At 39.9% G+C, this 139,332-nt stretch overlaps 1 long non-coding RNA gene across 3 annotated transcripts; it reads right to left on the bottom strand.

Moving 5' to 3' along the window:
- Positions 1-19,557: 19,557 nt before the first annotated feature.
- Positions 19,558-77,799, bottom strand: LOC148112965 (uncharacterized). Of its 3 annotated transcripts, XR_015729032.1 has the most exons (5): positions 77,641-77,799; positions 54,114-54,209; positions 39,576-39,687; positions 23,042-23,146; positions 19,558-20,737 (listed from the first exon to the last, which is right to left on the bottom strand). It is a non-coding gene; the product is annotated as an uncharacterized LOC148112965 (long non-coding RNA). The 3 variants fall into 3 exon arrangements; XR_015729031.1 differs by lacking the exon at positions 54,114-54,209 and having other exon boundaries at positions 77,615-77,799; XR_015729033.1 differs by lacking the exon at positions 54,114-54,209.
- Between the last annotated feature and the right edge of the window lie 61,533 nt (positions 77,800-139,332).

The following is a 139,332-nucleotide window of genomic DNA, read 5'->3' as shown; positions in this document are numbered from 1 at the left end:
ATAAGTAGCTTCACTTCAGCACCAAGAAATTCTAGAGCAAAGAAAAGCCTTTATGCTAAATATATCCATTACTTAAGACCCGGGACTTGAAGAGTTTTTTCCTAACCTTGCCTGGGCCCTTTTCTATCACAACCATCGTGCAAACCGTTCCTAACACATCATGACCCCAGCCAGCTTCGTCTCTGCTTTGCCCTTGCAACTCATTTCAGGAACCTGTTGCCTTTTTTCATTTTATTTTTATTTTTATTTTATTTATTTTATTTTATTTTATTTTATTTTATTTTATTTTATTTTATTTTATTTTATTTTATTTTATTTTATTTTTATTTTTATTTTTATTTATTTTATTTTATTTTATTTTATTTTATTTTATTATTTTATTTTATTTTATTATTTTATTTTATTTTATTTTTATTTTATTTTATTTTATTTTATTTTAATTTAATTTTATTTTATTTTATTTTATTTTATTTTATTTTATTTTATTTTATTTTATTTTATTTTATTTATTGAGAACATTTCTCTGTAGCTTCCCATTGAAGGAAGTCACTGAGAAGTTTACCATTAAAATGTAAAGTCCCAACCACAGGTTAACACTTGCATGACAAGATTTTACGACATGCAGTTCAAAAATGAGATCACCTAATAAGATAAAGAGTGAGGTAGGAAGTCTCCGCCGGCTGAGTGAAGCATAAAGCTGGGAAACGGGAGTCGGTGGGTCCCCTTCTCCAGTGGAAACAAAACAAAACAAAGGAGGGAAAAAAATATTGGAACGTGTGTTGCCTGCGAAAGGGTGTTTGCAGCAGGACGCCGGACAAAAATCTGGTTTCCTGAGGTTGCAGAGCAGCTGGGCTTTCGTGCTGCTTGTAGTGATGCCAATGCGGCTTCGCAGCCAGCAACCCAGGATGATGGGTAAGGATGCGTCCAGGAAGAGAGGAAAGAGAGAGAGAGAGTCCTTATGGATTAAGACTCAAAAGCTCTCCCAGGACAGCTTGAAGAGGAAATAATTGTCTTTAATTCCTGCTATACGTTGGGCCAGAGCACATCTTGATTTTGGGTTTCTGTTGCTACCCGCTTCCTTTGTATGTGGTTGTGTTTATTTGCACAAGGTGGGAGGCGCCTTTGATTAAGGCACCTGCGTTCTTGGATATTTTGACCATCCCACCTGCAGATGCTCTGACTGGATGGTGGGGAATGGAAGGATTTATATTCAGACAGAACTGAAGAAGCTGCTTTGAAACATCTTCAAAGAAAAAAACAAGAAAGTCCAGTTGGACTAGGGACTGGCTCCTTAGGTTAAGGACAGCAATTGCCTCAGAGAGCAAAAGGCCACCACACTGCCTAAGGCTAAGGGGGCAAATGGGGCTATAGGGTGACACTGCGAGGGTGATGTCCCAGGCAAAAGGCACCCATTGCTTTTTCCCCTCAGCTTTTTCCCCTCAGGTGGGATTTTAAACTTTCCCGCCCTTTTGGAAAAAGGAGAGAAACCACTCAGCCAATCCAAGTGCTTCCTCAATTTGCCAGCAGCCAATCAGAGCCCAGGCTTTCAGCAGTGGGCGGGGACGGTGAGGCGGGTCCGGCAATGCTGTGAGCGGGAAGAGTTCATGATCCATTCCCCGGGCGGTCGCCATGGAGACGGGGAAGGAAGCAGCTCAACTTTGCACTGTAAAGCATCCATTCTTTTAAATGAATTTGTAGTTACTGTCTTTTGTTTTTTTATTTTCCTGAAACAAATATTTATGAAGAAGTTAAGCATATAGCAATTTCAGGAAAAAAATATTTATGGTGAAGTTAAGAATGTAGCAATTTCAGGAAAAAAATATTTATGGTGAAGTTAAGAATGTAGCAATTTCAAGGAAAAATATGGAAAGTTAAGGATGTAGCAATTTCAGGGAAGAGGATTTGAACAATATTTAAACTGCTCCATTGCAGCCTCATGAATTTTGGCATACTGAATTATTTTTACCTGATTTCCTTTAGGATCAAGATACGGCTTGGTTGCAGTACAGTAACAGAGTGGGAAGGGACCGTGGAGGTCATCTAGTCCAACCCCCTTGTCACGCAGGGATTCGAACCGCTGAACTGCCGACCTTTCTGATCAACAAGCTCAGTGTCTTAGCCACTGAGCTACAGCTGATATGCTAGCAATAGGTGAGTAATCCACAAATAAGTAGCAATTACTAAGTCAAGAAGTATTATTTTAGCTGTGATTAAATATTCCTAGCAGTGTCGTATATTTAAACTGCAAAGACTCCAGTTATGCACCACCAAATGCAGACTGAAATATAAAGGAAGTCTGGGAAAGTTAGGGAACCCCCACATTAAATAAATGCAAAGCATGGAAAATATATCTCACTATTGTCATAAAATGTGAAACATGTTGGAAACCAATCTGTTTGTGGCTGTGTGTGCTGGAGAAAAAAAAAAACCACAACCCCATGGTGAGAAATTCTTCATGACAAAGTTACTGTTCACTATACAGCACATCTGCAAAGAAAAATGTGGGTTTTATAGGACTTGCGGATAGGATGGAAACATAGCAAGACACCAAAAGGCAGAACCTGTCCATCACTTTGACATCTTCACTGACAGTTCTAAGGCTGCCCGTTCAAACTATTTCCTTTAGATTTTCTTCATATGTAATGTTGGTCTCATTATTATTATTATTTTCAATTGTGCTCTTTGACTTTTAGTAAATGAACAAATTTTAGCCTTGCAGATCCTTGGCATTTTTGGCTATTGTACTTTTAAACAGACCTTGAGAAATCTAAGATTCTGACCAGAAAGCCATAGATATATCATGTGTCTATGTGTCAAAGATATAAAAGAAAATGCACATATTATTGAAGCGTTTTTGTAATTATTCATGGAAGGAAACCTTTGCTAAGTCTTTAAAAAGGAGAAGGGAGCATTTTCACACAAAGGAAAAAATCCAAATAGGCAATCGAGAGAGGGAGGGAGAGAGAGAGAGAGAGAGATGAAGTCAGATGGCTAATCTAAGATGGACGATGCATGGATATTTATTGATCACAGCAAGGTCTCTTGAGAGTTGCCAAAACTTTCCATTTTTCTTCTAAGGAATCTTTAGAAAGAACAAGAAGCTGATGTAAAAATTCGGTGGCTTATTTGGTGGCTTATTCGGTGGCTCCGAATAAGGAATGGAAGGAAGAACGTTATCCTAAGAGTTTCACTGCAGTAGTTTTTGTACTATGACAAGCATGAGCCTCTGGCAAAACCAGTAATGACTTATGCATGACTTATCCTGACAGTGAAGACAATCAACCAGTGGAACAGAAGTTGCCTCCAGAAGTTGTGGGTGCTCCAACATTGGAGGTTTTTAAAGAAGAGATTGGACAACTATTTGTCTGGAATGGTATAGGGTCTCCTGTCTGGACAGGGGGTTAGACTAGAAGACCTCCAAAGTCCCTTCCAGCTCTGTTATTCTGTTATGATGACATCATCATTATACACATGATGTCACTTTCATGCTTGTGCCAATCTTTAGGATTGCATCACTGGTACAAATAGTATCGTGATCAGAATTTTAACCTTAGTGACAGATGCCATCGATGGCAAGACAGGAATAGATGAATGAAAACAGGAGGATTAAAGACTAACAGTTTAAGATATGCGGATGTTCTTAGTTTACTTAGAAAGTCTTTAAAAAAATCTCATGAGGAGACAAAAAGAAAAAGAAAAGTGAAAAAGAAAACAAAGTTAATAGTAACCAGTGTGTGAACTTAAGAAAAGCTGACAGCCAAAGAGTGAAAATATTGGTTTTGTTTTTCTTGCAGATAAATAATTTACAAAATAATAATAAAGAAAATGGGATTTTTGACCCCCAAAGGGCATTCTTTTGAAGAATGCAAATAAACACATCAATATGTAAAAAGTAAACAGAAGAGGGGAACAGTACAGTTTTTGTTGACTTGAACTCATGCTGTTTTCTTGGCAGTGATATGAAAGCAGATTGTCACATGTACATTTTTAAAAAAGTATATACTTTTTTCCCCCTTCCAGTTGCCTCGCAGGAATTTAATTCATGCTACCAAATATGGATCACAGTGACGATGGTAACAGCCATCAGTGAGCTCAGAGCAGGCGTCAAAAAAGTTAATATGGCTGCCAGAACCATGTGACTGTAGCCCCGCCCCTTATTACATCCATCACATGGGGGTGGAGCTTCGACTGCATGGTTATGGTGGCCATCTTTAATTTTTTGACCCCTCCTCTCCCTGTGGATTCCTCTGGCAATGTCCAAAGGAGCAAATAGAGTTATCGGGAAGGAAGAACAATAATAAGAATTAGAGGAGCACATTGCCTGCAACTTAATCCCTCGAAGCTCTGACATTCCCCACTATCCTGTCAGAGCTGAAGAAGCTTCGTAGATGAGAAGTGAAACGTCTTGTTTTTTTAAAAAAATAAGAAGATCCAGTTGCCTCCTGAAAAAGCACCTTTGGGAGAGTTTTGCCTGAACTGGACCGCATAGATATTCCATTTGTTCAGCTGCAGTTCCATCAGAGTTTGTACCCTGATTTATAGCCTGACCTCTTTTTGAGCAGAGGCCTTCAATATCACTTCAACGGCACACAAAAGAGTTACTCGTGACTTGTATTTGCAGACAAATACAAAATTTGTATTCTGCCCTGCCTACTCACGGTTGCCAGAGAATTGAGGGAGGATTAAGCCATACCAGAACCTGGTTAGTTTGCATGTGGATTAGGACCAAGGCTACTGCAATTTTGAGATGTGTGAAGTGTATGCTGTTTGGAGAACTCTGGCAGTCGAAGTCTTTGCGTCTTGAAGATGGCTTGAAAAATACTCATTTAAGCAATTACAAAGATGACTTAAATTTTCTTCTAAACACAATCCTGGTTAGAAAAGAACCTTTGCTTGCTGTTTACGGGTTTCAGTTCAAGTCAGGCAAACTAAATTTTGCATTGTATGGCTCTCGCCCTGATCCAACAGAGGCTTGGAAGCCAAGTGTGGGTTTAGAAGTAAACACTCTGCATGAACGATGGGAGCTGTGCAAAAATCAACAATTGAGAAACTCTGTAGGGCGCAGATCTTAACAGGATCAGCAAAAGAGAATATTGTGGCTGTTTCAGCCCAACCACACTCCATCTACCAGAGGCGCAGGGTGCCTGGTGATCTCATTGTCCACACAAAGTGCCTGCAAGGCAGATTAGTTGCGGTGGTACAATACAATAACTTTGCAATATCCATGTTATCCCTGCTGTGTTTGGAAAAGGACAGATAATTTAATTTCATTTTGAAAGGTCAGTAAGTTTGCATTCTTCTCTGACCATAAGAATAGCAACTGCAGGCCAGCAATTCTTATCAGCTGGGTTTCTTCCTTCCGCTGGGTTTTTTTAAATATAGGCTCCCCAGAATTCTGGACCTGGACCGCTTACAGCTTATTGTCAACAAACTAAAAACAGTGGAGAGGAATGTGAGCCTTTAATTACAGCATTTTGGGCTCAGACAGGGAGGAACCGGCAGCACAGAGACAGTGAAGAGAGTCTCCCAGGAGGGGCCCAGTAAACAGGAATCTCGGGACACACGGCCAGAGAAAGAGATTCAAAACCCATTGCTGAGTTAAAAATGGAATTGGAGGCTTTTAACACATCTGCAGACTTGCGGGCTAATTTTTTTAATATTCATTTGTGAGTCTCCCCCAAAATGACATTGTTTTAGTTGCAGCTACACTTCCACAATCCTCCACACATAATTTTCTCAGACAGCATCTGAGCATCAATACAACAAGCACAGGATGCATTTTAATCACTCCGGTGGAAGAAAGAAAGAAAATGGAAAACGAGGCTTGTAAATTTTGTAAAATAGCAAGTAGAACAATTTAAAGCTGAAATTGTTCAGTTGCCAGTTATGGTGCAATTGTTGGTTCTGGGGGGGGGGGAGAAATTGTCCCCCTCAGAATGGGCTTGCAATTTGGGTGTCCTCCTAGACTCATAGCTAAGATTAGAGCAACATCTAACAGCTGTGGCTAGGGGGACCTTTGCACAGGTTCGCCTGGTGCACCAATTGCGACCCTACTTGGATCAGGAGGCTTTCCTCACAGTTACAAGAAAAGTACATTTAGAAGCAAAAGAAGCGTGGATTCATGAAGGCCCTATGCATGGTGACCACAATATCTACACAACATTTTGCATCAGAAAAGTGGCCCTGTGTTCCCAGCCCTTCAGTTCCATAGTAGACATTGTGTACAAACTAGGGAAGTGTGTAAGAAAGCAGAATCAGTATCAAATTGTTTAAGATTGCACTCCAGAGCAAATACTGACATTAACAATGAAGGTATGTTGTCACTCTGTTCACTAGCGAGCAGCTACAAGGGACATAATTGAAAGCGCAATGAACCATGCTGATCCTAATTTTATCTAATTTAAAATGGAGCTTGAGTGGTTAATTGGACTTAATTGGTCTCAATTGAAGAGAACCTTACGGGGTCATCCATAACTAAGCCCCGATTTTGTTTTAAATCCCATCTGGTTTGTTGTGGGGGTGTGTGTGTAAATCCTCACATTCACGACAGAGATGCAAAAAGCTACTTCCTAACCTGAATTTTACTGAAATCTGCATTTCTATCAAATCCAGTGCTTATAATTAAAAATATTATGGAAGAGAATGCAATAAGAAAGGAAAAGTTTGTTGCCGAATAGAAGGATGTTCCATTGTTAAGCATATACAAGAAAAAAGAAGCTAAATTTGGCATTAAAAAAAATAAAACTAAAACCGTTAAATTAGAGGATTGTTTCTGATTAAACAAAGACTAGAAAAAACAGGAAGGAAAAAGCTGGTAGAGACAAAGCAGTGAAGACATTCTGGCACTTGGAGTCAGCACAGAAGGAAGACAATAACCAGATAATAGCTCTCAACACATGGTTGTGGCCTTCATCTTAACTTTTTAACTCCATCCTTGAACACCCTACTATGCAGGAAAATAATTTATCTTTAGACAATCAGCTAATTATTATTAACAATTTATTATAAAGGTAAAGGTAAAGGTTCCCCTCGCGCTCATGTGCTAGTCATTACCAACTCTAGGGGGCAGTGCTCATCTCCACTTCAAAGCTGAAGAGTCAGCGCTGTCTGAAGACATCTCCGTGGTCATGTGGCCGGCATGACTCAACGCCAAAGGTGCATGGAACGCTGTTCCCTTCCCACCAAAGGTGGTCCCTGTTTTTCTACAATTTATTATATCAAACATCAAATGAACAATGGAATTTAAAACAGCCTGAAGAAATAGGTAAGCTAAAGATGAAAGGCCAGCTAAGAAACATTTAATTCTTTTCATGATCCAGGGGTTTCCATTACAATAAATAAATATTTAAAATTCTGCACAATTAAATGCCGGGTAAACCGGAAGCTAAGGATTTTCCCAATTTTATGCCAAGCAAAGTTCAAATAAATGCAAATACATATTTTTAAAGACATCTCCCAAGGGGAACCTATTAGCAATAGCACTTAGACTTATATACTGCTTCATAGTGCTTTTTACAGCCCTCTCTAAGCGGTTTACAGAGTGAACATTTTGCCCCCAACAATCTGGGTCCTCATTTGACCCATCTCAGAAGGATGGAAGGCTGAGTCAACCTTGAGTCGGTCAGGATCGAACTGCTGACAGTCATCAGAGTTACCTTGCAATACTGCATTCTAACCACTGCGCCACCAGGGCTCCTTTAGCCACCATTCAACTTTAAAATAAAGCATGCAAACTATTTTATCTGTAGGACTGAAATGTTCTCTGCCAGAAAGTTCATATTCCATTTTTTTTTCTTCTGATTAAGTGTCAGAGCTGGGAGCTGGTTGTATGGAAGCAGGACTCCCATCTGGATCCCAGTCTCCAGCGAACAGGCAAGTCCTGAGACAACTTGACAGGAATTGGTCTTCTGCTTTCAGTCATAATCAGCTTAGTGCAAATCTCAAAACGGAGAGTAAGTCCAGAGTAGCTAAGTGACACTTCCCGGCTGTTCGTTTGACACCCTTTGACACTTGAGTCCACAAAGTCTCTTCCAGATGCTGCAGAGGTTTCAGCCTAACAATATTAATTGAACGTTTCCCCTGCTCCAGTTCTCCCTCCACCCGTCCCAGCGTAAATAATTATGCACGCTGCCAATTGTGGCCAAAGGTTAATGAGCGTGCAAACGTCCCGTATTAAGGTCTAGTCACACTAGAAGAGCTGTTGTGTTGGAGGTTTTGCTTGTTTTGTAAGCACAGGCCTTCTTTTCTCAATGCTGGGAGATTATAAAGGACACCGGAAGAAGGTTGGGGGGGGGGGAGAAAAAGAATTCCAGAATTGAATTTATTAATCGTTTTAACTGAGGGGGAGGTGGGGGAATGTCTAAAAGTCAGAGTGGTCTTATGACATGTCTTTGACCATGGGACTTTGACCATACAATGATGTATGACCACAATTGAGCCCAAAATTTATGTTGCCAAGTTAGAAGTTTGCTCAGTGAGTTTTTCCCCATTTTATGACTATTTCTTGCCCCAGTTGTTAAGTGAATCACTGAAGTTGTGAAGTTAGTAACCTGGTTGTTAAGCGAATGTGGCTTTCCCCCTTGACTTGGCTTGTCAGAAGGTCATAAAAGGGGATCACGTGACCCAGGGACGCTGCAACCGTCATAAATATGAGTCAGTTGCTAAGCATCTGAATTTCGATCACGTGACCATGGGATGCTGCAATAAGTGTGAAAAATGGTCATCAGTCACTATTTTCAGTGCCGTCGTAACCTTGAACGGTCACTCAGCAAACTGTTGTAAGTCGAGGACTACCTGTACAGCTGCCATCTTAACTTTCTGGACTCCTCTGATGGATGCCGGTGATTTTGAGGGGCTCATTTTGCTGCCTGCCTCAGCCTGGCATATCTGAATTTCTGGTTTGAAGTCTTCTGCTCTGTGTCTTCTGGAAAAATGTCTACTAAATGCCTTAACTGGGGAGCTTCCAGTGAAGTTTTGGGGACTCAGATCACCCATCAAAAATTGCCCTGTTTTCTTGACTGCCAGGAAACCTGGCATGAAAATCTCTTTAAATAAGCAAAGTTATTCTCTGCCTGTCTCTTCTAAACATTACAGTTCCCCACCCTACCTCCCTACCTCCCTCCTCCTCCTCCTCCTCCTCCTCCTCCTCCTCCTCCTCCTGTTAGGGGAGCTTTTTCCCCTTCTGAAAGGAGTCAGGTGCCAAACAGGAGTTGAAAAGTTCTGTCTTCTCACCATTAACCATTATTAAATCACAATTTTCCCCCTAGAGGGGCCTATATCATCCTTGGCTTTCATTTTATTTCTAGCATGTTGCTCATGCTGCTGCTGTTATATTTTGCAAGCCTCAGCTCCTTCTGAGCTTCAGATTTTATGACACATTCCATTGGTATCAGTTAAAAAAAGGGCTTCCTTCCCAATTAAGGGCTTGGGAAATGATTACCTTAGGAACATTGGAAATAAACTGAATTTGAAGAGGAGAAAACAAATCAGGTGCCTGAAATTTACTACCTTTTCTTCCTAGAAATTGTAGTAAAGATAATGTGGAAGAATGTTTTTCATGCAGGTGGGATCCAAGAGAGGGGAAACTTTGGGGAAAAAAAGAAACACAGAGAGAGAGAGAATGAGAGAGAGAGAGAATTGGAGATGGACCAAGATTTCGAGACATGGCATTCCAGAGTCACAGATTATTTACAGTATACTTATCATGTCTTCAGCTGCAAGCAACAATTAGAATGAATTTGATTAATTCTGCCAGATGTTCTCAAGATGTTACTAACCTGAGTATTCTTGCGCTTACAAGCTCAATCTTGGCGTCTTGCTGCATCTCATCAAGTGTCTCCCTCCGTAATCTCTGCTATCTAGGACGATGGGGGGCAAGGAGAATGATGTGAACTTCTAGCAGATCTTCACCTCTGGCTACTTCTTCAGGAGAAGCCTTTGTCTCCAACTTTTCACTGGCAGGTGCCTGAAAAGGTTCCCTTTTCTCTCTAACGTTCCAGTTCTGAACGGACATCAATCATCATCATCATCATTATAATTGGATCCTTCCATTCCCCACTATCCGGTCAGATCTGAAGAAGCTTCTTGGATGGAAAGCAAAATGTCTTCAAAGAAAAAAACAAGAAAGTCCAGTTGCCTCCTGAAAAAGCCCCTTTGGGGTGACCAGCTACCCCATGTGCAATGAGAGAAGGCAGACTAGATTTTCAAGACAAAATGGCTATGATTGTCATTTCTCTTGTCCTGATGATAAGGCTGCAAGATCTTTTTTTTGTTTCTATCAAATGGGGAATTTAATTACTTTTCATTTAGTTTTTATAAGATATGGCATTATCTTGTTCCATATCCCATTCTCCTCTTTTCAAGAAAGTGGGGGGGAGGGAGAGGATTGCCCTAAATGATGAATAGTGAAGCTAACACAAATCCCTGGAATGCTTACCTGGAACAGGTAATAAAGCAGGACATTTATAAGCAACTTGGAGACAAATGTCCTGATGGCTAAAAGCCAGCATTTATTTATCAAAATTAAACTGTGTTAAACAATTACTTTTTCTCCTCTTTGGCAGAGTAGATCTTCTAGTGGGTAAAGATAATGCTGTTGATTGGGGGGTGGGTTGATCCATTCAATTGTGTCTGATTCTCAAATCTGCTTGGTCTACAGTTTTCTGGACAGTTTTTTTTTCAGAAGTGGCTTGCCATTGCGTCCTTCCTAGGGTGGAGAGAAAGTGACTGGCCCAAGGTCACCAAGCTGGTTTTGTGCCCAAGGCAAGACTAGAACTCTCAATCTCCCAGTTTCTAGCCTGATCCCTCAACCAGCACCCAAGTTAGCTCTCCGTGTATGTCATCTAATTTATTTTCAGCAAACACTCTTTTCTCTATATATAATCTACCTGAATTTCACCAAAGCCTTTCACAGTGCTTCACCTGACATTCTCATTAACAAGCTATTAAAGTGTGGTTTAAGTGGGTCCCCAACTGGTTAGTAGCCACCCAAAAAGCCAGAATTCATCAAGTGAGAGACAGAAGGCAGCGGAGTTCCCATAGGGATTGGCCTTAGGGACAATATCATTTAACCTTTTTTTTATTAATGACCCAGACAATAAAACTGACTGGGTGCTCATCAAATTTATGGATGCCACAAAATCAGAAGGTTTGACCAGGTCTCTGTCTCTTAAAGGTTTTAAAGAAAAGTCTGGACTTTCTCTCAAGGATGGTATAAATGCTTTTACTTCACTTTGAAGATGGTGGATTAGATGATCCCTGCAGTCGTTCCCTACTCTACACTTCTATGATTCTATCAATCTCTTTCTCTAATTAACTTAGCACTGGATAGTAGGGATGAATTGTACACAATTACATTACAGTAGTAGTAGATCAGCAACATCTGGATAGATAAATTCCAAAGCCATACACTGTAATTCAGGAACATTTTGAGAAGAGACATTAGGATAGTCTATTTTCTCATTTCTGGGCCATTTAAGACATAAATCTTAAACTTATTTTTTTTTCCCCTGTCTTAAGTTGACCAAAAATAGTGGTGGTTGAAAGCAATGGACATAGAGTAGTATAACAAACACTATATCAGCAAATTATCCTGTCAGACTAGCTCTGAAATGATGATAATTGTCTACAACAATGAATTTTTCAAATAGAAATAATAATCTCTTTTCTAACATAAGAATGCAGGATCAGAACTGCAAGGCTACTAGAGGGCAGCAAAGAGGTCTCTATATCCCTTTGCTGCCATCTAGTGGACATATGAATATTGCAACAGATTCTGGTTTCATTAATATTTTGGTGCAGAAAGTATAGAAGATTGGAGGTAAGAAGCCAGTTTTATGCAAACCCTGATTAGATGCAGTTTAGCCTGGTTTATATGCATGTCATTGCCTTAGTTTACAGCCAATCGTTATTTGGTAAAAGAAGAGAAGGCTACAACAGACCATGCCACATGTCAGTTTTAGAGGCTGATCCTAATAGCTTCTTTCCTGGTGCTGCATTGTCTACTGAATTGAGAAAAAAAATGTGTGATTTTTTTTCCTTCACAAAAGAGAATAATAAAATTTATCTGGTAGCAATGAAAAAAAAACAGCAATTTCTGCTGCTGGCTGACAATATTAATGTTTGAAGGAAAGCAAAGAAAACTTTAGACAATGAAAACTCACAGATCAGCAAAAGATAGAAACAAATCTGCATCAGGAATTTATGCCTCTCTTGATCCTCTTTGTTTCTCCAACTAATTCCAAGCAAAGGAAAGTCTTTGGGGGATAACGTACAATTTTGTCATGTTGGAATAAATATTTAGATCTGAGACTTTTTTTTTTTTTGTAAACTGCTCAGAGTTTGCTAGTTGGAGAAACGTTGGGTAGGAGAAAGATTATTGCAGCAGAATAACCTTTTATTCTGGTTTCCCTCCATATTTCTTTAGGGTTTCAAAGTTCTGGATTGAAGAATTGAAACAATTCACAGCTGGACATGTAACCTGAGGCCGTTCTTTGTTTACTCAGGGGTAAGTTCTCCTCCTTGATAGAGGCCCATTAATGAGGTTGACCCAAGGAGACAGGTTGCTGAAAGAATCAAACAAAAGGAAGTGACCCCTGCTGGCCATTGATAAGGACGCTGCCTTCCCTTCCTCTCGCCTGCCATTCACATGCCCCATACCCACATTGCAAGGGGCTCTCTTGCTTCCTTGCTATCACAACTTGAGAAAGCAGGGAGATACCTCTTTGACCTTCAACGATTGTATCACCATATTGCATAGTACAACACATGGAAGAGAAATCAGACGTGAAAACTTTCATTTCTATAGTAATCTCAGAAATATACAAAATTAACTAGAGAAGATTTTAGAACTAAAAATATCCATCCATCCATCCATCTGGTTGTCAGTCATAATTTTCTTCCAGTGAGAACAATTAATCAGTGGAACAGGTTGCCACCAGAAGTTGTGGGTGCTCCAACACTGGAGGTTTTTAAGAAGGGACTGGACAGCCATTTCTCTGAAATGATAGAGGATCTTCTGTAGAGGGTTGGACTAGAAGACCTCAGAGGTCCCTTCCAACTCTGCTATTTTGTTATACTGTATGATATGAGAAGATCTTTCTCCAATTCTGGGCCAATGTCATGGTACAAATCTCTATTCAGATCTTCCCTTCAAGCTGCAATACGTATGTGGAATAATACACATTTATTCTTGTACTTAATGCAATATCCATTTAATCTCTTCTCTTCCCTTAACGGAATGAAGCAGACGGGTGAAATCCGTGAAGCAAATATGATCTTCTAGCCCCATTTTTACAATTTTGCAAAATCCCCAAAGATCACATTACACCATCCTCGTGTGCCCCCTGAGCTGTTTGGAGCAACCTAACAATAATAACCCATCCAGCTGCAAATATGGCCCCATCCTTGCATAGAAAGGCAAGCCAACTTCATTTTGTCAATTGGGTTTAACGGTAAGAAGACCGAATCTTATTTTCTGGCAGCTCTGCAGGAGACTTTGAGCTGGTGGAACTAAATTGCCAGTCATTCAGAGAGTTTTTAAAAGCTACATGATTGTATATATTCTCAAGCTGTTCAACCCTTACTAAGAGTGTTTTCTTTTCATTAAAATGCCAGCATTACCACGGCCATCAAAAAAGGAAAGCAAAGGAATGATAAAAGCAATATTTGATTATTAAACAAAAGCATCAACTGTTAACATAGTCAATCTCCATAGTCAATAAATGCTCACTAAGAAATTTCATATAATCAGCCAGATGATGTCATTTCTCATATGTTCCTACCCAAGACTGGGGCAGCCTTCATTCTCTGCCTGAAGAATATAACGCATAATCAATAGCTGATTAATAGTCTGGATTAGCGAGACTGCCAGCTATTTCATTTATGTTTGTCATATATTTTATTATTGCATTGAAAATGACAACCATATTATTTCTTGTCTAAAAATAGACCTAAATACAATTTTGTTTAATTAATTAAAGAATCAGATTTTATCCCCAGGGGGATCCATTGGCCATTATTATATATTTTCTTCTTAAGGTGGCGATGGATTTAAAGTTGCATTTTCTTCATCATCTCAAAAAAAAGACTGTGTGGAGAATTTGTCAAATTATTCTTTAATCATTTAAAGACAATAACTATTCTCCAAACTTACTCATGTTTAACCACAGCTATTTTCTTATGTTACTTATTACTTATTACTTTAATATATTTGGGGCTCCGTTATGCAAATGCATATTAAATAAGGAGAGATATTAGCTTACCTAAAAGGAAGCAGAAGTTGGTATTTTATGCTAAAATAAATCTTAGGAGAAACCAGAGAATATTCTATTTCTACTATGGGCAAGAAAAATCATTTGTGCCACATATTTGGTAAAAACTTTCTTTGCAGAGAGCATCCACCACCACTGAAATGTTAGATGCAGTTATGATAAAAAAATTATAATGTATTTTTTTGTAAAATATTCCTTATGAATTTAAATTCGTAAGAAGGGATTGGACAGCCATTTGTCTGAAATGGTATAAGGTTTCCTGCTTGAGCAGAGGGTTGGACTAGAAGACCTCCAAGGTCCCTTCCAACTCTGTTATTCTGTTAAATGGTGCCCTATTTAGGAAACATGGTTGAAATGGTACTCTTGCCTAACTAGTGAGAGTAGCCTCCTCCGTTCTCCCCTCAAGGCTTGCTTTTTCTTTTCTTTTCTTTTCTTTTCTTTTCTTTTCTTTTCTTTTCTTTTCTTCTCTTTTCTTTTCTTTTCTTTTCTTCCTTCCTTCCTTCTTTTCTTCCTTCCTTCCTTCCTTCTTTCTTTTCTTCCTTCCTTCCTTCTTTCTTGTGGCATTGGCTGCTTTGAAACAGTATTACCACAGAATACTGCTAGCGTCCCAGGGAACATAAAAATTGCTTGTATTTCCCCCCACCCACCCCAAGTGGCAATCTCATGCAATCATCAGGTGGATGCCCCATGCCTTTGTCTACAAGACTCCATTGTCATTTATCACTCAGAGACATTTCTCATGTTCAATATTGAAGAGGATGTTTCAAGTTTTAATTTACAGTTCACCGGATAAATATTTGGTTTTCCATCTGCAGCCTGGACATATACAGGGCAATGCAAAAAAGGGAGGGAGAGAGAGAGTGGATGTAGCAAGATTCAAATGCCCTGCAGGAAGCATCAGATATTTGAAGACACCATAAAGCTGAGCCCCAGGCCAAAGAAAGAAATATTAGCCAAAAAGAAAAGTGTCAGATTCTTCTCTGGCAGGAGGTGGAACAGCAATAACAGCCCTGAACCGCAAGGATTCGCATAAACGCTGGCTTAAATCAATCAGTCACAGAGGGAATTGCTCCAGTCACATCTGAGGCGGAGAGAAACCTCATCATAAATCAGAGCTGCAGAAAGCGGCTTGAAATGTTCTCAGCATCTCCAAACTTCCCTGCTGTGCAGAGTCAGAAAAGGAGAAAGACCTCTCGGCTTTTCTTAGAGAGTACCGATTTTTAGCAATCGATTCGTTTTAGCAATCAGACAATCGGCTTAGAATGAAGACTTCCAACATTATTGCAATGCATTTTTTTTATTTTTTATTTTTTGCTTTTTAAAATAATCCATGGAGTCTTTTTCTTTCATAAGAACATGAAAAATATCTTCGCGGTCCAAATGAAGTTCCCTGTAAACCATCAATTAAACATCCCAGGTGCATTTTCCAGAGATGAACTATGTACTGTGTAGACAAAGTTCCCACCTATTTAAATTTGCAAACTTATTTAATTTGTTTACTGATTTTTAAATTTTATATGCCACCCATTTCTTCTGCAAAGTGACTCTTAGTGTACTATTTTCATATATGTGAAATGACAGCAAAATAAAATGTGGTTAGTTCTACTTTTTATCTAGCATATCATTTATTTATTATAAATGTTATAGCTTGCCCAACCCAAAGGATCTAAATAGTTGAAAAATTAGCATTATAAATACAACAATAAACTAAATGAAAATCAAGATGGACACCAAGAAACCTAGGTAGCATTGGAAGCCCAATAAAATAAAATTGTTTAAATTGCATTTAGGACTAACACTTAGACTTATATACTGCTTCACAGCCCTTTCTAAGTGGTTTGTAAAGTCAGCATCTTTTCCCCAACAATCCGGATCTTTTAAAAATGTCTGTAATTGGTATGAATGAATTAGACGTTTCAGTTCAAGTTGTTCTTCATATAGTTATAAAATTTCACTTAAGAGTTTTAGCAGTTATTTCTTTTTGGTTTTTCTTATTCCTGTTCAGATCTACCTAACTTTTAAATGGCCTTGAGCAGTTTGTTAATCTGGGGTTTTGGTTAGAGTCTCTGAATCAAATTGATATATCAAATAAGTCAAATTGAATAGACTTGCCATATCATCCTGGAAAAATGAACTGAATGGATGAATCAAAACAAGTCAATCAAACCAACCCCTTTCCCCCCCTGAATCAGGTATGAAAAATCTAATATGCCCAGTTAATTGATTTAAACTGAGCTGTTAAAGTGAATCTATTTTTCTGAATCGGTTCAACCCAAGTTGAATTTACATAGTCCTGTCTTCAAGTCACATTTTAATACACATCAGTACACACTATACACAAAACTAGATCAGAACCACTATCCTGTGGTGAGCATGTTTGTATTATTAATGGGAAATTGTATTATTCACTTTCTTGTTATTAATTTTTAAAGATTGGAGACATAGAACATGAGAACTCAGAAACAATGCAGTATTTTTCAAGGCTGCAAAAGAGAGTGAAATTTGGAAAGTGCAATTCATGGCAGCCCTTAAATATGGAAGAAGAAAAAAGTTCTACCAGTGGAATTGTTCTTCCTAACCAATTGCTCTCTTCTCATGCTCCACCTGAAGCCTGAAATTCCTGCCATACCATCGTGATTCTGCTTGTTTGTTTATGCCCTCAGTATAACAGACCAAGCAAACTTTTGGAATTAGCAGATTTGCACTCTCCAAATCGGTGATGGACTCTTCTGTAGATTGAATATGAAATTAATAAAGTTGGAAATTAGAAACAGCTGAGAAGGCCAGAATACTGCTTGGCTCTAACACTGGAAACTGTGGGTTTAGGATATAAACTCAGGCGGACATTCCTATTGGAAAACCAGCTAATAATTCTCCATCGTAGGCATCTCTAAGTTATTATTATTCTTCCCTCAAAGTTGCCACAAGAGCATGGATTCAGCTGTCCAAGCACTTCCAAGCTTATTTTTGATTTCTATGTGATTTAGCCTTAAGCACAAAAGCCCTTTTCTTCACCTTTGGTTAAATCTAATGATACCCGCCCCATATCAATTAAATCTTGCCAAAGAGGCACAAAAGTTTTCTAGGGGATAGAACTTAATTCTTAGCTTGTCTTCCTTTCAAGGAACTGGCAAACCCTTAAATCTCTGTAAAATTTAACTCAATTGCTGGTGACTTTATGTTCAGACTCAAATATTTAAGGCAACAAAGTAGAACTGGTTTGTCATAGCCTTTTGGGGGGGATGTTACCCAACTTCCTGCAAGACTGGCCTATAGCCTAGGTATATCTTAGTGTTCTATCCAGGTATTAACCAGGACTGATCCTGATTTAATTTGCAAGATTAGCCATGACCAATGAGGAACTGGTTCCTCACTTCCTGTATCCTCAGATTTGTTAGATTGAGAGAATTCTGAATAAAAATGAGTTAATTCATTAGGATAAATCATGCTATTGGCTTGATATGCTCTGTTAATGCAGGCCCTGTGGTTTGTAAACCACAGTTTGTGCCTTAGTGGAACATGATGATCCTTTTGATGATGTTTTATCTAATAAACCACAATGAAAGAAAACTTGGCTTGGTAACTTGGGTGAACCAGCTAATAACCTGAGACTCAATCTCTACCTTAACCTTCAGGTTTCTTATTTCAATCATACTCTTTGGCTTTGAGATGGAAATTTCTAGAAGGAAAAGTATGGAAATATGCATCTTACGTCTCTTGGTCACTCAGCTGAAGCCGCGGATTCATCAAATAGTCAGCCATGCTAGTCTTCTTGATTTTGCATCCTCCATGACTCTTGAGGCTTAAAATGTATTTTATGTTTAATCTTCAACTAATTCCTTTACCTTAAGTTCCCAGTTAAATGGAGAAGAAGGTAGGATTGTTAGGAATATAAGAGCCTCGGTGGTGCAGTGGACTAAAGTGCTGTTAAGTGCTAGCACTTAGCTGCCAGCTGCCTGCAATTAGTGCGAGTTCAAATGTCACCAGGCTCAAGGTTGACTCAGCCTTCCATCCTTGCGAGGTTAGTAAATTGAGGACCTGGATTGTGGGGGCAATAAGCCGACTTTGTATAGAACAATACCGCTTAGGAGGGCCCGAAAGCCCTAATAAGCAGGTATATACAAAAAAGTATGCAGGCTATTGCTATAATGCATTGTAAACCACCCTGAGTCTATGGAGAAGGGCGGCATATAAATTGGACTAATAAATAATAAAATGGACTAATAAATAAATTGTCCTTTGAAATTTCCCGAGATATGAACTAAGTGTCAAGCATTTTATTCCTGATCCAGGGTTTTGGGTATGTCATCCTATAGTAAAATTATAATTGTGGCTCCTTCTAAAATGCTGACTTGGAATCTCTTAAAGATCCTTTTCCATTCAAAATATTGCGAGTTGAAATGGTGAGAGGAAAAAAAGTAACATTCATGATTCCCCAGCCCATGAATTTAGTTTTCTATTTTTATGCACGCTTCAAGACATTGATTTGTGACACTCAGTGGGCAGAAGTCTTTGCTTATTTTGGCTCTGGACAATGGTCAGAATCTCTAGGATGTCCTTACCATTTCCAGACCACAGAATCTGCCCACAGGAAGCTGATGGGGTCATCCCTTGAGCAGGACTCCTAAACATCCAATTCTGCTTGGAGGAAACTCAATATTTTTATTCGAATATATGCCACCTTAGCACCTGGAGGGGGAAAATCAAATGTTTCACCTATTGGCTTCTAACTCCTGAGCAATGTGCAGTGGTACCTTGGTACTCAACTGCTTTGAAACACATCGCATTTGGTACTCAACACATTTTGATATGAAATTTTTGCCCTGCTACTCATCGTTTGTTTGGTACTCAATGCACAAAATAGATCTTGTCACTCCCAGTTGCCTTTTGGCTCACTATATTATTCCTTATGGGAAAAAAATGTTTGGTACTCATCATTTTTGATACTAGTTGCACCTCCTGGGAACAATTAACAATGAGGAGCAAGGTACCACTGTATTTAGATTGTAATTGAAGACAATGGATATTGCTATATGAACTGCACTGAAGGATGTGTAACCTAAACGCAAGTAGCCAGGGATCTCTACCCTGTATGGAAACTAAGAACCCCCTTCAACCTCACATTCTGCTGGGTTTGAAGATGCTCTTCAAATTTGATCAGCTAGCTATTCTTTGAGTAAAGTGAGGGTAATTATATGGACAGCAATAACCACAGAAATACAGAAGCCAAAACGACTTTTGCTTTCCTTGCAATTAAGCATCTTCAAAACTCTGGAGTGTCTAGGGGTTTGTGGTGAAATTCACATTTATGAAGTTGCTCATAATACACAAAGTATTGTACATGGATAGATCTTCAGGAAAAAAAAACAATCATGTTCCTTTTGAAGGAGGTCAACATGAGTTTTATATGGACAATCATTCATTACTCGCTTCATTTGAAGAAGTCAAGACTTTTCCCCATCAAAAAGAACATTTGGGATAAAATCACTGCTTAAATCCTGAACCACATCATCGTTCTGGAATTTGTATTTTCTACAAACTTCACTGTATTTAAGTTAACTTCTGTTAATTTTACTGGTTACAACTATCAAGGGTTATTCATTGCTTGCACACTTCAATGACAGGTGGAAGGCCAGTCAACATTGTTGCCCCGGAGGCATTGGGGTCAAAAAAGTGCTTTTAAATTGTTCTGGCCACTTTTCCACTCAGATAAACACCCGCAATCGGTTTTTAAAAAGAAATATAAAACAGATTATTAAGCCACAAAAGCATTAAAAGTCCATCTGGGAAAACGGCTTCTCACAAACCCAGTTGCGCAAAATGTACACACCTTTCTTTTTAAACCTACAATTACCACGATTTCTTCTGAACCTGCTATTTTAAGCTGTAGATCAAGAGGAATGAATGCATTTTTAAAGCGGCGTGACAAAACGTAACAGTAAAAGCAGACAGTGCTGTCGTTTGAAGGTCGGTTTGAAAGGAGACGGAAAGGATTCCTCTTTGGCATCAGAGAGATCCAGCCACTTCTCTTGCATCCAGAGCTACTTTGGCAGACGGGCTGTTGATGTACCACAAATTGTGCCATTGGGAGGCTGTAACTTTCTCTCCCAAGAAAGCAGGATAAGGTCGATCTTTGAGTCAGTCAGAAGAACGAGGCGAGAAGGCTTTGCATTCTCAGGTGGTGCATCTGATCGCCAGTAGACATTTTCTGGGAATCGGTCTAGAGACTGCGAGTTTCCTTTTACTACCGTTCTGCTGTTGCTTCATTGCAGCCTGGCTGGCTTCTGCTGCAGCACAGAAGTGAGAGGAGCCGTAGGGCTCAGATCTTTCGGGAAATCGTTTCGGCAGCAGCCAGTCCTTGGAACGAGGGAGGCTAAAGAAGAGACAATGATTTCCAGACCTGAAATGCCTAAATCTCTGTTTGCATCTTGCATCTCCTTTGTGATTCTCCTTATTTTCCAAAGCATCTGAGGACAGGACAAGAAACAACAGATGGAACCTAATCAAGGAGAGAAGCAACCTGGAACTAAGGAGAAACTTCCTAACAGTGAGAACAATTAACCAGTGGAACGGAAGTTGCCTCCAGAAGTTGTGGGTCGCTCATCACTGGAGATTTTTAGGAAGAGACTGAACAGCCACCTATAGGGTCTCCTACTTGGGCAGACAGTTGGAGTAGAAGACCTCTCAGGTCTCTTCCAGCTCTATTCTGATTGATGGATCAGGAGGTTATGAGATGCTGAAGTCTCAGAAATATTGAAACCACTTCCAAACTAAACATGCAATTCTTACATGGAAATGGCCCATGCTGAATGGCTGAACTTCCCTTCCCTCCTTGCATCTTAACTCTTCTGATAGCTTTATGCCTATGGGGGTTTTCAGTCATCCAGGTCATGGTTGTCCCAAATGTGCTTTTTCAAGAGGCAACTGGACTTTCTTTGTTTTGCTTGAAGATGTTTTGCTTCTCATCCAAGAAGCTTCTTCAGTTCTGACTCAAGTTTTCAGTTCCGACAGACAGAACTGAAGAAGCTTCTTGGATGAGAAGTGAAAAATCCTCAAGCAAAACAAAGAAAGTCCAGTTACCTTCTGAAAAAAGCACCTTTGGGTCTCATAGCTTTAATAGTTTTAACCCCCAAGCTATATAAATGGGGGATCTGTAAGGCTGAAACAATTTTGCAAAGAATATAAAATCCAGGGTACAGCATGGAGAAGTTGAGTTCTTTTCTAGAAAGGACGCCTGTTCCTGGCTCCAGTTGTGCTACACACTCACATTTTTAATGATGACACACACAAAATAATGGTTTCATATTATGTCTCTGTGTTATTACACCCCTAATTTATAGAGGAGCTGCCAGCAGTTAAGTATCGAGTAATAGTTTTTGCCGTGTCTGCAATAAGTTTCCTAGGCAATTTGCATATCCTGTCTGAACACATAAGCCAGAACTGAATTTATTTTGCAGTCAGTAAATGGCTCAAGTCACAATCTGAGCTGTCCCGAAGCAAACAGAGATGGGAACAATTATATCATCCATGCACGTTCACTCAGCTTCCACCAGGAACCAGGAATTTCAAGAGCTCCTGAATTGTACCCAGAAAATGACAAATGAGAATAGGGTTGGTTTCCTTTGCAGAGCAAAGGCCCGTTAATGATTTCACAGGAGTTTCTGGCTGGAAGAGGCAGCTTTTGGGATTCTTTGACAGGGCTAAGGGCTTCGTTTGGGACTAATGAGTTCCAGTTGTCTTTGCGAATTTTAAAAGTAGGCTTTTGTGAAAGACAGGAGCAGGAGGCATGCATCCCCCAGCCCTAAAACTATACCAGTTTCCTTTGCAAATATTTCTATGATCTACTGCACAAATGAAAGACTTTCCTTACAAGCACTATAGAATGAAGGAGATGTAAAGTTGGCAAAAGTATTTGTTGTGTTATGCAGACTTTTGTTAATCAGGCAAGAATCTTGTTACACAAACCCAAGACTGAATATGTAAAATTAAGTATAGGTAGTCTTTGTTTAGTGACTGCTCATTCAACGACCATTCGAATGGCAGTGAACAAGGAAATTTATCTGGTGACTACTGTCTCCTTCTGAAAATGTTCTCTGTTTCATCCAACAATGGATGGAAACTAATCAAGGAGAGAAGCAACTGGAATTAAGGAGAAACTTCTCAACGGTGAGAACAATTAACCAGTGGAACAGCTGGCCTCCAGAAGTTGTGGGTGCTCCAACACTGGAAGTTTTTAAGAAGAGATTGGACAACCCTTTGTCTGAAATGGTATAGGATCTCCTGCTTGAGCAGGGGGTTGGACTAGAAGACCTTCAAAGTCCCTTCCAGCTTTATTCTGATTGATCTTCCTAGTCTAGTCTTCAGCCTGTGATTTCATGATGGTTACTTGTTCAAGAACAAGTCAGGTCTACTTAGCTTTTCTACTTAGAGCCCCTTTGGGTGGTCCGAGCTTCTGAGATAAAAAGAGCTTACATTTGCCAGCAAAAAGAATGACTTTTTGGACTTAGTATCATGTTGTTGGTCAGGTTAGGCTGAATAAGAGTTTCCAAGCCTGATACTTCCCTTCACACATTCTTAGGCACAACATCTGAGAAATGTTGAAGGCAGCAAAAAGATTTCTGATGACACACAATTTATGAAATACTTCAAAGGTATCCAGCCTGGCCCCTTTTTTGCCTCAAGTCAAAACTCAAAATATTTTATTAGTCTCCTGTCCTGCCAAAATATGCAAGTTTTTTGAGGAAAACTTAAAAAGCTTGGCCATGACTCACGGAATATCTGGAAGGTAGGAGAGCTGTCCATGTGGTCCTTCTCCAGGAAGCCTCAGATGAGCACTTGGAGGATGGAGGTTGCACAATGAGGTGCTTGTCTTCTTCCTTCCGTGGCCATGAAGAAAACCCCCAAGGAAGCAAAAGAAAGTCAGCATTGCCAGGAGTCACTTCTAGAATCACCAACAGCCTCTTTGATGTGCTCTCCTCTTCCCCTCTCAGCCTCATGAAAAGTTAGCATAGCTGTTTTGTTACTAATAAATGAATCCTAAAAATGATACAGAGAATGGAAAAATTGACATAGTAACCTAAAAACTATCCTGTGACCAATGGTAGCTCATGAGCGAAGTTAAGAAGGTATTTGGAGAGAGACATATGCCTCTTCTTGAACCAAAACCTTGTAATCTGCGTTTAGAGAAATAACTCTACAAGCTAAACCCAATTGATTTTAAAAGGATGGGTTTGTGCCTTTCATTGGGCTCTTTACTTACCTTCTTACTTAACTTATGCATCTACTCATCATCATCTTATATTGGGTTCAAAATCTCATTTGAGGAATTTGATCACAGAGCCCTGCATCTGTTATCATGCAGATTTTGGACACCTACAGGAATAATTCTGAGCTCATATTAAAAAGTAAAGTCTCTTTCAGGACAGGCTCAATCCCCGTTGCCTTTGTTGGGAGTCCATCCAGGTAATTTTCTTGGAACGAGAGAGAAATGATTTGCTGGTGGATTCCAATATATGCTGCTCTGACTTATACTGCCGAAAAGGGAGCTTGCTTGCAGTAAGAATTACAACATCTTTATGTTGGTAGACTGGTTTTACAAGCACCAGTAGCAAGCACTTCTGTATTTTGCATTAGTTTGGAAACTTTTTCCTATCCCAATAATTGCCATCAAACTTAAAACAAGTGTTGAAATGTGGAGAATCTTCATAACAACTTAAAGACTCTAAACTGTTGTTCGTGTGTTTGAGTAAGTGATTGATTTACAAGGATTTACACTTAACTCGATCAAAAAGAGCTGCTCTTCAGTTTTTGGGGACTTATATTTTTGCAATATGTCTTGGCATGCAGGGTTTCCTAGTGGTCCCAGATCCAAAAACTAATTAAATCCAACCTTGCTTGGTTTGTTGAGATCAGCCAAAGTTGGCTAAGCATATTGAGAGTCTAGCACAGAGGACTGTACTTGTTCTAAAGCTAATAAGCATATACAGTATGTTCTTCAGGTTTCGGTAATGACTATGCAGACGTCCAGGAAAGAATGGAGCGGGACTAATCTAGAGACATGTGGAGTGAGTGGGTTACCTTAATCAAAAGCCAAGAAGATACTTAATTGGTCTCTCAAGAGGGCTGAGATCCAGAGTAACAGGAGTAAGGTGTCCAATCAGACTCAAGTCACTGATTCTAAGAAGATCTTCGCTACACTTAGCTCACTAAGCAACCTCTCCATACAAGCGAAGAATGTTCACTTTTTTCAACATTTCCATCAACCCTTTTAGTTCCTAAGTTCCTACATATTCCAAGCATTAAAGCACCCGTGTCTAGTGGAGGAAAGGTTGGACAACCTCTGGGTGGCATGAAAGAGATGCAGGAAGCTCTAAGTCTGCTTGTCTATGGAGGTTCTCTGTCATCATGGTTGCCCCAAAGTTGCTTTTTTCAAAAAGCAACTGGACTTTGATTTTCCTTGAAGACATTTCACTTCTCATCCAAGAAGTTTCTTCAGTTCAGTTCAGAAAAAGCATCTTTGGGACAACCATGACCTGGATGATTGAGAAGCTCCATAGATGTTTACACCTATTTAATCTCACCTTGGCTACACATTGATATTGTCCCACAGCCATACCAGAAAATCCCTTTTGGTAAAGAGTCCATCTTTGTGATATGAATGTGCCAGAAATCCTGGCCATAATTTCTTCCATTGGCCATCTAGGATAACGCTTGACATCCATCGTTCTTAGAATTCCATCCCATTGTGAGCTGGATACTCCATGCCAATATTTCTCCACCTCAGCAACTCTACGAGGTGTGGACTTCAACTCCCAGAGATCCTCAGCCGACAGACTATGGAATTCTGGGAGTTGAAGTCTACACCTCTTAAAGTCCCTGAAGTTGAAACGACTGGAGATGACTGGCCTACGTCTCCTCTTGCAGGATGAGAATTATGAAGGGATTCACTAAATTCTTATCAGTTCCTGTATCGGAACAAAAAATATTATTTTTATCTCAATGCGGTTGATTTTTTTGTTACCAGTTCTCTTTTATTCCCTAACTTTATAGACTTTTTTTTCCTGTTCAGGCTTTTATTTTTGTGTTTTATTTTATTATCATGTTCATTTTTGCTTATATCTTATTTGTGTTTTACTTTACCCTTTTTCCCTTTATTTGCATTTTTTTTCTTTTATCTTTTGGTCACAGACCATATTTACTACAAAATAAATAAAATATGATTAGAAAGTCTTGCACCTCTCTTAGCTACAATTCCAGAAAGCAGTGAAGTGTCAGGAATTACAATTTCTGTCAGGAAAGGAGTGCTTAGCCTTAGACAGAAGAGGAAAAAGGGACATACCCATAGATATCAATAGGTAAAGCAACTGTATATTCATAATATGGAAAAAAAAAAAAGTCCTGTAAACAAGACACGATTAAGCTGGGCAGCCTGCCTTATTCCATAGCATGCTTATGCTCTTATGCTTGTAATTGTCCAGGTCTCCCTCCCTCCCTCCCTCTCTTTCCCTCTTTCTCCCTTTTTTTTAAATGATTTTTTTTTTTTGCAGGTCCCCGTTTTCCCACTGGATCAATCACTCTGACACATAAATGGCATTTGCATTCCTCAGGTTTACAGAGCTGGGCCAGAACCGGTGGAATTAATTTTAAGTGGGTAGGAAACGAAAGTCATGGAATCTCAGAGGGTCCTTTGGAAAGCGCTGATTTAGATTGGGACTCTCTCCCGTAACCTCTCCTCCTTTGTGTGTCATGTCTTGCTTTCCATATAAAACCAGTCCTGACACCAATTAACAACTCCATGATGTCAACATCTGGTTTTTGTGGTCCCCTCTGGGTCTTCTTCCTTCAGTTCTTTTTTTAGAAGGCTCACACATTTGTGCCAAAATCCCAGCTTTTGGCCAGACTCATACATTTGCAGACTTTCATAAGGTGGGTGCACACACATACACACACACACACAGACACACTTCCTCGTGTGGTTCAGCCACAACCTATTGGAAGTTCTCTCTACAACCAACCAACCACTTTTCAACTTGGCTTCTGCCTGTGTTGGAACAAGTTGATGGCACCGCAGAACTGAGTTTCCCAGGGCAGAAATGTTCCCAGATTTTTGAGCTGGGTTCCAGCAACTATCAAAATATCAGACTTCCCACAAGCATCTTGAAACAAAAAAGGCATTATGAATCCCAGCAGCCAGCACATGTCATTGCCAATAGGTCATAGAGTTCACTCCTCACAATTATAGATCTGCAGCTCAGGTGACAGGCCTAGTTGACTTTCACTTAAGGAAGTTGAACGGGGTCAGGTTTAATGCCTCATAGGAGACCATCAGAAGATCCTAGGGCTGTATAGGGTCAAAGGGTTGGAGAACAGGCATCCCCAAAGAAGGCTGTAGCAAGCCAATTGGATACCATTGCCAAGAAACCAACAGGGTGGCCTCCATGAAGTCACCAGCCAAGGGGTTACCTTTAATGGTACATTTACGCAAAGGTATTCTCTCAAAACCAGCGGCTAAATAAGCTACTCTAATCGGATGGTGTTTTCTATAAAATAACACAGTACAAAGAGTGAATAGCTAAATAGGAATGTGAGTCAAGAGAACATTTCCTACTGTGAACATAACTGGGATCTAGAGTAGGGATCTCCAAACTTGGCAACATTAAGACTTGTTGCCAGCTCAGACAGCATGGCTGGCTGAGGAATTCTGGGAGTTGAAGTCCACAAGTCTTAAAGTTGCCATGCTTGGAAATTCCACATCTGGAAGATCCAGTTAGCAATAGATACCAATCTTCAAAAACATGTTCTTTTGTTTCTTCTATTATGTAGCCTAGTGGATTTTTTCCTTTTTATTTTAATTTATAAACTTAATTCTCTTTTTAATAATGCATACAGTATTTCTTATCTAAGATTTATCCTCCATTTATGTTGCTTAATGGAGCACTTTTTCCTGCCCGGATCACATTCATTTGAAAGATTGTACAAGTTCTCCAAAACTCAGGGCTGATTCTTAAAATTATATTTGTTCCTTGGCATGTAACATATCACTTTTTTGCATGTCAAAGTTGACTTCTGGTAACCGGGGAGCAAGATCTCTAATAGCAAGCAAATTGTAATAAGCCCTTATGTACCATTCTTTGAGACATCCAAAATATATGAAGAAAAATAAGTTTGATAGGACATTGTTTGAAATAAAATTCAGAGTAACAGAATAACAGTACTGGAAGGGACCTTGGAAGTCCTCTAGTCCAACCCCTGCTCAAGGAGGAGACCCTACCCCATTTCAGACAAATGGTCATCCAATCTCTTCTTAAGAACCTCCAGTGATGGAGCTTCCACGACTTTTGGAGGCAAGTGGTTCCACCAATTAACTGATCAGGGTTTAAAGAACAACAAACAAAGTTGGAAGTGACCTTGGAGTTCTTCTTGTCCAATCCCTGTTCATATTTCTCTTGAGCATGGATCTAAAGTTGCAGTGAAATGCCCCCAAAATTAACTAGAAATCGAGCAACACTTAAAGAAGGCTTAGAATAGTTCACAATTCAACAGGTAACAGATCTACCTCAACTCTTGGCGATTTAATGGATATATCTATGTAGTTTTCTTGATAGGAGTGTGGAAATGGCTTATTGCTGCTTTCTTCAAGAATTTCCCCCCCCAACTTTCCAGTCTAATTTAACGCCTCTGCTTGGCTTTCTGACATCAGCCAAAATCAATTAGGTATTGCCATATGCTGAGACTCAAAATAACTTGGTAAAGACTCAAGAGTTTTTACTTTTTCCATATCTGGCCTTCCTTCATCAGTTTTAATATATAAAGTGGGAAAGATAATCTCTCTTGGATTTGAATGTAATAGAATTCCAGTTGTATCTTTAGATCTGTTCCATGTTTCGTGATTCCTCATTATGTTTAAAAGGGATTTCCGTAAATGATTTGGGATTTCCTTGTTAAAATAAATATTTGCGGGTAAGCTCGATACTTAATATCAGGCTAATTTCAAATGTTAGTTTGGCATTTAAAAAACAAAACAAAAACCCTGGTCTGAATGAGTTTGAGTTAGTGAAGGCCCGAATAATGGAATTTGAATCCGTGCCCAGATGTCAAGAAATCAGCAATTAAGGGGTGTTCAGCATCTTAAAGATCAGCCAAACCACGTAAAGGATGCAGCCCAAATACTGAAGCCTGACTCCTGCTTCAAAGCATCCCAAAGCTTTAAATAACTCTAAAACAAGCTGAGTTTTTAGAGAAGGAGGAAAATGAGACCAAAAGGAAGTGATATGCTAATTTTAAATCTATCATAAAAATCCTCACGTATTGCTACTTTTCAGCCAAAACTTAACAACAGGCACATTATCTTCTTGTATCCAGTGTTATTACCCAAATTGAGAAATATAATTAGGGTTCTTGCAAGAATTATCCTGGAAGAAGAAGGAGGAGGAGGAGGAGGAGGAGGAGGAGGAGGAGGAGGAGGAGGAGGAGGAGGAGGAGGAGAAGAAGAAGAAGAAGAAGAAGAAGAAGAAGAAGAAGAAGAAGAAGAAGAAGAAGAAGAAGAAGAAGAAGTAGTAGTAGTAGTAGTAGTAGTAGTAGTCAACCCAAGGGCAAGAATCCTATAAGTATAACTGGCTGCCCAATCTTTGTTTGAAAACTTTGTGATGGAGCACCTGTGAGTGTTCCACATTAATAGCTCTCACAGTCAGGAAATTCTTCCTTATTTTGAATTTGGACCTCTCTCTACTTCCCATGGGCAGCACAGAGAATAAATCTACACTCTCTTCTCTGTGACAGCCCTTCAATTATCTGAACATTGCTCTCATATCTCCTCATCAATCTTGGTCACCCTTGAACATCTTTTCCGCTCTTCTCTTGCCATGAAGTTTTAATAAATGTTCAGAATCCTTGGCAGAGAAAGATCATCATCTAATAATAATTAAAGTGCTGGGCCTCCCACTTTTTCCTGCCCTCAAAGTAATTTTTGGTTTTGCCCTTGTGCTGCTCTGGTGCCAAACCAAGACTGAGGAGGCAGATATACGATATATTTTTTCTGAAAATTCACATGAAATAATCAAGTTCCTTTCAGGAAGAAGATCACCTATTTTTAAACCTAGTATTTATTATGGCTATGAATGCCTTGAAAAATGATTCCAAAGACGTGTTTTGGATCGTACACGAACAGAACTCTGCTACTCATTAAAGTAGCCCAACATTTTCAGGATTCTGCTTAAACCTCTAAAAAGGGTAACGTTTCTTCTGATTTCATTTCCACATCAGGAAGCAGCATCTGTGGGACGTGGAACACATCGCAAAAGTCCAAAAATCACACAATTGAGGCTGTCTTTGTGTGTGTGTGTGTGTGTGTGTGTGTGTGTGTGTGTGTGAATCTAAAGAGGGGAGGGAAACCATGGTTCTTTCATGACTTGTGGACTTCAACTCCCAGAATTCCTGAGCCAGCCATGCTTGGGAGGGGGGGAATTCTGGGAGTTGAAGTCCATATGTCGTATATGGGGATGGTTCCCCACCTCTGGTCTAAAGGAACAGGATTTTGTTTATGTGGCTGTAACCACGCATCCTTCACCAACCTTCAAGGCAACTGTTTTATTTCTAACAAAGCCACTGCATTTTTAAAATATCTCTTCTGAGCTTAACCGTTCCTTGCCCTGTTTGACTTTGCATGCTGGTGTAGCACAGCAATAAATATTCGGTTTGACTTTATTCTCTGTAACTATTGCTTCCTTGTGAAGTAAATATTGTTTTTCTCTCGTCCTCATTTTAGTCACTCTCTGATATGCATTTTTCCCCTCATCCATGGCCTTTCCACTTCCTGAGGCCACCAAGAGTCCTTCTTCAGACTTCCTATTGGCATAATTTCACACCCATCTCTGGCACTTTGTAACTTAATTCTTTTCACTTCCAAAAACTTTCCATATCTTCTTCCCTTATGCGTGCTTGCTATTCATTCTGTTGAGAGATTGCATTGTCTTCTCACATAATTCTCTTCCTGCAGTCATTGTTCCTTTCCTTTCCTTTCCTTTCCTTTCCTTTCCTTTCCTTTCCTTTCCTTTCCTTTCCTTTCCTTTCCTTTCCTTTCCTTTCCTTTCCTTTCCTTTCCTTCCCTTCCCTTCCCTTTCCCTTTCCCTTCCCTTCCTTTCTTTTTCCCTTCCCTTCCCTCCCCTTGCCTTCACGTATGCTACAATTTTATTGCTTTTGCAAAAGGAAAGGAAAGGGAGAAAGACTACAATAAACTGGTGATGTTTTAGAACTACTTTAATCCCCCCCAAAGCACTGGCCCTTTCTTTTAAAACCCTACAGTAGCTACCGCTAAGAGTTTTTGTTTATTTTTCAATAGTGCAGGATATATCGTTTCCTTCTATCTGCCTCATTGGGAACTTCTGTACCTCTGATTCCTTATGAGGGGCAGATTGGAGATTTGTGGTCTTCTGCATGTTGAATTTGGCTTTCTTACTTTTTCTGAGCGGTAGCCAAGCTGCTGTCATTGACCGTAATTTATGAATTCTTACCGGCAGAAGTCGAGGTCATTTTTTTGCAACAGGTTTATTTTTTTCCCCAATGCTGCTTGTTAGAAGATAACTCAAAAATCTGTCTTAGGTTTTGCTTCTTTAATGTCACAACAGCCCAGTGCATTTATCTTTTGCTTTCTTCTATGCATATATAATGTGGCATTTGATGTGATGTTCTGTTTTTTTCAGCGCCCAAATACAGTGTAGTGACTGAGTAAAGAAGGACTGGGGGAGACAGGATAGCAGTCTTCCAATATTTATGGGGCTGCCCCAAAGAAGAAGGAGTCAGCCTGTTCTCCAAAGCACCAGAAGGCAGGACAAGAAGCAACGGATGGAAACCAATCAAGGAGAGAAGCAACCTGGAACTAAGGAGAAACTTCCTGACAGTGAGGACAATTAGTCAGTGGAACTGCTTGCCTCCAGAAGTTGTGGATGCTCCAACACTGAAGGTTTTTAAGAAGAGACTGGACAGCCACTTATCTGAAATGGTACAAAGGTCTCCTGCTTGAACAGGGGGCTGGACTAGAACATCTCCAAGGTCCTTTCCAGCTTTATTCTGATTGGTCCTTCTTTAATTTTTGCAATAATGTGCTCAGATGTGTTCCTTGGTTAAGGCAGAAAAATAGTTTTCTGTTATAAACCTCAATCTCATTTGTTGACAAAAATGACACTTGCTTATTAGATCTTTTGGCAATGATATACACAGGTTGATGTTTACAAATGAACCAATTGGTACAACTGAACTGATACAAATTTTCCTAGGTACCATAATTTTTTTTTTTTAAGAAAAGGACACATCTGCTCTTTGTCCATAATAAAAATTTCTAATATTTAAAAAGTACTTACATTATTACCAGATTTTAATCTTTGACCAAAAACTATAAGACATGTAGCATTGAATTCTCTTTTCCCAGTCCTCTAAGTTCACAGTTTTATTTATCTGTATTGTGGGTTTTAGACTCTATCACATCCCTTGTGAGGTTTTTTCCCCCTGAACTTGTAGCATTCCTTTCTTTTCTTTCTAACATATTTATTCTGCCTACAAACCTTTCACTCAAATTTGAGTTGTATAAAATACACGGCTAAAATGTTAATCTGGGGTTGTTGCTTTCATTTGTACTTTCTCATTACAAATCTGGATAGCCTAATTCGGGTATGAGGGAAAGAAAAGCTGATACCATTGAAAAAATTGAGAAATATGCTTTTCATTTTCAAAATTCTTACATAAGCATTCTGTCCTTCAGAAGATATATTGTTGTAATGCAGGAATTAGAAATCTTTACCATGAATTCTAATTATCTAGAGACATACCTAACGCCATAATTGACCAATATCTCACAGTACAATCTTCTTTTCTTTAATGCAAATGAAGAAAAACAGATGGGAAGAAAAATGTAACAAGCCAGCTCAGTTTGCCAGAGGAGGATCACAATAAAGATTCTAAGGAGGGTTTGCAACAATTTCAAAGAATACCAGATTTAACAAATGCCTGGGCTAGATCAGTTGCAGCTGCATGTCCATTTTGTGTGAAATCACTTTATTACAGGACTGTAATGACTTTTCAAATATTTGCTCTTCAAAACGAAAGGAGAATTGCTTCTTGGTTTCATTTCTGCTTTCTTGCTCTGTGTGAAAAATTTGGAATTGCTTTTCAAACAATTTGTATTTCCAGCAATAGAAAACAAAGACGGGGAAGCAAAAACCACATTCCTGAGAAAGTAGGAAAAATGTTGGATTCCTAGCAAGTGCCGATTCTGAACCCAAAAGATGTTTTAAACAGAATGGGGTTAAAAACGGTAGAACCTAACTTTATAAAAATTGAAGGGCATGTGGTGTGTTCAAAAAATATGAGAGGAAATTTATGAAGCTTCTGAAATGTTCAAGTTACTCACTATTTCCAAGTGACATTGTGTACAGTTCTACAATGTTGTCAGTGGCATGTGGCAATGTTGTCAGTGGAGAAACAGGCTTCGACTCAACCCTTCCAAGACCGAGTGGCTGTGGCTGCCGGCGTCCCGGTATAGCCAGCTGACGCCATCGCTGGTTATTGGGGGCGAATCACTGGCCCCTACGGAAAGGGCCCGCAACTTGGGCGTCCTCCTGGATGCACGGCTGTTCTTAGAAGGGCATATGACGGCCGTGGCCAGGGGGGCTTTTTATCAGGTTCTCCTGATATGCCAGTTGCGCCCCTTTCTGGATCGGGACTCCCTACGCACAGTCACTCAAGCACTCGTCACTTCTCGTCTGGACTATTGTAACGCTCTCTACATGGGGCTCCCCTTGGGGTACACCCGGAGGCTCCAACTGGTGCAGAATGCGGCTGCGCGGGGGATTATGGGAGCGATGGGGCGCTCCCATGTGACTCCTCTCCTGCGCGAACTGCATTGGCTTCCGGTGGACTTCCGGGTGCGCTTCAAGGTGTTGGTGATCACCTTTAAAGCGCTCCATGGCTTAGGGCCAGGGTACTTACGGGACCGCCTTCTGCCACCAATAGCCTCCCACCGGCCGGTTCGCTCCCACAGAGAGGGCCTCCTCAGGGTGCCGTCGGCTAGACAATGCCGGCTGGCGACCCCCAGGAGGAGAGCCTTCTCTGTGGTGGCACCTACCCTTTGGAACAATCTACCCCCAGAGATACGAGTGATCTCCGACCTCCGGACCTTTCGTTGGGCCCTAAAAACTCATCTCTTTCAGTTAGCCGGTCTCTCTTGATTTTATGATTTTATGGTTGATTTTAAATTTTGATATGGATTTTAAATTGATAAATTTTAAACTATGGGCCAAATTTAATTATTTTAAATCTATTTTTAATCGTACTTTATGTATAAATGTTTTATTTTGGCTGTTCACCGCCCTGAGTCCGAAAGGAGAAGGGCGGTATAGAAATTTGAATAATAAATAAATAAATAAATAAAATGTGTTATGTCATCACTGCATCCTGTTTGATTAATCATGGCAATAGATGTTTAAGATACACAGCCTGTAGAGACTTCAGCATTTCTGCTGGATGTCTGAATGTTAGTCTGGGTCAGATGGGAATCCACTCAAAAGTCAATGATTTGGTTTCAACTTTTTGAGTTATAGCAACCATAATGATGGTGCCAATCCAAAGATTTGCACTTTTAGAATGATTTAATAGCATAAAAGAATAACAGAGTTGGAAGGGACCCTGGAGGTCTTCTAGTCCAACCATCTACTCAGGCAGGAAACCCTCTACCATTCCAGACAAGTGACTGTCCAGACTCTTCTTAAAAACCTCCAGTGATGGAGCACCCACAACTTCCAGAGGCAAGCTGTTCCACTGATTAATTGTTCTCACTGTTGGGAATTTTCTCCTTAGTTCTAGGTTGCTTCTCTCCTTGATGAGTTTCCATCTGTTGCTTCTTGTCCTGCCTTGCAAAGAATAAGCCTTCTTTGCTTGTTCTGCATTCCAAAGATGCTTTGGAAGTAGGGGTAGTGTTAGCGCCTCCCCCCCAAGCATTGCCACCCTAAATTAGTGCCTGCCCAAGCTTACTAAAGCCAGCCTTGGCTATGGGTCACTTGAACTGGTTTCTGAGCAACAGAGAAACACTTGAAATAGCTAAATGAATAATCCTGTAAATAATCCCATCCTGCACAGTAACCCCATTGCTCTGTAGCTTGATATGCATCAAATACAGCCTATAATTCTCATTTCAGACTCAAGGAAAAAGGCATGTCTCTTGTTAATTTATAATCTAATCTTATCGAAATTGTCATCAAATCTAATGGTGCCCATATTATTTTCCAAAATAGGTGTTGCAAAACTCACTTCGGGTTAATTCCAGATCCCACACTTTACAAGGTGAGTAGTTTTAATTATGTTTGACAACTTGTTTTTTTTTTGCTGATGGAAAATCTGGGCGAATTAGGCAGCAACCCACCCAAAGATCTTAAGTTGATATAAACTGCACAAGGTTGAACATGTTTTTCACTACCCACTTGCTGCAGGAGCAATTTTGGCCATCAAGTATTACACAGTACCTAGGCAATGTAACACATGCACACCAAGATAGTAGTTCTCTTAAGGGATTTACTAATTTTGGAATGTAATTTCTAAGCAGCGTCAAGATATTGGAATGTACAACATGAAATTCAACATTTGCTTCATGAACATCATCTTCATCATTTGTACTTTTCATTAAAAGGGGGGACATATTTCTTGATGTGCACAACTATAACAACCTTAACCTTAACACATTTTTGTTCAAATCTTTCCCTTTGTACAGTTTATTTATGTGGGGTGGTTAAGAGGGTGTATTTGAACAGCACTACATGACAAAATTCGGGGGAAATAGGGAAATTTACAATACAGCTTTCTTGTACTGGCATTTTCCCCTTTGGACTTGATCCACAAATTCTTCTCATGCACAGGGACAACGAATTTGCAGTTACCCTGGTTGGTAGCTCCAAGTCAAATACTTGAGTAGATCGTTCCTTATCAAAAATTTCTGGATTGTCAGCCATGATACAACAGTATAAATTTTCTGTGAATGAACTTAGTATGCCATTCTCTGCAGCTCATCAAATAATATCAGCTATGTGTGGCACAGTGATTAGAGTGCAGTATTGCAGGCAAACTCTGCCCACAGCCAGGAAGTTCGATCCTGACCAGCTCCAGGTTGTCTCAGCGTTCCATCCTTCTGAGGTCGGTAAAATGAGGACCCAGATTATTGGGGACAAGAGGCTGACTCTGGAAACCGCTTAGAGAGAGCTGCAAAGCACTGTGAAGCGGCATATAAGTCTAAGTGCTATTGCTATTGCTATAATGTTCAACTCTTGGGCCCCTGTTCACATGTACATTAGTCTCCCTCAAGAATGTCTTGATTCCTGGTGACTTTAAGGGTACATCTTCCACATCCTTCTTTAAAAAACATAACAATGTCTATTTTTTGTTCTTCTTCCAATCGACCTGCTTCTGATCAATTTCTAGCATTCTTGTAGCATGACCTATAAATGGCTGAAATTTCAGATTCTGAGATGTTCTTTTGAGGCAGCTTTTAAGGCAGATAATACAATGGTAAAGAAATCCCCAGGTGCCTGAGATTAGCTGCCAAACTGGTGCAGCTGCAGCACCTTTAACAGGTATAATAGGAAGGAAACAGAACTGCCCTTTGACCGGGCAAGTCTCCAAACGTTGCATTATTCTGGAAAGACTCTTGTCTCTCAAGGTGAGAAATGTCTAGCATGAAGAAAATTACACACCAAGGAAGAGCTCTGAATTTAATCAATTCTGGTTACCATTCCTAGATTAGTTTCTTTTATTTACAAGTGCCATTCTACAGATAATGCTTAAATATCATTATTTCTCCTTAAGATGACACATGTGTTCAAAAATACATAGGTATGCATTTGTATCCTCCTCCTCCTCCTCCTCTCCATTCATGTCACTGTTAACACTGGGACAAGACCTCAGCATTGCCCTTGCCTCCTTCCTAGGGCTGAGAGAAAGTGACTGGCCCAAGGTATCCCAGCTGATTTTCTGCCTAAGGCAGAACTAGAACTCATGATCTCCCAGTTTCTAGCCTGGTGCTGTGAAGAATCACCATCTTTACCCTGATTCTATTTCAGTTCCTTTTCCTTTTTAACTCCATGTTTAATTTTTGTGATTTTTTTTTAAAAAATATAAGCTTGTTTGATTCTAACAAGATAGATGGCATTGCTTGGGTATGATCCAAGGGGAACAGCATTTTCTCCTGCCAGGATCAAACACTTTAGCATTATCTGATCTGACATCTTTTTGTGGACCTGTGAAAACTTTTGTTATCTTCAGGAAAGAAAAGAAAACGCAGTCATTGTCAGCAGATGTTTTACTTAATTCCTCTTGATCAAAACCAGCACTAAGTTGGCTGTTCCTGAGAACTGGACATGAGTTTATATAAATATCAGCCAATCTCATCAGGTCAAATTAATGTATCCCCTGTTAGCTTAAGCCACACATTTGCTTTGGCAGTAACAATGCTCTCCTTCTTCCTGAGGATTCCTGAGGATTCAGTGCAGAGTAGTTTACTTTTAAGACACAGAAAAACAGAGAGGGAGAAATGGCTAAGCCTCCCACTTTAAACAGAATCTCTCAGCAGGATGTCCTACAGAAGTCCAAGAGACCTCGGAGCCAACACGTTTCGGATTGGGAAACAAAGAATGAAACATGAAGAATTGAAGATGGAGTAAGGCCTTTTCGATTTGGTGGAATTTACATCCATGTCAGGGATAACAATGAAGTTTAATGAACAAGAATATATATTTTATATCATATCCTTGTTGTTAGTGTCTGTTCTTTCTTAAAGTTCTTCCTCAGTTTGAGTTAAAAGGCTATCTACTGGTCTTTGAGCTGGTAGGAAACTTATCACCTTAGAAATTGCTCCTATAAAGGAGAATATTTGTAGCTCAGGGTTGAAATGAAGAGCCCTTAACACTCTCTGAATTTGCAGATGTTTCATTACCCAACTAGATACCGATGCATGGATGATGTTACCTAGTTTGGATAATGGGATATCTACAAGAAAACAACCAAGCTCAAGACTCCTCAAATCTGCTCCTTTCACTGGTGACCCCTATCCTCCATCACCATGAGGCTGACAGCAGATACTGTACAAGTCTTTGTCACGGTATACATTAAACTTGGGGATTTTATTATAAAAAATTTAATTTATATGCCGCCCTTCTCCGGAGACTCAGGGCGGCTTACAATACGTTAAGCAATAGCCTTCATCCTTTTGTATATTTATACAAAGTCAGCTTATTGCCCCCACAATCTGGGTCCTCATTTTACCCACCTTAGAAAGGATGGAAGGCTGAGTCAACCTTGAGCCTTGGCGAGATTCCAATTTACAGTAATTGCAGGCAGCTGGTGTTAATCACAATGCTTTTAGTCTACTGAGCCACCAGGCCCGTCAAAACTGGCTCTATCCAGTTTTCTTCCCCTTCTCCCTAAATAAATATTATCAGCCACCCATCTACTAATCCCGTTTGCAAACGGCCTGAGGTGGGCACTGGTGGATGTTGACAGATGACCAGAATGGCGAATTTCGCCATCTGTCAAAACTCACTTTGGTTTTTTTGGGGGGGAAGGATTTTACCATGGCAAAGGGAGTCCCACTACCAGATGAGGTCAGACTCCTTTGGGAGGCAGGTTTAATGCTAGTTTGCAATGCTATCCTGGATTAGGGCTAAACCTGGATTCAAAAGCATCCCAAACAACAGCTTTTGCTTAAAAGCAAAGAGGGAGAAAAGAGAAAACTTTCCAGGCTTGAATTGAAACAAGCCAGCTATTGAAATTTATTTTGCAGATATTTGTGGCCCCGTGCCAATCAAAACAGCAAATGGGGAAAACTATTTGGTAACCTTCAGATCATGCTGCTCTGCAGAGATTATTAGGAAATATCTCTGTCTGTCTGTCGTGCACACTCATGCCACACGTTGCTCAGTGTGTTATTACTTTGGGGATCCAATTTCATATAAGATTAGAATCGAAGAAGTTTCATATGATTTATTTCGGAATTAGCAAGGGCCTGTACAGATGAAATACCTGCCAGAGATACTGCACTGCAACCACCTAAGCTTTCGTGTCAATAGAATCTAGAGAGATCTTAGCTTGATCCAGAGATCCTCTATATTGTATATTGCCAAAGTCTTCAAACATATGTGGCAGTTTCCAAGCATGTCCATTCGAGGAGCTTTTAGGTTGCAATGTTCCTAGAATTATGTATTCCTACTGTTTTGCAAAAAAAGAACATGAATTCTGAGCTACAGTACTTGTCCCATTTTTGCCAACAACTCTGTCTGCTAATTTGGAGAGAGAGAGAGAGAGAGAGAGAGAGAGAGAGAGGGAGAGGGAGGGAGGGAGAGAAAGGAAGGGAGAGAGGGAGGGAAACAGAGACAGAGTAAGAGGGAAGGAGGGAGGGAGAGTGGGAGAGAGGGAGAGGGAGAGAGGGGGGAAGGAGGGAGAGAGAGAGAGAGAGAGAGAGGAACTTACTAAGCAAAGTCACTTACAAGCTTTCACGTCTGGAAAGAAAATTTTAGCTTGGATTTCCCCAAAGTCAGTCCAGCTACATACAGTAACTGCTATTCCACTCTGGCTCTCGCATACAACAGCAAAGCATGCCCTTGTTTGCATTGGCAAGGTGCAAATACAGACTACTGTATGTAGATTCATTTATTTAGTGTGTAGTATATCATACATGGACTAGCAATATATATTAACATTTCACCTAGACTACGTAGAAACACGATGCATTAGGTTAAGAGTTTCCTGCAAAATAGAGTATTCAATTATCCATTATAATGATGAACATTTTGCTGTTTTTTTTTTAATCTATTGTTGAGTATATTTGGGGGGCAGAATTCTCTGTTCAACCTAACCCTTTCACATAAATTATTTTGACCAAAATCAGCAAGGTGTGTTCTGTGCAACAATGGGAAAGAAATCTCAAAAGAGATTTTGAACCAGAGAGGTATATCTCAGCCAGTTCACATTTTGGCTTTCCATTTTTTCAGTGTGCTTAGTAAAAACACACATTACAGTTTAAATTGTAAAGGCAACCCTGAAATCTTCCTGATTATTTAAATAAAAAAGCCAAAAGAGGTTCTGCATTCAGATATCACGGTTACATTTCCACAGTTCACCTTAATAGTCTCTTACAATGTAATATTTTATCATATTTGTTGTCTCATTTATTTTAATATTCTTCAAAATTCAAACTGATTTAATACAGATATTCTATTTCAGATAGTTCTTTGCTTATCTTTGCCATAAGCTAAGTAAATAAATAAATTTGCTTACCTTATAACGACGGAGGGAAATTCTAAAACTGTTTTCTGCACATCAAAATATGCCCCAGCTATTATTCATAAATCCATTTATTGTACCAAATGGCCTTTCTCCATTGACACCTCTTCACCATCAAAAAGAGAGATATGAGTCAATTGTATTATTACTATGAATAGTATCGCTATTTTCAGACTTCTTTACACATGCAGTATTTACTAATACTTTCCAAATATCTAGGGCAATGTATATTCAAGGTGCTATCTTTACTTTCACAAACTGGATAAAAAAAATTTACCAAGTGAAATTTCACAACTCACACTCTTTTTCCTTTAATAGAGAAATTGTAAATTTCCTATAGGTTTATTTTTGTGCATCTGGGGAGACCAAAACAGTTAAAATGAACCCCACAGTTCCTTGTGTGCATTTTTGAAGAAAATTTTTAACTAGATTTTTCCCCCATTCCTCCTGCTTAGCACAGCCTTGCCAGACATTCATCAAACCCCTGAACAGAATGAAATGCAACCCTAAATTAAATGAGAGAGAATCCACTCCGTTGCCCATGTTGGATATGTTTCAAATTTTCTTGAGTTTAGTCCTTGAATGAATTTCATTGCTCTTCTTAACAGGCAGAGACGATCAGCTCATCTGAAAAGTTTCAGTTTAGTTATATTAGTTATATAATTCATTATATTATATTTTCATTGATTGATACGGAAGACTCTATTCTTTTCTTTTCTTTTTTTAAGCAACAAAATGATCTAAAAATAAAGTCTTCCATAAATCAAGTTCATCAGTTTATGATGACTCCGTGGACATGACAATGAAAATCACAACGAAATTCTGGTGCAGTTTTGCTTCCTCCCCCTGGGATTCTTGCTTAATTTCCTTTTCAGATATTAACTGTTCTAATTTGCTTTGAAGTCTAAATCTAAAGTCACAGGAATGCAGTTCCAACATTTTCTCCAAAGGTTGTTGCTAAATTGTAATGTTCTATGAAACAGATGAAAACTAAAATAAGAATAAAAAATAAATAAAATCAGTTTGGAGTTAATTTTACTTATTCAATTTTGTTTTAATTAACCTCAACTTTAAACAGTTTCTACTTTTGGTTATATCCTAGTTTTTTAAATTGGTATCATTGTCAACAGGGGAAAACTAGATACAGACTTAGATCCAGCTAACTCATTAATCCTTGAGTGCCTTTGAGATAGCATTGGCTCCTCCGAAATTGTCTTCAGTCCAGGTTGTGGTCAATTAGAGCTGGCATGAGAGAATATTAAAGGGGTGGCATCTCCCACTAGATTCCTCTAATTCGAACTAATTCTGTCTTGGCACTTTGGGTGAGATCTTTATCTAGAGAATGCTTGGCTGTAGTGTAGCTCACGATTCTCTTCTCCAGCTCACCAACCGAGACAGCTTTGGTGTTTCGTTTGTTTGTTTGTTTTTCCTTCTTCAGTGACATGTTTTGACTACCAGGGCAGCTTTGATGGTGGCTCTTCTGGCAAAACCCAAGGGACAGCCATTAAATAGAAGGCCCAATTTCTACCTCAGCCTAACCGCTTTCAGCTAAGACATCTTTGAATGAGGTTTCTTCATCTAGTTAGCTCCGTTTAGTACTGATGAAATCAATGCAGTTTAAATTCTAGGAATTTGATTTGATGCCAGCGATGCCCTGTTCTTCCATCACTCTGTAAGCAATTTCCACCATTTTACCACAAAGAACAGCTCTAGCTTGTAGGCTGTATTTTTCATTCCTTGCCATTCCACCGAGAATTAAGGGTTGCCGTGGAATTCTACTAACGTTTATTACACTCCTAACATTTCTAAAGACGTAATTTGCAAATGGATGCAGAAGAAGAGCTGAATTGCAGGCATCTCATTATGCCTTCCATTTTCTTAAAGGTTGCCTGATCAGCCGGCTTTGTTTATTGTGAAAAATTACCAACATTAAACAGGGAAATCGGTTAATATGATTGCAATTAAGCGACAGCTGCTCAGAAGGGAAGAGCCACTGAAGCTGGGCTACCATATGGTCTGCAGAGTTCGCAGACGTGGGTCAGGTGACCGGCAAACATAGAAGGATAAAATAAATTCTAAGAAGACCTTCCACCCTTAGGTACCCCTGAGATGGGAGGCCCCCAAAAATGACATCTGTCTTCAGCGTTGGACTATTGTTTTTCCAAGGACTCCTTCTAAATGGATTTATTTTATCACACGCATTCCAGGGATGACCTAATGCTAGAACAAATATGAGAAGTTATGTGAGACCGTGGTTAGAAAATCTGGTTTTTAGAAAGAAGGGGAGGAAAGCAAATAAATGCATTGATACTTAAGCAGAAATGAAGCCGCAGAATCGCATAGCTTTGTCTTCCCCCCAAAAAAATTCACATTTGCAACATCCAGACTTCACTTGAATAATACAGTATATAGAGAGAAAAAGCCTGTAATCAGATGAATCATTTTGCCTGATGCACAAGAGCTCTCACTCCAGGCCCGAAGCAAAATAATAACACGTCTTCCTTCTTTCTCTATTATTGTCTTTAAAAGAATAAAAGTTAAGGGCCTGGTGGCTCAGCAGGCTGATAGCATTGTGATTAACACCAGCTGTCTGCAATTATTGTAAGTTTGAATCTCACCAGGCTCAAGGTTGACTCAGCCTTCCATCCCTTTCTATGGTAGGTAAATTGAGGACCCAGTTTGTGGGGGGCAATAAGCTGACTTTGTATAAATATACAGAAGTATGAAGGCTATTGCTTAACGCATTGTAAGCCGCCCCGAGTCTCCTGAGAAGGGCGGCATATAAATCAAAATAAAATAAAATAAAATAAAATAAATAGGCACCTGTCCGCTTTGAAAAAGAGGACTCAAAAGATGGTTATAATCCCTTTATTTTGGGCTTGGTGATTTATGTTTATGGTAAGAGATGAAGCACACCCAGCTGGATGATGAACAGATTCTCCCTGATGGCATCAAACAGGCTTGGAAAAGCAAGTCATCTATTTCCTAAAATAAGAGGTCACGTGACTTCATTCCAGCTTGGTGGATTGGGCCTTCTCTAACCTGGGACTGTGTCATTTTGTGATTGGCAGGGCCTCCTAGCTAATCCCAGTTTCATTATGGACCATTACAGGCTGCAAGGAGTTGACCCGTATAATGTTGGCTTGTTTTCTTCTCCGGGGGAGGGACTGTAGTGCTTCCTGTGGGGCTGTGGGACAGGACAGGCTTTTCATTGGCTGGCAGTCTTGTCTCTTTCCACTTAGTTCCTCCCCCTGACACCTTCACATGGTTGCCCTTCCCTTCCCAATGACCTCAAGAGTTGGGTAAAAAGGGAGTGAATGGTAGGAAGGAACCACTGTCAGAAATGACATGGCTAGGCCACTGTATTATTTTCCATGAGCGATGCAAAGATCTTTAATATGAAGTGGAAAACAAAGATATATTCTCTACCAGGGGTTCTCCCCAAGATAGCTGAAATCTACGCAAGTTCCTGTGACAAATGGATTCTTCTGCTTCAGATTGTAAACATGCAAAAATAAGTCTAGGGGTTGAGTTCTAAGCTTTGTCTCCCCCCCCCCACTCTCTCTAAAATACTGAATTATACAATTTACTTCTCTTAATATCTTTAATTGGACGTATAAGGCATCTCTGAAGGGTTGCAAATCACTGCAATAGAACTGTCCTTGGACCTGGCTAGATCCAGCTGCATGAAAAGGATGACCTTTGGAAGGCCTGGACTTCAGATCTAAGACATGGAATAAACAAATGTGCTATAAATCATCAACATATTCCACAAGCTTCTTGGACTTCTTATAGTCTTTCATATTCACTCTGGAAAGGTTAGGGAATTCTTGAAACGGATGAAAAATGGCAATTATTGTGATCTTTGGGGATCATCACCGCAATACTTTCCTACCCCTGCCTCTTAAATTTGGAGGAATCTTCAGCAAAATGACAATATTGGAGTCTGACCTGCTGCTTCTGTGGATGTTGGTTTCTGCTGGTCCATGCAATAGCAATGGAGCCCACATACCTTCAACGCCATGATTCTATACATTAATATAAATTTGTTAAGCCCTTAGCAGACAAATAGACCTCTGTTGCTTTAAAAGGAACAAGAAAAATTGTAGGAAAGCGCCCTCAGTTTTACAATATTGTCGAGAACGTCTCCGTGGCCTCCAGAAGACAGAGGCTTCTACAGCTGCACAAAGGTTGAGACACCCTTGCAGTAAATTCTGCCGAAAGAGAAGACTGATTTTGAGCCTACAGCACTGACAAGAGTTTCTTTCCTCTATTTGGGCATGAGTTGAATGACATGCAAGCATGCTGCACTCATCTATTAAACCCATAGTGTCCTTTCCCTAAATCAACACTTCCCTTAATCAGATTGGCAAAACAACAGGAGATTAATATCTACCAGATGCGTATCAGACACAACAAGGAAAGACCTGGAAAGAAGAGCCTGGCAGAGAACCGTCCAAGTTTTTGCCTTTTGTCAGAGTAATAAAATAAACTCATTTAAGTACCTGATTTATAAGTTCAATTTAGTGCTAGAACAAACTGTATAGTCTAACAGAATTTAGTGACCACACAGAGAGATGCTTGAGAAGCTCAAATAATGCTCAGTCCGGTCCATAATGACCACAATTGGGGTGCAAGTATTTCAGAGATACGATTGTGTTGTAAAGTTTCTGCTTTTAATTTTAGGAAATAAAAAGAAGAGGATGTAATCACATTCAATCAAAATATGAAGGAGACATTTTATTGCAACAGGCTTTGAGTCCAACACCCAGTAACTGATTAGTTACTGCATCAGTCATGTGCGTATACATTTCCTTGTTTTATGTATCTTTTGCTTGGAATTGCCTAAATTCATATGACTGAAGCAGCACTCAGGATCTGGAAAATAAATAAAAACAATAAACAAATGCACAAATAATGTAGCAAATCCAATTTTATTGTGCAGAGGACAGCCCACCATATGGAATGGAGTTTGGGTTTCTTCCAGCTTAAGGTTTGAACTTCTAACTTTATGATTTGTTAGAACATGATTTGAAAAGAAGGGGGAGATTGACATAAGCCACTCTAACATTTCAAAGGAATGATGCAGATCATGACTGAGAAGAATGAGATCTGAACCCAGAAGCATGAAGGTTAGAACACAGAACATAGAACAACAGAGTTGGAAGGGACCTTGAAGGCCTTCTAGTCCAACCCCCTACTCTGGCAGAAAACCCTATGCCATTTCAGACAGGTGGCTGTCCAGTCTCTTCTTAAAAACCTCCAGTGATGAAGCAGCCACAACTTCTGGAGGCAACTTCTGTTCCTCTGGTTAACTGTCCTCACTTTGGCGAAATTTCTCCTTGGTTCTAGATTTTCTTTGATTAGTTTCCACCCATTGCTTCTTGTCCTGCCTCCAGGTGCTTTGGAGATTAGATTGACCCCCTCTTCTTTGTGGCAGCCCCTGAGATATTGCTAGATAGACTGCTATCCTGTCACCCCTGGTCCTTCTTTTCACTAGATTAGTGAAATGGTTTCTGTTGCCTTGTTTTCATACCAGTATTTCCATGATCTGAGCAAGCTTCTTTGGTTTTTCCAGTATCATCACATTTTGTGGCTGCTGAGGTGTGGTGTAGGCAATCAAGTTCTTCAGTTTTTGAGCCAGACAAAGGTAGGCGTCAAGTTTACCCAGCTGTGTTTTGATTCCCAAAATCCTTATCTGCAATCTAGCGAGAGATGGAAGTGCTTTGTTTATCACGTTTAGGCTCTCTAATTCAGTGGTATTTTGAAACAGCCTCTTCCTCTGCATCTAATTGATCTGATTCATCACCCACTTCACAATGTCTTATTACACTTCTCGTAGTCTAAAAATAACTGCACATCTGTTCCCTTTGAAGATCTGGTGCAAATATTGAGTTGTGGGAGGGCTAGGAATTCTCTGGCACACGAGACCGGATCAGGCCTGGAAATCCTTCTCTTGCATTTGTTAAGACTTGAAGGAAACTCCTCCTCAAACCTGCCAAAGCTTTACCTGTCTCTGCACAGTGAATGTACCCAGAAAAGTCACCTCTCTCGAGATACCATCCAGAAAGGGGTAATCTACTTTGAGGGTTGGGGTCTCCATGGAAAAAGCACCTAGGAATGAGAATGACTTGCCCCCAATGCCAACTGATTCTTAGAGATATCACTTATTTTCTGATTGACAATTGATTGATTATGTGCCATCAAGTAATATCAATTTTTAATGACCACATAGGTAGATTTTTCTCCATGATGATCTATCCCTCATCTGGTCTCCAGGCCTTCCAATGGTGCACCCATCCCCACAGTAATTGAGTCCATCCCTCTTGCTGCTGTGGCCATCCTCATTCCTTCCCCCTTTCCCAGCATGACAGCTTTCTCCTCCAGACAGAGAGCTCTGTCTTTGCATAATGTATCCAAAGTAGGTTAATTTGAGCCTGGTCATTTGTACCTCAAGTGAGAACTCTGGACTGATTTGTATTAGGGTTGTCCATTGGTTTGTTTTCTTGACTGTCTATGGTATTCTGAGAAGCCTTCTCCATCACCAAAATTCAAAAACTTCAATAATCTTGCTCTCCGGTTTCTTCAAAGTCCAACAAATTCCATTGGTCTTTTTTCCAGAATGGAATCTGTGTTCAGAATCAGGGAAAATGCCATAGGATGTTCAAACGGAAAGAAAGTCATTAAAACACTTCAGAATCCTCATTCATTGGCTAAATGAAATTCCTCCCTCCCTCCCTCCCTCCCTCCCTCCCTCCCTCCCTTCCTTCCTTCCTTCCTTCCTTCCTTCCTTCCTTCCTTCCTCTCCCAGCTAGTTCCCATTAAGCAAAAGATATTTCAAAGATATCCTTTCATAAGAAAGAACATTTCAAGAAAGTCTCTTATGGCAGGCAGTGTGTCCTTGTACTTTCCTGCAGTTTCAAAGTTTTCAAGGCAAGTGTGCAGATCCTTCTATCTTTTCACACTTTCATTAATGCCAAGTAAAAATATATTAAGGCACCAACTCCCTTACTTGAGACTCACCAGGAATTTCCATCCCATTTTATTTTCCTAACCGTTTTAACCAGAAATCTGAATCTGAAATGCAGGGCATGCAAAATAATAATAATAATAATACTTTGAATTACTCCCTTTCCTCCTCACCTTTCAGGCATACAGTATAATTCAATCCTGACTTTAAATGTTATTATTTTTATCCTACATCTGGTTTTCCAATACAGATATACACTGTGAATTTTTTGTAGATAAATGTAGTGGTCTGCAAATTATACTGTTGACCAACACTTATTTCTAGTCTTTGTGGTGTTTTCTTTTCTGATTGACAGAGATTGTGTCTGAAATACAGATACACACAACTCATAGAAACACAGCATATATACACATACCACAACCTGAAACACACAAGAGCAGATTCACATTAGGGAAGGGAACCAAAACAGACAGAATTTGATATTTCTGTTTTAGCCTCTCCACCCCCTCCGACAGCTTCTATAGCTTTGATATGCTAATTCATTGAAATGAGTGGAAATTCTGTATTTAGGTTGCTTGGGTTATGTTTAATGACATAATATGCACGCTTAAACGGCAAGAACAATAAATATATCGGAAGAAAAAAATAGCACAGGTTGAATAGAGAAGGCCAGACCTTCGCTGCAGATTTTCTTTTCATTGGCCAAAAGTTAAAATATTTCAGTTTCCAGCCAATATTACTATATACGTTGGACAACTCTGTAATGCTAGGCATACCAAACCTGGTACATTAGAGCACATAAATCTTATTTGAAAACCTAACTGTGGAAGTAAAAAATGAAAATCTGATACCAACAAAAAATCACATTGCCCCAGCCGTGGTCATGGTCTATTTCAAATGACCTATGAAGTTGGAAGGCGGCCCACGAGTGTTAAAAGTTTTGTACTTAAACAGATTATCATCACACTTACCTTGAAAAGTAGCCGACTTGGGTCAAATCACCTCCTGTCAGGTGCTGTCAGAGATGACAGCAGTTTTATTTGTCAAGCAAATCATTAAGTAAATCGTTCAATCTAACAATCGTAATATGAGACTGGATAGCATACTGTGAGGTTACAAGGAACACTTGTTTCAATTATTTTCAGCAAAATAAAAATAATAACTTTGATGACCCTAAAGATAGAAGGAATGTTAGCATCTCTCTCATTCAGTTTTTGTGTAGATAGATAGATAGAAAGATAGATAGATAGCTAGATAGATAGCTAGATAGCTAGATAGATAGATAGATAGATAGATAGATAGATAGATAGATAGATAGGCAGGCAGGCAGGCAGGCAGGCAGGCAGGCAGACAGACAGACAGACAGACAGACAGACATATGCAAAAAATTGAAGACAGATATAGATAGATAGATAGATAGATAGATAGATAGATAGATAGGGGGGGGAAGGAGGGAGGGAGGGAGAATTAGCCCTGTATAAGTGTTCCTCAACTTACAATGACAACTGGGACCAGAATTTTTGTGGCTAAACTAGGTAGTTGGCCTTTCAATATTTCTGGCAAGGTTGTTATGCAAACCATTGCAGTCATTCAGTGAATGACACGGTTGACTTCGCTTGTCAGAAGCCAGTTATAAAAGTTGCAAAGGGGGGAATCACGTGACACAGGGACGCTGCAACTGTCACAATATATATGCCAGTTGCCAAGATGCCTAATTTGGACCATGGCAGATGCTGCAACAATCATAAATGCAAGGACTAGTCCTAAGTCACTTTTTTCAGTGCCATTATAACTTTAAATGCACACTAAATGAACAGTTGTAAATTGAGAATTACCAGTAAAGTATCCACTACCTGTTAGATTTGATTCCAAAAAAGGTATTTCATGATGTGTTGGGGTACAAATGCAACACTACTCTTTCAAGCAGCTGCATCATTTTCAGCTGCCGTAGAGTTGGGGGAAAGGCTTAGTTGCTTTCAAGAGTTTCATAGCATCCTATCTTCCTGATTTCAGAATCAGACACAAAGCAGGTGAGCTGATTCTGCTGATCTTTCCATCCGGGAACAGAGTGAGAACAACAACTTCAGAGGATGAGCTCCAGCCTTAGAATCTCCTACTTGGTTCTTGTGGAAACTTCTTTCCAAGAACAGAGGTCAGATGTTGGGGACACTAAGACATTTCCAAATGAGGACATGAGAGAGTTAGTTGGAATTTGCTGAACGTGCTAAGAACAGCTTTGAACAACAGGTTTTAATCCCAGGGCTGTAATATCAGGATAAATATGCAGGAACTGTTCCCTAAATAAGTCCAGAACAAGATAACATTTGGAAGATATTCAACCCTAGTTCATGAAATAGAAGGAAGAGGAGGTATGGCAGGCATAGGAGCTGAGCAGACTTGCAAGATTCAGTTATTGACATAGGCAACCTCAATAAAGTGGGGTTAAAAGCAGATGTCAATGGCAAAGAGCGAAGACTTTGGCCAATAGAGCATTCTGCAGATGGTTCTTACTGACTCCTTCCTTTCCACCTTTTGAAGAGGCCTAATTCATCACGGCCTTACATCTCAATCGCTCTTCATTTTCTATTTTAAATAGCTAGCAAACTGGAATGCTTGATAGGAAGAAAAGTGGCAAATAAATCAAAATAAAATCGGCTCCGAATGAAACACTTGACAAGGGCAGCTTAAAAGCTTTTGGTGAGATTGTCCACTCACAAGGGGCAGAAGGGCAGAAGGGCGGAAACCCTGCCTATTCATTGGAGGCCTGCCTGGATGAAAACACGATGGATTTCTCATTTTCTCCCCTTTGAAGACAGTTTGAGCCATGGCTAGACCCTCTCGGGAATGGCTTCGGAGCCAAAGAAAAAAGATATGATCTAAGCTGGGCTCAGTGTGCACATGGAAGAGTTGGTGGGGGGGGGGACATGAGGAATCAGAATCAGAATAGAGCTGGAAGGGACCTTGGAGGTCTTCTAGTCCATCCCCTCTGCTCAAGCAGGAGACCCTAGATAAGTGGCTGTCCAGTCTCAAAACCTCCAGTAATGAAGCGCCCACAATTTCAGAATGGCAAGGCTTTTCAGCTGGTTGATTGTCCTCACTCTCTTAGGGAGTTTCTCCTTAATTCCAGGTTGTTAGTCTCATGGATGAGTTTCCATCCATTGTTTCTTGAGAAACTGCCAAAAGCAAACCATTTGAGTGTCGAGACTCCTCAGCTCCAAAGAGAGATATTAATGGATGCAGCGAAAGGGAAAGAAATCCTGCCTGCTGTTTGGGTAGCTCCATTACAAAGCTTCCGTTACTTTCGGACACCATAATTCCCGGCTAAACAGCAGCAAAGGATTACGATGGAAACTTGCCTAAATACTCACAGCAGAGTAGGAGCCCTTAAAATAAATGATCCATTTAAAGAGTTCCTTTTTTAAATATATTTTTAGGCAGGGAGATCAGAAAATGAAATTTCAATATGTACTTCTGCGATTCAGCATCCTGAGGTGTCTGTTTCTTTAAAAAACAAAAACGTGGTTCTGTTCAAATATCCGTATCAAAAGAGAAAAAACTCATGATAATTCCCCCTACTTTTTTGTACTATCCTTTTTATTTTCCTTGGCATCCGGATTTTGAATAGGAAGAATAGCAGGCAAAATTCGTATGGACAACGAAACAGAAGCATGCTGGGTGATATGAATAGGAAGGAGACAGGTAGCTGAGCAAAAAGTTTATTTAAGATTTAGAAGAAAAATAATTTGCTCCCACTGCATGTGGTTGTGTGTGTGTCCCACTGCAAGATGGCGGGCGGAGTCAAAGAAGTTAAGATGGCAGCAACTACATATTTTCAGTTGAATTCTTCTCTCCCTCCCTCCTTCCCTCCCCCCCCTCTCTCTTTTTCTTAAATATGGTTCTGATTGTATGGCTCAACTTTCATCTTGACTTTTGACCACACTATAGAAACTTCTGGATATGTTGATAGCAAAATATTTCAAATTCAGAACTGTTGAATCAGATAGTTCAAATACAGAATTGGAGATATAGATGAAGTATGAGTCTATCAGTATATATCAGTGGACATTTAATTCTTCCTATCTACCAATCAAGTATGAAGTTCTTGATATGCAAGGATTTCTAGATTGCTTAACTCCCTGTATTCTGTTATTATTATTACAATGGTACTTCAGTATTCATAGTGAATATGGTTCCTGGAGGTGTGATGAGTACCAAAAAGGATGAGTACCAAACAAATTTTTCCCATCAGGAATAATGTAGTGAGTCACAAGGCAGCCGGCACCAACAAATTCTAGTTTGTGCATTGAGTACCAAACGAATGATGAGTACGGGGACAAAATTTTCATGTCAAAATGTGTTGAGTATCAAATTCAATGAGTTTCAAAGCAGTTGGGTACCAAGGTACCACTGTATTTTAAACATTTCCTCCAAGTGGATTGAGGATGGAAAACATTGCTATAAAGATAACTCCATAGATACAGCAAACTGAGATAGATTATTCCACTAAATGTTTGTTCCATTGGGGTCAAAAAAACTCCTTCTAGCAGGTCTGCCATCTTTGTACAAGTCTATTGTCTTCATGAAACTTTGCGCAGGTTAGTTGGCCATCTGTGGCTGGTTATGGGAATGTTCCCTTTGAAATTTTTCTAAATCCCAGAAGGCAGGAAGAAGTTAGGGGGTAAAATAATTTTAGTTAATACTAGTAATTTCCTCCAACAAAATAGTTATTTTTTTAAAAAAATGGTGAATACATAGAAGCATTCAAAAACCATGTAGAATCCTTATTCATAAGGGTTTTTTCCCTTGACGTTGAACATTCTCATTGAAAATGATATGTGCTAAAAATACTCAGGGCCCCCTTTTTAAAAATCACATTGTCATATGCTGAGCGTGATTTATTTTCAGCTTATTTCCCTTATGCTGGTTCTTTTACATGGCAGGTTTCCAGACGGCTTATGGTGTTTTATTTTATATTCTCCAGGCATTGTTAGTTGTTGGGTGTGATTGTTTTATTATACATCTATTATTTTATTCATCAACTGTTGGGTGTTTGTGAGGGACTCACTTGCTGATCCAAAGTCATTTAGCTGGCTTTCATGCCTAAGGCAGTGCTAGAACTCACCATCTCCTAGCTTCTATGGCAGCAGCTTCACCACTACACACCACTGCCTCTTTGTACTCTCCCTACAAACATTCCATAAAGCAAGAGAAGAGCTTTATCTCCCTAGCTTCTCTTTTGAGCCCTGCATCCTCAGCCAATCGTCTGATTCATCTCTGGAAACTACTAAAAGCAAAGACCGGTAATAGGTAGCCCAGGAAGCTGCAGGAACACATGACAAGCGTTTAGCCCCATCCTGACGAAGGAGGGGAAACTGACCGAATCCACCCAGGTCAGGCCCAGATGAATAAAAACCCTACATCTTGTGGACTGGGGTTGAATGTAGCTTGGCCAAACAAAAGGCACCTGTGTTCACATAATGGTTCCAAGGAAAACGTTGTGTAGAAATCCATAACTCATTCAACTATTGACTCTCGCAATCTGTTTCCAGTTAGTTTGAACCCGTACACAAATAAGAGCCCAGTGGGGAGGCCAAGGTATGCCTCTCAACCTGTAGGATTTGCACATTCAAACACATGAGGAAGGCGCTCTTGAAAGCCACTGGAGAGGTTCAGATTTGGGTCACCAAGCCTGGAACCAGTTTTGAAGTGCTGCATATTTCACATAGCTCCAATCAAGGCTTCAGACCTTCAGGAAGGGAAGGACCGATCCTTTCTTCTCTCTCTCTCTCTCTCTCTCTCTCTCTCTCTCTTTCTCTCTCTCTCTCTCTCTCTCTCTCTCTCTCTCTCTCTCTTTCTCTCTCTCTCTCTCTCTCTCTCCCTCCCTTGCCTTCCAAGGGAAAACACAGAGGACCATTTCTGAAAGATCTATGGGTGGGAGGTTCCCTTCTAACATTACAGCCATAAAGAGCCACGGCACAGTTTAGAAACCCCTCTGTTGTTTTCGTTGAGCCGTACATGAGACAAATCACCACGAATTACACGGTGTTCCCATGAATACCTAAATTATTAAATATCACTCATAATGAAAACGTGAACACTTATGTCAGAGGAACTTCTTGTGACCTAATTTCACAAATATCTCAGAAACACCCAGGTCAGAAGAAAATGTGATTAGAGGAGAAATACTAGTAAGGACTGATTTTTTCCCAGTGAGATAGGAAATGCTGTATCATTTTGCATTTTCAGCTGGATAATTTGAGTCACACGAATAGGGTGGAGAGAGGCTTCGGTGCTGGGTATCCTCCAAAGAGTTACCAGATTCTTCCTCTCAAGGCTTTTTTTTAAAAAAAAGAAGTCGTAATATGTAAGAAAAACAAATAAGCAATATAAGCACTTCTCTTGAAGTGCTTCCTCCCAAAATGAGCCATTATGGATTACCGTTTTAAAAGTGGCAACCAGGGTGAACGAGGATCAGTCTTGGCAAGCTCTAATCCAGTCTAAAAGGCTTCCAATAATCTCTAGAACCTGCCAAGATTTAGGGTCAAGCTGTTTATTTAGGACCACTCTCCTTGGGTGTCAATTAGCCCCACTGGAAATCAGTGACCAGTGTGACTTTCTCTCTGGTGGAATCCATGGAATGGAATAAATTACCCATAGAGAAGAACCAAGCCTTCCTTTTACTGCTCCTTATGAGGGAGGCTCAAAATGTATTTATTTTGTCAGGTCTTATCAAGATATTTTTGTCGATGATGAGGATGGTGTAATAATATGACGAGTCAGTTGCAAAAAGCAGCTTTACTTAGAACATCTTACATCCTGCAATAATACCATTAACACCAATAAAGGAGAATATTTGTAGCTCAGGGTTGAAATGAGGGATGTCCTTGGTGCTCTCTGAGCTTGGTGGCTCTCTTGAGACGTTTCATTACCCAAACTAGGTAACATTATCAGTGCTAGCAAGGAGTGAGGTTCACTGTCAGTTTATATTCTAGTGGTTTGCCATAAACATCATTTATTTAACTGAGCCCTGGTGGCCCAGTGGTTAGAATGCAGCATTGGAGGCTGACTCTGCCCACAGACCGGTGTTTGATTCTCACCCACTCAGCCTTCCATCCTCCCCAGGTCAGTAAAATGAGGACTCAGATTGTTCAGGACAATATACTGACTCTGTAAGCACATTGCACGACAAAGCGGTGTATAAGTCTAAGAGCTATTTTTTTCAAGCGTCAGGCTGCAAGATAAAGACAGAAATCTTCCTTGTTGACACAGGAGGAGATTTCTGATTATGTCAAGAAATGCAATCACTTAGGCAGCGACGGCTATTATTTCTCTTTCTTAATGTCAATATCTTAACTAACCTAATTAACATTACACGCGAATCCCTTTCAATTGGCAATATTGTTTATTCTCAAGGGAAAAAAATAACTTTGGAAATCAGCTTTGTTCATTCCTCTTGGCAATTCAGACAGAGTTTTTTAATCAGTTTTCAACCATGAACTTCGTTTGAAATGGTATGTGCATCAAGATTTGTTTGTAAGCAATTCTGGATGGTAACAACGTACCTCCCACATTTCTCCTTGGTGTATATTCACACACTCCATTCTGGTAACAATCCTACATGCCAGTGAAGCAGATTTCTGCAGCAGTGTGGGTCCCATCTGTGCTGTGAAACATCAGATATGATTTTCATGTAAATTTCCAAGTCAACATTTGAAATATCCTTCTAAGGCAGAACAAATGCTAAAAAGTTCAGCTCTACGAACATGTTTACAACACAAATGATGTCAAGTGTGCTATTTACTCTGCCACATTTGGGATACATTTTTCTGGAAAGCCGGAGATTCCTACAGATTCCTTCAACCTATTTTTGCCTGTCCAGATCAATCACGAAAGTTTCACACTCACTCCTGGCTAATTCCCAAACCACAGACAGAGAATATTTCAGCTAAATAAATCCATTGCTGAACTCTGAGCCTATATTCATCTTTCTGTATGCCTGTGCAGGCCACTGAGATCAGATATACTAAACTTGAAATGAAGTTTATTTCTCTAACAAATGAAGGCAGATATATGTGTCCCAGGATAATGTTGAAAGATCAAATCTCGATCAGTCACTGGGACCAGAAGTGTAGTCTTCTGAGCTTTCAGACTCGTATTGGAGCCCATCCTCAGGGATCTCTACTGGAATATGTGCTTTGGGGTATTCTATGAGCCATATTTATGTAGTGCCTTCCTATTGGTTGATAGGTGTATTGATGACTGGGGATTGGCTGTTGTTTTCTTGTGCTGTCAAAACCTCATCTCCTAAGTACTTGGTCAACTGGTGGTAAATCAGCACTCCTGTTAACTGACAAGGGGCATGTTTTCCAGAATTCAATTATTTCCCTGGCTGTTTTTGTTTCTGCATGGCCAACAATCTTAGCAGATGTGAAATTGAATGTATGTCCTTGTTCATTGCAACATGAGGTTACCAATGAATTTGGGTCTTTTATTTCTCTACCTTTTTCCAGAATATATTTGAGCTTTTGTTTGAAATCTCATAGTCAATGTTGACTATGGTCAAACTGGTTGATCTCATTAATGTCCCAGGGATGAGGAGGTGTGGACAATAAAGTTAAGTTGACAAGGGCTCCTTTCATTGTGATCTTTTTAAAACCATCTATCTCTACATGCTTCAGGTCAACTTTCTAATCAAAACACTCCAACATAGAGCATAAAAACTTGAGCCCAGGATTAACATCAACATCTGGGACCAAAGATGTCCCAACATTCCATTATAAGTTGTGGTTAATTTTACAAGAAATACTGGCTGGGGAATTCTGGGAGTTGAAGTCCATTCGTCTTAAATTTGCTGAGGTCGAGGGACACAGCTTTAAAGGAAGAACTGGTCAGAACAATAGCATTGAAAAGATTGTGAAGCCAACAAGGATGATTCATAAGATAAGTAGCTTCTATACCATGCTGTTCAAAGGTCAGCCAACAACCCTAACACAAGCAGCTGTACAATGCAATATGGACACATCTTTGGTTGTTTTTTTTTTTAACATTTCTCAACATTACAGTAGTTCTGATCCAAAATCATCTCTATCTATTACCACTTCCAGACAAAGCCTGCCTTTCAATCTGAATTTGATTAAATGCAATCTGTTTATAATCCCTTTTTATAAGATACTGACTTTAGATTTATTGCAATCCAAAGGGCTGGTAAGCAGACACATTTAGAAACAATTTTTTAAATATGTGTTTCCCAGGGAATCTAAATATAATTAACTCCCTAGAAATAAATCCTCAGTGACAAACTGGGTTTCTTGGTATAATGGTAATCATGATAACTATTATAACAACAAGAACAACAACCAATTATATCAAATAGTTGATTAGTTGGGTAATAAACCAATAATTTATTAGCTCAAAAGTTGGGGTTGGTTAATCTCTCCTGCCTTTTCAAGATGAGCCAAAGTGGTTCCTGCCTAGGAAGAGGACATGCAAAGAGAGTTCTTCATTATTCAATTACAATTAATTGTTGTCTGAAAATACCTCATGGTCATTTTTGAGAGGGGAGCAGTTAAATCAAGTTAAAAGTGGGACTGGTTTTGATTCCTCTTGCAGACTTAAACAACTGTTTCCACAACTGCTTTGATGAAATTGTGCAGCCAAATCTCCCAGAAGGCTTAGAGTAGGGGGCTCCAAACTTGGCAACTTCAAGACTTGTAGACTTCAACTCCCAGCTTTGCTGGCTGAGGAATTCTGGGAGTTGAAATCCACAAGTCTTGAAGTTGCCAAGGTTGGAGACCCCTGGCTTAGAGAGTCCTTAAAACACAAATTGCTTTTCTCCAATTTTGAGGGACTTCCCAGTTATTGGAATTGGATAATTTAGCATTTCAATGATGTATGTTTCAAACCAGCATTTTCCAAAATAGCAACTTTTGATAGGTATGAATGCCAATTCCAAGCAAACAATGACCCTTGGTGAGAATTCTGGGGGTTGAAGTTACTCAGGATGGTAAACAGTGGCTTAGATGAGTTGTAATCACATTAATGCAGTTTTGATGTAGTTGGACTTTACTGGGGTTAAACAATACCCTATATAAAATAACAATATCTTATATAAAAACCCATATAAATGTTGCTTGAGGTAACAAATCAGTTCAGTAACCATTGCAAGAACAACTCTCCCACTAAGTGAATTGATGGTTCCATCTGATGGGGCAATTTTATTTTATATTTTATTTTATTGCTATCCGTACCAAAGAGCTACGAGTAGCTAACAATCAAAATCGGCATAAAAAAATAAACCCAGAATGTAAAGAAAATGGACAATATCAAAAGAACAAACAGGAAATGCATAGTCACGAGTCCAACCTCCATTCACCATAAGTGCTCTTTTTGTGCTGTAAAGAACCATCAGACTAAGAGGAGGCAACTGGATCTCTGTGAGAAGGGAATCCAGAGGGAATGGAGATGAAAAGATCAAAACTCCTCTGGTTTGAAGGACTCGGAAGCAGAGGGTACTAACGAATTCTGAAAAACCAGCTCAGCCTTGGCCTGAAATAGGTCAGTTTGTTTCCACACCAAACTACAAGAAGGGTGGGAAAGCTGTTCCTGTGCTCCTACTGCCACAAAATGAAACAAATACTCACCAACAACACCCAGCTGAAGAAACAATTTTTCACCCCGTTGTCTGGCCGAAGGAGCTGAAGTTCTAGCAGCCTCATGCAGCCGTTGCTCTCAACACACTTCAAGTGCCCAGCAGCCATCTCACTTTCCAAAAGGATGGGCACCTTAGCAACATAAGGCCACGCTCTGACCAATGACTTTCTGGTCCACTGCATTTTCCCCATGGCAACCACCTCGCAAGGCCAAAGATGCACGGAGCCTCCTGACCTTAACAAATGTCCCCTAGACATTCATCTCAGCTTCACAGGCACCTTTGATCAACCTGTGTGCAAGCAGGAGGGAGATGTCTGGGAGATGCCAACAGCCCTTGGAGATGTCGAAGGAAGCTTTTTCTGGAAAAACTATCATGTACTATCTCGACCCCACCTGGCCATGCATTATCCTGCGCCAAATTTCCACAAACTCCCATTTCTTATTCCCCTATGGGCATGATTCCCTGAAAATCAGCCCATCCTAGCAAAAGTAACTATACCATCCTTACTCGCTGAAACCAGAGGGAACAACAATGATCCTAGCAATCATGGATACCATGTTTTGAAAAGCTGTCCATTCCTGAGATACTTCACAAGGTAGGGCTGTCCAGGTAGATTTCTCTCCTCCTTCCCCGACAAACTGGATTGGGTCCATTTGCTATCTATTCAATTGTGAGATTTTCTTGGAAACAGAATATTTGCTGAGGTGATGGTTGAGTTGTGACAGTCATCCTGCTATTCCACACTCATTTTTGTGGTACAATGGAGCTTGGTAAGGAGCTAGATAAGGCTAAGCAGAATCTGAGCATGAGTAATTTTTCCAAAAACCTTTCTAAGGAAGCTTCGACTTTCTTGAAAAAACTGATTTTTGTGGATTAGATCCCAAAGCAAATTTAACTTTAACAGTAACAGAGTTGGAAGGGACCTTGGAGATAATCTAGTCCAAGCCACTGAGCCACCTAGATAATGAATAGGTGTGCCTAATATTTGCAAAGTGTTGCATGTGTAACACAGCTGGACATGCCCACTTACATGCTAGTTATGTGTCTGGTTATGGCAGTTGACCTATTCAAAAAGAACTGAAGGGCATTATAACTACCGCATGGATTCTACTTAATCATGGGTACAAATTATTAAATTGTAGAAAATCTTATTCAGATCAAAACAAGTTTCTGTTTTCATGAGGTTTTGCCTGGAAACAGACTGTTGCTAATCCAAACACATTCACCCCAAAATCTGATATTGTAGAGTAGTTCCAGCTCCTCTCATCACTTCTTGAACTGGCCTTTGCAGTGCTTAGAACTGGTCCTTTGCTGCATTACACCCAACGGCGGATTTAACATTTCCAATACAAATACTTCAAAGGCTGCTTAAAATATTTTCCAAGCAAAGACAGGAGGTTTCATTGAATACCGGAGGTTGGGGCCGGATCAGTTCTGTCAGCTTGCTTTTAATAACTTTTAAAAACCTGCTCTCTCACAATTGCAAATGCAATAGTTTCCATATGCTCAAGAGAAGCATATGCTGCTCTTTAAAAACAGATTTACAGAAACTTGAAATGATCTAAGAATTAGAATGATAAAGAATGATGGGGTTGGTTAACATCTCGTCTGCCTTCTCCATAGAACCGTTGACGGACTAGGGTATTCTCCAGTGGCAGCCATGACTAATCCCTAGCCCCCACCCCCACCCCCTCCTCAAAACCAGCCTGGAAAAAAAAGTGGAAATTAATCACACACAGATTGGCAAATAAACCAGAACTGTCCTTCTTCATGACAAATTATTCATCTGCCCAGCTTTCCCTCTGCAGGGTGACTCAGAGTGAGGTGCTATCAAGGAGAGACGAAATACATGTTACATCATGTTCATTAAATGCCATCAACCATCAACCAGTGAGAAACTTTAGGAATCAGCCCAAAACATTCCCGGTTTCCAGGATAATTTCCAGCAGTATCAATAAAGGGTTCCTGTTTGAGAAGTCCGGTGATTAAAACGTAAGCCTGTTTAATAGTTAGATTTGCTTTGACATTGCAGTTGGCGCTGGGAAATGATGAGAGGAGAACAATTCAGAGGCTTCAACCCACTTTAGGCTAATGATCAACTCAATCAGTGCTGGCCAAAATACAGAATAGTTTTGTTTGGCTTTATTTTGCTCCAGAATGAAATAAATTGCCATATAAGTACACTTACAAAATTGCACCGTGGCCAGTTTTTATTTTTATTTTTTATTTTTGCAAATGAGGAATTTCCCCGAAAACAAAATAGTTTTCGTGTTTGGATGCTTCCTGGCTGATAGCCAAATTTTGAAATGTAAAAGACTATCAAGCTTTATGAATATTTAAGAATAAAAGAGACTTTACCATGGAAAGTGTACTGTATGTGAGAAAATGTGGGGGAAACAGCATTGCAGAAAGAAAAATCTAAATGGAAAGGTGGAGCTGTTATTGTCTTGCTTTTCTACTTAACTATCATCTCCTGTATGTAACAGAAGGTATTTTTATGAACGGCAAAGTGCTAAATACAAACTGAATAAATTGCTTTTGGTACATCCTTAAGATATTAGGACTCTGCAGAACAACTGGATAAATTTTGACACATTAATTAATGATACTATGCATATAACACCTGAAGATACAAAAAGATTTTAGAAATACAGGTAGCAAAATATATATATTCATTTATGACAAAGACTGACCAATCTAAGATTTTAGTAAGTCTTGTAGCTTCATTGAATAGATTCTGCTAAAATTATTTCACTGGACACAGAAAGGCCTGATAAAAAATTATTGATAAGTGATTTATTTTCTACTCACCCAAGCTTTCTCTTCTCATTTGAAGCATTTTAAAAATGAACCACATTCTATCAGTTATTTTCCAAAAATGCAAATTAAAACTAATTGGATTTTAATGGTATGCCGATTGGTGTACATTCAAAGTGACAATAAACTTATTCTAAAGTTCTACCACCTTAATGGCAAGAGCTGTATTTCTATCTCGCTATTTGATTCAAATCTGGGATTTTTAGCAAAGTGCAAATAGAGAGTGAGAATGATATAGATAGAGAGCAATTCCTATAGAATAGTCCTGTTTACAGTTGATATATTGTTATTGATTTATAAATCTGAATCTTCCACACTGAAAAGAATAAAGTTAATTGATGATGTTGGAACCTCTTCTGGGTGTAATAAAATTAGCCTAAATCTGAACGGGGGTCTTTGGGGCCTCTTCTATCATTTAGATCGGTTTTTTCCAGCTAGTAGAGTTGGTGTCCAGAGGCTGTAACTTATCTCTGCTTTAGAGTTCCCAGAGATGTATCTTAAGTGATTAAACTGAATTTAAACATATTGTTATTAGACTTGGATATATGGGCCCCAATTAAATTGAATGTCTGGGGGGAAATTAATAGTTTAGAAATGAATGTCCACAATGGATAATTCATATCATACATGATAATCCTTTACATATTCCTAAAAGATACTTTTGAGAAATTTAGTGTAATGTTTAAAGGTTATGTTGGAAAAATCTGATTTTTCATTTAATTCAGCTAACAGTTACAGATGGAGGTTTAATTTTCTATATCTAAATGTATTCCAGTATCCTTTTGGATATTTATTTTCATGGAACTGGATCCCTCTTACAATGGCAGGAATTAGGACCCAACTATATGGAATCCACCCCAGAAAGAAAAAATGACGAGAAGACAATAATAATCAGTACTAGTAGTAATGGTAGACATGTGAAGTGTTGCAATATAAGTGTCAATACTCCAATACAATAGCAGAAGGATATGTGGATACCAGTAGCAGCCCCCTTTACCATTAGAGTAGAGTTTCCCAATCTCAGAGGCTTTAAGATGTGAGAACTTCAACTCCCAGAATTCCCCAGCCAGCCTAGGGAATAAAATTTGGATCTAAGAAAGTTATAAACAGATTAAGGAGAACCATATTAATCACTGGCAGCTAAAGGTCAGAAGGAATCTGGTAAAACTTTTTCAACCCAACACATGTTACTAAAAGATAGGAGCTTTCATCCGTTCTACATCATCTAGCAACTCTTTGCATTTGAAGAAGTGAGATGAGTATGAACCTACCAGAATTCTCCTGTTGTTTTTTTTACCACCATAGACTAAGGATGTAGATTGTCTGGCAGTGGCAAGGCTGACCAGATTCTGTCATCTGCTAAGGCCTCTTGATTGTATGAAATGAGTTGTTTTAAAAGTAACTCACAGGCTGCTGTTTTTTTAAGGAGATAGGAGATAAAATGCAAACTTCTTCTTCAAACTTCTGAGTTAGAAAAGGAAGCCATGGCGATAATGCTCACCAAATCTGATCTCCACGGCACTCCGTTAGTGCCATGAAACCTTGCTTCTCTTCAAGGATGCAAAAACAGTGAAACACTTTTGAAAACCAGTGTTGTTTCTTCTCCTTTCTTACTAACTTGGAGCTAGATAGAAATGATGGGCTTATGGCAGGCTGAGCGTAATTTGTTTGACCAGCTTGAAAGAGATTTGCTGGCAAAAAGAGGGGGGGGAGAAAAGAAAAGGGAAAAAAAGAAGAAAAGAAAGAAAAGAAAAGAAGTCTAAAAAGGATACATCTGTGAAGATGAGTATCTCAGATCATAAATGTACTAGGAAAAGGTTAAAAATTTGGCAAATTCAGAATCTTAGTGTTTCCTAGTTTAGAGTTGACATATTTCTTTAGCAATAGGACTTAGACTTATATACCACTTCACAGTGCTTTTACAGCCCTCTCTAAGTGGTTTACAAAGTCACCCTCTTACCCCCAACAACCTGGGTCCTCATTTGACCCACCTTGGAAGGATGGAAAGATGAGTCAACCCTGAGCCTGGTGAGATTTGAATTGCCAAATTGCAGGCAGCCAGCAGGCAGCAGAAGTAGCCTGCAGTACTGCATTCTAACCACTGAGCCACCATGGCTCACAAACTGAAAAAATAAAGGAGCCCCTTTCAGAATATTGTTAATATTCAGAATCTATTATTCATGGCTTTCTCCATCCTACAAGGTTTGTCGTGCTGAAGCATCTAGAGAGATACCACGCCAGAAATTTATTGTTAATCCTCTAATAGATGTATTTTAGCAGGAATGTGTCAAGAACTTTGATTATGCTAATACAACATCTTCATAATGAATACTTGCTTTAAGATGGAAGAATGGCCTTCATAGACTCCTAGGGCTGGAAGGGGCCTTGGTGGTCTTCTAGTCCAACCCCCTGCCCAAGCCAGGAGCCCTTAGGCCATCCTGGTTGTGCAAAATCCCTTTTCAGTGAAATGGGGACGGAAGAATTCGCTGGGTTCCATGCCATTGGACAGAGATTCCTGTGGCTGAGAACAGCCCACATCTGCAGCCTAGAAGGATGAACTATGGTGAAAGTCCTTTTCTACCTCTGCTCGATTCCATGGGAAATAACCTTCTGTGTCAACAGAATAACTTTAGGACAGATCCAAATCTCGTCTTATCAACACAACAGTGGAAATGAGGACGGGTGAAAAGAAAAATCCTGTTGCTTTTTATTATGTTAGAGAAGTCATGGTCAAAAGTCAAGGCAAACTTTTTCTAATTGAATGCTCCCAACCTTTTAAAAATGCTTAAATAACAAGGGTAATAGTGAGATAACATTTGGCGTTCTTCAGAACCGTCAGACACACCCATCTCGCTAGAAGAGGGCTGCCAAAAGCAACATTATTGCAAGTGTTAAATGTTGGCTGAATATCAGACTAAACTGCAAGCAAAAAGCTTTCAGGGGTTGAACTCATTTCTTTTTGCTTTCCTGGATACTTTCGGATTATCCAAAGCAAGGGAAGTTGGCATGGAAAGTCACACTCTAACTTCACATTCAAAAGCTGCTCCCTACAGTTATATTGTCTCTGACTTGTAAAATCTGGGAGCTTTTTTAATTAATTAAGATGGTGTTTGAACGATCTATGCTGTGGTTTCCTCATGAAGCTCTGTTTTCTGCCAATGATATAAATTTCCCTGAATGCAGTGTGCCAAAACACAGCAGATAAGGTGTAATAGTTGTGTTCCTGTAGGAGAAGGAGTGGCAGAACTTGGAGGTGGAGTCAAATGAGGAATCAGCCTAGAGTCGCTCCATAGTCACAAAGGGACTAAATACAAACCCTCTTGAATTCTGTTGACTCTTATCTAGTGCCAAAATAGTGGTAACCATTAGCTGAGTAGATTCATAGCCATTAGTAGTAATAAATCAGTTTAATTGGAACATCACGTGTGGTCCTGGTTTTTGCACCTGACAGTTCCTGTTACAAAAGAGACTTGTTCTCTTCTATAGAAATAGGAATTGTTTACGCATCACCAGAGCAAGTGACCACAATCCAACAAGTCAAAAGGTTATAGGTTGATTTTAAAAGCTTTACGTATTTTAGCAGCATAACCGCTCAACTCTTGGAGCACACCGAGGTGAATGTTATGGCTCCTCAGCCTTTTGGCTAAGATCAAGTGTAGTATCTGAGATGAACCTTGACGGAGTGCGAGTTGGGACTTAGGCTTCTCTTGCCTCCAGATCTTTTTTCTTTTTTTTATAAAGAGTACTGGATTACCTCAACCCTGCAGATATTATCATGTTTGATCATCGAAGTCTGGGATCATATCAAGATGGTCTTTTCCATCACCATTCCATGCCTATAGGGAGTACGAGAACTGACCAGAATGATGTTTTCAAGAATCCTTTATGCTTTTATGACTTGGTTTGGAACATTTCATGGCTGGATACAGTCCTGCAGATACACACTTTCTGGGTTTCTTCTCCAGCACAACTTTTTAACTCTTTATTGACCCATCACTAGTTTGTCTTATAACATTCCACACATAATACTTTGCAAAGGAAAGGTCTGGTGATTAATATGACCCACCCCTTTTTGAAGTAGGGAGGGCCGAGTGGGTTTCCTATCCAAGAGACGGTCTTATTGGGCATGGAGCACTTGATACCCCATCTTGCCTTCTGAATAGAATAGAATAGAATAGAATAGAATAGAATAGAATAGAATAGAATAGAATAGAATAGAATAGAATAGAATAGAATTCTTTATTGGCCAAGTGTGATTGGACACACAAGGAATTTGTCTTTGGTGCATAAGCTCTCAGTGTACATAAAAGAAAAGATACATTCGTCAAGAATCATAAGGTACAACACTTAATAATAGTCATAGGGAACAAATAAGCAATCAGGAAACAATCAATATCAGTATAAATCGTAAGGATACAAACAACAAGGTTACAGTCATACAGTCATAAGTGGGAGGAGATGGGTGGTGGGAACGATGAGAAGATTAATAGTAGTGCAGACTTAGTAAATAGTTTGACAGTGTTGAAGGAATTATTTGTTCAGCAGAGTGATGGTGTTTGGGGAAAAACTGTTCTTGTGTCTAGTTGTTCTGGGGTGCAGTGCTCTATAGCATTGAGGGTAGGAGTTGAAACAGTTTGTGTCCAGGATGTGAGGGGGTCTGTAAATATTTTCACAGCCCTCTTTTTGACTTGTGCAGATTATTGGATTCAAGATGGCGTCGCTGAAGGCTGCCTCAGTGAAATGCTCTCTAAATGAACAAAAGTACAGTGCATTGATAAATAGTGATAGCCTCCTTGGTACAACTGGCACGTGGACTGACGTTTATGGTAGATCTATGTCCATCAGTAGTTTACATCTGAGCACCAGATGGAGATGTACCTAACACAGAATGTTGTCTTTCATATCTTCCTTCTGAATTTCCAGAGTCCTCTGGCGGGACTGGATGAACTGGATTTGAGCTAGGATGAAATTCTTGAAACACCTCATCTGTAAGGCATCAATGGAAACACATCACTTTTTATATGTTTTAGATATTTAGATATGCTCTCGTTGACTAGGCAGGAAGGTGTTTGCCAGAATACAAATGTCTGCAGTTCTGATTTGACTCCCGATTCTCCCAGCCGTTGAGTGACTTTTAATTCTTCCTTCGTGCAAAGAGAGCAAGTTTAACGTTTCCCCTCTGTTTAGCCCCAGAGTTGTTGAGGATCCATATGCTTTCCTGGCAGAACAATTGTGCTACTTGTTCTAATCCAAGAAACCTTTTGTGAATTAATTTGCTATCATCTACATACAATGACCCAAACGGATGAATTCCTTGAACTGGATCCAACCTATTTTCTTTCCCTGATTCATTACAGAGTTGGACCATTTGCCATAATGAGCTGCAGGCGAATATCAGCCCTCCGAGGTAGACCAGACCAAGAAACAGATGTCGCACAGGCCTAAAACTATTTTTTTTTAAAAATCAAGATTGGCTATAACCACGGACCCTTGCAAGCCTGAGGGTGTTTCTCACTCCCCCTGTTTTATATTCCATCTGAATTATGAGGGAATCCGCCTGAGATATTTTCATAACCTTCCCTCATCATCTTGCCTTCTGCAGTGTTTATCTCCTTGTAGATAACAAAATTCCATCTCCCCATCAAGGTCAACCTCTGAGTTATTGCAATAGGACTGGTTGACCAGGCGCAGCCACTGCAGGTCTCGTCAAATTCAAACTATGACAGATGCATCTGGGGAACTCTAACCGGGTTTGACTGAATTAGTTGCCTGCATGATTTCAGTGGAGAGAAAAGAGGCAGACCTTTGAAAAAGCTTTTGTTGTATACATTCACCTATATAGAATAGAATAGAATAGAATTCTTTATTGGCCAAGTGTGATTGGACACACAAGGAATTTGTCTTGGTGCATAAGCTCTCGGTGTACATAAAAGAAAAGATACATTCATCAAGAATCATAAGGTATAACACTTAATCTCATCCCATCCCATTCCACTATCCTCTTCTTCCTTTCTCCTCCTCCTCCTCCTCCTCCTCCTCCTCCTCCTCCTCCTCCTCCTCCTCCTCCTCCTCCTCCTCCTCTTCTTCTTCTTCTTCTTCTTCTTCTTCTTCTTCTTCTTCTTCTTCTTCTTCTTCTTCTTCTTCTTCTTCTTCTTCTCTTCCTTTCCCTTCCCTTCTCCTCTCCTCTCTCCTCTCCCTCTTCTCTTAGTCTTCTCTTCCATTCAATCCCAGTCGCATCCAAGTTAAGAACAGTGGCTTAGAAAGCTCCCTTGCCCTGGTTCCCACCAAAGGTGATCGCTTGTATCCTCACAGTCACTCAAAGAGAACGACCGAACCTGAACTGGTATGTACAGCGGAGGCTCTTGTTAACCTCAAGCAGGATGAAATATAAAAAGACTCTGGATGCCAATGACTCATTGGAGAATTGGGGATTTAAAAGAGCTATAAGAAAGCTGAACTCTAATCTGAGAACATCTGCTGCTAACTCACCCAGCCCATTAAAAGGCAATCATGCTAATGCTCACATGTGCTGTCAGATCTGACAGATAGCAGTTATTTATTAAGCACGGCCCCTTTCAGAGTTCAGATGGCCGATTAACAATTGGGTTGGGAAGATATCCAAGCACATACTTTTCTTCTTCTTCTGATAGGAGGAAACAAGAAGAAAAATAATTTCCCCAGTGCCGGAAGACCACTGACATCACTTTGCTCACTTAAACAAATAACAATCCGTGTGTCATGCTTTTCTATAATTTCAAGGTGTGCTAGTTTTGATCTTCTATGCTCTCAAAACTCTTGCTAGTTTCTCTCTTGATACTCTAGACGTCTGTCTTCAACTAGAAGTTGTTATGTGTCCCTGGCGTTGTCTCCGATGGTGTTCACAAAGTGGGCAGCGATACAGAAAGATTCCTGTAATTTGTCTGTGTTTTTATAAGGCGGAAGAGTGGTCTCTCACAAGCTGTTAGGTGAGGTGGACCTTAGAATTGCTCAGCAGTAAAGCAAACATGAAGAGCTTTGGAAAAGTTGGTTCCAGAGAGGGCTCCATCCATCTACTAAAATGATATCATTTGTGGGCAATAAATATTCTACCTCCCCCTTTGAAGTGACAAAATATTGTGTTAAGTTGTGTTCCTCAACTTGACCCTAACTTTGAACTTCCAGGATCCTAAGCAAGGTCAACCAAGCCATGTTATCCAGGTCCCATCTCAACTCTTGTAGGTTCTTAGAATCTAGATGAAGAAGAACAGGCTTGGGTTCAACTCTAGCAGAATTGTTAGAAATATTTTATATATAAAGCACAGATTGTGAGGTGAATACTGTTCAGCATTCGAAATTCCAAAAATTACTGCAAGAGAGCATGTAGTGGAATGTTTGCTGCAATTTCTAAACCAGAAATTCTTTATTAGGATATTCTTCATTTTAAATAGTCCTTTATTCATTTCAATTGTTTGAAAGAATTCAAGTTAATTAATTTGGGCTTGGGTATGTGAAGCTAGAGGATTATGAAGCAATTTTGCCATTAAACACCTCCTAAACACAAATTATTTGGAATCCCGTCAGACTAGATTCAGGATTACTCATGCTTTGGCTCCAAAGCATTAGCATTTGGCTAATAATGGGGTCAAGAATGCGAGGGAAGGGAGAAATTGGGTAATCTGGTGTCTCCCACAAATATTTATCATTTATCATGATAGAGTTGTAGTTGGAGAAATCTGGAGAACATCAGGTGACCTGGTTTTCTCTCTCTGCATGTATGTCAGTGTGTGTTTCTGCAATTGCAAAACTCCCTTGAGAAACTTCACAAATCATCATGATCATCACAAATCTCTTTCAGTTTAACCTGACATTCCTCAGATGTTCTGTTTTCAACAAAAAGTATCTAAAGATTCGGTGCAGATAAAAATAATTTAGTAGTGTTTGAGGCCTGTACCCACCACAGGGCAGAGTTTTTGTTTTCTCCAGAGATAATCACGTATTTTATTTGATGAGGAGCCTTCACTTTTATTTCATTAAATGAAGTGTTAGCAGCATATCAAAGATTGTTCTCCTTCTGTGTATTATAAATCCCCGTGCCTGATGAAGTCACCCCATTCATCTGCCCACATAAAATGTACATGGAGGTGGTTTATGATGAATAAAGTCTGTGTTGCATGAGGTAGGGATAGATTTAGAGGATGTACAATGGACACAACTCTTTCCCCCTATTATACTTTTAGCAAATATATCTGTGGGTTGCACATATACAGTAAATGTGAATTTAATTTATCTAACCACATCTTGCCTAGTAAATTGGGTTGGGTTCAGCTTTTGGATTGATTAGACTGTCAAGTACCACCTAGAAGAAGTTAGTGGGTTCCAAATTCCACGTCACTGCCAAGAAAATTACAGAATTGTGTCCATGTAATCAGAAACACAATGCAGAGAACACTTTTCAGGCATTTAGAAACCAAATTGATCTGGAGCCATTTTTCCCTATATTTTAGTATAATTTGTATAGTTTCTATAATTTGTATAGTTATTAAATTTGGAATTGAAAAACTATTACATAGTCAACAAATCCCTTAATTATCCATTCACAGCAAGTCTATCAATAATATTCTGAAATAAATTTAATATGATCAACTCAAGTGGTTTAATTTTTGTTATGTTTTATGCTTCACATGGTATATAAAATACATAAAACATATAATAAAATTTTAATTCATTGAATATATACATATATACATACCGTACATACATATGCAAGGAAGTTGGGTGTCTCTTTCAGAAACCTAGAGAATCTAATTTTCTGCAAAGTGTCATACATGTTGGATAAAAACTTGATCTGGAAGTGGAAGCTAAATAAAGTTGAGCCTGAATAGAACTTGGATGAGAAGCCTTCAAGAACCATCAGAGATTTCTGGTTCTTAATCGCTACAAGGTAAATCTCAATTAGGATTTTTTTTTGTTAGACCAACAAATAAAGTCATGACTTTATAGATTTCAGAACTTGATGTTTTATTACAGAAGGTTTTACGAGAAAAGAAGAAAAATACTGGCATCAAAGCAAAAATAAATATGTTCAAAGGTATCTCTTAAACCACATCTACTGGCTTTTCACTCCCTCCTTAAGACAAAGGCCAGAGTTTTCTCCCCACCCACCCACCCCCAGGGATAAACCCAAATCCACAGAACTAAAACCACAAATATCTGTTGCCAGGGGGGAAAAAAGCAGGCAATGAAAGATGGAATTTATTCTATATTTTCAAGGGATGAAACCACAGCTATTGTAGGGGAAGGGAATATGATAAAGGCTTTCTCCCTTTCTGAATATATACATACAAATTTAGAACACAACATTTTTTTCAATGCATTTTGACCCTGGAAATTATTTTAATCCCAGTGAACTCTCTAAAAGCAAGATTATTTGGATCTCTGGGGCAAAACCATGTCCACCCTTTGTTGTGTGTCCTACTGAATAAAGGTTCAAAAGATTTGGCAAAGGAATGAAATCTCTCCTAAACACAGCAATCCTTACCAAAAGCCCATTTCCTTTTACTTTAATTCATTCAATTCAAAATGGCTACCCACTCCAGGGGAATCTGGGCAGTTTACAAAACCCACAAAACATATAAAAGAGTTAAAGGCTATGCAGTTCAATGTTGTGTCAATTGTCCTGGAACACCCACATCCATTTTAAAACAGTTTAACAGATACTGTTCAGAGGACAAAATAAAAAAAAGAAAATTTTCTCTTTCTTTCTCTCTCTCTCTCTCTCTCTCTAAACATGATCATCTATCTATCTATCTATCTATCTATCTATCTATCTATCTATCTATCTATCTATCGTCTCTCTATTTATCTATATATCTATAATCTATCTATCATCTATCATGTATCTATCTATCTATCTATCTATCTATCTATAATCTATCTATCATCTATCTATCTATCTATCATCTATCATCTATCTATCTATCATCTATCTATCTATCATCTATCTATCTATCTATCTATCTATCTATCTATCTATCTATCTATCTATCATCTACCATCTAACTATCTATCTATCATCTATCTATCTATCTATCTATCTATCTATCTATCTATCTATCATCTATCATCTATCTATCTATCTATCTATCTATCTATCTATCTATCTATCTATCAACTGTCAACCTCACATGCTGGTTTGAGGCCTTTAAGTGGGTTTAGGTCAATGGTGTGATTGCATCAAACTTCTTGTCTGTGGCCCTCAAGAGAAATTTATGAAATCGCTTGTGGGAACCCAGCAATTAATGTCAAGCTCTGTGTTGAGGTGTAGCACTTTATTTCCTTAATTAATTTAAAAACTGGGAGAAACACATCATCAAAAGAAAGTCTCAGCTTTTATATTCATACTGTGTCAAAAATATGATAATTTAGGAGAGGCTTTCCCCACCTAATTACTGTATTACTAAAATATATAATGAAACACCTGAAAGGTACTGCATTTTAGCATCTGGCAGTCGGCCCTGTTTAATTTACAACAATTAAGATGTTCCAAAGAAAAATAGGTTATGTCTTCTAAAATGATTCTCCTCCCTCTTTGTCTGCCCCAGAGAAGGAGCTGTGCACCTCAAAGGATGTTCAAAATATTTTGACTCGGTTCGGTGCAAAGCTCTTTGTTATGTTTTAATTCTTTTTTTTAAAAAAATATTTCTTGTTTACTTTCCATATTGACCAGTTATGAGCGCAAGAGAGACTTGACTTTCAAAGTAGAATAAACTTTTACAGATGATTCAATCAATGGAGGGCATAACTGGGATTACCACTTAAGGCGCCATGCCAGTTGAAGAAAGTTCTGCCTGAATTGAACCACTGTAGCAATACTTGAGACTGGATAGCCATTTGCCTGAAATGCTATAGGATCTCCTGCTTAAACAAAAGATTGGACTAGAAGACCTCCAAGGTCCTCCCTGTTATTCTATGTTCTACCCAACAGGATATTCTGTCTGGCAACAGCCTACCACGTTATCCCATTTGACAATTCTTTGGCATTTTCTCCCCTTCAGCTTTCAGGAAAGGATTGGTGAATCACTTCCCTCCCTATAGGTGAATCCAACATGCATTTGTTAATGGAAGAGACTCTTGGTGGCTCACGGTTGAACTACGAGGTCCTTGGTGCTCTCTGAGCTTGGTGGTTTTCCTGCAGACGTTTCACTACCCCTCTAGGGAACATCATCACACTGATGACTGGCTGAAAATAGATAAGAACATGAGAGACCCTGTGGTGACATAGGTTTTTAAAAAGGTAGGCATGTGCCTATAATACATGCAAGTGTAATCATATGTGTACGTAGTATCTTAGTTGCTTATCATCTGTATAGATAGATTGGGGAAAGTCATCATGTTATAGTTTTAAGCATTAATTTAAGATGAAATTATCCTGGGCTGAAATAAAATTGAAGCAAACAAATGTGTGTACAAAATTGAAGTGAGCAAATTCATGTGTGTATTTTGAAATATCTGTGTAAATCTCTCTCCCTCCCTCCCTCCCTCCCTCTCTCTCTCTCTCTCTCTCTCTCTCTCCCTCCCTCCCTCCCTCCCTCCCTCCCTCTCTCTCTCTCTCTCTCTCTCTCCCTCCCTCCCTCCCTCCCTCCCTCCCTCTCTCTCTCTCTCTCCCTCTCTCTCCTGCAGCACAGTCTGAATTCAGATAAAATTAGCTGTGACTCAATTCCGTTGATACCTGTGAAGTAGATTAGCTAATCCAAGTCTCATTGCCATAGCTAATTTTCTGGAAGGAGTCCAGGCTTTATGATTAGGCTTCCCTGGGAGGCGTGGGTTGGCTTCAAAACTGCCAGCCCTCCAGATGTGACAGATGAAAAGGGAGCCCAATTGGATTAGCCCATGAAGATTGCATCTATGACTTCATCATATGGGTGTGTACTTCTGGGAGGCCAAAATGTACATTTTGCACAGAAGATCCCACCAAGACTTTTGGCATACAAGAGGTCCATATATTTTCATTTGCTTTTGCTTAGCTAAAACTGTCTATTTGCTGTCCTGTACATCATAGTTCTCTTTTAAATTATGATGGTTACCACGAAGGAGCCTCCATTTCACCAGCCTTTCAAAGCTCTGCTCCTTCTATTTATTTTATGTGTCTGGGTTTTTTTTTTTTGGGGGGGGGGAACAACATTGGGCAGGGGAGCTCACAAATTGGCTGAACAAAGGGTCTTCGGGGGAAGCAAACAGGTTATGGAATCTCTCACCTTCACTGAGACTATGTACATTTATTCAGAACTATTTCAAAAATCCAAAGACTCTACTAAGCCTCTCAACTAAAAATATGCTCTTCCCTTCCTCAGTAGAGGCTGATAATCCTCTCTACTGAAATATTTCCCTTCCGAAATCATAATGAAGCTGAGGATAGGTATGTATTTGTATTGGACAAATTTCAAGGAATTTGATTAATAAAGTATTTGCTCAACCATAGTCTTGGTGTTCTCATCCCACCTTGTCAACAGAGACAGAAAGGACAATATCATGTTTAGGATTATTTTGAAAGGTTCTGGTCAAACTGCTTGGCCCTGGAAATATAGATCCACTCTAGTCCTCAAGATAATATCTGACACCTACATTTGAGCAACAAAGATGACAATAATTCTGTTATCAACCATTTCAGAGCCATTAAAAGTGGTGCCAGGGATGTACTCTTGACAAGCTCTTACGAGAGCTATCTTCTGCATTGCTTCAGGACATCTTGTGGGACCTGAAAGAGGTCCAGAGGAAGAGGGGGAGGCTTGTAGAATCCCTGCCAGTAATAGCACTTAGCACTAGAAATAGCACTTAGATTTATATACTGCTTCATAGTATAGTTTACTTTATTGTCATTGCACCTCATACAATGAAGTTAAATGCCATCTTCAGTGTACATTATAACTATAAAAATAAAACACAAAGACACATCCTTCACATTCTATACAATTGAATTGAAAACCCCTGATGCTGCATTAATATTGCACTATACAGTAGAATTCAATATAGTTACTGCTCTGGGATAGAAGCTGTTTTTCAGCCTATTTGTCCTTGTTTTTATTATTTTATTATTATTTTTACAGCACCCTCTAAGCAGTTTACAGAGTCAGCATACAATCTGGGTTCTCATTTTACTGATCTTGGAAGGATGTAAGGCTGAGTCAACCTTGAGGTGGTCAGAATCGAACTGCTGGCAACGAGCAGTGAGCCTGCAGTACTATGTGCCACCAGCGGTCTTAGTAATACCGGTAGTAATAAGTGTGCTACTGAACATTGGGCATAGAGATAGACCCAGACCTGATTCTGATAGCTAAAAACTGTTTATTAATGGCACACATAGTTTATTTCAATTTGTGATCAGATTGTGCAGCAGCTTCTGATAATATAACAATGACATGAGATAACATTTGAGATGAGCGGTATTGTGCTGAGCTGAAGAATCTCCTTAGGAACTATGTTTAAGATAATAGAGAGTAACTTCAAAGACTAAGCTTGTGGAGAAACAGAAAGACTTCCCACAAAATGATTCAGAGATGATAATTTGTTAATGCAGCCTTAATGGAGGATGGGATGATACCCCTGAGCACAGGGCCTGGGTCTGGTACACATTGTCTCCTGTCCTGCAGCCAAACAGAGCTCCAGAGGAAGGGAAAATAGTATAATTCACCAGCCGTAGAGCACAAATCTTTCTCACCTCTTGGGTTGATTTGACAGACATTGTGCAGCCCCCAAACTCACTGTGAACTTCAAAGCATTGTCTTACTTTTAGTCCTCCTATCTGCCTCTGGTGATTATTAGAACATAAGGCTTCCTGAGTGGGCTTCAAATCACCCCTGTTGGGGTCTGTACTGAAGACCAAAAAGCATCATCAATGCATGGATTTGGGAGAGAGCTGTAGATAAGGACTGAGGACAAAATACTGCTTGTACAGTAAATATTATGAACCAGTCTGAAATAGACCGGCAAGTCCAACTAGCTCCAAAGAAAGTTGATAAGTAACAAAATTCATTAGAGGAAAAAAAAAGGAGGTAGAACAGCAGGAGAGGAAATGGGCCTGATTCAGTCACCTAAGGTCTCCCCAAGGAAAACTGAAGGGCCACATAGCACAGGCCCGAGACACTAACAACATGCTGGCCATCACCACATCTGCTACTGAAGTACATTATGCCTTTGTAGCTTTGAAAAGTGGAAAGAAATCTTGGAAGGCACTTTCAGACACTCTGCCTGCATCCCACTGAACAGCGTCTCCCATCAGGGATAGTTTAAACTTCAAAGAAGCAGAGAACAAGGGAAGACTAACGGCACAATGGAGGGCAGCCTGGACCAAGTGCAACTGAGTAAAATTCAAATTACAGAGCACCAGCCCCCTGTGATGTGGGCTCTTCCTGAGGTGGGGGGAAGCCCATCTCCGATCCTTGCAGATTTAACAATTCAATCAACTGAAATCCTTCACGGCTTCCAGAGTAATGAGGTGATTGTGACATGTATACAAAGTCTAGAGAACATTTGCAACTGGATGGCTCTATTGAAGACACCTTAAACAAATCCCACCCCCTTGGAGTCCTGGCAGAGAAATCGGTCACTGTCTGGACAGCCTCCAGCTGAGGACTGACACACCACAACTGGCCGATTGTGTAAAAAAAAACCTGTCTCAGTGACTGCACAACTTCACTCTATTTCTGGTACCCCAATGGATTTTTAAGCCTTGCCTTCACAAAGGACCGATTAAACCCCGATCCCAGGAAATAATTTGATAAAGAAGGCAAACAAATATTGGACCAAAATACATACATGGCTAGAAAAAAAATCATAAAGCAACATATTGATTTTAAACCAGAAATATTTATGTTGGGTATTTTACCAGAACTGTATAATGAAGAGAATACATATCTAATCTTACATGTATTAACAGCAACAAGAATTGTGTTTGCACAACAGTGGAAAAATGAAGAGATCCCATCAGATGGAAGTGTTATAAAAAAAATACTAGAATGCGCAGAGTTGGACAGATTAACATTAAAAATAAAGGAGAAGGAAGAAACAGAATACTTTTTAACATGGGGTTTGTTTTACCAATGGCTAACTAACAGAAACAGAGGATAGGAATTAAAAAGATTAAGAGAATGATTAATCATATAATAAAAGTTTTTTAGTATGGGTAAGCTAATGCCAATATTACTGTGTGGCTATTATCAACGATATGCATATTACAATTACTACTATCTGTCTTTTTCACTGTCTTTTTGCTATTCAAAACAAATTGTACTCAGACAACACGCTGTTCCTATAGGTATTGAGTTTTTTAGGAACTCAAAGGAACTGATGAGATCTTCCAAAGGAGGGTATTGTGAAATGGGAAGAGAAAATACAGTGTATGACCTGGTGAATGAATATATTATGGAGATGCAGATAGAATTGTGTTGGTGTAAATTAGATTTAGCCATATTTTCTTTGGCTTTTCTTATTGCGCGCCTTTAATATCTTTTTTTTTTTTTTTGGTCTTCTTATTTCTTCTTCTTATTTTCTTGCTTTGCATAAAGTGATTTATCCCAAGACAGAATAGTATGATGGGTATGTGGACATACGTGGAAAACGGTGCTATTTGTACCAGCCCATCTGGAACTAGTACAGGTCCTTACATTCTGTAAAAATGAGTAATTGAGCTCTGGAGACAGAGAAAGGGAGAACAGCAGGTCTAAGAATAACTATTATCTGCTATAACCTAATGGAGACCTCATGGCCAAAGACAGAAAACATCCAAGTATTAGATCCTTGGGGGGTGGGGGATAAAAAGGACGTCAATCACCTTCTTTCCTTTCTTCCTTCTTTCCCTTCTTTCCTTCCACAGGTCTACCTCTCACATCTGTTGCAAATATAAAAAGATCTACCTTGGCTGGTCTAGCAAAGCAATTTGCAATTCTTACGTTCCTCTGGCTGTTTAAACCACCTTTGATTTACAAGTTACAAATCTAAAGGGAGAAAAATCTTTTATTTTATTTAAATTATGAAACTGCACAGTATTTTTTTTTCCAGATGACTTTAAAAAATTCTACCCTACAGATGTAAGCAGGTATCCTGGATAAAATCAGCAAGAGAAATCACGGAGGATTCTTTTCTCAATATAGTTTTCTCTGAAAGATCTAAGCAAATATTTTTTCTTCTGATTGAGCCTCTTCCCTGTGAGAAGCCCTCCCCTTGTTTGATTTTGCAGAGGAGGTCATGTGGAGCCCTGTTTTCTCTAAAAGTCAAACTGATGTCATTGAAGAAACATGTCAAAGCATCAAGCCTTCACCAGTTTGCTAGGGCCACCTCAAATAATAAAGGAGACCACAAATTTATGAGACACAATAAGACCGAATGGGACTGAATGTAAAGTGACTTATCCCAAGATGGAATCCTTTCTTTGTGCTTTATTTTGAGGAAGACAACAATATCATTAGTCAAAGAGTGCTCTCAAAGTTCCTGAGTATTGTTTTAGAAGTGATGTTATAGGACAGAGGGCTGGGGAACGATGGCCTCTCAGTTTTGAGTCACCGCAATGGTTTCCTACTCTGACATTTGGAGTACATAGTATGACATGCTATCTATCGTGTTCAGATAGAACATTGAAGATTAGGATAGTCAAAATTTTGATATGGAGGTTTTGAGGTTACACTGATGTATTTTGTATGATATACAGTTTGATTCTCAAAAAGCTAAATTGGACCAAGTTTATACCGGGACAGGAGCATCAGGCAGGGGTGAAATCCAGCAGGTTCTGACAAGTTCTGGAGAACCGGTAGTGGAAATTTTGAGTAGTTCAGAGAACCGGCAAATACCACCTCTGCCTGGCCCCAGAGTGCGGTGGGAATGGAGATTTTGCAATATCCTTCTCCCAGGAGTGGGGAGGGAATGGGGATTTTGCAGTATCCTTCCCCTGCCACGCCCACCAAGGCATACTATGCCCACCAAGCCATGCCCACAGAACCATAGTAAAAAATTTTGGATTTCACCACTGGCATCAGGGCTGTAGATTGCAATGGGAATTTAAAAAGAGGTTGTGGAAGACACAAGCGATGGCAAACCATTTCAGCATGATTAAGAAAATTCCACATAGTTACCAGACATTGAGCTCATCTTGAGGGAGATTTTACCTACTCAGTAAGATCACTTCTAGTTTCTAGCTCAAGATAATCCCAAGAGTGGTTTTTGTTTTCTAAAAGGCAACTGGACTTTCTCGGTTTTTTTCCCCCCTGAAAACATTTTGCTTCTCATCCAAGAAACTTCTTCAGTCCTTGGATGAGAAGCGAAACATTTTAAAAGGGGGCAAAAAACCCCAAAAAGTCCTTTGGAAAAACCACCTTATGACCCGGATGGTTGAGAATCTCCATAGACATTAAACACAAGATAAATTTTGGAGTTTCTGCCAGAGTCCTGAAGAACCTAATGCCCCATCATAAACCATACATAAAAATTACAAGTCAGGATGAAACCTGATGAGATCCCAAGTTATTACACGTGTGTGATTGATAAGAGTTCCCATTCACCTTTTTAACCTAGCAAATAAAGTTGTACAAAGCAAAGTTGGACTGAGAAACTCTTCCCAGGTGACTTTACCTGGTGGATAGAAGGAGCTTCCTCACCTCCTGTCCTATATGGTAGACTCAATCCACGTCTCCTACTGTATGTAGATCCATCCAGGCAAAGGCTCCGTACTTCCCCAACTCCTGATGTCCAGCTAGTAAAGGATTAGAAAAGAGAGGGAAGCCAGGAGAAATATTTAGCCAGACTCGGTGACATGAAAAGAAGGATGGACTCTGGCTGATGCACGAGACTTGAACGTTGTCCTTTGAATTGCACTGCCTAAAATTGCTAACACATGTCCTGATAACATTAATGATGAGATGCTTGACATCTGAAGAAGGGAACGAGAAGACCTTTCATATTCTCCCACTTCGGGCCCGGCATTGTTTAGATTAACCTTGCTAGGTTGCAATTGGATGTTGTTATCAAGCTGCTTCAGGTCTAATATTTTCTCCGCAGACATAACTTAAAATGAACTCCCTGGGTGGATTTTGCTCCATGAACCTTTTTTAGATTTGTTGGTGGACAGCCTATTCATATTGCAAGATGAAGGACAAGGGAGGGCTTGAGAGACAACGATTCAGAGGTATCCAAAAATACAGGAATTGTGACCTTGGAATGGAAGCCCTTCTTTCATTTTGTGTATGGTTAAAGCTGCCATCTTGACTTTTTAAAATCCCACCCTAACTGTGTTGGTTTTGGGGGAAACAATATACAGATGCCTTAATGTTTGAAATGAAATGCCTCAGATCCAAAATTTTTGTTTAATCCTATCAGAATTAATTCCAAATAATTCCCTCAACACTGTCAAACTAGTTATTAAGTCTGCATTATTATTAATCTTCTCATCATTCCCATCACTCATCTCTTCCCACTTATGACTGAATGACTGTGACCTTGTTGCTGGTATCCTTAAAATTTATATTGACTGTTTCCCTATGACTCTCATTAAGCGTTGTACCTTATGATGCTTGACGAATGTATCTTTTCTTTTATATACCCCGAGAGCGTATACACCAAGACAAATTCCTTGTATGTCCAATCACACTTGGCCAATAAAGAATTCTATTCTAGAAGAATATTTGCAAGTGGCACAGTGGCCTAGACGTGAAGAACCTCCCACTCAGAAGGTTGAGAGGTCAATCCTAGCTAGCGGCACCCTCTCCTAGGGTGCAAAGGAAAACTATCTGCTGTGAACTCCGAATAGGCGTGAGGAAGGGCATCTGGCCAGCAAATGCTCAGCTCCATTCAGTCACTCTAACTCCACCCTGGTAAAAAGGGGTGACAGGGTCATAAAAAGAAAACAAATATTTCCAAAAGCCATGCTGACTTCCACCTGCAGACAGGTTAGAGAAAGAATTCTATGATCACCAGATTGTGAAACTTCCATGAACTTTCAAAAAGAGTTTGCCAATTAATTTTTGAAGTGCTCATGTTATCTAAATTCTGGATTTTTCAGCCCACCAAAATTAGCAGCAGGAGACCCTATCCTGTGTCATCCTATGACTCAGGATTTTCTGCATGTTATGGTGGACTAGAACTCACGGTCTCCCAGTTTCTGATAGAATAACGAAATTGAAAGGGATCTTGGAGGTCTTCTAGACCAACCCCCTGCACAAGCAAGAGACTCTATACCATTCTGGACAAATGGCAAATGTCTTAAAGCAACCTCCAGTGATGGAGCAACCTCAACATCAGGAAGGGAAGCCTGGAGCCTTAACCAAACTGGCTCTCAGCTGTAGATTAGGGATGCTTTAATTCAGGTTCCTATTCTGAGCAGATGGTTGGACTGGAGGGTTTGAAAGCCTTTCTCTTGATGATTTTATGACCCCCGTTCCTTTCGCCATAGCTTATCTTCTGTTAAAAATATCTCATTCGACTAGTGTGAGTTCAACTCCACGTGTAAGTTCAATTTCTGATTTCATTCTTGGCTGCACGCACGCACGCACACACATGGCTGTTTGCCTCCGCTGTAACTCATCTTTTTGGCCTCGGTTTAACATACTTTCTGTATGCAAACACTTAAGCCAAATTACAGGTTTCACAACTGTTAAACGGCTTTTGTTTCAGTCCAGCAACAGCAAACCACCATCAATTTAAAGAGGGCAACGTTCTCCCTGGGTTGCATAGGGAACAGTCGCCCTGGCACAAGATACTTACCAACCCTCACGGTTTTTGCAATGGATTCTCTCCAAACCCAGCACTGAATCACAGATCCAATCTGTCTACAGAAGTGTTCTCTGATTTCATTGGGTTTTAGAGAGGCAATCCATGCATGTTTTAGAGGAAACATCTGTGATTTCTGAAGTTCGGTCCACGCAGAGGGATGCATAGTTTGATGATGTCTTGGGGAGCGATCCCATTGAAAAAAATCATACAAATCAATGCCACTGGGCTATTTCTGTTATTTTCATTGTTCAGTGGATTTTTGCCTCCCTTTGTTTTAAATGGGGGCCATGCCACTTTCTTCAAAAACACCTAATCTAAATCAGGGTGTGTGCCTTGAACGGAGAGCATTTTTTTATGCATTGGTAGTTTGGCCTTGTGCTCCAAAATATTATATCTGGGGGACATCTTTTAATATCTCATCGAACGGGAAACACCCAACAATGGTGATGTCATTGAACCATGATGGCATCAACCTGGTGAAACCAATGTGATGACATCATGGTGCAAACGTTAAAATTATGTACATTTACACAAGAACATAACACTTATGTCCTTGTGTTAAAAAAGCCCTTCCTTTTTATGACCCTGTAATCCCTTAATTCAGGGTAGAGTCAGGGAGATTGGAAGAAGCTGAGCGTTTACTGGCCGGATGCCCTTCCTAATATCTGCTGTGAACTCTGTGTGGCATCAGGAAGGGCATCCAGCCAGTAAATGCTCAGCTCCATCCAGTCACCAGAGTTGTAAAAAGAGATTTAGAAAAACAACAACACAAGGACATAAATCACAGTATTTGCATGACAAAATCATCACACGGGTGCTATTTTATCCTTCGCCCCATCTACTGAACTTTTATGGATTAGGCATTCGTAGCACTCTGTGATAAGTGAACAGGTATGAAAGCATTAGGGCTGCCCAATGGCTCAGGGTCTATGGAGATTCTCAATCAGCCAAGTTATGGTTGTCTCAAAGATGCAACTGGACTCATTCTTGAAAACGCTTCACTTCCAAGAAGCTTCTTCTGTTCTGTGAGTTGGAATTTTTTTAAGCCAGAATTTTTTCCTGCTTTCATTCATCTCACTTAATCAAAATGGCTCCCAATTACATATATGGTTAACAGCACTTCTCCTATCTTGAACGTTACAACATAATCATGGTTTAGCCTTAGAAAATAATCTTAATCACCCAGAGAAAAAGCAGAAAAACAGGAGATTGTGATCCCAAGGAAGACACGTTTCATGAAAACAGAGAACAAATCTCAACCTAATAATAGTTGTACCTATTTAACAAACACAAATCTGTTTGCATTAGCTAAAAACTGAATCACGCTTCCTTAGTATTGTGTTGCAAAGTTTAAACTATCCCACCATTACCTCTGCCAAGTATTTTAAGGAAAAATGATGGACTATCAAAAACATGATACAAACGAGTTGATTGAACTGAGATATTCTAAGGACTGTTACAAGGAACTGCCTATCGGAGAGAATGCTGTTTATAATAAATTTTTATATATATATGCAACCCACACATACAGTATTTATGGTCTTAAGATACCGTTTGCAAAGATAATATTTTCAAAATTATTTAGGTGGGCATGCTTCCAGTTTTCAGAGAAGTGTCCTGCTTATTTCTACAATAAAGTATTTATTGTCCACTCCAGTTTTTTAAAAAAACTCTACAAATAATACAAGAATGTAAAAAAGTTCTGATTTTATCACAGAAGCAGGATTTTCTGGCTTGTAAACTGAAACATGTGCATCCCGTTTATCTTATAATCATTTTTTAAAAAAAACATGCCTTTCATGTGATGGACCTGAAGTAGGAAAAAGTGTTTCAGAAACAAAACAAAATTTCAACTCTCCAGCAAACCTATCAATCAGTGAAACCAATTAGGTCAACAAGCATTTCAAGACAGTGGTAAGAAAAAGGTCCTATCGGAGCCACTTAGGTTCAAATCCCAATTTGGCCATCAAATTCAATGGTCACCAGGAGCATTATGGATGGAGAGAGGTCAAAAATCCCAAGACCACAAACTCAATCATATGATCAATTACTTAAAATCCTAGCCTTTTTCCTAGCCTGACTCATACAGTTGGCTTGATTAATACAGTATTTGCCAAAATCATTGGTTAAAATTATATTTTGATTCAAAAGAAGAACAATGGTTTAAAGACAATGAGCGTGTCAGCTGGAGTCCTGACAGCGCCAGGTTCAAGACCAGAGCACTGTGCGATGGGGTGAGCTCCTGTCCCTTGCCTCAGCTCCTGCCCACCTAGCAGTTCAAAGACATGCAAATGTGAGTAGATAAATAGGTACCACTTTGGTGGGAAGGTAACAGTGTTTCAAACAGAGATGAGAACTTTCCTCTAGAGTTGAACACAACTGGATAGCGGAAATCTTTATTTTTATTTGCACTGTGTTTACAAGGCAAATCTGTAGAGGAAATGGCCTTGAGGGAGAGGAAGAAGGACTGCTCCCAAGACAAAGAGGCCTGAGTCCAGAGCAACAACGTAGTAGGAGCAAACATCTCACCCTGGTTCACACGGATATACAGTGAGGGCGGGAGACGCAAATTCAGACTTGCAAGATTCTGCTACAATTGCTTCAGAATAAAGTACTATAGGCCTACGTGACATTGTTTTCCCAGTCTGACTATATCACACCATAAATAAAATGGAAGGATTTGAAATCTTACCATTAAAACGTTAAAATAATGAACTCCCATATGATTGGGGTTTAGCAACGGGATTCATAGCTACGGTTTCCCAGGATTAGGTTATCCTGTTTATATTAGTGGAAATAATTATTCATGCACTCATATTGCATGGATTCAGAGAAAGCCAGCATTTTATTCAGGCGATATAGTGACCATGAGACATTGCACCATAAGCCTAGAGAGCAGAATTATGCGATCAGCACTTCTATTCTGCTTCACTCCATAAATAAAGCATGTTTTTCATTCCATCCTTAGCTATCTTCTACGGAGCTAATGACCTCCTCCCTCTGTTCCAAGACATTTGTATGTTGGCTTCCAACCTTTGTGGTCCTTGGGGTAACAGCAACTTCTTATACGAATTGTAGTCAGCCAAATTCTTTCCTGATTTGTGTTAACAGAAGCCAGAATCTTCCTCTGAAATGCAATCACTTCTGACAGCACAATTGGGTCTCTCAATGCACTGTTTATAAAAAGTTATTCTGATGTTGCAGTAGATCCAACAACAAAAATCACCATATGGCGTATAGACTTCCTTCCCAATTGCACAAGTCCCACTTAATCATGTATTGATGTCCAAACAAACAGAAGAGCACCCAGATCCTTCACCAAACTATCCGCATGGAAACCACAGTAGCATTAGGAACACAAGACATGGATTTTCAGGCTACTTTTAGCTTTTCAATGAATTCCGGGAACCTTTTTTTTTTTTATTTGATCCAATATAGTAAAAAAACAGTTCCAGAAATTCTGTCAGTTTAATTAAAAATAATCCCATTTAATTTGTCTGATGATTCTACTTGTTCGGTTTCCAAAATCATAAAAAACAGAAGAGTTTTTGTTCCCCTTGTATGCCAAGACAAAGACAAGCTTCTTCTAAGATGGAAGTTTCTCTCTGAAAGTCTTCTGAGCTTTCAGACTTCTGCTGGAGCCCATCCTCTCTCACCAGAATGTCTCTCTCACCAGAATGTCTCTCTCACCAGAATCTATAGTGCGAGTCAGAAAGATTGGAAGACTGAACCTCTCTTCCTGGTGCGAATAAGCTCCTGTATTCTTTGGAATAAAGAAAGAAATCAGATGTCTGAAACTGATGGGTTACAGTTGCTGTTCTTTGTATATGTTGAGGAAGATTTGATTATGGCTCTTTGTATCCATGTTATATATCCTCCCTAAATTTAATTTTTCAGATATGTACCATTTGAAAAGTCTGAACAATCTAACTGATTAAAGAATTTTCTGAGAATACATTAAGATTCGCAAGGACTAGAATCGGAACAAACGGACGATATATGGATGGTCTGCACAGTAAGACACATCTGGAGTTGTGCCTTCCAGATGCTAGTAGATAGTGGCTCTTCCTGGAAAGACTACAAGACTAATTGCACAACACACCTAACTTGGACCAGAATGAGTAAAGATGTCCCTTAACCCAGTCAGTGGCAGAGAAGCAACGATGCTTCGCCCAGGATTGCCTGCAGGTGATTCCCTGGTCAACGATGTCATCCAAACACAGAAGAGAAGAATAACGGATAAGTTGCTCATCCGGTTGCTGAAACAAACCTAGAATGATTCTGCAAGAAGTTGGCATATCATCTCCAACTGCTTTTTAATTGTTTACTTCCCCTTTTACTTCTTCTCCTCAAGAACAGAAGAAAAGCAGAAGGGAGTAGAAGTAGGTAAACCTTCCCAAATTCAGACTGAGGTTGCATTGAACTTGATCGGGATATCCCTTTTAAAACATAATTTCCCATTTTTCCTACTAGGAGGAAACAAAACCCAGCTGGTCAGATGTCCAAAAAGGCTGATTCCATCTGATTTGATCACTGGTAATCAACTGCTTGCTGTGTGACAACAGTGGTAGACTTGATCCCAGGGAAGTCACTGATCAGGAGAGCCACTGGTTGTGAAGGTAAGATCTCAGGGCCTTTTGGTTGGGATTCTTCAGAATAGGAAACCCCCGTGTTTGTTTCAGATTTCTGGATCCCCATCCCTGATGTGTGTGAACTCAGACGCTTGGTTTTCCCTCCCGTGTAACAGGTGCGCAAAGCAAGCCGTGGCAGGGAAGCATTTCTATTAAATAACTTTCCATTTTGCGTTTTGTGGTAACACCTCTGATCTTTCATCCGCAAAACGTATCTCCTAACCTTGAATTACTACTACTTCTTATTTTGACAGCGTAACAAAAGTTGGAGCCATTTTCATCTTAATAGGAAAAAAAAAGGTAAAAGTAACATCTCCGATTTCGGGGGCTTCAATCTAGATTCCACAGCAATACCACAAACTATTCCACAACCATTTTGCCTTGTTTGTCTTGCTATCCTACCTTTGGCCAATACGTCTCTGCTCTTGCTCTCCTTTGCTTTGCAGACGCTTTGAAAAAGCAAACATCAGGGTTTGGCTCGAAAAAGCGATTACAGCAAATTAAACCGCCATGATTCCCATCAACACAGTTCTCAAAGCTCCTTGGTTGTTTTTTTCAAGAGTATCGATCTCCTGCAAACGGATTGTGTCATAGCAAAACAATATCAGAGAAACACAATGCAGATGCTCCCTCATCCGAGCTAGAATTAACACATTTGGGGCTGATCTTTGATGAAAAGGCTTTGCCGGTTACGTTGGGGATTAGAGATGCCTAGTCATCCATGTGAATGGTATTCTAAATTTGACACTGTTAAGAAGTAAAACTGATGGCATATGTTGAGTGGGCACAGCCTCTCATATTCCTTTCACTGGAGTTTACACACAACTGCAATCTTGGCTCCTTATTCTTGGCAACAGGAATCTCCCAGGAGAGGCTAATAGTTCCCAAGCCAAAATTTATCTTAAAAAAGAAAAGAAAAGAAGAAAATCATAGCTAAGATGCTTCCTCCAGGTTCGCACAGAAGTGGGAATGAAAATATTTTGCTGGGCAGAGGAACAATAATTTGTGATTAAGGCCCTCGGAAACCAGTGACCCTGAAAATGAGAAAGGTACAACCTGTACTATGTAATATGCTTGATCTGTTTCCAAAACTGCTGGGATGATTCCCTGAATTTTGTTCATGGCCTTTGAAAGAAACAAATGCCAAGAATTCCATCGCAAGTTTTACTAGAGGTTAAAATCCAGCCGTTTTTGACAACTTTCTATAATCTGACATTCAAGGAGAAGTGTAAAGTATTTTATTTCGGCTTCCTTCAGTTATCTTTTTGTTAGTGGTGTTCCGTTCTTTTGTTATTTTCTTTAGGAAAGAAAATTATTCTATACGTCCAGCATGGAACAATGGGGGAATAACTGTGACTCCACAATTATCAAATAAATAATACCACATAACTTCTGCATGGATGATTTGTGAAGGCATCAGCTGATAACCACACAAGAATATACTGTGGTTGCTACCCAAGAGCATGACTCTTTAACTTCTTCTTCAGATTGTGTGTGTATATATATATATACACACACAAACACACACACTAGAAAGGGCAAAATCACTAACCAAAAAGAAACGGTAGCAGGCAGGAAGGGATTGAAATTGGAAAATCTACATCTCTTACTTCATTGTTAAGCCATGGCCCAAAAACCTGAGTTAAGAAAACGAAGGAATTAAACTGGAGATTTATGCACTGATAGTTGCAGATATAACGCTTCACAGTGCTTTGCAGCCCTCTTTAAGCAGTTTACAGAGTCAGCCTGTTGCCCCCAACCATCTGGGTCCTCACTTTACCGACCTTGGAAGGGCAGAAGGCTGAGTCAACCTTGAACCAGTGAGAATCGAACTACTGCTGGCAGTGGGCAGAGTTTGCCTGCAATGCTGCATTTTAACCACTGTGCCACCACAGCTCTCATATGTTACCCTTGGGAAGTTCACCAACACTTATAGAGCACTTAATAATCCAAAGGACCCGTTTTGCAGCCTGTATTCATGGCAAACTTCCACCACTTCTCCTGAACTTCTGGATTTGAAGAAAAAACAACAACAACCCCAAACAGCTATAAAACAGCACAGATGACACAAACTCCTTGAATTTGGATTCTTTTAATTTTCCTTGGCCTTATTTTTGCTCTAGTCTGCTAAGTGTTTAAAGTTTATGGGTCTCTGCTGCCAACGTTAATTGTCAGCATAGTTGTGGAGATGTTGGCTCACTTCACATGGTAGCAGAAACAACAATGACACCGCTTAGCTGACTCATCTCTAAATAATTCTCCTTTTAAATGCCCTGATGCAGTTGCTCGACTCAGCTAATATACTTTTACCCTTCTTGGCTGATCACTGACTATTTCAGGGATTTCGACAAAAAGATAGCTGAAAGAAGACGAAAAGGAAGAAATATTGTTATATTTGAAGAATATTAGAACAACAATGCCATTGTTTCATGCTCAAGTTATGCAGTTTAACAAACACTGCACCAAGAATGTTAAATCTCACAGTTTCCTGATGCCTGGAAAATATCTCAGCGTTTTCTGCAAGGCAGTTAATATTCCTAGTTGGAGTCATCCGCAGATCAATACATTGCTGTATTTTTCAGGAATTTGTTGCTCTTATTTTTATTGTTAGGTTCAGTTACATTTTGTTGTGATTTTGCTTGAAAATTTGCAGTGCTGGAAAATCAAAGCCCCAAAAGCAGCTCTTTGCTAAGCAATATTGAATTAATGGTTCTCCTTCTTTAATGAGTTTAACATGAGAAGCCTGTTTTCCAGACCTTCTGCCAGCTGCCTCCTTTTGCATAGCTGAGAAACCTAGAAGAAATATTTTGAATCTGTGGATACAAATGTGAAATAAAAGAAGGTCTGAAAAAACATAAGGCAATTCTTTGTTTGTTGCAGGAGACGTGTTTAAGGGTTGTGGGGTGACAAAACATCTTCTTCTGCAGTGAAGCAAGGTTTTACGAGCAACAAAGAAAATAACCAAGCCACATCAAGTTCCTTTGGAGCATTGAAATTCCCCTCCGGTTTACCTTCCTGAGACCCCTTCTTGATACTACTTCACTTTTGCTCATTATTATTTGTAGCATGCCTCTTGCTCACCCATAGTAGCTCCAACAGGTTGCAGGATGCACCCATCTAGGACCTCATGAAGCTGGTTTATATGGAGCTAGACCTACCTAGAATTGTCCACCGCAAAATCTTAGATGTCTCCAAGGTTCAGAGTTTTCCCATCTTGATCTACAAGACTGTAGACTGAAGCTAACCTCCTCTGATTGTCCTCTTGGGTGGACATGTGCTTACCAGAATTCTGGTTGATAAAGTGGAATGAAGAAAAATGACCATTGACCTGAATATTGAAAGGTTTGGACAGATGGAAGCTGAGAGCAGAAATATTAGACTACAGAGGTATTTTATTTTCCTATTCTCCAAAGCACCTGAGGGTAGGACAAGAAGCATTGGATGGAAACTAATCAAGGAGAGAAGCAACCTAGAACTAAAGAGAAATTTCCTGAAAGTGAGAACAATTAACCAGTGGAACAACTTGCCTCCAGAAGCTGTGGGTGCGCCATCACTGGAGGCTTTTAAGAAGAGACTGGGCAGCCATTGCTCTGAAATATTATAGGGTCTCCTGCTTGAGCAGTGGGTTGGACTAGAAAACCTCCAAGGTCCCTTCCGACTCTGTTATTCTGTATTATATCCCATGTATGCCAATTTTTTAGCATGATTTTTCTCCTGTCCCGATTTCTCCTCAACTCAAGGTGGCCTACATACCTAAGGCTCTCACCTCCTGTGTTGCCCCTTACAACTCTGAAAGAAGAAGATCTGAAAGAAAAAGACCGGCTTAGAATATTGTGTGTTGCTCCATGAGACAAAATTCACAAAGTGTCTCTTTTTAATTCAGTGAGGCATCCAACTGATGTTTGGAGCTTACTTAGTGCTGAGACAAGCCAACTGTTGATCACACTTGAGTCAAAGGTTGAGATTTGAGATGTGGGGAAAGAGCAAAGTTTAGCCTGAAATGGGAAGGCATCAAAAAGCTCACAGCTGCTTCGTTCTTTGGCATAAGATGAATTGATAAAGCCAATAGGGGATATTCATTCTGCAAAAGTTTCACCTGGACAACATCACATTTTTCACAGCTAGGAGAAATATTTGGCTTGCTGTCTTTCCTTTTAAAGCAGAAAAAGACAGCAGAGCAAGCCCCAGGAAAGAAAATCGCTTTCATAGCTTGTTGACAAGGCTTATTGGAAGGAAGGAAGGAAGGAAGGAAGGAAGGAAGGAAGGAAGGAAGGAAGGAAGGAAGGAAGGAAGGAAGGAAGGAAGGGTTGTCTGAAAATGATCAGCAAAAATGATCAGAGAAATACACAGCAGAGAAGCAACACAATCATTAGCAGTGTTGCTTTAATACATAAGTTTTAAACAGGGGTGATAAATTTGGCTAACTACTCATATCAATGTCAGGCAATCTATGAAATCACCAGGGCCCTTCCTTAGCTTTTATGGAGATCTAGAAAGAAATCAAAGCCAAATGAACAAGGTAGAACTGACTCCCTCTCCCCCATCCTCAAACTAGAGTTCAAACTATCTTGCAGACATCCAGTTTGATTGTACATCTGGAATCCCTTAATCCAAAGGAGGGATCTGACCAGATCTCCTTTGAGTCCTATAACCTCCTCAAAATTTCACACCGTCCTCTTCTCTATTGCTCACTATCTCAACCAAAGAGGCTTCTCTCTTCTTAGTGGTAATCTTCCCCTTGCAAAGAGCAATAGCACTTAGACTTATATACCGCTTCACAATGCTTCACAGCCATTTCTAAGCAGTTTACAGAGTCAGCCTCTTGCTCCCAATCATCTGGATCCTCATTTGACTGACCTCGGAAGGATGGAAGGCTGAGTCAACCTTGAGCCTGTCAGGATCGAACTGCTGGCAGTCGGCAAAGTCAGCCTGCAATACTGCATTCTAGCCACTGTGCCATCAGGAAGGACAATGAGGAAGGAAGGAAGGAAGGAAGGAAGGAAGGAAGGAAGGAAGGAAGGAAGGAAGGAAGGAAGGAAGGAATGCTCAATGCTGAGTCAAATTTGAGCAGATTAGGATTGAACTGCTGGCAGTCGGCAAAGTCAGCCTGCAATATTGCATTCTAACCACCGTGCCACCAGGAAGGAGAAGAAGGAAGGAAGGAAGGAAGGAAGGAAGGAAGGAAGGAAGAAATGCTCAAGGCTGAGTCAAATTTGAGCAGATCAGGATTGAACTGCTGGCAGTTGGTAGAGTCAGCCTGCAATACTGCCTTCTAACCACTGTGCCACCAGGACTCTTGTTATGGTCTGGCTCCTTTTCTTCAAGTAGCTGAGTCTGGTCTCTAAATACCACTTAAGATGAGGAAATAGAGCAAGTATTTAGGATGGACTGGAAAAGTTCTAAAGAGGCTTTAGTTCTTTAGTCCATCCAAAGTCTTAAAAACAATAAAATAAAATAAAATAAAATAAAATAAAATAAAATGAAATAAAATAAAATAAAATAAAATAAAATAAAATAAAATAAAATATAAAATAATAGAATAAAATAAAATAAAGGGACACACACATTCAATGATAATGATTTTAATTACATGCAAACATCTCACATTTAATTTGAAATGTATTTTTCAGCATATTGCAGTTGGCATGGTATTAATTCCCATGGACAGAAACAAGAGAAAAAAACCTAATTAACTTTGATTTGTTTCATTTTTTTCTCACTTTTTATGTTTGTCATAAAGAGCAGAATAATGCAGAACACAGGCAAGAAAAAAAATCAGGAATGTAAAAAGTGGGTTCAAATAATCTGTACCAGCAGTCAAATGGAATTGGGCATATTTGGTTCATAATACATATCAGGAGGAAAAGAGGCAAACAGTTATACATTTACTTGTTTCGCTATTTAAACACACTCATAATTCAAATAGTGTGACTGATAACAGCATGAACATAAAGGTTACTTTACATATTTTCAACCAACATTGAAGCTTGCATGAGTGTGTTTCAATCAATTAGCCAATCTGAGTCAACACCAAAGAAAACAATAATGTGTAATATATTTTGTACTCATCAATCCTGCCTTCGGGTGCAAAATAGATGGAAACGTATCTGGTTGAAGTGTGATTAGAAGTATCATTTAGTCATCCATGGACACTGAGTTTCCTAATTTATGTCACTGCCTTGATGTTCTTGAAATGGGCTGGATTAATTGGTACTTTGAAATCAGGGGTGAAATCCAGCAGGTTCTGACAGGGTCTGGAGAACTGGTAGCGGAAATTTTGAGTAGTTCAGACAACCAGCAAATACCACCTCTGGCTGGCCCTAGAGCGGGGAGGGAATGGAGATTTTGAAGTATCCTTCCCCAGGAGTGGGGAGAGAATGGGGATTTTGCAGTATCCTTCCCCTGGAATTTTTTTTTTTTAATTAGATTTATATGCCTCCCTTCTCCGGAGACTCAGGGAGGCTTACAGTGCGTTAAGCAATAGCCTTCATACTTTTGTATATTTATACAAAGTCAACTTATTGCCCCCACAATCTGGGTCCTCATTTTACCTACCTTAGAAAGGATGGAAGTCTGAGTCAACCTTGAGCCTGGGGAGATTTGAACTTATTTTAATTGCAGACAGCTGGTGTTAATAACAGGCTTTTTTTAGTCTGTTGAGCTATCCAGGAGTGGGGTGGGAATGGAGATTTTGCAGTATCCTTCCCCTGCCACGCCCACCAAGCCACACCACGCCCACCAAGCCATGCCCACAGAACCGGTAGTAAAAAGAATTGGATTTCACCACTGCTTTGAAATCATCTGTCAGCCCCTCAGAGATGCCACCAACATCAAAATTTTCTTGGGTTAGAAATATGATGAAAGATTTAAAACAAAAGGGCTATTAGCAACATTAATTAGAGATTTTTATCTTTCCATCAGGGATGAAACGGCTTGATAACAGCAGTGAGTAAATTTTAGCAAGTATTTGAAGAATCCTTGTGCATAGATGATTAAAAGATTTTTTTTAAATCACATTTGAATCTGAAATGTTTCCATCTCTTTCACACAGGAAGACAGCCTTGATAAGAACTAAATATATTACACATTATTGTTTTCACTTTCCTAATTTTCATTTCGGTTGAAGGTCTCCTTCCGGTCAGAATAACTTGTCATCCCTTCAAGGTAGAAGAGGCTAGGAAACCGATGCCATGTCGGTCAATACAACCAGCCCCGTTGCATCACCATGATGGGTGTATTTAACTTGCATGGATGCGTTTTCATGAAGGATCATTGCTTAGCGCAGACGATGGTGGTTCATAGATGCATCTTCTCATTTCCTCCACAGACCTTCCAAGTCCATGGTGCACAGGGAGCCACGTGGAGGATAACCTGTCAGCCAGACCCTGAAGCACAATACACCAGCTGGCACTTGAATGGCCTGGCCCAAAGCCAGCTTGTTTTACGGCTAAGACTCCCTCTTGAGCCACTCGGTGCAAGGAAATCCAAGATAAAGATCTTTAGCATAGAGCTACATGATCATACTTAATAGACTGTTGATAGTTAATTGGCCAGGTTGAATTTATCTTATTATTTTTTTTACAGATTAGTGTTATTATGGAATAGCTCCACTCTTTTGGCATCTGGAGAGAATTGCCAGTTCAGGTGAACCAAAGTGCCAGTAGAGTAGCCCACCATTCAGACCTTATCTATAGGGAATGTGAAGGAACAACTTCCTCCTCAACCATTTTGCCAGTTAAGGTTTCAATCAATCAGAATAGAGATGGAAGGGACTTTGGAGGTCTTCTAGTCCAACCCCCTGCTCAAGCAGGAGACCCTACCATTTCAGACAAGTAGCTATCCAAGGTCTGCTTAAAGATCTCCAGTGATCAAGCACCACAATTTCTGAAGGAAAGTTGTTCCACCAATTGTCCTCACTATTAGGAACTTTCTCCTTACTTCCAGGTTGCTTCTCTCCCTGATTAGTTTCCATCTGTTGCTTCTTGTCCTGCCTTCTGGTGCTTTGGAGAACAGCTTGACTCCCTCTTCTTTGGGGCAGCCCCTCAAATATCGGAACACTGCTATCAGGTCATCCCTAGTCCTTCTCTTCTCTAGACTGGCTGTAGCCAAATCTTGCGACTGTTCTTCATCTGTTTTAGTCTCCAGGCTTTAGAGACCAGAAACCAGTCAGGAAAGGCTGGGCAAAAGATGAGCCCTAGGCCTTATTTCTGTAATCAAATATGTCATTAAAGAGGCAACCTAGATCTCAAATGGAATTGAGCTCTTAATGCCGGGGTTGCAGAGGTGGGTTTCAGCAGGTTCTGACCAGTTCTGGAGAACTGGTAGCGGAAATTTTGAGTAGTTTGGAGAACCGGTAAATACCACTTCTGACCGGCCCTGCCCCCATCTATTCTCTGCCTCCCAAGTCCCAGCTGATCAGGAGGAAATGGGGATTTTGCAGTATCCTTCCCCTGGAGTGGGGTGGGAATGGAGCTTTTAAAGTAACCTTCCCCTGCCATGCCCACCAAGCCACACCTACAGAGCTGGTAGTAAAAAAAAATTGAATCCCACCACTGCAGGGTTGGATCTTGCTTTGGGGTTGCCTAACAAGGCACCAGACTATTTATTCTCCTCTTGGGCTGCCCAGTTAGCTGTTGGCTTCCTCTTCTTCCTGAGCTGGGTCTTCCATGGGTCTTTTTGCAGGAGAAAAGTCCCTCGGGATTTCTGTGCAGCACCAGGTTCCTTGCCCAACCCAAACCCTGAGAAAGCCATTGTATCCCAAACATTCCTGAAAGGAGCTGATGATTAGTTGAAATGCATCTCTGGAGCATCCTGTGTGGCATCTTTAAACTAAACCAACTGATGCATTGCGTCAGCTCAGTGGCAAGCAACATTCAGCTTCGGCTTATTTATTGATACTAAACACGTGTGTGAGAGTGTGTAGACATTCACATTGTGCTTCTGTAAACACTTTATGCTGAGAAATGGGAGGGACAGTCAGGCTGGAGAGAATGAATGACAATTTATTAGCAGTATTTCCTAACAAAAGAAAAGTGATGCATTAATGAAACTACGAGGGACTGCTTGAAGGGAGTTACTGCAGAATCCCTTTCACGAAACGGATTGAAGGAAATTTGTATTCTTTTGCTCAGACATTAAATATTTGTTCGATGACTCCTGTTTTCATCAAAATGAGGTATAATCAGAGCTTTCTGATCAATTCCTGTAATTTTCAAATGTTTAAGAAGGAAAATGATAAAACTAAGTTTTTTCCCCCTGCTTCTCACCTCTCTGTGGCCCACTAGCAGGATCATCATATACACTTAATTCTTAAGATTTTTGTTTCATACAGAAAGAATTTTTTTTTTAAGAGTCCCTGTTACTTTTCTTTTTGTCAAGAAACCATTTTTGGAAATATAAACTTAACCAGGCCTTGTTAAAAAATGTGCTAAGAAATGAAACAGGAACCGCTGAAGACTAAATTGGAATTTTAAAGTCTAACTAAAGCTTGCCATCTTGTGGTTAAAAAAAAAAATTTGCCACTATTGCAAACTTTGAGGTGTTCTATTTTATTTACAGAATGATGGCATTTATAAAGCATTAATGTCAATATAACCCACTTTAACCAATTCAAACAATACCAGAAACCTAGAGAAATCCATTCAGGCCATAAAATAGAGAAATTAAAGACCTATCTAATATGGAAAATCATAATATCATCAGGAAAGGGGGTGATTTTTTTAAAAAAATTGACCTGTGGGTATATGTGAGAGAGGAACCTTTCTTCAGACGAAATGCCCTGTGGAAGCTGTGGCAGATCCCCTGAAGAGGAAGAATTTCATTCATTTGCCTGTCTTTGTTTTATGAGGGCTGTCAAGGACCATCCCAAAAGTGCCGCCTGCATACTTCAGATATGTTTTTTCTGCCTTTCCCCAAAATTGCAGGAATGACACCAGCCTTATATATCCAAGCTGAAATGTCTTTTAAATTCTAAAGGGGGAAACAAGCTGACAGAGACTACATCAACTTTCTGGGTGCCTATTTTTTCAAAAGAAAAAGTCTTAACCTTCTACCAATTTCTCAGCCCCCTGAAAAACGGACCTGCCTTCTTGATTTACATTATGGCTCCCCATCTTCTCTTCCTGAGCAACCAAAATAATTAGCTGCCACCGGTTGCCTGCCTCTGAATTAGGGCTTCTCCGAAGTTAAATCTTCTCAAATGAAAGTTCAATTAATTTTATCGCTTTGAGTAACTGAAACTGCAAAAGCGGACAAATAGGAAGTGGAACAGGGCAGTTAGCAGATTTTATTGCAACCATTGACCAGAGTTCCATTAAAAACAAGATTACATTTCAAGAGGTCTTCCCAAAGAGCAGTCTGCTTGTTATAGGCGAACAAGAAATTTAAATCAAATAACCGTCTTCCTATTCAAAGAGTGTCAGCTCCAGTACTTTTTAATGTATTCTCAGTGGTTATTGGGTGGGGGGAGCAAAATTAAGAAAACAATCTTATATATCCAAGACTAGGACCTTGTGGCAAAGGGATGATTAAAAACATAGCTTGTGTTTTGCTGCACTGACAAATTAATAAATTATTATTATAATTTAATTATAATATAATATAATAATATAATTTAATTATATTAATAATATAATTATTATTTTAGTTACAGTACTTAAAAGACGTATAAGCTTCCCTTTTCATAATTAAGGGGGGGAGGAGGAGGAGGAGGAGAGGAGGAGGAGGAGGAAAAGGAAGGAAGGAAGGAAGGAAGGAAGGAAGGAAGGAAGGAAGGAAGGAAGGAAGGACGGACACAGGTGGAAAATGATATACAACATGGACTGGTTATCAACATGGCCAAGGGATTTGAATGTATTCTATTCCTTAGTCTACCTTTATAGTCAGAATTCTAATCCAGAAAATTTGAAAAGAAAAATTACAAAATCAGAACCAGGAAAAGAGAAGATTAGAATTAAAGAAGAAACTTTTTGGGAGGCCAACAAGTGGCTTCTTCCAAATTTTAAGGGAAGGTTCCACAACGATTCCAGAAAATGCCAGAACCTCTTCTTGCATTTAAATGCTTGGCACAGTTTGGATTTTCTAAACATGAAAAGGGAGAAGGCATTTCTTAGCCAACTTTGAAAGCTTTTAAAGTAAATTGAACTTTTCCCAACCCAGTGTCCTCTGGGAGTGAGTGTGGGTGTGTTGGAAGAAGGATGAATGAAAACCAAAATTTCTTCTGGTTAGAATCAGTTCCACCCCAAGTCATGGAGGTGTAAAATATCCAGACAAGCTCCCAAATTCCCAACCAGACTCTGGGAAAACTTCATTTTAATGTGTGCTTTAATCATCAGTCTGGCCACTGGACATGTCAATCCATTAATAGTTCTGTAAGTACGACCACAACCACAAATGGTTGAAGGCCACTTTAAGACATCCCAGTATTGTCTCGTAGAAGGGACAATTATTCTAATTCTGACCCTTCTTGTAGTTGCCACCTATTTTAACACATTTGTCCCTCATTCAAATTCATGACTGGCAGCAAAGCTGTTTCCTCTCTAGGTGGCATTTGCGGAATAATTCAAACAGGCAAGATGATGCCATCATGCCAAAACTGGATGCCCTGCCCACCTTTTTGCCTCTTTTGAACTTCTTGAAGGTGTTGTTGGTCCCTCTGCTTATCCGTAGGGCAGAGCTCACACCCATCAAGATAAAAGTGTCCCAAATATTAATTGCCACTTTGCTCAAAGCTTGGTGCCAAGTATTCATCGCTAAGTTGTATAAAGCTGCAAACTTTCTTATTTCTAAGTTTTCATTTTTATCGCTAAATGTCTATGGAGATTCTCAGTTCATCCAGGTCATGTTTTTTCTTTGAAGACATTTCGCTCCTCATCCAAGAAGCTTCTTCAGCTCTGACAGAGTTGATGCTGCTGACCATTGGCCTGAGTGGAGTTCCCACTTTGAGGATTTGGGGGAGTCCATATATGCAGTAGATCTTGCAAGGAATCAATGATCTTTTCTTGTAACTGTTGGTAAAGTCTCTCTTCAGAGCTTCATCTGTAGCAGTGTCCTTCAGAAGACTGAAGCTGAAGAAGCTTCTTGGATAAGAAGCGAAACGTCTTCAAAGAGAAACCAGAATGTCCAGTTGCCTCTTGAAAAAAGCACCTTTGGGATAAGTTTTCATTCGTTTTCCTTCAAGAGAAAAGGTGCCCCTTCCAATCTGTACCTTCAGATCCATCATATCACACCTTCAACTTAGCGATGATGCCACCATCATCAATAACAACAAAACATTATTTCTACCAGTAGCATCTAAGCAGGAGGATATAAAACGCAGGTGGTCTGAAAAACAATACCAGGGACTGAATATTTCACAGAGATATAAAGAAAAACCACAGGAACAGCTTCTATTTATCCTCGGCATTTGGCATCAAATCTGAGAATCTAGGATGGAGCCTCATTTTTTTTCCCAGAAAGTTTTCATCAATTACAGGAAGCTGTTTCATCTGTGGGGTTTCCAGAAGGAAATAAGGTGTGAATCTGTCACCCAAAGTAGTCTTTATTTTTATTTCAGACTGACATCAGCGGTCCTGGTGTCTCCAGTTAAGTGATCTCACATGGCCTTGGGGAGCCGTTGCCAATTAGAGGAGACCAGAGGAAGGCAGATGGAGAAGGGAAGCCCCTCCTGTCCCCATCCAACAGATGCAACTGGCCTAGGGATTTATTTGACTATTTCCACCCAAGAGAGTTTTTGGCCAGAGTTCTGGCTTGGGATTCTGGAAAACGATGGTCTTTATGAAGGACATTGTATTGGAATGTCTGGAATGATCTAGTTATTCAGGTTTTAAGTATTGTTTTTGTTAGTTGCAAAGTCGTGTCTGACCCATTGTGACCCCATGGACAACGTTCCTCCAGGCCTTCCTGTCCTCTACCATCCTCTGGAGTCCATTGAAGCTCACGCCGACTGCTTCAGTGACTCCATCTGGCCACCTCCTTCTCTGCCGTCCCCTTCTTCTTTTGCCCTCCATCGTTCCCAGCATTCGTCTCTTCTCCTTCCTTCTCATTAGGTGGCCAAAGCATTTGAGTTTCCTCTTCAGGATCCGGCCTTCTAAAGAGCAGTCAGGGTTGATCTCCTCTAAGACTGACCGGTTTGATCGCCTTGCAGTCCAAGGGAGTCACTCGCAGGAGTCTTCTCCAGCACCAGAGTTCAAAGGTTTTAAGTATATATACAACCAAATATATTCATTTAATAAGCTCTGAACCTTCAATGTTCACTATACTACCACTTCCATGACTAGTACCAATACTAGTATAGGTAGTCCTCGACATACGACCACAATTGAGCCCAAAATTTATGCTGCTAAGTGAGAAATTTGTTCAGTGAGTTTGGTCCCATTTTACAACTTTTCTTGCCACAGAATCACTGCAGTTGTTAAGTTAATGACATGGTCGTTAAGCAAATCTGGCTTCCCCCATTGACTTTGCTTGTCAGATGGTCACAAAAGGGGATCACGTGACCCAGGGACACGGCGACCGTCATAGATATGAGCCAATTGCCAAGTGTCCGGATTTTGATGACGTGACCATGGGGACGTTGCAATGGTCATAAACATGGCCAAAAATGGTCATAAGGCACCCTGTTTTCAGTGCCACTATAACTTTGAACAGTCACTAAATGAGCTGTTGTAAGTTGAAGCGTATTCCATTTTCAAGACTGATTTCAGTTAGAAAAAAATTAAGTAACTTTATTTCTGATCTTGCTAAGTTCAGAGGCAGAGAGACACATAGACTCACATTTTGGAAATGCTACAATCAGACCGACTCTTGTCTCTCTCTCCTTCTGGAAGCCACATGTTCCCACAATATCAAAAATACGAAATCGAGGTCTATAAATAGGAGCATATGGAAGCTTGCATGCTAAAGGCTACATAGATGTGTAGGAAGGCTCTAATTGTCCTCAGGCAGTCGATTAAGAGTCAGTTCCTTCATTACTGCCAAGGAGATCGTCTTTGAATGCTTCTTTTTTACAAAACACGTAATGAGAGTTAGGGCCAACATAGAATTGGTGGTCGGCCATGGGATTCATGTCTCCCTTGTGCAATTAAGAAGCTAAAAAGAGATTTGTGTTTCCTGCTCCATATCAGAAAGCTAGTTACCAGATGCAAGGAAAGGAGGCTGCATTGAACTTCTACAACATGTGCTACTTATTATTTTGGATCGCAAACCTGGCAACTTTAAGATGCGTGGACTTCAACTCCCAGAATTCCCCAGCCAGCAAGTTTGAGGAACATTTTTCTAGATGATGGCTTGTAACAGCTTATATAGTCTTATAAGACATGTCAGGTCCAGCTCTGACGATCGACCACGAGGAAGGTTTTTGAGTTATTCCAGCAGCTGGATACATTATATAGATGGCAGAGGTGCACAGAATACTTTAGGTAATTTATGGCTTGAGGACTGACTATCATGTTCAAACTGTGTTTTCCTTTTGAAAAAGCTCAGCTTTTAATGTTTTGCACTTATATCTCTTCAGCTCTTGACAAATGAAGAACAAATCTAAAAGGTATGTCCCATTTTTCTTTGAAGACTTCTCATCCAAGAAGCTTCTTCAGGTCTGACTGGTGGAGAATGGAAGTCATGGAATCCAGTCAGAGCTGAAGAATCTTCTTGGATGAGAAGTGAAACGTCTTCAAAGAAAAACCAGAAAATCCAGTTGCCTCTTGAAAAAAGCACCTCTGGGACAACCAGGACCTGGATGGCTGAGAATCTCCATAGACACTCTAAACAGTATGCAAAATTTTTCAACTGCAACACTTTTTAGTCTACAGAAACAGCCATTTTGACCTTCTGGGGTCAGAACAAGATGTGTCTGTGTGTAATTTCCAGGAAATTAGCTTAGAAGCCCAACCAGTCCTTAGCCACCTGATGCGGTGGGTGCTTGAAGCCTGAAACGGGCTGTATGGATTCCAAGGGTTTCGCCCTGTGGTTGAAACAAAACTGGAACCTTTTGAAGATCCTCGTGCTGATTGCTCCAATTCCATAAAAATAATCTCCAAATGGTCATTTCAACCTTGGAATCAGTTCTTCTGATTTTCCAAGCTCAAAACAAAGCATAATAAACCTTCCAAGGATTCTCTTCTGAATGTGCAACCAGCGTCTGAAACTTTTCAGAGTTTTATTACAACCAACTTGGAATGTTCCCACAAAGCATTTCTGACTGAGGCATTCTTGTTCTCAGCATGAAACAAAACAGATTTCTCATTTTAAACACACATTTACTCACCGTTCTGGACACCTTCATGAAGGAAACCAAAATCACCTGTTCCTACCACAGACACACACTGAGGCACACAAATACACATGGGCCACCTTTCTTTACAATCCACTGAGAAAGAGAAAATGGTCTCCTCCAGGGAAATCTTCTCCCATAGACTTTTAAGAATCCATTTCTTTTCCTTTTTCGATGGGATACACAGTAAGTTGAGAAAACTACAGTAGATAGTGTAGCACTGATGATGTTACCTAGTTGGGTCATAAAACATCTGCAAGAAAACAGCCAAGCTCAGAGAGCACCAAGGACCTCCACAGCCTTCCTCCTCCTCCTCCTCCTCCTCCTCCTCCTCCTCCTCCTCCTCCTCCTCCTCCTCCTCCTCCTCCTCCTTTCTAGCACTGAGGATATCACCTTGCTGGGTAATGAAATATCTTCAAGAAAACCACCAAGCTCAGAGAGCACCAAGAACCCTTCAGAAATTGAGACAGAATGACACTGAACAAGATAGGACTGTTTGTTCATTTCTTCCACCTTTACTGACATTTTAAATCTTTTAAAATGAAATTACGTCACCCTAATAGTTTGCATATCATCATTGTTTTTCTTCCTTTCAAAAACAGGAGATATACTTGTAGTAGACAAAGAGACCTTGAATAGATGGGTCAGTTACAATTGATGGCCTTGCTCTTCCTGAACAGCAGCAGAAATCAGGGTATACTTGGAGTGGGGGAGAGAAAAGATAGAACAGATAAAGAATGCTCTTCTTCACACAGTCCATAGCTGGCTTCTGGAGTACTTCATTCCAAGATGCAGGAATGCATATTAACTTGGTTTGGCTTTAAAAATCAATGGAGGACAGGTCTATCAAGGGCCATGAGCCCCAAAATCTCAATATTAGAGAATAACAGAATAAGAGAGCTGGAAGGTTCCTTGGAGGTCTTCTAGTCTCAGGCAGGAGACCTTATACCATTTCAGACAGGAGGCTGTCCGGTCTTTTCTTGAAAACCTCCAGTGATGGAGCACCGACGACTTCTGGAGGCAACTTCTGTTCCACTGATTGATGACCTCTGGTTTGAGAAGAAGACCCTCTGAATACAAACCAACAGAGGACAAGGAGGGATGAGGACCCTGGCTTCTGCATGCGAGGACTCCGGGGACATCTGAAACAGGGGAGGACATTTCTCTATTTATGCTCTTAGGAAGAATATAGCTAAAAGTAGATTTCATGTGTAATTGGAGCAGCCTAAGATTGCCATCTAGTGGCCATAATAACATTCGAACAGGCTGTATGTTGCAGTTCTGCTCCTAATTAACTAATCTGTGGAAGAGTTCAGATTTTATTCCATTTTTTTAGCATGTTTTTTTTAAAAAAATAAGCAATAATCAGGTATAATAATATGAAGGAATCGATTCTCCACCAAGGAATTTTCCCACTGTATATTTCACAAAATAATAATTTTCGTTTTCTGTTTTAAAATTTGTTGTGGTAATTTCTATATCCCTTGTCAGTTAAGGGATCACATCTAACATATACAGTATTTATTAATGTCAATGTTCAAACTGCCTTGCTCTTGTGTTATATATATATTGGAAAAAGTAAAGTTTTTCCAAATTTTAAATCTTTTACTCAAGTTTAACTCCTGACAATTATTTGGATATGTATATGCAATTCTGTGGAAATATTTCAGATGTGGTCTGCTAGTATAGGTTTTTTAAAAAAAACTTTCCCATGCTTATATACTCAAGATTTATTCTATTTCATTATTAATCATGTCTGACTTTATTTAACTTCCAAGCCCCAACAAGGATAGCTAGATTTTCCAAATTTACATTTTTTTCCTGCCTATGATCAAGTTCTCATTTCTAAATCAAGTTTGGAGATTGTCATATTGATAAAATTATCTCAGTCCCAATTATAAGTGTGTCCTCTCTTAAGGTTTACTGCCTTGTTTTATTCAAACATCCACTCTTAGCTACACAATTAGCTAAGGAAGAAAAAAAAACAAACCAATTCTGCTGTCCAAGCCAACAATATGTACAGTGACAGTGCAAATTCAGTTTTCTTGCAATCACAGGCCTGTTTTAAAATAGATACGAGTTTTCAACAATTGGAGAATGTGGAGGGGGAGAGAGAGAGAGAACAAGAAAGCAAGGTTTGTGATCCTCTGAATAGAGCCGGTATGACTTCATTTGAGAACAAAAAACCAGTGGAACGACTTGCCTCCAGAAGTTGTGGATGCTCCATCACTGGAGGCTTTTAAGAAGAGACTGGACAGCCACTTATCTGAAATGGTATAAGGTCTCCTGCTTGAGTAGGAGGTTGGACTAGAAGACCTCCAAGGTCCCTTCCAACTATGTTATTCTGTATTCTGTTGCTTACAGCTGTTGCATTCCTGAACAGCTTTGCCTGTTCACCTTTGATGTTAAATATAAATATTGGAACCACATGCTTATGAGCAACTAGTAAATATGGCTATGACCAACTCTTTGGTAGTTGAAGATGTACACTCATTGGGAACCTGTGGAAACTGCCTGCCTGAATCCAAGATGATATGAAGACTCCTGTCTTGGGCAGAAGGTTGGACCAGAAAACCTCCAACATCCCTTCCAGCCCCATGATTCTCCAATTCCATATAGAAGCAGCTGATTACAAAGAGTCTTCCCTGTTCAGACTTCCCTTGTGGCACTCAAGACAAGAAGCAGGTGGCAGATTTACAGACTCACTAAACATGAATGTCTGATGTGTGATTCAATTGTGTCTAAGAGGGAAGGAAGTACAAGAGGAGCCAAACCAAATAGACAAATAGAAATAATAGACATTTCTATTTCTTTCAGCCTTAGCTTCACACCTTTAAGAACTAAAAAAAAAAAAATGCATAGAGAAACTTCCAAACTCACAGTTCAGAAGCAGATGGTTCATCTTTATAGGCTAAAATAAACAGTTGAGTAAGTACACAATTGATAATCCTGCTTGTCCTTTCAGTATTAGGTAGCACCATGGACAGCAACCACTGAATTCAAAATAGACCAAAGGAAAACCACTCCTAGGATAAGCAATCAAATTATAGTATCCATTTGGAAACTGTTTTGATTTCAGTAAGAAATGGATCTCATATTTCCAGCTCAGCTTCCATTTCTTCATAACGTTTGTGGAGAACAAGCATTCTGATGAGCTAAATTGCCTGAAATCAAATATCAACAATACCAAGCCCAAATAATCTGGAAAACATATAAAACATATGTAAAATTGGAACAGTGTATACTCCTAATGCTAATGTCAAATCTGGTTAAATTGGTTTGAAAGGAAATAAACCACAATGTTTTTTTTTTCCAATGCCATTTTTTTTTAAATGGTGGGTGCCTCAAAATATTATGTACACTTCTGGATATACTATTTCAAAAGGCATACCATCTCTCTCTCTCTCTCTCTCTCTCTCTCTCTCTCTCTCTCTCTATATATATATATATATATATATATATATATATATATATATATATATATACACATATACATATATATATACATATATATATATATATTTATATATATATATATATATATATATATACACACACATATATATATACATATATATATATACACACAGTGTGTGTGTGTGTGTGTATGTATGTATGTATGTATGTATAAAACTGTCACCTAAAACTGCTAGATGTTGAATAAAGTCCAATGCAGCCCTTCCACTGATTAAAAATTCTCCATCTTCTTTGGACTTTCAAAAGCTTGTATCCAAAATTTGAGGATTCTCTCAGTCAAAACTGTTGTGGGAAGGAATGAAATTAAACCCTGTTGGCAAAGTTCAAATTGGCTTGTAAAATATTGCATTTTGAGCTTTTTAATTGAGTAGATAGATTTATAAAATATTATGAACAGCATGCAGAAAACTTAAAATGGGTATGTTTTTTTATATAACAGTACTGGAATTTATTACCATTCAGTTCAGTATCAGCAGACACAGATAATAATCAGCAGGATGGGCAAACAAACATCTCCAGACCCCGGGACAGATTCCTGTACAAGAGAGACTCTGAGACAAAACACTAAATAGTAGTTTGCTTTTTTAATGGCAAGTGGACCTATTTTCCCTGACAGCAAAGTGATTGTTTGCACCTCCAACTCCTCAGAATAATCATTGTGCAAAAGTTTCATAGCCACCTGACCATTATGTATTTAAGTAATTAATCTGTGCAAGTGAAGATCAAGCAAAACAAAACCTTCAGGCAGTTGTGAGCTTATGTGAAGGAGAGGAAGAGAGAGACGTGCACAGAGAGAGAGAGAGAGAGAGATGAAAATAGATCATTGGCTGCAATGGAGGTAATTAAAAATGAAAGGAAAGGTGGCTTATATTTATGCTGCTTTTTGGTTTCAATGTTCTGAGACAACTGCAATTTAGTTAGTCTTCTGCAAAGATGGTGCCTTAGATCTTTAGTTGACAGGACTTTTCTGGGATGTAGTTGCCATTGATTTTTCTTTAATATGAAAATATTGTACTCTGGGATAAGAAAAATTATAGCCATCCGTGTCTTAAATCACTGTTACAAAATTAACTGGAAACAGGGTTTGGGTCACTGCTGAGCAAGGTAATTGTGGGGAAAAACTAAATTAATTGAGATTTGTATCTTGAGAAGAGAGAGAAGTTATTCTGCCATAGAGAGACTATTTATGAGCAACATAAGTCTAAGGTCAATGGAAATCTTTCAACTTTTAGACAAGCAAAGAAAAGTAGGAGCATAATTTATTCTTATGGATGAACATTTTGCTTCAGAAGTCAGAAGCATCCGCAGAAATGGCAAATAACAGATGTTTTGGTGGATTAAAATGAAGGTCTGAGAGGGAATGAAAAGGCAGAGTTGGAGAAAGCCATTCAACACTGAAGGTTCAAGTCCAACATCTCACACAAGGAGACCATCAAGTAATGTAATAAAGAGATGGAGATTGGAAGTTCATCAGATACACAAACTGTCAGTGAATATTAGAGACAGAAATGAGGAACTTTATGATTCTACTACTGTATGAGTACTATAGTAAAATCTTCAAGTAGTAGAGAAGATGATTAGGTGGCTGGAGGCTAAAACGTATGAAGAATGGTTATAGGAATTGGGTAGGCCTAATCTAATGAAAAGAAGAGCTAATAGCAATTTTCCAATATTTGAGGAGCTCCTACAACGATGAGGGGTTCAAACGATTTTCCAAAGCACCAAAAGGCAGGACAAGAAGCAATGGATGGAAACTAACCAAAGAGAGAAGCAACCTAGAACTAAGTAGAAATTTCCTAACAGTGAGAATGGAAACTTGTAGGTGCTTCATCCCTGGAGGCTTTCAGAAAAAACTGGACAACCTTTGTTTGAAATGATATGGGGTCTTCTGTTCCAGTGGAAGGCTTCTGAGGTCCCTTCCGACTCTATTTGTCTATGTTCTATTAATAAAAAAAGGAAGCAAAATACCAGGCCAGGGGAGTGAGCTCTAACCAGTTTTGAAGGTCAAATCCAAGGCCATGGAAATAACCCACTCTACAAATACATTGTGGGTCTTGTTTTCAGGTCTTTAGCATAATCCAGGAAAACATGGGGAATGTTCTCTTTATTTTTTTATTTTTTTTAAACTATCACCTTCATTGTCCAGGGGTTTCTGAGCAGGAATATGGAGAATGTAAGTGCACAACTTCCAGTTACAAGTGACGGAAAGCATAAGTTGGTCTCCCAAGGAGACATTTGAGAAGAGAAAGCAATGGAATCCAGTTAAGAAGAGTTATGAATTAGCCTCACATGCTGAGCAATTTTCAATTGCTTATCGCAGCTCCTGTTCCTGAATTAAAATAAAGGTTTCATTCCTAAACCTTCAAATCTTTGGGATGTTTTGACCTGTAGTGTGTAGTTCATGCTAGTTCCTGACATGCACGGGTGTGTTTCATGTTTCTCTTATTCTAAAGAGAGGTTACTAATGGCTGGGATGAATTTGGTCTCTTATTTAATCCCTCCAATAAACTTTACATCCCCAGCTGTCCGAAGCACCAGGATGCATTCAGAAAATGGGGATTTTACAGTATCCTTCTCCTGCCATGCTCACCAAACCATGCCACGCCCACCAAGCCACACCCACAGAACTGGTAGTAAAAAAAATTAAATCCCACCACTGTTCTAGTAGGAAAAGAAGAAGAAGGTATGAAAAAGGTAGCTTACTTGAGGCTTAAATGGCTCCATAGCAATCATATTTACTCATGTGCAAAAGACTGAGAGTGAAGTAAATCATTAAGGTGCTTTTTTTCCTCACACCCTTCTCTGGCCTGGGGTGTACATCACCCCAACTCTCAGGGAGACATGCCTTTCACTGCACTGATTGCCATTTTAAGCAACTCCTGGTGTTTTCACAACTTTTTCGAGCATTCCTTTATAAAGTGAGGTGGCATTTTAGCGTAAAGCTGTTGTCAATATCAACAATGAGTCACTCGGCAAAAGGTCAGCTGAAACAGAAATACTGGAGGATTCCTTAGAAAAGAGAGAATAAAGCTTCATTCCTGACATTTCAAGAGTTTTATAAAGCTGCAAACACGGACAGATTTTTAAAAAATTAAAATTACTGCATAGCCCCTACCCTCACCCGCCAAGTATAACAGTGAATGATTCTGGCAGTTGTCCAATCCATTTTTTTTAATGACATATATGAATCTTTTCACCCTGAAAAGTGATGTCTGAAGTGTGAAAAGGTAAGTAAAGTCCAAGGCAGGTGAGATGTGTCCTTTTCTGAAGGTTGACGATGAACCAAAGCTGAAGGACGGACCACTAAACCTTCTGTAGAGGCCACGGGACACTTCCCACCATAGAGACTCCACAGCTAGATTCCTCTCATCTTTCCAACTACTTTCTCCTTTAGGTATATTATGATTTATCAATTGTTGTTCATATCTTATGATTTATTATCCATGACTTATCACTTTGTTGTCTGTCTGCACACTGAGAGCTTCTGCACTGGAGACAAATTCTTTCTGTGGCCAATCACACTCGGCCAATAAAGAATTCTATTCTATTCTATTCTATTCTATTCTATTCTATTCTATTCTATTCTATTCTATTCTATTCTATTCTATTCTATTCTATTCTATTCTATTCTATTCTATTCCTACTCTACTCTACTCTATTGTATTGCTACTCTACTCTACTCTACTCTACTCTACTCCACTCCACTCCACTCCACTCCACTCCACTCCACTCCACTCCACTCCACTCCACTCCACCCCATCCCAACCCATCCCATCCCATCCCATCCCATCCCATCCCATTCTGAATTCTGCATTGTAATAAAATCCTACCCAATTACCAATACCTATCCAATTTTGGCCCATATCAAAAAGGCAAGATCAGGGCTGATTGTGACTTGAATAGAGACTACAAGGATGCTAGGAGCTGGGGGGGGAAAGTATCCCATAAGAAGACAGTGGCAAAAACCATTTCCACGCTGCTAAGTATAAGAACATATCCCAAAGCATTGGGAGCTTAGCGTGATTCAAAGGATGCTTGGCCTTAGTTTTAATATCTTTTTGAGAAGAATATGTGGACTTTAAATGAATTACGATGTGTACACGGAAAACCCTGATGAAAAGATTGAGATGTTGTTTGAACATTTTAATTAAAAAAAAATGACAAGTGGGACATTCATCTAGAGCTTGTGATCCAAATTAAATTTGGCATTTTGTTGCAGCAGGAGCAAAGGGCTTCTAGAGGCAGGCAGTTGATGTAGAACAAGCACCAGAGACAAGTGTGTCAGCCTGCGTTCCCATGACCTTCCTTCCTGCTCTCTGCTCCTCAGTTTTACCCTCTTGGCTTGGAGTGGCTTGTAGGACCTCCTGGTGGAGTGCAGTGGGGCAGACTGGTCTCCATTTTGTTGTCTTGCCTGATTTCCTGAACCTGTGCTATGGCCAGGCTCTATATTGTCTGAATAGAGCATCTTGCCATGGTGTCATCTCTCAGTGCCATCTCTCAGGCCAGACTTTGCTTTCCACCCCACCCTACCCCCAACTCCCCGGGTATCCTGGAGCGGGTGGGCATCTGCGTTGCCATCTGCCTGCCTGCTTTTGTAATTGTCTGAAGTGCCACTCATTCACAACTAGCTTCACTGGGTTTGCTCAGCCCTGACCAAACGCTCTTGGGAGACACTGACGGCACGAGGTTCGGTCTCTGGGCAGAGACTGAAGGCCAAGACAGAAATTGAACATTGTACTGGATGCATTTTAGATTTAAATTTAAATGTTTTGTTCCCTCTGCACGTATTTTCCAATCTCCTGCTCTTTGGTATTGCTAGGCTGCTAAGGGGCCCGGATGCCACTATCCCCCAATGGGCAGCCCATTATTTCTCACGTTCAGGGGTTGAAATTCTGCCCTGCTTCAGAGTGGCAGGCGGACACGTCGGTCACTGATCGATAAGAATACAATATATAAAATCAAGACAAAACTGTCCCTTAACAAGAACCCTTAACAGAACCATTTGTGGGTGAAGCTTACATCGAATGTAGCAGAATGTTGAGACTTTTTAGAGAAATAAGTTTATCTTGATTATTTAACAGGTAGTGCAAATTTAAATTAGTAGAGTGCCTGGAAATTTAAATAAAATTTTAAATAAAAGAGGAGTAATCAACTGATGGTGAATGTCCTTGTGGAACCCCTCCTTCCTTCCTTCCTTCCTTCCTTCCTTCCTTCCTTCCTTCCTTCCTTCCTTCCTTCTTTCTTTCTTTCTTTCTTTCTTTCTTTCTTTCTTTCTTTCTTTCCATTGCCTTGTTCACACCTCCCAACAGCGGTGAGGAAGCTTCATTCATGCAGTCACCTAACTGGAATGAACCTGGGGCCGATTTAGCTTTTTCTGCAACAATGATTTAATATCATTAACGGGAACCTTGGACAGGACATGTGAATTGCAGCTGTCACTTTGAAAGAGCAGCTGTTCAACTTGTTAAGACATGAAAAGTAATAGGAAGAAACAGCTACTGTTCCTCTTCTCATCAAGGCAAGCGTTCCTTTTTTAAAAAAAAAAAGCAAAGAGAAATGTATATACATAAACAATTCACAAATTATTCTGGCTTTGTCATAATTTTTTTGTTTTTCCCCTTTCTTGTTTTTAACCCCTGATATTCACTGAGAAAATCCCCAGCACCACCCTAGTTCAAAATAAAACAAATAAACTTCGGTTACATCTGATAACCCATCAATATGGCATACGATGTAACCTCTGGTACATGTCAGAATCATAGAATCCCAGGGCTGGAAGAGACCTTGGAGGTCTTCTAGTCCAACCCCCTGCTCCTATACCATTCCAGACAAGTAGTTGTCCAGTCTTTTCTTTAAAATCTCAAGCATCTCTCATTTCACAGTAAGAGCAGCTGTGCTTTGGTCTAAGACTCTATCGCTCATTGGATTTGGGGCTAGAATGAAAACAGGAAGATAACTCCATACAGGCTCAAATTCTTTGTTCAACTTCTCAAGGCTGATTTAGATCAGGGGTCTCCAACCTTGGCAACTTTAAGCCTGGTGGACTTCAACTCCCAGAATTCCCCAGCCGGCCTGGGAATTCTGGGAGTTGAAGTCCTTCAGGCTTAAAGTTGCCAAGGTTGGAGACCCCTGATTTAGATGATGCCTGCAAATGCCTGTAGCCATCGCTGCCTATCGTTCCCCGATCAGCAGTGCCGGAGAGATCTACCCGATCCTTAAAAATTGGCAGCCTACTTTCAGAGCCCTTGCATGGTTTCTGCCAGATGTTTCCAGGGGAATGGCTCAAGATGGCAGCCAAAACCATGCAATCAAAGCTTCACTATTTTTGATGACCCAGGTCAAAACAAAATGGTTCTTCAGTTGTGTGTTGGTGGCCTTCATACTGACTGTTAACCTCATCTCCAGAGACATATCTGGGCTCAAAACCTTGATCTGCATATAAAGTATGGAACTTGTGTCTCTTCCTACAAAGAGACCGAAATGGTATCTCTTCAGTTTGCCTGACATTCCCAATCATTTTTCACAGCCTAACGCAACATAAATCAAGAGAAGACTTCAAGGTGTACATCTTATATCCTGACACAACTATACAGATGTTTTCTTGATTATACTTAGTTATAACCCTGGACCAAGCTGTTAGTCTTCATCAGTTTGAAGGGCGACTTGATTAAACACACTTTGATTTATGAATTTGAAGGCAAACGTAACTTCAAATTATCTGTCCTGGCAAGTGACTAAAAAAGTGACATATCAAGATTATAGCTCCTTTCAATCAAATCCACACCAATGTCAGAGTGCAGGCTGCCAACAGCTAGCCTGAATTTCCTCAGCATCAACCTCTGACCACAAAGCAGCTCTACGAAGAGAGTGTAGCTTCCAGCATTGTACATTGTTTGACACACTCACGGGTTTCTATGCAGTTGGAGAGCAAACGTTTCAGCAGGAACCTAATTTACTTCTGCCAGAAGAGACTACTAAGCTGTCCAAGCATGAACAATGTCAAAATGCTCCCTTAGATGAAACCAGCTGTTAGCAGAAGATCTCACATAATCAGGCCAATGTCTCCTTGTGTTAGCTTCCATTCTGGGGCACTTGAGGAGCTACTCTTGTGTGAAACACCTATTTGCACATCTGGAACTGGGAGCGGTGTAGGACAGGGAGCAATCTAATGAAGAGGTTGTGGAGCTGCATGCCAGTTATTTTGGGAACGTAGGCCTGCCACATGGAATGCTAAATAACAGAATAACAAAGTTGGAAGGGGCCTTGAAGAGCTTCTAGTCCAACCCTTATACCATTTCAGACAAGTGACCGTCCTGTTTCTTTTTAAGTTGTGAACCATTCACAACTTCTGGAGGCCAGCTGTTCCACTGGTTAATTGTCCTCAATGTTAGAAAGTTTCTCCTTAATTCCAGGTTGCTTCTCTCCTTGATTAGTTTCCATCCGTTGCTTCTTGTCCTGCCTTCAGGTGGTCTGGAGAATTGGTTGACTCCCTTTTCTTTTGTGGATAAAAGGATAAAGAGGCAGGATGCATTCTGGAGGGGAACCAGACATGGTTATGAGCAAGATATGACCACAAAGCACTCTGGGATTTGAGGGAATCTTTTCTCAGGACTTCAGACTTAGACCTACACACCTGACATTGAAGTTATGGAATATCTCCTATCTTATCTAGTGACTGCGAGTAGCTCCTTAAGTGGGCAGTTCCTCATACCACCAACAGATTGTTTTCCAAAATGTGCCCGGTCTCATTTCACAGACATGTGATTTACCAAATGATTCACAAACATAGCAGGATTGTATGCAGCAAAATCTTTATCCTGGGGAAATAGTTTAGTTCAGATAGAATGGGAATCCCAGGATCACACTTTGCTTGGAGCTAACTGCTCCATCTGGAACTAAAACCAGAACTCAAATAAAAAAGACAACAGTTCAAAAGTATTTGCTAATTGTTCATTCAGGTTACGGTTTTAAAATATATTGTCTAAAAACTGTGATCTTAAAGAGAACAACTTTTAAGGTGATTTGTAAGTCTCGAAGCAGGAGATTGTGGCTTCTGTACAGGTCTCCGCTGTAATGGAAGCCCACACTTTTGATAATCATTCGGTACTTTCAGAAGCTTCTATTTTAACAAACTTAACAAACACTGAAGCCTCCTGTTAATTTAACAGTGGGTGATGTTCTTATTCTCTATTTCATATTCCCACTTCTCTCATTTAGATGTTGCATAAGCATATAATCACTATATCTTTACTCAGAATGTCATGTGCCTATTTTAAAATAGAGATTAATCACACATATGTCAGGATGGAACAATACCCAATGCTTTCTGATTTGAATCACCAGCCTCCTATAATCTTTTGGGCTGTTCTGTCTTTTTAAGCTCCATTGTTTGCCACACAGGTGCGTGCTTGGCAGGGGAAGAATCTCCAGGTAAGACTGTGACCATCGGAATCAAGAGTATCCAGCAATTTTAAGATGCGTGGATTTCAACTTCATTTCAATGTTAAGATGTGTGAGATTTTCCTGGCTAGGGAGTTCTGGGAATGTTCATCTTCATTTCTTGGCTGAGGAAGCCAGCATTGTTCAAAGACAATTTCTGTGGTCATGTGGCCAGCATGGATACACGGAACACTGTTTCCTTCCCACCAAAGTGATACCTATTTATCTACTCTTGCATGCTTTTGAACTACTAGGTGGGCATGAGCTGGAGCAAAGAACAGGAACTCATCCCATTGTGTGGCACTTGGGTCTCGAACCCAGGCTGTCAGCTTTCTAGTTAACAAACACAGCCTCTTTAACCACTGAGCTATTGCACGCCCCTCAATAGTGCTGAAGAGTTCTGCAAATCTGAAATATTTATGCTTAGAACAAATGTAATGAATTGTATCACCATAACAAGCAAGAAAAAAACATTGAAGTTAGGAAATATAAAGATGACCATTATTAAGACGTTTGCTCTGTCTGTTTTATTATCCTTTGTTGCAGCTGGTAGCAGCTCTTCAAAGTCGTTAGGCAAAAGTCCTTGCAACAAAGGTCCTCTTTAATTGGAAATAATGGAGTTTGAATTGGGATCTTCTAAATATATCCATGGGTGTCCATTGTAAAGAAGCCCCAATACAAAATAGTTCTCAACTAATCATATCTTCAGTTCCACCAATCCCTCTATCAGAGGATCTGGGCCCCAGAACAATAAGTAACGTTTGCAAAGACACCTCTCTCCTTAAATAATACACCCCTCCATCCCACGGTACCTCCCTCCATCCATCCATCCATCCCTTCATCCATCCATCCATCCCTTCATCCATCCATCCATCCATCCATCCACCCATTCATCCATACTTCCATTCATTCATACATACACCCATGCACTTTCATATATTCTATTATGTTTCCCTGTTACAAAGTCTGAAGTTTTATTGACTTAAACTATACTCCACTTAGTCTGTTTCTAAGAAGAATCAGAAGTTGAAAACCACTGATACAACATACAACATATCAAGACTCAAAAGCAAATTCCACCCTGTTGAGCCAGTGGTCTGAGACAACCATGCCTTAAATAGGTACCATGTAATGCCAGGTGTTTGGAAGTGAAGAAAAACAGAATTGTGTATATATTTAATTGGCTTTGTTTGCTTTTTCCATCAAGCATCTCACCTGGGGTGTAATTTCAGCATTAAAAGAGAGGAAGTGCCTCTGTGTTTGCCTTACCAAATGGCAGCCTGGAGCTTCTGAATGCGTCAGAAGTTAGATTAAATAAACAGTTAAATCTCTATTTTCTTCAAAGATAATCACTGCATTTTAGATACATCATTCTCTGCCCCAAAGCATAAACCCAACTCATTTTTATTAACTGCCTACTACAATATTGATATCAACTGATGAGAAATATCATGACAAGTAGCTTCACTTATCGTTCCCATTAGAGTATCAAGAGCTTGATGTTCGGAAATAATCTCTTGATGAACTGGGGTTAACTGGTTCATTCTGTCTAGACCAGAAATGGGCAACTATGGAAGTTTCATCACCTGTATGGACTTCAAGTCCCAGAATTCCTGAGCCACGCTGACCCAATAAATCTGGGAGATGATATTCCACAGGTCATAAAGTTGCCATAATTGTCCACCCTGGTCTAGACTGATATCTTATGAATCCGTCTGGTATTAAGGATGGATCCATAGGAGATCTTTGTTCAACCTTCCAAGTATAGGAACTCATCTAAATTCCTTGTGCAGAGGCTTTAGAATAACTAGATCTTTTCAAATACAAGACTTCTTAGACATTTTTGAACAAAGAGAATTAAGTAATTACTTAAAATAGAGCAAACAGTTCAGATAACTACCAGGGGTGAAATTCACTTACCTTCCCTTTTATTTATTTATTTATTTATTAAATTTATATGCCGCCCCTCTCCAGAGACTCAGGGCCTTTGTTGTTGTTAGTTGCGAAGTGATGTCCGACCCATCGCGACCCCATGGACAATGTTCCTCCAGGCCTTTCTGTCCTCTACCATCCTCTGGAGTCCATTTAAGCTCACGCCGACTGCTTCAGTGACTCCATCCAGCCACCTCGTTCTCTGCCGTCCCCTTCTTCTCCTTTTGCCCTCCATCGTTCCCAGCATTCGGCTCTTCTCCAGGGAGTCCTTCCTTCTCATTAGGTGGCCAAAGGATTTGAGTTTCCTCTTCAGGATCTGGCCTTCCAAAGAGCAGTCAGGGTTGATCTCCTCTAGGACCGACCGGTTGGATGGCCTTGCAGTCCAAGGGACTCTCAGGAATCTTCTCCAGCACCAGAGTTCAAAGGCCTCCATTCTTTGGCCTTCTCAGCCTTCCTTATGGTCCAACTTTTACAGCCAGACATTGCAACTGGGAAAACCATCGCCTTGACTATATGCACTTTTGTTGGCAGGGTGATGTCTCTGCTTTTTAATATGCTGTCTAACTTTGCCATAGCTTTCCTCCCCAGGAGCAAACATCTTTTAATTTCTTGTCTGCAGTCCCCATCTGCAATGATCTTGGAGCCCAGGAAAATAAAATCTGTCACTACCTCCATTTCTTCCCCATCTATTTGCCAGGATACCTTCGCTACCGGTTTGCAAATGCACGTGTACTGCACATGCTCTTGCTTCGCTCGCTTGCACCATCGTCCATGCATGTCCAAAGGCTTCTGTACATGCGTAGAGGCTGAAAATCATCACAAAAAAGGGACGTCATTACGGCTGCATGAGTGGGTGGGGCTTCGCACAGTCGGCCCTATCGTTACACATGATGCGGATAGAACTGGCTGAATTTCACCCCTGGAAACTACCCAAAACAGGCAAACTTGTGTTTTTTAGAGAAAACTGGGCACCACAAAGGCAAGAATGTTTAATGCAAGATTTTAATTGTCTCAGATCTCAGAGACAAAAATACCAAACCAGTTACTTTATATATCCAGATATGCTTTGTATCTCCTCTGCCTGGTCTAGTGAATTAATCTTATTACTAACAAGGTAACAAATGCATGGAAATAAATAAATAACTAGATAAGCAAATCTTAACCTAGAAATTATTTTTTCTCTTGGCTCTATGAAAGTCTAACATTATTTTTTTTAATTTTTTGTATAATGATCAACACAGCTGCTTATCATCGTGATTCATTCCATGCTCACCTTAACTGTCCTTCAATCGACAGTTTTCATTTTCCACTTGAAAGCACTCTAAATTCTTGTTATAATTAACATATTAATCAGTTTCTTCATTTTTCCTGTCTTACAGCCTTTTTTAAAAAAAATTAACACAACAGAATAATCAAAGGAATACATGGGAGGTCTTGTCCTGCTCTTGCTTTGATTATGACTATTATTTCTTTCCTAAGAGAAACAGTTTTCAACATGTCTTTTGAAAATGAAAACCAGTTTGCTTAAATTGGTTAACCCTTTGTTCTATAATGAACATGCGTCTCTCTTATCTCATTTGAAGAGTACATCAGAGTCATCCCTTCTTTTGCTGGCTGAGATAGAACATTTTGATATAAAGATCTCCTCGTACATAACATTACAGAATAAATCTTTCCTTTTTGTGTGAATTTTGGTACTAATGTCTTTAGTTGTATGCTCAAATCTAAACAGGAAGCAGGAGAAAATTATGAACCCCAATCCACACATATTTTTAGGGTTTTGTTGAGTGGTTTTGCAATCAGACTACTATGCGAATAGAACATGTTGTTTCATCAAATGTGTATCCAAGGTGCATAGATCAGGATGAAGGGTGCCCCAAACCATTCACATTAAGAAAATTATCTTAGAAAAATCTTATATTAGGAATGCAGAAGGTCTAAACAATTTTAATGCATACTTTTTGTTACTGTCATTAAGTTTCTAAACTGCTGATGAAACAGGCTTAAATAAACCAACCAATAGAAAAAACAACAACCAAGAAGCTCAACAACTCAACATGAATAGATTTTATTAAATCTATTTAATAAATGGTGCCAGGTTAGTATTTGGATGAGAAACCATCATGAAATCCTAGAATTGTAACCTAGATTGGGGAGCTAAAAAGCCATCTAGGAAGAGGCCAGGATTGAATAACTTACTAACTGTTTTCAAGATGGATGGAAATCACCACAAGTTGACCTCAACTCAAAACCATCCTTGACCATTCCTTCTATACTTAGCTTGCACACTTCTACTATTCCACTTGTGTGCAAATACAAGCACACAATGAAGTAACCTAACCTATAGAACTGGCTCTGACAAAGTGGTTCACTCTCTGGTGGAACTCCATTATGACCTGATGATGCTATGATCCTTCTCCTTCTCCTTCTCCTTCTCCTTCTCCTTCTCCTTCTCCTTCTCCTTTTCCTCCTTCTCCTTTTCCTCCTTCTCCTCCTCCTCCTCCTCCTCTCCCTTCTCCCTTCTCCCTTCATTTCTGCTTCTACTTCTCTTCCTCTGCTTCAGGTGTCAAGGGATATACAAAGTTCTGGTTCAGGTATTCATTATGCACTGCCTGTAGGAGTTAATCACTTGGTTTAGGTTGGCTGCCTGGCCAGATGGCAACAAGGCTAAACAGCCGCAATAGGGAAATTAGCTGTAAGCAAATCACGAATACCTGCTTTCTGAAACCCATATGGAAACTCTTTCTATAATTGCAAAACAGCATGCTCTAAAGGACCTCAGAAGCGCTTTGCGTTGATCCATTTCCTATACATTCACATTTCTTGCTCCCAGTATGAAGAAAATAATATTTTTAATGCAATACTTGGTACTTATATGCTATCTCAGCACACCTTATAACCACTCTCCACAGTACATGGCTATGGAAGGCAATTCTCTCTCTTATCAAATGTCACTCCTGGTGAGTGACTCTGTAGAACAATTTCCATACTCTTCTTGCCAACAGTTTGGAAGTGATTGGCAAGACTTCTCAGGATAACTTTTCAGTGTAACTCACAGAGTTATGGGAGTCTATTAAAGTGTTAGCCAAATTTGACTCTCTTTGTCTCAGGCAGTTCAAGATCAGCCAATGCACCATCAGCTAGGTAGCTTCATTCTCATAATTCACATAAGTAACAACGAAGCAACATCTGTCTGAAGCCAGCATAGGCCCATTATTAAAAACCTTTTCACTCTAAAGGCAACAGAAGGTGAGAGGAATCAGGAGTATCTGCAGGTTGTGATCCAAAAAATCCAGATGATGATTGCAATGAGGTGATGGAGCTTTGGTCCCACTATTGCAACCATCATCTTAACTTTTAGAACCATGCCCTATGGATGCTCATGGAAGAGTCCAAAGATTGCTTTCCCTTCAACTGCCAACGTAAGGAAGAGTTGCTATGTAAGCAGTTTACTCAGAGAATTCCAGGTTCTCACCTTGCTCTGCAGGTAAAGGTGGGGAGGTGGGGAACAGGGACGTCTCTAAAATCCCAAAGAGGCAAAGAGCCACAAAAATCAATATTTGTCAAACAAAAATTTCCCATGATCTTTTTAATCCAGAGACTGAAGAACATCTAAATAAGAACAGAGTACAAAGCCTAGGAAATTCATGAGGAAACCATCAAATTTTATTCTGAAAGGACAAGGAAGAGGAAAAACTCACTTCAGTCTTGTTCCTTGGCTTGTAATTGTTCCACTGACTTTATTACTTGAATAATAAGCAAAGGGAAAATGTAGATAGTGGATGAGTGACAGGACTATGTTGGCTGAAAGCAGTGTAAGTAGAAGGACATATCTCAGCCTGCCTGGTTGACTCAGATACATGATCTATTCCCTAGAGATGTTGTCTCAGTAGCTGGTCTCTCTTTCTTAGACCGGTGAGATATTTAAATCAAATATTCATGCCTAGGTTTAGGAGAAAATTAATGTTATCATATTTTAATGTCCTTTCAGTAGCCATCCTTGAAGAAAAATTCAAGAAAATCCCTTATTCTCTCCTTGTGGCAATGGGGTAGTTGAAAATACAATTAATATAATGTTTCACTAACTGATTTATTAAAATGCACAGCTACATTTTATATTCTCCTCATTAACTAAATTTCCGGGTCATTCAGATTTATTTTATGTAGCGTTTTATATCCTATCGACATGATTCAGCCAAGGTTTTGTTTTATTGTTTGTAAAACCCACTGTTTGGTTATTAATATTTGTACTTTCTTTAAGTGAGATTCTGGTCATCGACCATAATGACAAATCGAATGGCTTTAGAGTTTTATGTAAGGACACCTGTCTTTAATTTAACTTTTAATTTTAGGGTTGAATGAAATTCCCATTTTCATTCTATTATTTATTTACTTATTTATTTTACATTGGCTGGCTCTATCCATGTGTTCCACTACCCTCAAGTTCAGTTTGGAGAATTCCTAAGATTAATTTTTGAATGGGTAAAGCCGTGGATTTATACGTTCAAGCCAAGATTTATTTTTGCAACTGCAATTTAATGCTTTTTGGTCATCCTCGGCAGAAGAAAATGAAAAGAAAAGATGACAAGGGCAAGCAGAGATATTAGCCTGGACAGAGCCTGAAAATCAATGTCAGAAAAATGTGAATTTTTCAGAGTAATGAGGGATGAGAAGGTCACTGAAGCTAAGACCAGAAAAATCGGTATCCTACAATCTAGTGAAAAACTTAAACTTTGCAATCCCATAACAACTCTTTTCCTCCTTTGGAATCCAGTAGAAGAGATTATCCAAATCCAGCTTCTGAGTAAGGGCTACAAGAGCTTTCCTCAATTCTCCTCTTAACCCCATTATTCTGCAACTCAAGCAGAGCCTTAGACGAGGGAGATTTTTTTGTGGCCTCTGCTCCAATTCTTTATATGCAGTTGCAGAAATTGGGTTGTCTAGTTTAATGAAAAAAAGGACTAGGAGTGTCATGATAGCAGTGTTATGATATTTGAGGGGCTGCCCCAAAGAAGAGGGGCTCAACCTCTTCAAAGCACCTGAGGGCAGGAGAAGAATCAACAGATGGAAACTAATCAAGGAAGGAAGCAATCTGGAACTAAGGAGAAATTTCCTGACAGTGAGAACAATAAACTAGTGGAATAGCTTCCCTCCAGAAGTTGTAGATACTCCAACACTATAAGCTTTTAAGAAGAGATTAGACAACCATTTACCTGAAATGGTATGAGCAGGAGGTTGGACTAGAAGACCTCCAAGGTCCCTTCCAACTCTGTTATTCTTTCATTCTGTTGTTGTTCCCACAGATTTTACAGTAGGAAGAAATAAGAGCAATATATACCAACATTTCCCCTGGAATTGTTCACTGATTATAGCAAGGATACAGGCATTATGATCTAGAACTGAAGAAAGATAAAATAAGCAAGAGGGATATTGGTTCACTGTTAACAATTAACTGTTGCGTGTGTGTGTGTGGTTTGTGAAACATTAGGAAAATATCCATTAATAGATTCAGTCTAACTACTGACAGATGTCATTCTTTGTAGGCTTAGAAAGAAACATCATTGAAGAAACATTGTTGGCAGCCAAATTTGGGGAGTGGTTAGAAATGGACTCTCCAATTGGGGCTAGAAGTAGCGGTGTCTGCAGAGGGCAAAAAATTCAAGGTGGCAGGTGTCACTTTGTAATTAAAGCCAGCAGGATCAGAGAGCACCAAGGACCCTCATTTCAACCCTGAGCTACAAATATTCTCTTCTATTAAACTGTCCTTTGTTGAAACACATCAATCGTGAAGAAGAAATCAAAGTTTAATAACAAGTTCAGTTCAGTTACAATGGTAAGAGCAGTTCTAACTCACGATGCTTTGGATTTATGTTGTGAATCTCCAGATTCCTTATGAGCAACTGGTCAGATCATATTTGTGCAGTTGTATCTTCACTGACAGCAGAGACAGTTGCTGCTTGTTGTCATACATTAAACCTGACAGCCTGAGCTTTGATCCCCCTATTACAGCTCCCATTCTGGTTTCTTTGACCGTAGCTTTGGCTGCCATTCTAATTCTTGGTGATTCACCCAAATTATAAAATTTCTGGTAGAATGGAGAAAAATCATTTTTAATAAGCTCCCTTATCTTTGATGGTCTTCTTTGATTAATTCATTCCTTGATTTGATTTGACACTACCTGATTGATTCTGGACATCTCATCGTAGAGCAAACAAAATGTACAATCTAGATAAGAAGACCCACTGACAAACAGACAGACAGACAGACAGACACACACATACACACACACAAAACTAAAAAAAGAGGAAAGAACAATATGGTGAACACAGCCAACAAGAAAAATTATAACCAAGTTTCCCCCAGAGGTTCCAGTCAGCAGCCTGTTCCAAAACTGGGAGAACATCCAAGTCTTCAAGAACCTTCAAGGCATGATTAGGATAGGAGCCTTCCAGATCTCAACTTCCTTCTACTGGACAGCTCCTGATAAATGAGGCACATTTCCTGAGCTTTAAATGACAACACAGTGTCAACTCACAAAGCATCCCTGGCCTGCTCTCGAGTTGCCATAGGGGGGAGGTGGGGAGATGGGAAACAGGCGAAACTGCACAGCAGCCAAAAACAGATGCACATTCCACGCTTATCTCCCTCAAGGCTGTATCCCAGGGATGCTTACAGCAGTCGAAGGGGAGTGACCTCTACAACCCACGAAATTGCTCCGTTGGTGAATGTGATTGATGACACACCCTGGGGGGAGGGGGGAACAGGGTCAGAGTTGGAGCGTAAATTACGTAGGGTCAGAGCTGACTTCACTTGGGAACTGGCCGACATGAAGCTCTTAATAAATTATTGAATTTCTTTTGAAGCTTGGCTCAAGACTCATGATTTTAAAAGGGCATCCGTCGGAACCCTGACACATGGTTTACTTGAAGGAACCCAGAGCTGGTCCACTTATTTCACCTGAGCAGACACCATGGAAGACAAGCAGTCCTTCACGCAACCTGGTCTCATGCTCTATAGGCCTTTATAGGGGAAAACCAGCACCTTGAACTGTATCTGGTGAATGATGCAGCTTCTAAGATGTCATGTGGCATTCAGTGCGCTTAACTCTTCCTTCCCTGTGGCTCACGGAGGTCCATAGCTACCCAAAGAGGATTCATGCATTCTTTATAGCAACCCAACACCATTCACAACCTAATCACCCAAAACAAGCCACAATATCTGGGCGCATTTGGATGACTTGAAATCTTGGCCAAAGTTAATATTTGGATCAGAGACCAAACACAATCCCAGGGTAAGCTTTGGAAGTAATACACACACACAAACACACACAGGAATAAGACCATCATTCCTCTGTTGTTGCCAAGAAAACTACACAATTTACCTTGTGAGATTTACAGTCTTAAAAATCTCAGAAAATGCGGGCTCCATTTTCCACAACATCTCTATCTTGTGTAAACTACACACTTGGATGCAAACATCAAACAGCTCTGAAAGTTGTCCTTGCGGTAAGCTTCATCAGTGTAGACAACTACATTTTGATGACTTCTCTGAGAAGAACCAGATGGGATAAAAGCCCCTTGACTGACAAAGCTCATCTCAATGAAAGGCTGACAGGCTCAACAAAACAAATTGCAGAAAACAAGAATGCCTGCTCCGTTTTTTTCCAAAAGCAGCCATTTCATTTTGATTTAGGCCTCTCTGTAGTGAGGTGATTTTTTTTTAACTTCAGACTCTAATGATCAATAAAACCGATTAAGGTGAAGGCAATTTGGAGGGGGCTCCTTTGGGGTAAAAGGCTATTAGACGACAGAAGGCATAACGCTTAAGAAGGGCCATAACACTTTCCCTGAGGGAGACGGAGAATTCATTTCTGGCATTATTATATTGATAGAGGATCGCAGCACGCATTTCATCAGTCAAGGCTGAAGCACATCCCATAATGCCAGGGATAAAAATCCCTCCAGCCAGCCAAATACAGATGCACCGAGACTTGGATGAATGCAGAATAGTTACTGAAATGCTACAGAATCAGTTCCTCTTGTTGGAGAAACAGATTCAGGTGAGAGTTACCATTGTTCTTAAAATGAACTGAGCGCACAAATTAATAGCAAAGGTTGCATGAGATTTTCCTCCAGTTTGCATAAGGATCCCATCCTCAGCATTTCTTACAAAGTTAATGCATGTATAGGACCGGAAAGCAAATAACAGAATAACAAGAGTTGGAAGGGACCTTGGAGGTCTTCTAGTCCAGCCCCCTGCTCAAGCAGGAGGCCCTATACCCGTGATGTCAGAGGTGGCATGCAGAGCCCTCACTGCTGGCATGCGCTCTGTCGCCCCAGGTCAGATCTCCGTGGCGTTTCCTTCGTGAGCTTCTGTTTCCCTGCAAACGATGAAAGAGAAGCTCACGAAAGAAAACAATCTTACCTCTTGCCACGCTGCCCGTGTTGGGAAGCCCCGCCTCCCACCAGCCAGCTGGTTTTCGGGTCTCTGCTGCACATGCTCACACATGCTGGTGCATGCACACGTTCACACAGACATTTCCATTTGGGCATGCGCACACGCAGTTTGTGCACTTGGTGTCTAAAAGGTTCGCCATCACTGCCCTACACCAATTCAGTCTGTCCAGTCTCTTCTTCAAAGCCTCCAGTGTTGGAGCACCCACAACTTCTGGAGGCAAGGAGTTCCACTGATTAATTATGACCTTCTAAACTGAATATACAACCATCTTTGCATGGAGATTTAGGCTCAAAGATATACTGTGGGTAGAAATATTTTAGTAACAATGGTTAAAGGTGAAGATCTGTTTGAGTTCAGCCTGATTCTTGTGTCTAAAGAAGTTTAATTGGTCAGGTAGTACTAATATAATTCTCCCTTTGCATTCGAACACAGCAGGAGTGGTCCAAAAATCAAGATGGCAGCCCCAATGGTGTACTGGACGTCCATCTTGTTTCTTGTTTCTCTGTGTAGTGCACTTAAAAACCAGGTTATGCGTTTCTCACACTGTGGTGACCAACAACATGACTTTTAGGGCTGTACCCTGTGAAAGCCTCTGAATCATTTCCAATGAAGAGTAAAAGTTCTCAGCAACATTTGGAGGTTTTATGGCAGCTGCAGCTCAGGAATTGGGAGCAGGGCGCAGACTTCAATTCCCCTTTTCAGGCCCTGAACATTTTTATTTCAAATGATACAACAGCTTATGGCAAGAGGTGAAGGAACATAGCTAGAGAGATTGCCACAGATGTTGGAAAGTCAAGAGAAAATATTGATTTTAGAACAAAGAACAACACCAGGTGCTTTGGAAAAAAAAAAGTTATAGTGGCGTATTTATATGCCAGTATCTTCAAATTTCATAGTGGTAGAGAACACAGCTACAAAAACAAGAGAACTCTTGTAATTCTTTTAGAAGCTTTTACACAGTTAACTGCAGTCCTATTAAATTTGGCCCAGGTGAACATAAACCCAAAGTTATTGAGGTTTATGAACCTCAATAACCCCCTGAGGTTAGGAAACGTTTTGTGTCTGCCTTTCTCTGCCTGTCTCTCGGTGTTGTATATGGAAGCAACGTGTGCCTAGAGGATACTCAGAGTTACCAGAACTGTGGAGCAAAAGTACCTATAACCATGAGAAGGCAGCAAAGATATGGCAGGAACGAAAATTGAATATTTTACTGCCATCCTGCCATCCTTCAGTTGTGCAGCCCAGATCTGATGGCCTCTTTTATAAAGAGTTGATGGACATTCAAAAACTCCTTCTCTTCTTCGTTCCTATGAAAAAGAAAAGGGCTCCCAATTCATAAAGTTTTCTTCTCATGAATTCTGGGATCAAGAAACGTGGATCTGAGAAAGACAGCCCTGCGTACTTTTAGAAGAATGTTCAAATTTTGTTTTTGAAGTTGCGGTTTGTGCCACGGACTTCTGACTCTGCATGCAAATTTTACTATGGGCTCCTTTGGAAAATTCAGCACTATTCCTCCCCTGCCCCACACACACAATCCTTTATTGTCTTGCTTTCCTTAAGTTAAGAACGCTGCTGCCTTGACAGTGTTCAAACCCGATTGTCCTTCTGATCAGCGTGTAAATTTTGCAAGCAGGAACAAAATATATTTTGTGTATTTACGGGTATATCAAATAGAGGTTGCTATTGAAAAATCCTATCTGTCTTTCTTCTGGGCTAATGAACTTCATTATATACCCGTGTTTCGTAACCTTGGCAACTTTAAGATGTATGGACTTCAGCACCCAGAATTCCCCACCCAGCCAACTGGCTGGGGAATTCTGGGAGTTGAAGTCCACACATCTTAAAGTTGCCAAGGTTACGAAACACGGGTATATCATAATAATAGGGCTTACTAATTGCAATGCAGTGCACATTGATGCTCTGGAAGTTTCTTGGGAAAACAAGGCCCCGGTGCTTCAAGGCTACCTTATCTCGTTAAATTTATTAACACAATCTGGAGTTTGGCTCATCGACAATTGCATAAAATTGTCGATGAGGTGTCAGAAGCAATTCAAAGATTAATTGCGCAAAGAATTAGCCTCTTTTCCCCAAATGCCTCATGTTCAAACAGGAAAACATGGCCAGAAAATGTGACTTGTCAGTTTGTCTATTATTATTTGTCCTTTCCAGGCACCCGGGTGGATTTACCTCAGCAACAGATCCCAAATTCCAAGAGCGAGAAAAAAGAAAAAAATACGCAAAAGGAATATTTTGCAGATTTGAAGAGTTTTCTTTCATTTGTGGTGTTCTTCTTTCTGAGATATAAAAAAAGCCCTGGATGGCAGCCTTATTTCAATCAAATCTTCCTAATTCAAACCGTTTCCTGTCCTTCGGATTCTGCAGAGGAAAATCTGTCTTTAAAGTTGAAATAATAGGAGCTTATTATGGACCCAAAAAAACCCCCCTCAAAATGGTAATTTGCTCCCACTGTTTTATCTGAGTTTCTTTTTCTCCTCACTGGAAGATCAGATCCTGCCTTAGTTCCAGAAATAATGAGAAGGAGAAGAGCATCTTAACTCCCCCCAATACAGGAGACAGGAAGAAAAAAAAGAAAGAAAAACTTGACATCCATCAAGATTTTCCTCCTTTCTAACTTTATTCTGAAAAGATCTGCACCCACACGGTTGGCATTGTTTGGCTGCTCTCAGCCTCACTTCGCACACTGAATATGCTTTGCACAGGAGTGCCTTGTCCCCAAACTGCAGCTCAGACATCTAATGTTGCAGTCTGAAAAATAGCCACCTCATGAGGGACCTCACCAAAATAGAAAGGAAAAATGGATTTGCATAAAGGACGTTATCTGCCATTCAACTGGTATAAAATCAGATCAGGGAATAATTACTGGAAAGGAACTGGGGGAAAAAATCCACCCCAAATTCTTCCTTCTCTGCCGATTCTGAGTTCATCCGATGCAGTGAAAGTTTGCATTGCTTTATTTAAATGTGGTGTTGAAGGTTTGTCAGAACCGGTTTTCCTAAATGCTGACGAAATGCAGACACTTCGATGAGTGAAGGCTTCTCCGTCATGAATTTCAATTCAAGGTGCTGGTTGTCACCTTTAAACAGAGGTGGTATTCAGCCGGTTCGCACCAGTTTGGGCGAACCGGTAGTGGTGATCGTGGGTGGGACCGCCCACCCTGGCTCCAAGTCTTGCTATTTAGGCACATTTTTGAGGGTGAGCGCATGTGTGGAAGGCACACAAGCAAGCAAAGCACATGCACTGAAAGCCGGGCGCATGTGCAGAGAGCACGTGTGCAAGGTGGGCGTGCACACGCATGGCGAGCCGGTGGTAAAGATAAGTGAAACCCACCCCTGCCTTTAAAGCCCTACCTGGCTTGGGGCCAGGTTATCTGAAGTACCATCTTTCTCCAGTCACATCTACCTGAGCCACCATAGTGAGGAGACAAGGAACGTTACAGGTCCCTTCGCCTAAGGAGGTCCATCTAGTGGGACCAAGAAGAAGGGCCTTCTCTGTGGTGGCTCCATCCCTGTCAGGGGTGGGTTCTACTTACCTTTACTACCGGTTCGCAACAGGGCCGCGTGCGCAGAAGCGTTCTGTTGACGTCGGGGTCAGTGGGCGGAGCCTCCCGCCAGTTTTACTACCGGTTCTATAGAACCAGTGCGAACCGGGGGCAACCGACCACTGGTCCCTGTGCAACATCATCCCCATGGATATAAGACTGGTCCCCCCTCCCCCCTGACAATCTTTTGCAAGGCCTGGTTTGTAAGCGGCCTGGAGTCACTGAGGGTGAGTTTGGCGGACATATAAAATTAAAATAAAATAATTTTGAGCGGGAAAGAATAATGCTCACAGATATGTCAGCTCATCCCCAAACCAGAAAAATATTAAGCGGCTGTAGGTGCCACAAGTAGCTGTCCTTTCTTCGTGAGGTGTATATGTGCATGTTGATGTGCGTATGGAAACGAGGCCTTTTGACACAGATAGGAGTCGTGGGGTCTTTGATGGCCTCTGAGTTTGGGTGTTTCCTTGCAGACATTTCATGACCTAACGAGATAACATCATCAGTGCTAGAAGGGGGGGTGGGGTTTAATCTCTGTTAATATGCAAGTGATTGGCTCTGTCAGTGTTGGTGAGAGTATTCTTGTTGGTTCTGTGATTGGAATGTTGTTTATGGCTTGTTTGCCAACTCAGACAAACCATCAAACAGTAATAATATTCTAAGAAAAGGAAGTCTAGTTGCCTCTTGAAAAAGCACCTTTGGGACAACCATGACCTGGATGACTGAGAACCTCCGTAGAGACAGTAATAATTTACGCACACATCACGCACACATAAATGCATGTTTTGTGTGTGCGTAAGTAATAAATCACAACGATATAGATCATTAAAATCTGCTTCCAAAACACGCTACTAAATTTAGGAACCTTTGCAAGTTAAAATGAGAAGCATAAAAGTCCCATTTGAGACTTGGGTTTCAGTTTTGAAAGGTTGATTCATCCAATGCATCCAAAGCCTTTTCTTCTGTCGTTAAACCTCTTGAGAATATCTTTGAGAAAGTGCTGCGCCCGTTTGATCCCCTAAGTGTCAACATTGTTAGCCCACCTGTGTGGCATCGATTCTTCAAGCTCTACAGAAGTGCTTTCTGGCAACTGGGCTGCTTCACTCGGAGGGACATCGTTTATCAGCTTCTGCTGTCATCGTGGTTCTTTTCTTAAACTGGATCTCAGTTTATCACGGGGGAAAAAAACCCCCCTCCAGCTGGCCTTGTCTGGAGTCCTTTCTTCTTTCTACTTCTGTCAAGAAATACAAACTCAAATCATTTAGCAGCAGCTGGCAGAAAAAGGAGGATGAAACTGCAGAGTTAATAAAGGCACAGTTTAAAGTATAATAAGCAGAGGAAGAACGCAAAATTCTCGAGATGAGAAGGCAAACACAACATTTAGTCTGTATATTTCTGAGAAAATGCAACTTTGGAAGTTGGCACCGAAACACAGCATAAACCAGTGTTTTCTTCATTTTTAATTGTGGAAATAAATTATACCTAGCTCTTCATCTCCGTTCTGGCTTAACCTAGAAGACTAGTTAAATTTCTTTAAATTTTCCTTGCAGATTTTAAACCTGCCAGATGATCCTAGTCATGTCATAGATAATAGTCTTTGTTGTAGTTTTAGTTATGGATCTCATTTCAGTGAATCAAGGGATAAAGTTCCGTTTGAAGAAGAGATCAACGCTTCAATTGTTTCTGAATTCTAGATCTGGTTCAGCGATCTGGCAGCAAATGTGATCTTGGGTAGGTTTGTCCAATTCATTTGAGTTGGAAGAACTTTGAATAGTTCCTCCTGATGCCTTAGCAGCATGAAGCAACCTAGAACTAAGAAGAAATTTCCTGACAGTTAGAAGAATTAACCAGTGGAACGACTTGCCTCCAGAAGTTGTGAATTCTCCAACAGTGGAAGTTTTTAAGAAGAGATTGGACAACGGTTTGTCTGAAATGGTATAGAGTTTCCGGCCTAAGCAGGGGGTTGGACTAGAAGACCTCCAAGGTCCCTTCCAACTCTGTTATTCTAATTCTAATTCTAAATATGGTAATCTTTGACAACTATGTGTCAAAGCTCTGTATAACGGCAGCAGGAAGGTTTTCTGCAGGAGAAGGAGTAGCAGAACCTGGGGGTGGAGTTAAAAAAGGAATCAACCTAGAATCCCTACGTAGCCACAAGTAAACCAAGTACAACCCTGTTATTTAAATATTTAAATATAGAGTCAAATGAACAACCAATCACATGGCCCACTGACCACACTGGCACACAAAACATTTATAAGCTAAAGAGGAAGAGGACAAGAAAATCTGGCTGAAGATGTCACCCAGTCTGGTAATGAAACGTTCAGAAATTAAATTGAAGATTCCTGTGCATGTGCTTTTAGAAGTAAAGCAGTTTAATTGAATCTTCACTGTCTTTCATGCCTGGCAGGTTTCTGGAGCTTTTACTTTGAGAAGACAATAGGAGAAATTTAGGTATAAAATTGAACACAGGCTGAAAATGCTTAAACGTGACCCAAAAAAATGGCTAAAAGAGACTCGTAGTGACTTTTAAACAATCCAAGGCAAAGACTTTTTGAAATCTGTTGAATGCACTTATTTGCCAGCAGATGGTGCTGCTGGATCTTTCTGCCCTCTGGTGGGACACAATCCTAGTTTAACTTTGGCTTGTGTGGAAGGATCCCTCCCCCCCACCCGCCAGCCCCTTCTTAAGGTTCACTCCTCAGGGGGATATGGTTAATTTGCTGCCAACCTATTTGAGTTACTTAACTTTTTGGAGGGTGGACTACTTAGACTTGTAAAAGGCACATTTAAGCCTAAGAGTTTTGGTGCCAAGGACCTGCCAATCAACATCCATTAATCAGGCCCAGATAAGTTCTCCTCCCCTCTGGAAGGAATTGAAGCAACTGCTCAAGATTTCCAAGCAACTATTTATATGCGAGTAGTTTAGCTAGGCTGATTTCTGCTTTATTTGGAAATATCAATTAATCAAATCAATTTATTTATTGTTTTGGACACCGGTGGTAAAAAAGTAAGATACAATTTGCACAAGACTGACCAAACATCAATAAAATGCATCACGAGTGGAAAAATCAGTAAAAACATTACAGCAGTGTTAATACATCAAATAAAATATTAGGAAAAAAAGATAACATAAGAATCTCTGTTAAAAGATTGTCTCTGTTTAGCAGCAGGCTGGGTGAAGCTTCCTAATTTCCATAGCAGCGTCTTCTTGTCTCAGTTCATTCGATATTCCATTTTGTGTGAATGAGGCCAAAATGATTTTCTTCCTAAAAGGGGCTGCAGAAATTTTCCACAGGCTGAAATGGAAATAGGCCAATGATTGGAGAAATAAATATTAATGATTTATTTGGAATTATACACCCAACGGATGCCATCCTGAACTTTCCCTTCTGTTTCCCTTGATACGCAGATTTCCTTTCTTTGCATGAAAACCAGCCCTGCAGGGTCTGTAGAGATTCTCAGTCATCCAGGTCATGGTTGTCCCAAAGGGGCTGTTTTTTCAAGAGGCAATTGGACTTTCTCTTTGAAGACATTTCGCTTCTCATCCAAGAAGCTTCTTCAGCTCTGGCTGGATGGTGGGGAATGGAAGGATTGATATTCCTTGCAGACAAAGCTGGTCATTTGCATCCTTTTTAGAGGGTCGTTGAGGCCACTTGGAGGGTTATCTGTGTCCTCCTGTGTCCTCCTGCAGTGACTACAGGAACCATTTACACCACTCAGGTGACCCCGAGGACACAGATAAACCTCCAGGTGACCTCAACGGCTCTCTAAAAGGATGCAAATGACCAGCTGTCTGCAAGGAGTATCAACCCTTCCATTCCCCCCACTCCAGTCAGAGCTGAAGGTTTAGGTTTATTTGGATTTATATACCGCCCTACTCCTGAAGGACTCAGGGCGGTGAACAGCCAAAGATAGAACACATACAATATAAAATTTAAAAAACAATTTAAAACATATTAAACAAATTTGGCCCATACTAATTAAAACACCCCTTTTTTAAAAGCAAATTAAAATTAAGCAATTAAAAAGAGTCTTCTTGGATGAGAAGCAAAACGTCTTCAAAGAAAATCCAGAAAGTCCGATTGCCTCTTGAAAAAACAGCCCCTTTGGGACAGCCCTGCATGGAAGACCATGAATCAGGAGAGTTTCTGGATTGGCACAAAGCTGAACTTCTGCATCTCTGACCCACATGAGAAAATCCCCAAATCCCCAGGTCTTTAGTTGTCAGATCTGCCATCACATCGCTTCAGCCCAGCTTCACTTTGATGGCATCTCTCCATTAAAAAGGGGGGGGAAGGGAAGTAAGGGGGTATAAGGAGGGGAGAATGAGAGGACGACGGGAAGAAAGGCTGAGTCAACTTTGGCCAGTCTAGAGAAAAGAAGGACTAGGGGAGACATGATAGCATCTTCCAATATCTCAGGGGCTCCCACAAAGAGCCTTGGTAGTACAGTGGTTTAATGCACCCTGTTATTAACACAGCTGCCTGCAATTTCTGCAGGTTCGAATCTTACCAGGCTCAAGGTTGACTCAGCTTTCCATCCTTTCTAAGGTAGGTTAAATGAGGACCCAGTTTGTGGGGGCAATAAGCTGACTTTGTATAAATATACAAAAGTATGAAGGCTATTGCTTAATGCATTGTAAGCCGCCCTGAGTCTCCGGAGAAGGGCGGCATATAAATCAAATTAAAAAAAAGAAAAAGAAAAGGGAGTCAAACTATTCTCCAAAGCACCTGAAGGCAGGACAAGAAGCAATGGATGGAAACTAATCCAGGAGAGAAGCAACCTGGAATTAAGGAGAAACTTTCTAACATTGAGGACAATTAACTAGTGGAACAGCTTCCCTCCAGAAGTTGTGGCTGCTCCAACACTGGAAGTTTTTAAGAAGAGGCTGGACAGCCACTTGTCTGAAATGGTCGAGGTTCTCCTGCTTGAGCAAGGGGCTGGACTTGAAGACCTCCAAGCTCCCTTCCAGCTCTATTCTGATTGACTTCTGGCTCTCTTTAAGACATACATCTTCAATACATTGAAGATTAGATCACTCTTTTTCCTGGAGCTCCTATCTTTAAAAGCATGAAAGCACCAGCTCCAATTTCAGTCAGCACTTTAGCCTCATGTGTTTCCTTTGATATTCATTAGACCTAATTATATGGTTGGAAATTAGATAAATCATTATTAGACTGGAAGGGACATCAATGTTCCTTCATCACTAGGCCTGTTGTTCTCGTGCATCCACCAGATCCTTTTCAACATCTTATTCACTTAATTCTAATATCACTTAGTCACATTGATGTAAACTAATCATCCATTGAAAAGCAAAGCAAAACAAAATAATAAGGATGAATTGAACAGAGAAACGACTCAGCAATTATCCTATGCAAGCATTGATTTGATCCGATCTCCCAAAATTGCTTTGGAGCAGGCAGAAGTACACACTGTATAAACTTAGCACCCACCCTTCTCCTAGGAGAATGAAATATTTTAGGGAATATTAAAAAAAGCAGGATAAAATATTTTCCCTAAAAGAGAAATAAAAATCTTTTTTTTAAAAAAAAAGTTTATTATTAATAATACAAATTTAAAAACCTTGGACATGGTTTGACTTTTCTGGTTTAGACATTTTCATCAATTTTACCTTGTAACAAATACAATTCCTTATCACTAAACATATTTATATTATTTATCACATTTCAAACATGTGGGTTCTTTCATCTGTGAATGTTACATCAATACCCAGTTCATTCCTATCTATCACAGACGACTAACGTAAAAGTTTCTAAATATTAAACTCATCAATAATCCTTTATTCCAGCATTCTTCCTCCTCTCCATCCAATAATAAAATTTGTTCCAGATTTCATAATACTCTGATTCGCTCTTATCCTTGAGTTCCAGCATCAATGTGAGGTATTACCAGGGACCTTTTATCATATGTGGTGGGAATGCTCAAAAGCTAAAAATTTTTGGCAATGGATAAAACAATGGTTGGAAGAGATATTAACACAAAATATAGAATTAAAACCAGAATTCTTTTTATTGGGTATTATAAAGGACAATTACAATAAGGGTACAACTTATCTAGTGTTACATATATTAACAGCAGCAAGATTGACTTTTGCACAAGAATGGAAAAATAAAGAGACGCCCATAGAAGAAGAGGTATTAGCTAAAATCTTAACTTGTGCGGAAAAGGACAGGTTGACACTGGAAGAGAAATAAAAATCTTAAGGGAGACAGAAACTCAGAGCCGCAACTCCCTGCCCCAGCAGATATTTTGTGCCCATTCAGAAAGACTGGGCCAGCCTGTCTACAAAACAAAAGACCTTCAGCTCCAGAGTGATGGGGTTAAGAACAGGACATGATCCTTTAGGACATAATAGGATTAACCCACTACCATTTAGCAGAGCTCAGTACATTTCACAATCTCCTAAGGACATAACCCTCCAAACTTCAACCAAATTTAGCTCAGACAACCTATAGAGCCAGCTATGACCCTCCCCCCCCCACTCCACAACAGCCCATAGAATACATGTTCTTGCAAAGGAAAAGGAAACCCAGAGCCCAGAAGAGAGGGTATAAAAGCCACCCACTTTCAACTCCATGTGGTCAGCTGCCCAGAACCCCTGTGGTTCTGCTTCATCATTAAACCATCTTCCCAAGCAGCCTCCATATTTCCAGTGTCTTTCTCCTGGCTTGGAACTGAACCAGATGGATAATTCTTCAACAATACAAACTACAATAGTTTACAGCAGTGATTCGCAACCTCAACAACTTTAAGAGGGGTGAATTTCAATTCCCAGAATTCCCACTGCCTTACGGTACTTTTTATAGAACGTGCCAAACCTGCGAAGATAAAGATATGCTCACTACTCTTTCCATGGCGCCTCCCAACTTTTAATTCAGGAAGCTTTTAGCTCCAATATTCCCAATTCAATCAAGCCCAATTCTTTTTAGCTGTTAAATTTTGAATATTGTTGAGCTGAGCAGGGTTAAAAAACCTGGGAAACTGTGGAGGAAGAAAATCTCAGAAGGCCACTTTAGGGGTAGTTGCCAAGAAAACCTCATAAACGTGTCCACGGAGTCATCAGGTGTGAAATTGAACTTGAGGAAGTCTTTCTTTTTTCACGTTGCGTGAAGAGGAACACGGGAAGCTGGTGGTCATACAAGAAAGCATCTCCCCTAGGGGTGTACTTTCATTTTTGGCATTGTGAACACGAGATGGTAAAGGTGGCCTTAATTTTAGGGCAAACTCCTGCTGACTGCTCAGCTTTTCTTGGTGAGTAGTTGTTAGGTCACCTTGTTCTCTGTCAATACTCCAAAGGCTACACATAGCGTATTCTAAGGAAGGTAAAATGTGTTTTGGCTTTTGCATTACAGGAGGAAAAAGAAACATTGCAGGCAGTTTAGCAGTCAATGGGAAGAAAATGTAAAGACTTTGCAATGAGCCACAAACATTAGGGCACCTCCTCCTCCTCTCCCCCTCCTCCTCCCCCTCCTCGTCCCTGCAAACTTCTCCCTTCTAGCACTGATGATGTTACCTAATTGGGTAATGAAACATCCCCAGGAAAACAACCAAGCTCAGACAGCACCAAGGACTCCACACCTTTTAGAAGTGTGTCATGAATGCATCACCCATAAAAGGTGCAGAACTTAATTCTCTTAACACCTATCCTATCTACCACCTTTTTTTTTTTTTTGACTCTCTTGACAAGTAGCACAATCACGATGCCAAGTATGTTTCCCACAACCCTTGTTTTCACACAAGGTTGATATTTCCTCTCTCCAAAAACGAGGGCTTCTGGTTGCGTTTGTATATCAAGGTTTTGCAAGATAAAATGTGGAGAGTGAAGTTACCTAACAAAATCCATTCCATTGATTGAGCAGTCAAGAAAAAGATCAGCGAGGATGGCTTTCAGGAAGGTAATACTTCTTTATTACTAAAGGATGGTTAAAGTGTTATAAACATAAAACATTCCAGCTGCAAGATTTTATTTTTGAGGAAAAAAACGTAACTTCTTTTCATTATCTGTTTTCTACAATCTTTGGACAAAACATATTTTAGCCCAAAGCTCTCAAACGAATTCTAAACGTCAAAGGATTGTTTGTTTGTCTGAAATGCAATATGTTCAAGAACATAACAAAGTAATTACTGAGAGTCTTTTAAAAAAATTGAGAGTCAATTATCTTTGTGTTCAGTTAAGGGCTTAAAAATGGCTAAGCTGATGAACACTTCAGATCACGTTTTTATATCTAAGATTAGCAAAGGCAAAAATAAATTAATGAAATCTGTTAATGAGAAATATTTTTCCATACAATCTGCAGGAGCCCAACTCAATTCAATGACTCTAACTTGATTCCCCCCCTCCCCAAGGGGAAAACAGAAGGACAGATCTGGAAGGGACCTTGGAGGTCTTCTAGTCCAGCCTCTATCTCAAGCAAGAAACCTTAAACCATTCTGAAAATTATATGGGGGCATTCCAGTTTACATAAATGTTCATCAGATGAAGTCAAACCACTATGCTATTTCTGGTATGAAGATTTGACACCGTCTGCCAATTCTAATTTCCATCTCTGTTTCTCTGGGGCAGCTCTTTGAGCAGAAAGAAAGGAATATAAAACAATTGTGGGATTAGTTTTGATGTAATTGCATGGAGTTGTTTTGAACCCAGCAAAAAAAAAAAAAAAATTGCTTTGACCTCCAAGCTGCCTGTGACCCATTAGATGTAACGAACAGAGCTAATGAATCCTGTGGCTTGTAGTGTAAAGCTTTCATCTTTCTTTTTTAATAAGCCTCAGTGTGCAATATCGAATATTGCATTTGAGTATCACCAAATATGTTTCCTTGCATCAAGCGATTTTTTTTTTTTTAAAAAAAAGCATTATGCACCAGGTTGTGTAATTGTGGCCATTTTCCACACAGCAGGAGTGTAGCGCAATCTTTGTTTCACAGTCAAAACATACGCCGTGTCAATTAATTTCGATTAAAGATATCCAAAATACTGTTTAGGGCTTTAGTTTCTTCTGGTTTTAATGAGGGCAGATATTTCTTCAGCCCCCACAAACAACTCTATTAAATGCCAAGCAAATATTTCCTCCAGAGATGTTTTTAATGAAAACAGAAAATTGACATCTTCTAGGAAAGCTGCTTAAGAAAATGCTCTAACTCTGTTCACAGCTACACGGTTGGTTCTAGGCAGTGGTGGGTTTCAAAAAATTTTACTACCAGTTCTGTGGGTGTGGCTTGGTGGGCATGGCACGGGAAGGTTACTGCAAAATCCCCATTTCCTCCCGATCATCTGGGATTTGGGAGGCAGAGAATAGATGGGGGTGGGGCCAATCAGAATTTTTACTACCGGTTCTCTGAACTACTCAAAATTTCCGCTACCGGTTCTCTAGAACTGGTCAGAACCTGCTGAAACCCACCTCTGGTTCTAGGGATGACAAAGCATATAACACAATGGTGTGTGGCTAAATTAAAGCCATACACTAACCTTATTTTGTACCGGGCCACAATTCACAAGTCCTTACCCCGAAGGCTTACACACCTCTAGGTCAGTCTTTAAGAACCTGCTGTTTCATCCTATCTCTGACATTCTCATCTCGTCCATCATGGCTGGCAACAAGCAATCAGAGAGAGTTTAAAGATTATGGTCATCATTATAGACTTTATGAATGTGCAGGTGCTCCCATGTGCTCTGTTAGGTTATAAATGTTGATTTCCCTAAACATTTTAAAGTAGGAGAGGCCTGAGGCAAAGCAATGGAGGGTAGACATGGCTGCAGATCCACTGATGGGTTTATGGTTGGCGTTAGTGTAAATAGTTCCATGGGGGGAAATAATAGGAAAGTTATGGAGAGTGAATTTCCTTTTCCAAAATCTCCAGGAAAAAAGAAGTTGCAACATTCAGTAGTGCAGAAGTTTAACTAGTGTAAGAAAAGGAGTAGAAGAACATGGAGGCGAAGTCAAGTGGGTTATCAGCCTAGAATTGTTGCATTCCCACAAATGGTTCAAGTCTTAAATTACGTTGACTTTTACCTAGTGCCAATTTAGTGCTGGTGGCTAGTTGACTAAATTCTTGTGAATAAGCATGATCAATAAATCATTTTAACTGGAATTAGTCCCAATGCTTCTCACCTGACAACTAGACTTGGAAAAAATCAGACAATGTGAGTACAAAATATGACTAGGATTACGGGCTAGTAGAACATCCTGTTTTATTGACTGCCAAGTGACTATTCTTGTGAAATCAATTGAAAAAACAATTAGTAAAGATTTTTTTTAAGTGGCCCAGGGTAATTGCCATCATTTGTGTGAATGAGTTGAAGGCCAATGATTGATAACTGACAAAGGCATTCTGCTTCCTAGTCCTCTGACAACAATAGGGATAAAGAACGTAGACCCACACAAGGAATCTTCCTGGTTCAAAATGTGTTCTTGAACAATTGGAGGGGTTGTTAGAGATGTAAGAAGTTTATGGTTTGTCTGAGTTAATACTTCCTTGATTGGGGGCATTGTTATTTCTTGATTGTTGCACTAGTATTAATTTTGGTATTAATTAGGCTGTAAACAACAAGAACATTCCCACCAACACTGAAAGGGTAAGCCACTAGTATGTAAACAGAGAGCAAACTCTCCTTTGTTACAGCACTGAAGCTGTTACCTAGTTGGGTCATGAAATGTCTGCAAGAAAATGGCCCAGCTCAGAGAGCACCAAGGACCCCATAATCCTCCTCCTCTTCCTCCTCCTCCACTCCACAAATCCCCCTCCCTTCTAGCATTGATGATGTTACCTAGCTGGGTCATGAAATGTCTGCAAGGAAACAGCCCAGCTCAGAGAGCAACAAAGACCTCCTCCTCCTCCTCCTTTCCCCAAAGTCCTCTCCCTTCCAGCACTGAAGTTGTTACCTGGTTGGGTCATGAGACGTCTGCAAGAAAACGGCCCACCTCAGAGAGCACCAAGGACCCCACGGTCCATCCCTCATCTACAAAGATTCTTTCCCACTGGCATCGGCTCCGTGTCTTCCAGGACCTCAAGAAGATGGGAGTCCTGCTGGATTCTGTTGGCCCACGGTCTCAACTTCTGGGAGCGAGGCCTGCAACCTTTAGCCAGGACAGCCTGCAGCTTCACAAAATTCTCCCCCGAGTTGATTATGGAGCTGTCTGTCAGTCACGAATGCCATCCGCCAGTAGATCTATGAAAGTCATTTCCTATTGTGTCGACCCAAGATTTGTTATGGACTATAAAAAAGGCAATTGGATTATCAAAAAGGAAAACCAATCAAATATCTCTGGGCCAGATAGGAACATATCTTCCTAATATAGACAACCCATTTCCTTTCCTATTTTTACTCGGCTGCCAAGAAAACAAATTATGGCAATGTATTTCAATGAGACATCTCCCCGACGCAGCCCTTTCCCAGCTTCATCTGCAGTGACGTCCGTTTTCAGCAAGGCAGATTAACTTTATATTTAAACCTGTTTATTACCAAAATGCAATAATGCTCACTGTGGCATATCTGTTTCGAACAGAGCCTTTCCAATATATTTTAAGAATATATATTTTTGGCTAGTGCATTCTGGCCCATTATTCAAAATCTTCCTTTCCATTTGGCTTCTCTGGGATTCAAAGTGTGCCAGAATTTCATAAAATCCCAGCATCTGATAAGAAACAATTGTTGGAGAAGAATCTGTTAAGAGGGAACTTAAAGTTCATTTTAACCCAAAATTACAATTTAACAAGTTTTACTTTCTTCTCATTTGGCTCCATGGGACAAGATATAGTTTCTTTTCTGTACTCAAGCAGGACATCACTTGAAGCTTTAAAAAAAAAAAATAGTTGTGACAACTGCCTGAACTAACCCCTCCTTCTTCTTCCTGAAAGAGAAATACTGGCCCAAGGTCATCTCGCTGGCTGCGTGCCTAAGGCAGGACTTGAACCCACTGTTTCCAGTCAGGTACCTTCACCACCACACTAAACTGCCATTAGAATAGAATAGAGCAGAGCAGAGCAGAGCAGAGCAGAGTAGAATAGAATAGAATGACAGAGTTGGAAGGGACCTTGGAGGTCTTCTAGTCCAACCCCCTGCTTAGGCAGGAAACCCTCCACCACTTCAGACAAATGGTTATCCAACAACTTCTTCAAAACTTCCAGTGTTGGAGCATTCACAACTTCTGGAGGCAAGTTGTTCCACTGATTAATTGTTCTCACTGTCAGGAAATTTGTCCTTAGTTCTAGGTTGCTTCTCTCCTTTATTAGTTTCCACCCATTGCATCTTGTCCTGCCCTCAGGGGCTTTGGAGAATAGCTTGACTCCCTCTTCTTTGGGGCAGCCCCTGAGATATTGGAAGACTGCTATGATGTCACCCCCAGTCCTTCTTTTCCTTAGACACACCCAATTCCAGCAACCGTTCTTTATTTGTTTTAGGCTCCATTCCTCTAATCTTCTTTGTTGCTCTTCTCACCATCTTTTTTATATCATGGTGACTCTCTCTTTGTATATTACAGAATACTGGAAACTAGTTATGTTTACTTTACCCCGTTTATCAGTACATACTTAAAGTAGAGTAAACTTGATGCCTTTCCTCTTCTTTCTAACTGCCTCTTTTTCTCTTTCTTTCTTTCTTTCTTTCTTTCTTTCTTTCTTTCTTTCTTTCTTTCTTTTTCTTTCTTTCTTTCTTTCTTTCTTTCTTTCTTTCTTTCTTTCTTTCTTTCTTTCTTTTTAAATTTGATTTATATGCCGCCCTTCTCCGGAGACTCAGGGCGGCTTACAATGCGTTAAGCAATAGCCTTCATTCTTTTGTATGTTTTATACAAAGTCAGCTTATTGCCCCCACAAACTGGGTCCTCATTTTATTTACCTTAGAAAGGATAGAAGGCTGAGTCAACCTTGAGCCTGGCGAGATTGTTATTTATTTGTCAAGAACCTATTTGGTAATAAGTATAAGCATGGATTGGATACATAAAGTAGATACAAATAGAGGAAACATTAGGACAGGAACGGAAGGCACGCTGGTGCTCTTATGCACGCCCCTTACAGACCTCTTAGGAATGGGGTGAGGTCAACAGTAAAATTTTGGGGGGTTTTGGGATGAAACCACAGAGTCAGGTAGTGCATTCCAGGCATTGACCACTCTGTGGCTGAAGTCATATTTTCTACAATCGAGTTTGGAGCGGTTTACCTTGAGTTTGTATCTATTGTGCACTCGTGTATTGCTGTGGTAGAAGGTGAAGTAGTCATTGACAGGTAGGACATTGTGGCAGATAATTTTATGAGCTACGCTTAGGTCAGACCAAAGGAGGCTTAGTTCTAAATTTTCTAAACCCAGAATTTCAAGTCTGGTGGCACAAGGTATTTTATTGCGAACAGAGGAGTGGAGGACTCTTCTTGTGAAATATCTCTGGACACGCTCAATTGTATTAATGTCCGATATGCAGTGCGGGTTCCAGACAGATGAACTGTATTCGAGAACTGGTCTAGCAAAACTTTTGTATGCTCTGGTTTGCAGTTCAATATTACCGGAGAAGAAGTTACGCAAGATTAGGTTAACAACTCATAATGCCTATTTGGTGATATTGTTACTGTCAGATGTAAATGCCTTATTCCCTAATGTGTAAATAATGTATATATGGGATATCAGGGGTTAACTTATTCTTTGTTTCTTAATGTATTCATAATTCACCACTCCCACTCTTGGCTCCACCCTTTGTATATATAAGGAGCCACCTTCGCCATTTTTCCTCGCTTCTATCTGTGAATATTCAGTGAATATAGAATGCCTACTATAATTAAAGAGAACTATATTTGAACCTCTAATTCTAAT

The sequence above is a fragment of the Pantherophis guttatus genome, chromosome 7, assembly GCF_059756535.1.
Source record: "Pantherophis guttatus breed Tessera chromosome 7, ASM5975653v1, whole genome shotgun sequence".
Taxonomy (NCBI): Eukaryota; Metazoa; Chordata; class Lepidosauria; order Squamata; family Colubridae; genus Pantherophis; species Pantherophis guttatus.
The sequence above is the reverse complement of the archived record's forward strand: the minus strand, read 5'-3'. Positions and strand labels throughout refer to the sequence as shown.